Raw genomic sequence first — 143,065 nt, 5'->3', positions numbered from 1 at the left:
CGGCTTCCTGGCGTCCTACTCGACGTGAAGTCGAGCCATGACGTCGAGTCTGGTCCTGGGTGATCTTGAACGACTTCATTCCTCTCCAATTCGATCCCAAGTCTAGCTCCAAGGTCGTGTTAGTTCCTCCTTGCTCCATTAAGTCCCAAATAAGCTCCAAAGTACCTAAAACTCATCCAATATGCAACATGCTATGCCATGCTGCCATGCAATGCAAATCGTACTAAGTGATGAAAATCTTATGAAAAAGGACTATTAATGCAGTGAAACAGAGAGGAAACTAAGCTAAATGCATAAGAAATGTGTGCTAAAAAGAGGTAAAATACAGAGATATCAATGGACAAACAACATAAAGAGGAATGATGGACAATACAACGCAAAATCTTGAGTGGCAATTAACAAAACCTGATCTTTGTCAATCAAGCTGCTCTAACACCTTCAGTGAAATCACCGCGCAAAGCATATCTTAGAGCAATACGGTACTCAGTTTTTGATATATCATGATTTTTACAGGTTTTGATCAAGATATAAGTATTGTTTTTAGAATCTTTTTAGTCTTTTTCTGTCTTTTCAAGTCTTTGTAGGTACATGCACACTTTGGTGGACTTTGGAGCAAAATAGGAGTATTTGCAGCATTATAGCTAAGAAGAACAACTTGGAGCGTCTCAGAGGTGTCGGTGTCGCTCGACACTCGTTGCGTCCTAGAATCTAGCTCATAGGATAATTAGTTAACACGAGAGTGCGCTTGATTTCCTGAAATAATCTTAGGTGAGCAAAGTACATGTTCTCAGAGAGATCTGGTTCAGTGACTTTGTGAACAATCAAACTTAAAATTTAATGCTTGTCTAATTCATTTAATTCTCAAAGATATTTGGAATTTTATTTTAGACATAGATAACTTTTGTAACGAGAGTTGATTAGTTTTATAATTGAGTTTTGAGTTTAACGACTCTTATAATTGAGTTTTGAGTTCAATGGCGCCAAAATTGATATGTGTCAAATTACCCTTAGACTACTCTGTCAAATAAAGAGGCCACTGTAATACTTAGGGGTCGAATTCCACAAAACTCTCTAGTTCACACAATAAACTTATGACAATCGAATTAAGCTAAACTCCCTTTTCACCGCGCAACATGGGGAATACTTACCACTATACTTACCACTTACTAGTATTTTGCAGAGTTGGAAGTCAAAACTTAACACAATCGAGATTTGTCTAGGGTTTTATTAGGGATACGATTTGCGAGAATCCTCAAAGAACTACAAAACGAATAGTAACCAAAGATGGTGTTCTTGATTTTATTGATGAAAAGTGTGGTTTTGATCGTACAAAGAATTAGATCGTAAAAAGAAAAGTGTTTACTTGCTTTCGAATATCAGAGCGTTTGTAGTCTGAAGTGATCTAGAGCGTTTTTGTTTTTGTCCCCCCTTGTGAAGACCTTGAGTCGCTTTATTTAGGGATAATAAACCGCCTCTCCAGCAATATTCTCGGAAGATTTCCATTGCCCCCGGAGTCGGCTTAGAATATCGCGGATAAGGATACTTTCCTTATTGTTCAGAGGCTTTTGGAAGATTTCCTGATTTGCAATGATCCTTCAAGATTCTTCCTTATCATTTCCGAGTATCTCGGAAATGATCCTTCTTTTTCTGAAATGATGTCGTTCTATTCGGAAGTGATACTTTGGAGGTGAATATTCATCAAGTCTTCGCCTCGGGTAATATTGCGCATTCCACCTCGGGCGACTCTGCGGATGTTGCCTCGGGTGATTTTGAAGACTTCACCTCGGGTGACTTTGGAGACTTCGCCTCGGGTAACTTTGAAGACTTCACCTCGGGTAGCTCAGAGACTTCACCTCGGGTAGCCTGGTGTAATTGGCTCGGGGCAGGATGATGGTGATATACAATCCGAGCCGAGGCATTGGCAGGGTACCCGAGCTGACTGGCAGGACTGACTGGCAGGGTATCCGAGCTGACTGGCAGACTGACTAGCACGGTACCTGAGCTGACTGGTAGGGTACCCGAGCTGACTGGCAGGACTGACTGGCAGGGTACCCGAGCTGATTGGTAGGGTACCCGAGCTGACTAGCAGGGTACCCGAGCTGACTGGCAGACCGACTGGCAGGGTACCCGAGCTAACTGGCAGACGCACTGGCAGGGTACCCGAGCTGACTGGCAGACTGACTGGCAGGGTACCTGAACTGACTGGCAGGGTACCCGAGCTGACTGGCAGGGTACCCGAGCTGACTGGCAAGGTACCCGAGCTGACTGGCAGGGTACCCGAGCTGACTGGCAGGGTACCCGAGCTGACTGGCAGGGTACCCGAGCTGACTGGCAGGGTACCCGAGCTGACTGGCAGGGTACCCGAGCTGACTGGCAGGGTACCCAAGCTGACTGGCAGGATACCCTGAGCTGATTAGCAAGATAACCCGAGGTGTTAAAGTTCGGCTCGGTCTCAAAGGATGGATGATATCCGACCCTAATAGTTAGCCCCCCAGCTCGTTGACTTGGGGAGCAAGTGTAACGAGCTTCATGAACGAGCAGACCGAGCTGTTAACTTTTGGTTCGAGTTGCCAGTGAACCTGAGGCGGCACTCTTAGAACCATTCTTTTTCTTCCTTTTTTGTTGTAGTGAAAGATTGTGAGGATGGCTTTATTCAAGACTAAATATTTTGTTAAGTGAATACTTGTTTATTTTAAACGAATGTTGTTCCGAAGCGATTTTTCTTCTTTAAACTTTGAGCCGAAAAGAAGTTATATCCTAAGCAAATGTTTAGGTACCAGTGTTGAGGTCACGGTTGCGACCCGATCCAATTCAACTGATAACCAGTGTTTAGAAATGAACTAGGGCACTAGTGTTAGTAATAACTGGGGTTTCCTTGTTTCGGCCGATCTTTGCTTTTTTATGATTGACCTCAGCTTTAGATTCGGCGATGAGGTTCCGAAGTTTATGTGCTGCCATGAAGCACATCCTGGAATTCTTTTGGCTTCCCTATATCGTTTTTACACAGCTAGGCGTCGGGAACTTCAAGTAAAGATGGTATGTCGAGGTGGCAGCTCGCATTTGGTTTAACCATGGGGTACCCATAATGGCGTTGTAGATGGTCGGCTGATTTATGACAGAGAAATCAACTATCTTCGTTATTCCACTGGACTGGACTGGCAGCTGAATAGTTCCGAGTGTCATTAGGGTTTCTCCAGAGAATCCAAGTACTGGCCTCGGAGTCTGGTTTACTTGCGACATGCCGATGTTCATCTGCCGAAGTGTCTCGTGGAAGATCACGTCAATCGTGCTGCCGGTATCGATCAATACCCTTGACACGTCGTGGTCTCCAATGGCAAGCGTGATGACCAGAGGGTCATTATGAGGCATGTCGAGTCCATTTGTCTCACTTTCTTTGAACATGATTACATCGTTAGGTCGGTCGAATGGCCTTAACTAGTTGCTGGGCGCTTCGGCTTGTCTCTGATACGCTTTGATCATGGCTACGGTGTCTGGGCAATACGCTGATCGTCCCATTATCATGTGAATTCTTTGCCGTGTTCCATCATGCTCCTCGTCGGGTGTTCCCCGGATTCTCTTCAGAGCCTCTAGCTTCCTTGGCTCGGGACCCCTTGCTGTGTCCACCTGCTCTGGCTGAACTTGTTCTAGCTCTAGGTCTTCGAGGGTTATGTTCGTCCCAAGCTCTCCGGCTAGAAATTAGGCCGCTAATTTTGCTCCAAGGCTCCTGCATTTGGAAGTGTGATGCCCGAAGGTCTTGTGATGCTTGCAGTATTCTTGTTCATCATTTGGTGGTTGACTTCTTGTCCAAGTAAAAGAGTCTCTTCCTCGTCCTCGGCCTGCATCGATTTGGTAGTTATGGGCTTCTGCGAAATTGCGCCCCTCGTGGTGCGTATATGTTCCACTTTGATTTGTCTTGTTCTGGATCGGCGGACCAGCTTGTGCTTTGTCGGCTCGGGCCACCTGCTTCTTCGGCTCGTGCCTTTTTGCTAGCAACTCCATCTCTTCTTCGTGGGCGACAAAATCTGAAGCTCGATGTAATGCGTCACGGATCGTGGTAGGCTTAGATAAGTTTAGCTCCTTTCTGAATTCAGACTTATACCGTAAGGCTTTTCTCAAGGCTGAGAGAGAATCCACGTCAGTGATTTTCTCAACCTTGGCCAGTGTCGATTTGAAAGTCGCGAGGAAGTCTTTCAGCGGCTCGTTAGACTGTTGGGACAATGACCATAAATCTGCGTCGGACGTTCCAGGATCAATGAGCACAGAGTATTATTTGAGGAAGAGCGTCGACAGTTCTTCAAAGCTATCGACCGAGTGTCGGTCCAATCTTGAAAACCAGTCAAGTGCGGGTCCCTTGAGGTGCTCGACGAACAACAAGCATAAACCTGCGTCCTTCTCTCCGGGTTTAAACTTGGCTCGGGCTACAGATATCATGAGTGATTTAATATGTCCCTTCAGGTCGGTCGTTCCGTTGAAGTAATCGATCTTGAGCTTTCCTATCAGAGACCGTTGCTTCGGAGATTCTTCTGGTGAAAGGTGTATTGCGAGATTCTTCTAAGATGCGGTCGATATTAGGTGCTGAGGAAGACACGCTATGTATCTGTGATTTGATGAGCTTCATATCGGCTTCAGTTTTGGCTAAGGAGGCTTTGATTTCACCGAGCTCTCGTTCCTTCTCATACTCTTCGGTCCATCTTATGTTTGCCTCGGTTTTTTCGTCATCGGTGATGTCGGTCCGCACGGTGAAGTTAACTCCAGTTCAGGGATATATGCCTTGCGGATTGCCCGGCTCGTTCGTTTGATGTGTCGTGTTCAGGTCCGCAGGATCATCCTCATTCTCGCGTCGGGCGGGCTCAACTCGGGCTTTGGCTCTATTGTTGTCGGTCGGAGTTGCGAAGAACGTGTGGTTCTGAGCTGTCCGCAGGACGCGAGTTCTTCGATTTGCTGCGCTATGGTCTTGTTAACTTTTTCTTGATCGTCGGCTTTTTTCTGGAGTTGAATTATCATATCCTTCAGCTCAGCTAAGGTTGTCGAGATTGCTGGTTCGGCTTGGGGATTCTGAGGGTTCGGAGGAATCGGGTTACCTCCACCGGCTGGTAGCTGACGGTCGTCTTCAGTCATCGTTTTCTTCGGTGCTTGAGTTCTGCGTTCTTGGAGTAAGAGAATTCTAAAGTATCCCCACAGATGGCGCCAAACTGTGGAAGTCGAAACTTAACACAATCAAGATTTGTCTAGGGTTTTATTTAGGGATACGATTTGCGAGAATCCTCAAAGAACTACAGAACGAATAGTAACCAAAGATGGTGTTCTTGATTTTATTGATGAAAAGTGTGGTTTTGATCGTACAAAGAATTAGATCGTAAAAAGAAAAGTGTTTTCTTGCTTTTGAATATCAGAGCGTTTGTAGTCTGAAGTCTAGAGCGTTTTTGTTTCTGTCCCCCCTGTGAAGACCTTGAGTCGCTTTATATAGGGATAATAAACCGCCTCTCCAGCGGTATTCTCGGAAGATTTCCATTTCCCCCGGAGTCGGCTTAGAATATCGCGGATAAGGTACTTTCCTTATTCTTCAGAGGCTTTTGGAAGATTTCCTGATTTGCAATGATCCTTCAAGATTCTTCCTTATCATTTCCGAGTATCTCGGAAATGATCCTTCTTTTCCTGAAATGATGTCGTTCTATTCGGAAGTGAGACTTTGGAGGTGATATTCATCAAGTCTTCGCCTCGGGTAATATTGCGCATTCCACCTCGGGCGACTCTGCGGATGTTGCCTCGGGTGATCTTGAAGACTTCACCTCGGGTGACTTTGGAGACTTCGCCTCGGGTAATTTTGAAGACTTCACCTCGGGTATCTCAGAGTTTTCACCTCGGGTAGCCTGGTGTATTTGGCTCGGGGTAGGATGACAGTGATATACAATTGATTTCAATGGGAAGATCAATGCCTTGTGCTAAGCCACCATGGAACTGTCGTGCAATTTTGTACCCGATCTATCCCATAACTTCCACCCATCCGATCCGATACCACAACCGTCTCGCCATCCATTCTCCCCATCCATCACCACGACATTGATCTTAATCGTGAATAAGCCGACATCAAAACAAGAGCAAATCTATCTTAGGTATGTTTTATTTATTTATTTTGTTTTGTTGAAACTATTGATGTTATTAGATTTTTGTTTCAAAAAAGATGCGAATAGAGATTTATTTCATGGAATTTGATTTAAACTAAGCTGAGTTAAGTCGATGTCAAGCAACAAGGAAAGATCATATGGTTAGTCACCCTATCCTCTTTTAAGACCTCATGCATTCTCTTTTTCTTTCCTCACTTTAGCAGCTATGTGCAAAAAAGTCGGTGAGAAAAGAACAACACAGTTTCCCAACACGAAGACGGAGGAATCGGAAAACTAAGAGACTGTGACGATTTAGTCTAAGAGCTTATTCTTCCTTAGGATTCGACGTAACAAAAGGTACTTATTTCGTGCTCATGAGACTTGCGTTCTTAAAGAGTATCGTTTCCCTTTCATAAAAAAAAAAGAAAAAAAAAAAGAAAAAGAAAAAGAAAATAAAAAGAAAAAGAAGAAAAAAAAAACGAAAGGAAAGGAAACAATTACCTAAAGAAAGTCTCAAAGCATAGGGAAGTCCCAAGGAAAGACATGGATCACTTAGAGAAGAGATGAAGTCATTTACAAAGATCCCCACAGAAAAATCTAAGTATGCGGGAGCTAAAAAGAAGAGAAGTAAAGGAGAAAGATGATGTTACAAGAAAAAGTGGTTGGAAACTATGGACATCAACAGATCCGTTCTCTCTTGCGGTTTTGCGACATATCCTGTATTTTCGAGATTATACGGTAACCCTAAACACTTCAACTCCACCACCAAACACCAAATATCCCCTTTCATACCAAGCACCGTCTAGCCTGAATGATACCTCCTAATGAGAAAGCTCATGCCAAACACTTAATGAATGTAAAAAGTTGATTAACGTGAATTCAGAGTTTTCTGTAGGTTCAAAGCGGATGGACAAGGATGAGAAAGGTGTAGGACGATAGTGCGAATGTTCTAACGTAAATCTTGTTTAATGTGATCTACAGATTATGTTCACGGTCACTGATAATAAGAGACTTCCTGCGATTTTCAAACCTCTCCTCACCGGATATAATTTCTTGTTTGCTTGAGGACAAGAAAAGTCTAAGTCTGGGGGAGTTGATAACATCGTATTTTCGTCCACTTTTACTATGTTTTATTAGATTTACAATGGAGAAATCAAGAGATATTGGATACTTCAAGGCTGTTTTCAAGTATTTGTGCTTCAAAAAAGATTTATGAGTTTTGGGCAAATATGACTAAAAGGGGAGCAAAACCCGTTTCTGGACAGATTCGTAGCATCAGATGTATGGCGTCCGTTGTAGGTTTTCCTCTTCACCAAAGTTGATGATATTGGCGTCGTTGGAAAGATACAAGAGTCAGCTTTTACCTCCAAGTAGAATAAGACTAAACTATTGACCCAGTCGAGAGTTATCACCGAAACACTGAAGATATGTCTTGCAGGCTCGAAGATGAAGCAAGAAGGGAATGAAGATCTGAGCTCCAGGGCAAGCCACACCGGTCACCAAGCTCTTGCCGGTCTCAAGACACTCCTGGAACGGTCACAACGTGTTGTGTGTTGGGGTCGGATTTCACCCATCCTTTGAGACCGAGCCAAACTTCAACACCTCGGATTATCATGCTAGTCAGCTCGGGTACCCTGCCAGTCAGTCTGCCAGTCAGCTCGGGTACCCTGCCAGTCAGTCTGCCAGTCAGCTCGGGTACCCTGCCAGTCAGTCTGCCAGTCAGCTCGGGTACCCTGCCAGTCAGTCTGCCAGTCAGCTCGGGTACCCTGCCAGTCAGTCTGCCAGTCAGCTCGGGTACCCTGCCAGTCAGTCTGCCAGTCAGCTCGGGTATCCTGCCAGTCAGTCTGCCAGTCAGCTCGGGTACCCTGCCAGTCAGTCTGCCAGTCAGCTCGGTTACCCTGCCAGTCAGTCTGCCAGTCAGCTCGGTTACCCTGCCAGTCAGTCTGCCAGTCAGCTCGGGTACCCTGCCAGTCAGTCTGCCAGTCAGCTCGGGTACCCTGCCAGTCAGCCTGCCAGTCAGCTCGGGTACCTTGCCAGTCAGTCTGCCAGTCAGCTCGGGGTACACAGTCAGCTCGGGGTACACTGCCGAGCCTTATACTGCAGTTACCCCGAGGCAAAGTCTCAGTGCTACCCGAGGCTCAGTGCTACCCGAGGCAAAGTCTCAGTGCTACCCGAGGTGAAATGTGTAAAGTCACCCGAGGCGAAGTCTGCAAAGTTACCCGAGGCGAAGTCTTCATCATCACCCGAGGCAAAGACTTGATAAATATTCATCTTCAAAGTATCATTTCCAAACAAGGCATCATTTCCGAAGGGTCAGTTCCGATAAACCCAGAAATGATAAAGGAGAATCACGAAGGATCAACTTAAATCAGGAAATCTTCCAAAAAACTCCGAAGAATAAGGAAATTATCCTGATCCGCGATATTCTACACCGACTTCAAGATAAATGGAAATCTTCCGAGAATATCGCTGGAGAGGCGGTTTACCATCCCTATATAAAGAGATTCAAGGCTCAAACAAAGAGGAAGCAATATCGCTCTAGAATTTACACTACGCAAAGCTCTCACAGCACAAACACCTTTTTCTTTTACGATCAAACTCTTGTACGATCAAAATCATCTTTTCATTAATAATATCAAGAACACCATCTTTGGTATCAATCGTTTCTGTTGTTCTTTGAGAATTCACGATTATCGTATCCCTAAAATAAAACCCTAGACAAATCTTGATTGTGTTAGTTTCGACTTCCACAGTTTGGCGCCGTCTGTGGGGATTACTTTAGAATTCTCTTACCCTAAGAACGCGAGACTCGAATACCAGAGAGGATGGTAAACGAAGACGATCGTCAGATACCGCCAGCCGGAGGAGGGAACCCTAATGCTCTGAACCCTCAAAATCCTCAAGCCGATCTGACAATCTTAGTAGCCCTAGCCGAACTGAAGGATATGATGGTTAAATTCCAGAAGAAAGCTGACGATCAAGAGAAAGCTAACAAAACCTTGGCGCAGCGAGTCGACGAAATCGCAACACGTGGGCAACAAAAAACCACGCGTTTCCAGACTCGGCCGCCACGAGCTCGGAGGGACTTCCCTGGCGTCAACCCAACGAGACTCACGTTCGCGACGCCAACCGACAACACTAGAGTCGCAACCCGAGCCGACCCTGCCAGACGCGAGAACCAAGATGATCCCACCGAACCAGACGCAGTGGATTTGACGGACGAGCCAGATGATCTGCAAGATGAGCGTACCCGAGCCGGAGCTAACTCCGCCGAGCGAACAGATCTCACTGACGATGAAGAAACTGAGGAAAACATAAGATGGGCCGAAGAATCCGAAAGGGAGGACGAGCTCAGCAAGATCCGAGCCTCCCTAGCCAAGGCGGAAGCTGATATGAAGCTCGTCAAAACCCAGATACATAGCGTTTCATCCTCTGCACCAAACATCGACCGAATTTTAGAAGAATCTCGTAATACGCCCTTCACCAAAAGAATTTCCGAAACGACGATGTCCAATCTGGGGAAGTTCAAAATCGACTCCTACAACGGATCAACCGACCCGAAGTGTCACATTAAATCTTTCGTGATATCCGTAGCCCGAGCCAGGTTTAAGCCCGGGGAGAAGGATGCAGGTCTATGCTTGCTGTTCGTGGAACACCTCAAAGGACCCGCATTAGAGTGGTTTTCTAGATTGGAACGAAACTCGATTGACAGTTTCGACGAGCTGTCGACACTATTCCTCAAACAATACTCCGTCCTCATCGACCCCGGAACCTCCGACGCGGATCTGTGGTCCCTATCTCAATAGCCCACCGAACCATTGAGAGATTTCCTCACAACCTTCAAATCGACGCTAGCCAAGGTCGAAGGAATTACAGATGTAGCCGCTCTTTCGGCTTTGAAGAAAGCTCTCTGGTACAAGTCAGAATTCAGGAAAGAGTTGAACCTGTCTAAACCGACAACAATTCGCGACGCGCTGCATCGAGCCTCGGATTTCGTCGCCCACGAAGAAGAGATGGCGCTGCTAGCAAAGAGGCATGAGCCAACAAAACAGGCGCCCCGAGCCGAGAAAACCGAGAAAGCCCAAACAGGACCGCTAAGCCAGAAGAAGCCGGATCAGAGTGAAACGTACACGCACCACGAGGGGCACGTTTTCTCAGGAGCCCACAACTATCAAGTCGACGTAGGCTGTGGGCGAGGAAGAGATTCATTCACTTGGACAAGATGTCAACCCCCAGGTGACGAAAAAGAATACTGCGAGCATCACAAGACCATCGGGCATCACACTTCCAGATGCAGGAGCCTCGGAGCAATATTAACGGCCAAATTTCTAGCCGGAGAGCTTGGGACGAACATAACCCTCAAAGACCTACAGCCAGAACAAGTTCAGCCCGAACAGGTGGACACAGCAAGGGGTCCCGAGCCAAGGGAGCCAGAGGCTCCGAAGAGAGTCCGGGGAACACCCGACGAGGAGCGTGACGGAACACGACAAAGAATCTACACGATAATGGGAGGATCAGCGTTTTGCCCCGACACCGTAGCCGCGATCAAAGCCTATCAGAGACGAGCCGAAGCACCCAGCAACTGGTTAAGGCCATTCGACCAACCTAACGATGTAATCATGTTCGAAGAGAGTGAGACAAATGGGCTCGACATGCCTCATAACGACCCTCTGGTCATCACGCTTGCCATCGAAGATCATGACGTATCAAGGGTGTTGATCGACACCGGCAGCACTATTGACGTAATTTTCCGCGAGACGCTTCGGCAAATGAACATCAGCATGTCGCAAGTAAACCAGACTCCGAGGCCAGTACTTGGATTCTCTGGAGAAACCCTAATGACACTCGGAACTATTCAGATGCCAGTCCAGGCCAGTGGAATAACGAAGATAGTTGATTTCTCTGTCACAGATCAACCGACCATCTACAACGCCATTATGGGCACCCCATGGTTAAACCTAATGCGAGCTGTCTCCTCGACATACCATCTCTGCTTGAAATTCCCGACGCCTAACGGTGTGAAAACGATATGGGGAAGCCAAAAGAATTCCAGGATGTGCTTCATGGCAGCACATAAACTTCGAAACATCGTCGCCGAATCTAAAGTCGAGGTCAATCGTAAAAAGGCGAAGATTGGCCGAAGCAAGGAGAAGTACCTTGCAGAAAAGAAGGCGGCCGTAGAGAAGAAAGCTCTGGAGGCCGTTCTTGGAACTCTTGCTCCTCCCAAAGCGACCGATGAGCCTGAGGTGGAGATGACGAATCTTAATCCCATTGCCGTCACAATTGGTCATGAGGAGGCCGAGACTATCCCAGTTGTGGAAACACCTCAGGAAATACTACCGCTAAAAACCTAAGGTACGCATAAGCTTGAACTACGGGGTGGCTTGATCCCCGAAAAGGGTACGTAGGCAGCTCGTCCTCGGACGAGTTCAGCTACCTCCCCTTATCAAAAAGGGGGGGGGGGAGAGTGGGGTCCGTATATCCATACTCCCACTCAAACTTTATCAATTATATGTTTCCTATACTCCTATTCAAATTTTATCAAACTATATTTCTAAGTATACACTTCGGGTTTTACTAAACCTACCTCGGTCTTTACCCCGAAACTCGCCTCGGGAAATCAACACGGTCTAAACTCCGTTCGGTTCGTTTGGGCGATGGCCACGCCCGCGAACTAAATTCATCTACACCTCCACGGTTACAGCGCGCTATATAAGCATTCGAGACAATCTGGTCGAAGATATCCGACCAAAGATGAAATTGTCTTCAGAAACCCCAGTAAAATCTTAACACTGGTGCCCCAGTTCGCTTCTAAGCACTGGTTATCGATTGAATCGAATCGGGTCGCGACCGTAAACGTTCAAATCTTTCTGCTAAAACCCAGTTTATCTTAACACTGGTACCTATCTTTCGCTCCGGCTACTAAAACCCAGTTTATCTTAACACTGGTATCTATCTTTCGCTCCAGCTACATAAATTCTTTTTTTACTTAGGACAAAAAGATGTTTTGATACGGAAACTATTCAAAATCATTGTATTCTCTTCGAAGACAAGGATCTTTGAAAATAGCGTTTGTATTTACTTTGCAAAAATACAACGACAAAGTCATCCATGCACAATCTTACACTACAACCAAAAAGAAGAAAAAGGACGGTTCTAAGAGTGCCGCCTCAGGTTCACTGGCGACTCGAAGCAAAAGTTAACAGCTCGGTCGACTCATTCATGAAGCTCATCACACTTGCTCCCAAGTCAACAAGCTGGGGGGCTAACTGTTGGGGTCGGATTTCACCCATCCTTTGAGACCGAGCCAAACTTCAACACCTCGGATTATCATGCTAGTCAGCTCGGGTACCCTGCCAGTCAGTCTGCCAGTCAGTCTGCCAGTCAGCTCGGGTACCCTGCCAGTCAGTCTGCCAGTCAGCTCGGGTACCCTGCCAGTCAGTCTGCCAGTCAGCTCGGGTACCCTGCCAGTCAGTCTGCCAGTCAGCTCGGGTACCCTGCCAGTCAGCTCGGGTACCCTGCCAGTCAGTCTGCCAGTCAGCTCGGGTACCCTGCCAGTCAGTCTGCCAGTCAGCTCGGGTACCCTGCCAGTCAGTCTGCCAGTCAGCTCGGGTACCCTGCCAGTCAGTCTGCCAGTCAGCTTGGGTATCCTGCCAGTCAGTCTGCCAGTCAGCTCGGGTACCCTGCCAGTCAGTCTGCCAGTCAGCTCGGTTACCCTGCCAGTCAGTCTGCCAGTCAGTCTGCCAGTCAGCTCGGGTACCCTGCCAGTCAGTCTGCCAGTCAGCTCGGGTACCCTGCCAGTCAGCCTGCCAGTCAGCTCGGGTACCTTGCCAGTCAGTCTGCCAGTCAGTCTGCCAGTCAGCTCGGGGTACACAGTCAGCTCGGGGTACACTGCCGAGCCTTATACTGCAGTTACCCCGAGGCAAAGTCTCAGTGCTACCCGAGGCTCAGTGCTACCCGAGGCAAAGTCTCAGTGCTACCCGAGGTGAAATGTGTAAAGTCACCCGAGGCGAAGTCTGCAAAGTTACCCGAGGCGAAGTCTTCATCATCACCCGAGGCAAAGACTTGATAAATATTCATCTTCAAAGTATCATTTCCAAACAAGGCATCATTTCCGAAGGGTCAGTTCCGATAAACCCGGAAATGATAAAGGAGAATCACGAAGGATCAACTTAAATCAGGAAATCTTCCAAAAAACTCCGAAGAATAAGGAAATTATCCTGATCCGCGATATTCTACACCGACTTCAAGATAAATGGAAATTTATCATCCCTATATAAAGAGATTCAAGGCTCAAACAAAGAGGAAGCAATATCGCTCTAGAATTTACACTACGCAAAGCTCTCACAGCACAAACACCTTTTTCTTTTACGATCAAACTCTTGTACGATCAAAATCATCTTTTCATTAATAATATCAAGAACACCATCTTTGGTATCAATCGTTTCTGTTGTTCTTTGAGAATTCACGATTATCGTATCCCTAAAATAAAACCCTAGACAAATCTTGATTGTGTTAGTTTCGACTTCCACATTGTGGCCGGTCCAAAACATCCTCTTACCAGGTTTTACTAAACCGACGTAGTTTCACTTATTTCGACTTGGGAAAATCCTAAACCGACCTAGAAGACTTGGAGCCCTATATATACACCTTGAGGAACCCTAGAAGAAACAAGTCGGCATCTGGCTGCACCTCTCTCCATATAACTTGGCCTCTTGGCCGCAAGTTCTCCCTTTCACTTTCACCATAGAACTAAACACTTTTCTTTCATAGTTTCCTTGTTTTTCTTCATTTAATTGCTTCAAGGGAGACGAATCCTTCTCTTTGTGCCTCATAGATGAGTATTCTTAACCATCTTACTTCTATATTTAAGTTTATAATTTCGTTTTTTCTTTACTTTCATCTCTTCTTATTCGATTAGTTTCTTTGTTATAGATCTAGGGTTTTGTCGATGGGATTATCGTATTGATTCGTTTAGTTCTTGGATCTCAGATTACTTACTCTTTGTAATTCTTTTGGGACATCTTTTACTTAATGCACCATAGTTAGGTTCGCTACCTAGCTGCTGATCCAAGAGGTTAGGAGCCCTAACCGGGTAAACCTAACTTCGAGCATAGTGTTACCAATCCTTCGTGGTTTTGCCTGCGATAGTTGAGTAACAGGACTTAGAATACTTAGCGAATCCAATCTTAACACATCGATATATGCGTCGTTGCCTGCATAAGTTGAGTAACGGAGTATAAAAAGATTTGCCGGTTAGACCTATAGCCTAGGCTAATTCGCCTACTTTTTCCGGTTCTTGTGATTACTCGCCTACTTTTTCCTCAGCAGACTTGATTGGATGCTCGACGAGGTGCTCAGCGCGGCGGTTGAGTGAATACTTTGCTTTGAGTATCCTCGCCTTGCTGCTTGAGCGGACTAGTCTCGTCTTCCTCCTTCTTCTTTGTCCTCTTGGTTCATGGGAGGAGTGCCTTGCAGCAGTTTGGGAATGCTCTGTTCTCTTGGTTCATAGACTTACTGCCTTGGCACAGTGGCTTCACTTCTTCGTGCAGGCATTTACTTAGGTGGATTGCTCCTCGTAACAACAATGGTTGAAGAAGAGCAATTGAGCATCTCCTTCAGACTCTTGATAGTCTTCAAGCAAGATTTCATGACTTTTTCATGCGCCTTGTTCCAAGCTTGGAGCATGCCAATGCGCTTGTGAGCTTCTGTTAAGCTGTTACTCTCCCTTGTAGGACTAGGGTGTTCCTCAAAATGATACCTCCTCGCATCATACTCGACCTCTTCCATCGGTTCATCTTCTTCTTCAGAGACTTCCATATGCTGAGCTCCTCCACCCGCATCATAAAGTGCCTGAATTGGTGGTGAGAACTCAATGTTGCTGCCTTCCAAGATTCGAGTGAAGGCGATGCATGGAAGTAAGATCTTTGCAGCTCCAACTTCTGGATGGTCGAAGTTCTATACGTGCATCTCGTTCTACAACCAATGGTCAGGGGTAAGAGCATGCCTTAAGTGGGGGATATCTATCCACCTTGGTCCAATAACCACTGACTGCAATGGTACTCCGCAGGCCATCAGTATGGGTGTTACCACTTCGTCCATTCAAAGCACTCCTTTTGCTCTCTTATTGTTGTTAGTTACTGCCCATCCTTTGTAGCTCAGAAAGTTGGACAACAAGTAAAGTGAGGGATAGGTGTCAGTCATTTCGTCCTTCATCACATTTCCATCTTTTGTGGTGTAGAGAAGATCTTTAAATGCTACGTCCGTCATTTCTATCTCTCCACTTTTTATCATCCTTGTGATTTTCCTTGCAAAGAAGACATTAGCTAAAGCTCTCTGGAAATAGCGGAGAAACCGAGCTTCTAATGGCGTAGATCTTTATTCTCGATGATGTAAACTTGACATTTGTATCGATTATCTTTTAGAATGCCACCAATTGTGTTCTCTCAAACCTTTGCTTGGTATCTGTCCCCTTGAGGAACCCGAATCAGCCTTCAAACTTCTTGATGGTGAGGAGGTAGTCCTGACCATAAATTGTAAAGCCCAGGTAGTCCAACCCTTCCTCACTCAATTCTGCTACTTTTGATAGCTCTTGATAGATCTGCACTTAAAGGGTTAAAAGGAATTTGATCGTCTCCACTTGATAGGCTTCATATAGTTCAGGGTTCGAGAAATTTTGAAAATTTGGAGACAAGCCACTGACGAGCATCGAGTAAGCGGTCGAGTGGTGCAATCGAGTAAGCCTTGGTTTCAAATTTTTTAAGTCAAACAAAGATCAACCAAAGAAGCTTACAACCTGTGCAAGCGTGTTAGTGTGCATGCGCACCACCTTGTCCCCTTGTCCTACATTACCCAAAGGTCAATAATATCCCTTGATCAAGTTGAGGCCACACCCAAGAGTCACTCTATCTCCTCCACAAGTTTTCAAGGGTCACATGTGAAGAGTCACTCAATCTCCTCCACATATCTTGAAAGCACATCTCCACACCTCCTCCTATATATACTTGACCATGGTGAAGGTAAATACTCACTCTCAACTATCACTTCCACTCTCATTAGCAAGATAAAATCTCTCTCTATAGTTCATCTTTCACCCAAAAATCATTTTCATCTCTCAATAGCTTTCATCCAAAGTTCTCTATCCTATTCGCAACATTCACTCGATCCCTCTCTGTTATACTCGGTGCTCTTTGGCTACTAACCCGCCTCTTTTTCTCTCTTTGATTACACATCTCAAGGCTCACAAACCTACTAAATTGTAGTTTTGAGTTCCAATCAGTTCTTCTTTCTCTAATCTAGTAGACCAAGACTCAGCTTCATCAACGTTGTAATCCTCGTCCTTAGAAGATTCATAACTGTATGAAATCATGTTGAAGCTGAAATGATTTAGACTCACAACTAAAATTTAGTAGTTTACTTAGAGGTGAAATCAAAGAGAAAAAATAGAGAGACGAATCAAGTAAGCCTACGGATCGAGTGAGGGATACGGTAGATTAAGCTGTTGTGGATGTGGAGAAGCTTAGTGATCGAGTAAAACAGATGTTGGTGGTCGAGAACGATTTCAAGAGAGAGATGAACTAAGGAGATTTAGGTTTTGTAGGCAAAACACACCTAGCTTGCTTGGAAGCCGAGTATTTATAGGAGGAGAGGTGGAGGTGGGGCTTCAAGATATATGGAGGAGAATGAGTGCCTCTTCACTTGCGACCCTTGAAATCGTGTGGAAGAGAGGTAGGGGTGATTTGCCTTCAACTTTAATCAATGGGAAAGGAGACAAAGTGTGGAATATCCTTTGCTTTGTTATAGTCCAATGGATAATGGAGTGCAAAGGGGACAAGGATACAATGTGGAACGCACATACTAGCACACTTGCACAAGTTGTAAGCTTCCTTGGTTGAGCCTTGTTTAACTTGTGATATTCAAAACCAAGGCTTATTTGAATGATGAAATATTTTGAAACTGTATCGCACAAAAACAGAGTGTTCAGGTAGTTACATTTTCATTAGGATTGAGTCTAGTATGTTTTCATTTAGTACTGTTGCATACGCATAGGAGATTATGATGAAATAGCCTTGTAAAGATGCTAATTTACTAGATAGAATCAATGCTCTCGTTGTTAGTTGTCTGATGCATAAACGAATGAAATTGAAGTAAGACTTCACCTTCTTTAAAATGCTCTACTCGATCGCGCTATCTTGATTGAAGCATTTTTTGATTTGATTCCATTCCCTATCAACTTGAACCTTAATCTGTCTTACAATTATCATGTTTTAGCATCGAATTTGAACTCATGGATACCCACATACATACTTAGATTTTCTTTCATCTTTTTACGATTCTTGCTGATCCAATTAGCTGTTTCTATTATTGGAACAGTTTCCCCTACCCTTAACTAACCCATTCTTTCAAGCCTTGTTATTTCTCGTGGTGTGTGAGGCCTATTTTAGGAAAGAGCTTGGTAGAAAGTGTTAGGTTTGAGCCGATGATATGTCATAATTTGCATGTTTTATGCATTCATTTATCATCATTTTGAATCTAGTTTCATTCATCTTTCATATCATTTACCATTGTTTTGCATACTTTGCATAATTAGGTGTGTTTTGTATTAGTCTTGTATATTATGTATTTTGAAGTTGTTTCAGGTATCTTGAGGTTGTTGATGTGCAAACAAAGAAGAAATAGAGCAGAAGCATCATCTACTTGATCACCATGGCTGTCTCATACTCGATCATTGAGCCTGAGGAGAAGAAGTCTGCTCAGCAGTCCATCTTGACAGCTTACTCGACCGACATACTAGATTACACTGGTAGAAGAGAAGCAGTCCCCTGAGCAGTCCATCCTGACTAGTATACTCGATCACCTACTCGATCTCGCAATCGAGTTGGAGCTGCAGAACTTACCAGATCACTCATCACGACTTACTCGGTCACCTACTCGATCCCTCTACTCAACCCACACTCAACCAGACAATCTGAGCATAAGGAAGAGAAGAGGCAAAGAGGAAGTACTCGAGCGCTGTTTGAATCTTTACTCGATCACGAAGCCCATTTTGGCCCATCATCTACTCGATCCACTTACTCGATGGGCCAGTTGAGTGAACTCACAAACCGCCTCTCTTATTGCTTTTTTTTTAATTTTTGTTATAAATAAATCTCGAAGGGTTTTTCCAGAGACATCTCCTTTTTTATCTAGTTTTTACCTAAATCTTACGCCGCTAAATGTTTTTGCTTATTCAACTTTGTAATTCGAATTGCTTGTAAATTTTATTTTTACGCCGCTAAATATTCGATTACAATTTTGTTTCTCTTTGATCTTTGAATATGCAATTTTCATTGATTTTCGAGTTTGTGTCCTTTAGTTTGTTGTCTGAGTAGTGATTAGGATTATTGAGGATGGGATAGAAGAGTTGTGTGATCCTTAGTCTTTTAGATGGTTAAGTGTAGAATTGATTGAATCCCTTCTCGATTAGTTGTGCTTACTGCTCATTTCTGTCTTATCAACTGGAATCCAAACTTAGGTATTCCCGCACTCAGGAGGTGTTTGATGGAATGCATGATCTACTAATTCCAGAGATATTCATCTCTATCAAGTTAGTAAATTGATCTGTTGTTGAACCTGTTGGCTAGGGATAGCTTGATTACGTTTTGTTAATCATCTGAATAGGCTAAGAAGATCACATTATTCGATTATCCCATCCTTAGAAATTTCTCGTCTATTTAATTTACCTATTTACTTATATGATTATTCGTCTGCTTTGTTAACTGCTGCTAAGTTTTAATATTTTTTCTCTGTCACCACTAATATACTCGATCACCACCTCTCTTCTAGCAGTGAGCATGTGTGATCGAGTACATGCTTGTATTTCTTCGGTTTTATTACCTTCTTCATAACCTTTTAGGACTGTTAGAAAACCAACCTATTTCTTCTTTGCTTGACTTAGTGACTTCTGATCACATTTCAACTGTTTGCATCACACTTGAATGGATTGACACCTTAACTACTACAATGACATGATAGTGCCTTACGAATTGAGAACTAGTAAAAATCCTACTATCAATTTGGCGTTGTTGCCATTTGGATGTTTGTTTGTTACATTTGAGATTTTGGAATCGTTAAGATCAAGTTCTTTTTTTTCGAATTTCACTCAAGTTACTAATTTTGTGTTTTTCTGTTTGTCTATTTGATCCAGTTATTACCATTCACTAGCTTTACTCGACCTCCACTGGACGGTCCACTAAAGTCTGGTTGATACTTGTTGTATGCAAACTCGATCAAAAGGATATCAGAACCTCCTTTTCAATGACAACATCGACCATATTGCTCGTGAACTAAAGGGAAAGATAGACACATACGATATTGACCAACTGCATACATAAACTATGGCCGACGATCATAACCCTGCAGCGTTACCAAACAACATTGGTGAAGGCGATGCACCACGTAACCATAATCAGGGTCACGGTATTGTGTCTCCACAAGTGCAGAACAACAACTTTGAGATCAAGAGTGGTCTCATTGCCATGGTTCAGAGCAACAAATTTCATGGCCTACCTATGGAGGATCCACTCGACCATCTTGACGAGTATGATAGGCTCTGTAGCCTAACTAATATCAATGAAGTTAGTGAAGATGGCTTCAAGCTGTGATTGTTTCCATTTTCTCTTGGAGACACGGTCCATTTGTGGGAAAGTCGCTTTCTCAAGGTTCTATCACATCTTGGAATGACTATGAAAATGAATTTCTGGTCAAATTCTTCTCAAATTCATGAGCTACAAGACTCCGTAATGAGATGATACAGGTACGATCCAGCAAATTGACTGACTTGACCAACTAGCTCGACCTTACGTAGAGTGGAGTCTACTCGAGCTAAAACAAAAGGTGGAAGATGGTGAAATTGTTGCTGGACTGAGGTCACTCTCTACAGATCCAAGTGAATGGAGGATGGAATAGAAGCGGAATAATGGAGAATCAGTTGCTGGACTGATGTCACTCTCAACAGATTTGATAGAGATGGAGATGAGTAGAAGGGTGGAATGAGTGACGCCACACAGATCTGTGAAAGGATCTATGATGAGTCTGGACTCAATCTTCAAGGATTCACACACAAGAAGAAGGAGAACGTGGTTGCTTCTATCTCAGAAGTAAACCTAAGAAAACACTCATTTTATTTCATAAAACTTGAAAGGTTACATAGCTGAGAAGGGGCATTATATAATAGTCTAGCATATGGGGACCTTCTAGGGTAAAAATTATTACATAATAAAAGGACTAAACTTGTAAAAACAACAGACCCGAAATTAGGACCTAAGACAAATAAACGACTCAATAAAAACGCAACGGTCTTATTCCTGCAAAACAAAGAAAAAAACAATTTATTATTTGACTTCAAACACTTACCTCGGGAATATAGCTCATGCACGCTCCAACCCTTAATTTAATAATTTTGGAAATGATGAAGAGAGTGGGTTCCTTTATTCCTTATAAAACTGGCAAAAATGAAGTTGTTTGGGTCTTGAGTTCCACGCAAGCTTTCTCTTTGATGATCTCGGTTTCTTGGGATGGACATTGCTCAAAATAGTTGTGTTCTTGATCATTCTCTAAGTCTTGAGCTTTGGAAATGTTTGGATAGATTTGAGGCTCAATGGGTGTCTCTCGGATAATATCCTTAGTGAACGATCTTCCTTCGAGTTCCTCTTGCTCTATAAGTGTAATCAATCTTTCAATAGACTTGTTGAATTTTTCTCTTAAGCATTTGGTTCCTGATCTTGTCCTTGGTGCTTGAACCATGGTTGTTATGTTGTTGGCTTCTTCCTCTGAGTTAGTTTGGATAGTCTCGATGTACTCATCATTCCTTCCCTCTTGAGAAAGTTCTTACTCCAAAACTGTTTCATCTTCATGGAATGGAGACAAATCAGCAACATTGAAGGTATGAGAAATGTTTAACTCACCTGGAAGTTCAATCTTGTAAGCATTGTCATTAATCTTTTCTAAGACCTGAAATGGTCCATATCCTCTTGGTGATAGTTTGGACTACCTCTCCTTTGGAAATCTTTCTTTTCTCATGTGTAACCAGACTCAATCTCCCAGTTCAAATGTTAGTTTCTTTCGGTGTTTGTCAGCATGCTCCTTGTTCTTTTCACTTTTCTTCTCAAGATTTTTTTTAACCCTTTGATGAAGCTTCTTAACAAAATCTGCTTTTGTAACTCCTTCTGCACTAGAATAAACAGGCTGGGACAGAGGTGTAAAACCATAGACAATTTCAGATGGAGAGAGTTTGGTTGCTGAATGCTTAGCATGATTATAAGAAAAATTAATGTAAGGCAAACAAGATAACCAGTTTCGAAGATTCTTACCCACCGTAGCTCTCAACAGGGTGGAGAGAGTACGATTAACTACTTCAGTTTGGCCATCTGTTTGAGGATGACAAGTGGTAGAGAAGAGCATCTTGGTTCCGAGCTTTTTCCACAAAGTTTACCAAAAGTAGCTTAGAAATTTTGTATCCCGGTCTGAAACAATGTTCCTTGGTATTCCATGTAAACGCACAACTTCTTTGAAAAAGAGATCAGCTATTTGAGTAGCGTCATTTGTCTTGTTGCATAGAATGAAAAGAGCCATCTTAGAGAATCAGTCCACCACAACAAAAATGGAGTCTTTATTGTTGACCTTGGGCCGTCCTAGAACAAAATCCATAGAAATATCTACCCATGGTAGGTTAGGAATAGGCAAAGACATGTATAAACCATAAGGATGTGACCTAGATTTTGCTTTCAAGCAAGTTATGCACTTTGACCAGAACCTTTCAACATCTCTTTTCAAGTGCGGCCAAAAGAAATGCTCCATAAGAACACTTAGAGTCTTGTCACGTCCAATATGTCCCATAAGTCCACCTACATGTGCTTCACTTATCAGAAGTTCTCTCATGCATCCTTGGGGAATCACAGCCTTTTGTCCTTAAAGAGAAATCCTTCATGTTGGTAGAATGACCCATAAGCAGCTCTGCTTGTTTCTTTGAAGGCTTCTTTGAAATCTGGATCTTCATCATATAGAACTTTGATATGTTCAAATCCCATGACCTTAGTCTCAATGGTGCTTATCAAGGCATGTCTTCTAGATAAAGCGTCAGCCACAATGTTCTCTTTTCCCTTCTTGTACTTGATCATGTATGGAAAAGTTTCAATGAATTCAAGCCACCTTGCGTGTCTCTTCTTGAGGGTAGTCTGTCCTCTTAGGTGCTTGAGTGTCTCGTGATCTGTATGAATAACAAACTATTTTGACAGCAAATAATGTTGCCAAGTTTCAAGAGACCTTACCAAAGCGTAGAGCTCTTTATCATATGTAGGATAATTAAGTGCAGCTCCATTAAGCTTTTCACTGAACTATGCTACTGGTTTCCCTCTTTAAGTTAGGACAACTCCTAAACCTGTACCAGAAGCATCACACTCAATCTCAATTTTTTTTATCAAATTAGGAAGTACCAAAACAAGTGCATGTGTGAGGCTTTATTTGAGCATTTTGAATGCATCCTCCTGTGCTTGACCCCATTTGAATTCTACATTTTTTTTAATCACCGAGGTTAATGGTGCAGCTATGGTACTGAAATCCTTCACAAATCTCCTATAGAAACTAGCCAGACCGTGGAAGCTTCTAACATGCCCAATGGTTGTTGGTGTTGGCCAGTCGTAGCCTTGATCTTTTCTTCATCAACCTTCAAACCCTACGAGCTTACAAAAAATCATAGAAACACAACTTGATCAGTATAAAATGTGCATTTCTTAAATTTAGCATATAGGTTTTCAGCCTTAAGCGTTTTTATCACCATTTCAAGATGTTTTAAATGATATGCAAGACATGTGCTGTAAATCAAGATATCGTCAAAGTAAACAACCACAAACTTACAAATGTACTCCCTTAGAATTTGGTTCATTAACCTCATGAAGGTGCTCGGGGAGTTGGTGAGTCCAAAAGGCATGACTAACCACTTATACAGTCCTTGCTTAGTCTTGAAAGTTGTTTTCCATTCGTCACCTTCTTTCATTCTCACCTGATGGTATCCGCTTCTCAAATCTATTTTGGAGAAGATGGTAGCTCCATTGAGCTCATCTAGCATGTCATCAAGTCTGGGAATAGGATGCCTATATTTGACGGTGATGTTGTTGATTGCTAATTCAATCTCTAGATACTTATTTAAGTATCATTGCACCAAGAGATTTGAATTTTGGTTTAACCATGTCTAGTGCTAACTTTGTCTATATCTTTTGCATTCTTAGGTACCAATGGATTCTAGGAATTCCTCACGACGATCGCGACATTCACGAGCGCTTGAGGAGCCCGTCCACATATTTGAAGTCACCGACGACATATATGACGAACGGCGTAGCAAGAGATACCATGACCGAGCTAGAGACAAAGGCAAAGCGAAGCAAGTAGAAGGAGCCTCTACAACCTCTAACGGGACTCACGACGATGAGGATGGCGATTTCATGCTCACATCCTTAGTGCCCCAACGAGTCGGAGCCACTCTTAGAAGTCTTTCCCGACAACAACCGCCGAGAAGAGAGCTACCAATGAAGTTTGTTGGCCAACCGGTGAAAGACGATGTTGATTATAGAGAGTTCATCGACAAGATCAAGTTGACGCCATCTTTGCTCATCGATTACTCGACCCTTAGAGTGCTTGATCTTGATGATGACGTGATATGGATGTTGGATACACTTGGACTTCATCACTTCATGGAGTCCATTCGCCGAGAGATCTACGAAGAAGAGACGAGGCAATTTCTTGCCACGGTTTCCCTAGCCTTCCTGCGCACGAGTTCACCTTTGGCGAGGGATGGGGTTCTCTACTTCACGATCAACGGCACCCACTTCAACATTTCCATTCCACACCTTGGAAGAGCACTTGGATTTGATTACCAAGATGCTATAGACTTTGGCCCGGAAACGCATGGAGATACTTGGCAACGAACCGGGAAAGGTCTTTTCTCTAGTGGAAAGACCAAGTCCGCCTTGATATCTCATCCGGCCATTCGATGCGTTCACAAGCTGCTAGCCACATCTATCTTCACCCGCACCGCTCATAACAATGTACTTGGCGATGAGCTTCTTGTCTTGAAGACACCTTTTGTTGACTTTCCCCGGAGAGTTAACTATGCCTCGCTCTTTGCGAAGCGATTGGTGAAGATCAAGCACGAGGCGATCCATTACACCGATGATGACGCTTCTCTAAGCTTCGGTGGAGTCATCACGACGACACTTGAAGCTGCGGGAGTTGATCTCACGGACCGCCCATTCACCGCCGAGGAGCACTACTTTGACCTTGAGAGACTCCGTAAGATGAGGATTTTTGAGGGCACACGCATCGATCCCGATCTTTTTGGATATAGGTATCACGTTTCTCCTCGCTTTATTTGTACTATCACGCTTCCTTGTCCCACCATTCCACGTTTGTGGAATGAAGCTACAAGATGGGATCCCGAGAGTAGTGAGTTCTTGTCACTACAAACCGGAGAGCGACTTCCTTTCACACTTGCCGGTTACGTCAAGAGGAAGGCGTTGGATTCCAGGAGAGCCACACAAGCTGCCGGTTCACACGAGACAGATTCTTCCTCCCTCGAGGAAGAAAGAGCGCGACGTATTGCGTTAGAGCAGCGGTTAGCCGAGCAGATTGCCCTCACGGTTCAGATGGAGAGGATGATTCGAGATCCCCGACATTTATTTGTCACACCACCGGATTTGCAACCTCCTCGGCGTAGTAGAGGTCATTCGGTTCTATCTTTACTTTTCCCGAATTTTTCTTTCCTTTTATTTTTCTTTTCACCCATCCGCTTTGTTACACTAGGGACAGTGTAATTTAAGTCTGAGGGGTATTTATCTGTACTAACGTACTTTTTCTTTTTCTTTGAGTCATTTTAATGTCATTTTCTTATTTTAGTTTTATTGAGTCAACAACGATGTAGGGAATGATGACCTTGATATATGATGAAAATGACCATTCCATATGTTCTAATTCATTTCTTGAGTGACAAGTTTTGCAGGACCCACAAGAACAGTCAATACCTAGAAGCTCCTAACGGGATCTTTCCCCTGAAGTTTCGACCGTAGAGATTTTGTTTGACCAGAAGTTAACTCTACCTTAAATTGGACGATTAACTTGATCTTAATTCTTTCTCATGAAGAGGTTTCAGATCAGGGAAACGAGCATATACATTCAGGACTTCTTATCCCTTTAATTACCACTCTCTGCTGATCCTGAATGGCCACTCACTTTTAGTGGTTCCTACCCTTAAACCCTATCCTCTTTCAGACCTCATGCATTCTCTTTTTCCTTTTCTCATTTTAGTAGCTATGTGCAAAAACGTCGGAGAGAAACGAACGACACAGTTTCCCGCCACGAAGACGGAGATTCGGAATTTACAGGGAGGATGTGATGATTTGGTCTAGAGCTTACTCTTCCTTGAGATTCGATTTCAAAAGGTACTTATTTCGTGCTTTTAAGACTCGTCAGTAAATAAGTACCGCTTCCCCTTTCAAAAAAAAAAAAGAAAAAACGAAGAAGAAAAGAAAGGAAGCGGTTACAAATAAGAATTCTTATAAGTACAGAGAGATCCCAAGGAAAGACATGGATCACTTAGAGGAGAAATGGAATCATTCACAGAGATCCCTACATAAAAGCCTAAGTCTGGGGGAATCGAAAAGACGAAAAGAAGTAAGAAGATGAGGTGTTTACAAGAAGAAGTGGTTGGTAACTGTGGACCTCAACAGATCCGTTCTCTCTTGCGGTTTTGTGACATATCCTGCATTCTCGAGACTTACGGTAACCCTAAACACTTAAACTCCACCACTAAACACCAAAAAGCCCCTTTCTTACCAAGCGCCGTCTACCCCGAATGACATCTTCTAATGAGAAACGCTCACGCCACTTATTAATGAATGTAGAGAGTTAACTAACGTGATTTCAGAGTTCTCTTACAGGTTCGAGATGGAAGGATAAGGATGGTGAAAGTTTTGAGTCTATAGTGAGAATGATCTAACGTGTTGTCCCTGTCTTTATGCGTCCGCAGGTTATCTTTTAGGACATGGTCTCTGATACAAAGAGAATTCCCAAGGTTTTTCAAACCTCTCCGCCGGCTAAGCTTTCTTGTTTGCTTGAGGACAAACAAAGTCTAAGTCTGGGGGAGTTGATAACATCGTATTTTAGCCCACTTTTACTATGTTTTATTTAGGTTTTCCATGGAGAAAACAGGATATATTGGAGATTTCAAGGATGATTACTTGATGCTTCAAGAATGAATAATGTGTTTTCAAGCAAAAAGGAGTAAAAGACGATCAAATCCCGTTTCAAGAGAGTTTCTGTGCTTCAGAAGTATGGCGTCCGTTCGAGGTCTTTACGATTACCAAATCAAGAGATCTCGGTGGATATGGAAAGCTAGGAGAGTCTAGTTTCACCTCGAAGTGAAATCGGAGCTTTTCAACGAGCCAATCGGATGTTATGCTCTGAAGAGTGAAGACATGTCCCGGACCGGCCAGACAGGCTTGTGACCGGTCCGACGCCTTCTGACGCCCCTGGTCGTGAGTGCCTGTAACACCCGCGTCCCGCGATCCTAAGGGGGGCCGGTTTGTTTTGGGGAAAACTAGGTCATGGTCGAGAAAGCCCAATGAAAAAGTTAACCCAAGGAAGTAATGAAACGTTTAAGTCATGGAAAGGGTAGATGACTTAGACGGTTTCGGGATAATCTAGTGATCATGGAGAAATGATCATGGAAAGATTAGGAATGGCGTAGTCAAGGCCGAGAAATGGACCAAAAGACTTAGCCGAAAAGAACGGACGAAACTGTCCGAGCTAAACCAGCTATATGAGCTGGACAAGCTGGATGAACTAGCTAGCTCAGCTAGGTGAGCTAAAACAGCTGCATGACTAGCTAGCTCAGCTAGGTGAGCTGACCGACAGCTCAACCGAGCTCGGTGAACTGATCGAGTACTGACCCAGCTAGGTGGTCCGGTCAGTTGACACTCGAGCTGGTGGACTGTGGTAACTCGGGATGAAGAGGTGTAAGGTCGAGCGGTTACCGACGTATGGTTACCGTTGGCCAAAGGGTGGATAAGGCCGAACGGTTACGATCGGAAAGACGCAACCTTTCGAAAGGGTGCAACGAATGGATGTGATGTTTCGGAAACACACCCATTCGGCCCCTATATAAGGGAGGACGTCCAAGGGCATTGGGAGGATCTCACAATCACAAACACAATCCGAAAATAGTCCTAAACACGCCACGAAGTTGTTGGTCGGAAAGGTGGTGCGGCTCAGCGAGTATCTCCGGAATCGGAATGGATTCTCGGAGCCTCGACCGAACTGATGCGCATGCTACCTCCCGATCCAACGGTTCGATGGAATGTTTGGATGGATTGATCGGATGGATCGTCGGAGAGACAGATCAGAACGGATGGATCGTTCGTCGGAGAGACGGGTCGGATCGGGTAAGATCGTCGGGTCAACCGAATGATCGGATCGTGGTATCGATCGATGGATCAGATCGATGGAACGACAATTCGATTAAGGAGTTGGATGGAAGGATAGTTCGACGACTTGATTGATGGGACGGATCGATAGCTCGATGATGGGATCGATGGATCGTTCGTTCTATGAATCATATCGTCGAGGGGAGGACACGAAAAGGAAATGGATCGGCAAATCTAAGATTGTCAATATGGAAGTATTGACGAATCCAAAGATAGACCGATAGATGATATGGTTAACGGGAAGTTAATCGGGAAGGTGTATAAGGGAAAGGTGTTCGAAGAAGCACGGGGATAAGTGCAACCAAACACACCCAAAGGTCGCCCATGGATGCATTCTCACCGGTAAAGGGAGTAAGCACCGAGAATGGGTAAGTGACGTGGTTCACCATGTAAGGATCTAATATCGCGGCCGCCTTTAGGTATCAATCGCCGTGGCCAATGGTGAAACCGATTAAGAATCGGTAAGACCAATGGTGACTCAACGGATAACCAACGGGAAAGTCCATGGTGAAAACCGGTGGACAAAACGGATGTTGGACCCGCGAGCAAACCAAAGGCCGACGGACGAATGATTTCATAGGCTAGCCTACGATAATCCGATGGATGAATCCACGGACCCTTGAGTGTGATAATGATATTGTTCGGATCACATGGATGGATCGATAAGCCGAATCGGAAACATGGATGGTTCGATAAGCCGAATGCTTGATCGTCCACCATGAAACCGAAGGGGCGTACGTTTGGAGGACGGATGGACTAATGAGCCAAGAGCTTGATTCGGCCACCGTGAACCAAAGGAAACGTACGATCCCCAATCTCTATCGTGGGACTTAGACCAGTGGGGTCGGTTGGATGTATGGCTAAGTAACGATAGAGATTGGTCCATCAATACACGATTGGTTAAGAATCGTTATACGAATGGAATATGGAAACAAGAAGGCTAAGGAAATGATCAACCAACGGATCGAAGAGGAATCGAATCCGCATGTTGGCCAAGGTATGTAAACGAATCTAACTTACTAGTTAAGCTAGACGTTTAGGAATTGGCCGTTGGATTAAGGATAAAAGAATATGCAATCGTTAGACTTAGAAGGGTTAACGAACAAATTGCATGACTTGGCCGAGTAAATGATTGGTCTAAAGTCTAAGGGACAAAGACGATCAAACCGGTACAATGGATGGTTGGAATTAGACCAAGGGTAGAAAGACTTCCGCTGTGTTAAGAGATAAGGATTATAGAATTAAGCCTCGTAAAGGCAATTTTATGTTAAAATCCGAAAAATATGGAGGTTCGGCCAGGAGGAGGCACGAACGTGAACCTTGGTTCGCCGGACGTCCGGGACGGGGTGCCACAATGCCCGTGCCCGAGTTGCTCTCCACAGTTCACCCCGGTCATCACACGTCGTACCATGTCCAAGAAACTCGAGCCTCACTTAACCTACTTCATGGGAAATGACGGTTTTGCCCCTTGACCTAATCGAAGCCTATAAATACCAAGATAAGTTGAAGAAACCCGACGGCCTCTTCAAAGCTCTTCACCGCCTCTCAATCCTAGATCTCGCAGCCTCCATCGATGAGACTCTCAGCTCTCCTTCCTCCACCTCGTCGAAGCTTTTGCATCCCGAAGAAGTCGTCCTTTGAAGCTTACTCTCGTTTACTCTTCATTGTTTTCTCTTCTACTCTTTCTTCTTCTCTTTCTTTCAAGACTTTTGGGGAGACAAGTATCTTCTGTGACACTAGAGAAGTTTCCTTTGAACCCCCTTTGTTTATTATGCTTTTCTACTTCATCTCCATGTCGTTTCTTAGCATCATGAGCGAGTAGTTTTCTTTGTTGGGTTTTATGGGGTGATTCAAAGGGGATTCATGGTTCAAATCATATTAGGTTTATAGATCTATTATTTCGTTCATACTTAGATTCTTTTGGGACATCTTTTACTTAATGCATGTGTTTGGATTGATCACCAAACGCTGATCCAAGAGGTTATGAGCTTTAATCGGGTAAACCTAATCTCGAACATAGTGTTACCAATCCTTCGTGTTGTTGTCTGCGTAAGTTGAGTAACAGGACTTAGAGTACTTAGTGAATCCAACCCTAATGTGTCGATCTATGCGTCGTTGCCTGCGTCAGTTGAGTAACGGAGTATAGGGAGATTTGCCGGCTTATTCTATAACATAGGATAACTCGTTCATTCGTCTTTCGTAGTTATGAACTAGAACGAAAACATAAAAACACTAGAGATCTAAACCCTAGTTAGTCGAGAATCATGAACCCTGGAGAAACCCTAGAACGCCCAATGCCTTAGTCTCATAGTTTACATCCGAATATTCTCTTAGCCTTCATTAGTTTACTTAGCTTTCATTTATCGCATTCATTTACTTTCACTGCATTAGTTATTAGGAAACCCAAAACCAAAACCCCAAAGTTTAGTTTTGTCTTAGCTAGATCTTTTCATTGAATTCAATAACCCGTAGCTACACTCTCTGTGGGATCGATCCTTAAATACTACTCTGATTACTGTGCACTTGCAGTTTAACGTATAGTCTTTCAGGTAAAAGTTCTGAAGTGAAATTCTACCCGCTATCAACCTACCTAGTCGAGTATGATCATGTACAAAACGAGGAGCCACTCGACCATGGCAGTCGAGTAACTCAGCTCCACCACTTCAAAAGCACTCGACCATGCTCTTCACCAAATGACTCGATCAAGTACTTGACCGTGTTGGTCGAGTACTCTCATCAACCATCCTCTCAGAGCACTCGATCACCAGCCTCCATAGACACTCGACCACAACCTCTTCGTCAATACTCGACCAACCACTTGACCTCGTGGTCGAGTATCCCCTTCTTCAACCACTCAACCAGACACTTGAGCACAAGGAAGAGAAGAGGATGAAGCAGAACTCGACCACGTACTCGACCTAGGTACTCGACTGCATCACGACCAGAGCAAGAAACCGCAAAGGCTCCAGCTTTACTCGACCTATCTACTCGATTACACGGGGTCGAGTGTCTCTTTAAACCGTTTTAATACTTTGTCATTTTGTGTTTTAGGGCTTCCTAGTATTTGTTATAAATAGATTGTTTCTCTTAATTTTGAGACTAAGTTTTTTTTTTTCTGCAGAACAATTAGTGTTTTCTTCACATTTGTAATCCAGATTTCTCTTAATCTATTAAGTTTTTGCATTTTATTTCTTCTACAAAGTTGTTCATCTTGTTAAGATCTTGTTGTTATGCAGTATTTGTGCATTTCTGGGTTTATGTTCTTTGTGATGAAGTTTGAGTAGTGATTAGGGTTCTTGAGGATGGGTTAGAATAGTTTAGAATCCTTGATCTGCTAGGTGGTTGAGTTTGATTGGTAGATCCCTTATGAATTAGTTGTTCTTAATGCTAATTGCTTTCTGATCAACTGGAATTTGAGCCCAGACATTTCCGCACCCACAAGGTGTTCGATGAAATGTCTGAACTACTAACTCCAGAGATTCGTGGCTCTGTACCAAGGTGTTGGTTACAGGGAGCGTTTTTTCTTTAACTTGTTGATTCGTAATGCCTGTTAGGTTAGCTCTCGTCAATGGTGATTGAGTCTGGGACTAGTTTAGCTTTAGGAGCTCTGTTGCGATAGCACTTTGATTTGGTGATTGAACTTTTTGTCTAGGGATAGTTTGTTGACCATGTTAACCACCTGGAGATTAAGGAGACTTCACTACTCGATTACCCCATCCTCGGGAATTTCTCTTCCAATTGATTTCTCTGTTTACATTGCTATTGATTGCTTGTTCTTATTACCGGTTGCTTAGTTTTTGCAATTCTAACCTGTTTCTCTTGAAGTACTCGACCACACCTAGTAGTCTGGCAACAGACTAAGCAGTCGAGTATCTTTTTGCAGTTTCTGTCTGTTACTCGGCCTGAGACTCGACCACACCCAGTGCTTGGCATCAAGCGGTGTTGGTTGAGTATATTTACTGTTTCTGTTAGAATTTCTGTTTTCTGCATGTTCACCTAGGACTGTTAGAAACTCCAAAACCTGTTATTGCTTGGCTTGACTATGTGAAATCTGATTGCATCTTGATTGCTAGCATCACACCCATTTGGATTAACACCTTAAATTCTACAATGACATGATAGTGATTTAAGGAATTGATAACTAGTTAAAATCTTACTATCAATTTAGCGCCGTGGCCATTTGGGTGTTTGTTTGTTACATTTGAGAATTCAGACTTGCTTAGATCAAGTTCTATTTCAATTTTCACTTCGGTTACTAACTATGTGTGTTTCTTGTTGTTTTCTTGATCCAGGTACTATTCTGATGTATGCAAACTCGATCAAAATGCAACCAGAACCTCCTTTTCAACGATAACATTGACCGCATAGACAGAGAACTAAGGGAAAGGAGAGACACAGTCGACCTTGAACACAACCATCCATTCAGAATGGCTGATGATCAAGACGACGAGAATCTACCCGCAAACATTGGTGCTGGAGATGCACCAAGGAATCACCGTTAGAGGCAAGGAACAACAACTTCGAGATCAAGAGTGGTCTCACCTCCTGCTATTCAAAACAATAACTTCGAGATCAAGAGTGGTCTCATCTCGATGATTCAAGGAAACAAGTTCCACGGTGTGCCTATGGAAGACCCACTCGACCACTTAAACAAATTTGATATGCTCAGCAGCCTAACCAAAATCAACGGAGTCAGTGAAGATGGTTTCAAGCTCCGGTTGTTTCCATTCTCCTTAGGTGACAAAGCGCATGTCTGGGAAAAGAACCTTCCACAGGGCTCCATCACATCCTAGGCTGACTGCAAGAAAGCTTTTCTTGCAAAATTCTTCTCCAACGCAAGGACTACAAGGCTCAGGAATGAGATCTCTGGTTTTGCCCAAAGAATGGAGAAAGCTTCTGTGAAGCCTGGGAGCGTTTCAAAAGCTACACCAACCAATGCCCTCACCACGGCTTCAGTCAAGCCTATTTGCTCAGCACTCTCACAGAGGTGCTCTTCCACGGATTAGAATGCTTCTTGATACCGCAAGCAATGGAAATTTCCAAAACAAGGATGTTGCTGAAGGCTGGGAATTGGTTGAGAACTTAGCTCAGTCAGATGGAAATTACGACGAAGACTGCGACAGGACCATCAGAGGAACAACTGACTCGGATGATAAACACAAGAAGGAGATCAAAGCTCTGAATGAGAAACTGGATAGGCTCCTTCATCCTCTCATTTCGCAAAGCATCTCTCACCATCATTTTCTTCTCACTGACACTCCTCTCACTCTCATCTCTCTCGTTTTCTATCACAATTACTTCGTCACTTCGATCACTCCCACCCTCTACCAAATAGCCATTCTATCTCCATTCCGTACTCCACCATGGAGAAGAAATCCATCTCCATCGTTCACTTGAGCCGTCGCTGTTAATCCTCGCCACCGTCTCGATAATCGACCACCACCACGAGAAGCTGATACTCAACCGACACAACTCGACCTCAAATCGGAGAGAAAAACTCAACCTCTACTCAAAGTACTCGACCGACGAACTCGCTCCTCCTCCACCGTCATACTCGACTAGCCGAAAAAAGAAAAAAACAACTACTCGACCTCAAGAGCAGACCACCACAAACCGGCCACATACTCGACCATGTTTTCTGGATAATGAGGAGCCACCATCTCAAAATTTGTTTACTCGACTTAAACCAAACAAAGACCACTCGACCACCGTCTCTCTAACTCACTCGACCTCAACTTCTACTTGACCAACATCGGTTCATCTTTCAAACATTTCCGATTTTGTATTATCTCTTGAAACTAACCTGTTAACTTTGAGTTCTACATATTCTCATGATCAACATGAGCAACTACACTGGCGGTTCATCAATGGATTCTGACTATAACGTCGATGAGGCTGAATCTTGGTCTTCAAGACCAGAAAGAGAACAACATAAATACGAAAGTTTCAGGAGGAGAGCTGAGATAGCTCGTGGGAAGAGAGCAATGACAGAAAGATATGAGCTGGTAGATGAGGATTTAGAGGACGAGTATATGCCTGAGCATTCTCGCAGAGCTACGAAGCTTCTGAACAAACCGATGAACTACCAGTTGAAGAGTACATCAGACTCTTCAACCTGAATGAGTTCTGCGGAACAAGATATCCGTGCTCCGAGACACTGGCAAAGCTGGGGTTACTAGAAGATGTTCAACATTTGTTCCAGAGTTGTCACCTGAACACTCTGATGAGTTACCCATACGTCACCTACGAGGAAGAAACAATTAAGCTCCTCTCCACACTGCAAGTGGAGCTCGACCAAGGGATGACTATAGACGAGTTGGAAAGAGAAGGGTTGGGGTTCCTTACATTCTTCGTGTATGGACATAGTTACATGCTGACAATCCAGCGCTTGGAAGGATTGTTTGGTTTCCCTAGTGGAACGGGAACCAAACCAAAGTTTGACAGATGCGAGTTGAAGGATCTGTGGCTCACCATTGGAAGCACTGCAGCGCTTAACTCTTCAAGATCCAAGAGCAACCAGATACACAGCCCCGTCATCAGATATTTCCAGGGCTCAGTGGTTCATGTCCTCTACTCAAGAGAGTCAACATGGACGGTGACCAACTCTGATATGGAGATGATCTCTATGGCTCTCAGAGGCACTCTCCATCAAACCAAGAACGGTATGACTCTGCACGGTGATACCAGTGACACACCTCTCGTTATACTTCTTTTGATCCACATGTGTGGATACAAGAAGTGGGCCATCACTAATAATAACAAAATAGCACGAGGCGCTCTCTGCATAGTAGGTGTTATGACACCGATTCTGATTACCTGCGGAGTCCCAATCACATCTAAGGGATATAAACCAAGAGCGATGGATTTTGAGCACCTACGACACTGCGAATTCCTCGAGTATGCAATGGTTGGTGACAAGTATCGATACCGGTTTGAGCATCCCACAGACAAGACGGCCAACATCCTTCTCCCCTGCCCCGAGCTTACACGTATCATAGAGGGAGACAACATCGACTTTGTGTCTGCAATCGACGACCTGTATGTCAAGAAAGCTCAGCCAATGAATGAGGATGTTCATGCAGAAGAAGCTGCAGAAGATGAGATTGATGAGATTGATGAAGACAAGGAAGAGGAGTATGATACAAGTATGTATCATTTTAGTGAGCATGTAGCTCCAGCGAGGGAGAGTAAGAGCTTGAGTAAAGCTCACAGAAACCAAAGCCTGTTGCAGAAGTGGTGCAAGAAGCAGGATAAGTTCATCTCCAAATGGATAAATAGTATAAATTCGTTGAAGGCAATGGTTAGCTTCTCCTCATCTTGCAGAACCTCCTTTTTCTAGCTAGAAGCAGGGTAAGTTCGTCTCCATGCGGTATTGCTGTGCTGGAAGAGGAGCAGCTAACCATAGCCTTCAAAGACTTGATACTCGTTATGCATTTCGAGATGAACTTATCCTGCTTCTTGCACCACTTCTACAACAGGCTTGGGTTTCTGTAAGCTTCACTCAAACTCTTACTCTCCCTCGCTGGAGCTACATGCTCACTAAAATGATACATACTTGTATCATACTCCTCTTCCTTGTCCTCATCCATCTCATCAATCTCATCTTCTGCAGCTTCTTCTGCATGAACATCCTCATTCATCGGGTGAGCTTTCTCGACATACAGGTTGTCGATTGCAGGCACAAAGTCAATGTTGTCTCCCTCTATGATACGTGTAAGCTCGGGGCAGGGGAGAAGGATGTTGGCCGTCTTGTCTGTGGGATGCTCAAACCGGTATCGATACTTGTCACCAACCATTGCATACTCGAGGAATTCGCAGTGACGTAGGTACTCAAAATCCATTGCTCTTGGTTCATATCCCTTAGATGTGATTGGGACTCCGCAGGCAATCAGAATCGGTGTCACAACACCTCCTATCCAGAGAGCGCCTCGTGCTCTTTTGTTGTTATTAGTGATAGCCCACTTCTTGTATCCACACAGGTGGATCAAAAGAAGTATAGCGAGAGGTGTGTCACTGGTATCACCGTGCAGAGTCATACCGTTCTTGGTTTGATGGAGAGTGCCTCTGAGAGCCATAGAGATCATCTCCATATCAGAGTTGGTCACCGTCCCTGTTGACTCTCTGGAGTAGAGGACATGAGCCACTGAGCGCTAGAAGTATCTGATGATGGGGCTGCGTATCTGATTGCTCTTGGATCTTGAAGAGTTAAGCGCTGTAGTGCTTCCAATGGTGAGCCACAGATCCTTCAACTCGCCTCTGTCAAACGTTGGTTTGGTTCCCGATCCACTGGGGAAACCAAACAATCCTTCCAAGCGCTAGATTGTGAGCATGTAACTTTGTCCATACACGGAAAATGTAAGGAACCCCAACCCTTCTCTTTCCAACTCGTCTGCAGTCATTCCTTGGTAGAGCTCCACTTGCAGTGTGGAGAAGAGCTTAATTGTTTCTTCCTCGTAGGCGACGTATGGGTAACTCATCAGAGTGTCCAGGTGACAACTCTGGAACAGATGTTGAACATCTTCCAGTAACCCCAGCTTTGCCAGTGTCTCGGAGCACGGATATCTTGTTTCGCAGAACTCATTCAGGTTGAAGAGTCTGATGTACTCTTCAACTGGTAGTTCATCGGTTTGTTCAGAAGCTTCGTAGCTCTGCGAGAATGCTCAGGCATATACTCGTCCTCTAAATCCTCATCTACCAGCTCATATCTTTCTGTCATTGCTCTCTTCCCACGAGCTATCTCAGCTCTCCTCCTGAAACTTTCGTATTTATGTTGTTCTCTTTCTGGTCTTGAAGACCAAGATTCAGCCTCATCGACGTTATAGTCAGAATCCATTGATGAACCGCCAGTGTAGTTGCTCATGTTGATCCTGAGAATATGTATAACTCAAAGTTAACAGGTTAGTTTCAAGAGATAATACAAAATCGGAAATGTTTGAAATGAACCGATGTTGGTCAAGTAGAAGTTGAGGTCGAGTGAGTTAGAGAGACGGTGGTCGAGTGGTCTTTGTTTGGTTTAAGTCGAGTAAACAAATTTTGAGATGGTGGCTCCTCCTTATCCAGAAAACATGGTCGAGTATGTGACCGGTTTGTGGTGGTCTGCTCTTGAGGTCGAGTAGTTGTTTTTTTCTTTTTTCGGCTAGTCGAGTATGACGGTGGAGGAGGAGCGAGTTCGTCGGTCGAGTACTTTGAGAAGAGGTTGAGTTTTTCTCTTCGAATTGAGGTCGAGTTGTGTCGGTTGAGTATCAGCTTCTCGTGGTGGTGGTCGAGTATCCTCCGGTGAAAATCAAGAAAGCCCTAAAACACAAAACGACAAAATACTAAGTCGGTTTAAGCCTGTTAGACGTCTAGTCGAGCTTGTTGGTCGAGTGGATTTACGGAAAAGATTTTCTTTAAGTCTAGCGCCTTAATCCATTGAATTTACTACCGATTTACTTGATTGCAAACTTTAATTTTCAAAATTTCTTGTTTAGCAGTCATAAGTTTATTACATGAACTAAAGAGATTTGTGGAATTTGACCCATAAATATTATAGTGACATCTCTAATTAAGAGACTAGTCTAAGGGTAATTTGACACATATCAGTTTTCATCACACCATTAAGCTTCAAGTAGAAAGAAAATTTAAGTATCACTAGTAGCTTAACTGGTAACAAAGAGTTTGGACTCACCATTGCCATCCCGTTGTCGGTTTTACCCTTGGCACAAACAACTTTGGAGAAGTAGTTATGCGTTAGATGCAGAGAAAATGGTGCTCCTTTTACAAGGCCTTTGAGTGCTTCATTAGCCCATTCTGCAACTGTACACAAACATTGTGTCCAAATTTCTCAGAGGCAGGATACCGATTTCAATTTGATTATTTTAAACAACAAATAAGACAACATGTATCCATTTAAGGTGTCAGCTAGATCTTGCAGAAAGTCAAAACATGTTTGATTTCACCAAAATACACACACGTTATTATATAAGTAGCCACCTTAAAAGAGTAATGTATATATTTATACCTGAATCTTCAGTGCTCAGCTGGTACTTCTTCAGCTCTTCGATTGTTTCTTGAACAGACTTACTTGCAGTAAAAGCTGATTTTATCTAAGGCAAAAGCAGATGCCTACAGGTCTTTAATGTGTCCCAAGACCCACAAACAGTGCATCTGAAGGTGTGGAAATCCTTCTCCCAGTCATACCAAGGTAAGCACCTGCAGAATTTGAAAGTTGAAAAGTTGCTGGTGGAGAATGATACTACAGCGGTTGTTATGCAAATTGTATAGGGTCTCAGCAGTTAGCAATATAGAACATACTTCCTTGTACAACAAATCTAACTATAAGCAAAACTTGGGAGGTACTATAGCGAAAATTGGTTTTTCATAAGTTTGGTAAAGTTTGCTTAGAGAAGAAAAAACTGGCCTAGGCCAATTACTCTTATTCTTTAGAATATCCAAATGGAAAGTTAAGGATACTATTAGGAATCTAGGATATGAACATACCAACATATCCTCTGCCAGGGCTATGAGCTGCTATATATGAAAACCCAACATCTGGAAACAACCCAATTCCATTTTCTGGCATTGCGAGGACCATCCTCTGAAAATGGATAACAAAACAATGACAAAGGTAAGAAATGCATGCTAAATGTTATCTGCACAAAGTACAGAACAAGGGATTTACTATGAGCACCTCTGTTATCACTCGGTAGCGCCTATGTCCAGAAAGACCAATCCCATTGTTATGCCATCCATTAAAGAGACATATGGTTTTTTTGTATCCAGCAATCTTGCATATCAGGCCATACTCAGCTGTAAATACCCAAAAGAAAGCAACGTTATGACGTTAGCAAGTATTGCTTTTCTAAAACACTGAAGTGATGAATACTGTTGCATGTCTAGTCTTTTTATGCTTCTGTTTCAATAAGTCTCATATCCTGACTTATGGAAAAAAGAGCCAACCAGACCTCTATCATATCTGACAATTGATTTTCGGTTGTAATCTGTTTCACATCACCTGCTTCATATCTGACCATGTGAAGCCATACTAAAACAGAAGTTTCATTTTCTTGCATCAGAGGAGTTTTCTTCAGATCCATTTCTCTAAAATTAGTTTATTCAATGATTGAACTTACTTGGGTTTAATTCATTAAAGAAAAAGTGAAAAACGAACCTAGATTCATGGCGTTGAGAGCTTTAGGTCAAACAAGAGTGAGGAAAGCAACGCCATTTGGATAAACATTTCCTTTCACCAACTCGTCGCTTCCACTGGCCATCACTGAGAATTTCCGGCGATGCGATACTGAGAGCTTAAAGAAGGGAATAACAAAAGATGGAGAGGTTCTAGAGAAGAAGATGCGAGCAGAAGCCAGAGACAAAAGTCTTTATCATCACTGTCGGAGAAACCAAACTTAGAAAACGGCACATCATATTCTCACTCGATTTCAAACTTGACGATTGAAAAGAAAGCAGGACAACATCACAATCTAAGCAAGGATGTTGGTTGAGGAATCCAATTCAAAAGTCGAGATAATTCCGAACCAATATCATTTCAAGCCGATAGTGATTGCATGCCCAAAAGTGAAGCCTACTGATACGAGACTACGGTTAGGTTGATTAGGCCACCGGTTAGTACGTTTTAATTAATTAGTTTTGGTGGTTTACCTTATGAGTTTGGTTTTCATAATTTCCTTTCTATGCTTAAGTGTTTTCTTTTTTTACGTTTAGGTTAGAATCTAAGTTGTATCATGGCCAATATAAATATAGGTCGTTATGCTAATGAGAAATGAACCTCCAACAATTAACCTAATTCTTTAAGAGAGACTTGGGTTAAATGGAAGGTTTTGCTTAAATTATCTCTTGTCTTTACGAGTTCGAAGAAGAAAGCTTTGGCTCGTATCAACTTGGTATCAGAGCTATGTTGTACCTTTAGTTTATGTTTATGATTGGTTGTACCGTGGCCTATATAAGGGTCTCTTATGATCAATAAGAAACCAACCTCCAACAATTAACCTAATTCTCTAAGAGAGATTTGGGTTAAAGGGAAGGTTTTGCTTAAATTATATGTTGTCTTTACGAGTTCAAAGAAGAAGGCTTTGGCTCGTATCACCTACAGACAAACAAGTTCTTCAAAACAACCGGCTAAATTAAATATTGAAAGGCTAGGCATACACACGAACCATGTTGTCCCATTGCTCGATCAAATCGCCAATATAGAAAGGCTAGGCATACACACGAACCAACTGAAATCGAACACAGTATAAACCGAAACCAAATCGGAAACAAAATTAATGCAACCATACCGACCCAAATAAACCAACTTTTCGTAATTAATATTTTAGAGTAGTTTTCTACTATAAAGAAATTTAGTTATACAAAATTTAATAAATTTAATCAAAAATAGTATATATGTGTGAAAATTGTCCTTGATTTCACTAGCGGCTCATTCTTTTTTTTCTCTCTCCTCTAAGTCTAGGAGGCATGAAATTATGAAATGGAAAACCCTAATCAATATCTTAAATAGTTCTTCTTAAACTAGGATTAGGGTTTGTGCTAATTAATGTTAGTTAATCACTAATTTGTGAATAATGTTTACTCATTCTAATGTCACAAAGGACGACTTGCATATCCGTTATAAGTTCGTAACTAATTAATTTGCAACAACATATTGGTCACAACGTTGTCACAATAGTATTATCATCGCTTGTTCGTCATTAAATATAACAAATCTTGGTTAAGATTTTTTTCGTCACTATATTATGACGGAATACTATGAAGTTGTGACAACTAAAATTAGTTATAATATCTTATCTACAATGTTACAAATTTGTGATGAAAATTTTATGTCTCAAAACTACGTCTACTATATATATAAAGTGTTGTTCTCTGATTCTCCAAGGATTGAGATCTCTTGAGAGAGATCTGATGAGAGAAGTTTTGAAGGAAGATGATGAATGGTTCTCGGCATATCTTTACCATATATATAGACACCCAAAACCAATTAAAGAAGGGTTGACTGATTTTTCAGCTTTATACTAATAGCAATTTCAGTTTTTCGCTCCAAATTTTTTGCCTCATGAAAAAACCGCCAAAACAAACTTTAATCTCAATAAAATTACACATACTTTCGGATTTATTTTTAAAACTACGCCTCCAATTGAACCGATCAATAAACCAATAATATTTTATCCGGTTTGACTTACCCAAAATTTAACCAAATTTAATCGATTTTGATTATATTTTAATCTAATATTGATCCAAAAAATAATGTCTTTCCTATAAAAAAATATTATTTATTTATTTTTGATAAACAATTAAAAATAATAATTTATAATTTAATTTTACAAGAACGTAATATAACAAAATATATTGTCTTTCTCGGGAGACAATATTTGAAAATAAAAACTTGGACGCAGATATATCGACACATGGCAGCATCTGGATTCGACCGTTGCTGCTTTGCTGGTGGTTTACGTTTTTTTCCCTTTTAAAAATTTGTCAATTTGGATCTGTTTTTGCTTTGTAAAAATTACACTCGTCGTCTCTTTCTCTTTTTGTCGCTTATCTTGGCTCATCATCGATCTCTTCTCTTCCATGGGGATTTCTACAGAGACGCAGCAAAACGTAAGAAGAAATGACTAATTTTCTTGGTTCACGAATTTCCTCTTTCTTTGACCGAATTTAGGGTTTTGATCTTTATATATATCTCGTGTTACTTCCTTGTTCGTTTGTATTTTCTGTGCGTTGGTCTTTTTTAATGGATTTGATGATCTGGGATTCTCGATTTTCTTTGAGCCAGAAGAATCTCGTTTTGTTTGAATTTCATCTCCTTTGAGGAAAAATTGTTGCTAAGATTTCGAGCAATTTCGTAATATGGTTGTAGATTAATTGACAAATCCGAGGATTAGGGTTTTGGGATCTATGATTTTATCTTTTGATTCCTGTTCATAGTTGGTTTCTGGCAAGTATAATTTGTATAGTTCGGTTTTAGATAACAGACGAATTGGGATGTGAAAACTTGTTAGAATTTAGAGATGTGATTCAAGACAGATTGGTTTCTTATGCTTATTATTCGTTTTGATTTAAGTGTTTCTGGGAGGTAATTGGATTTCTATCTTTGTGATATTGTTGTATCAGGCGGTTTCAGAGGCTGCACAAAAGAGATGGACTACAAGCGATTTCGACATTGGAAAGCCTCTTGGTAGAGGGAAGTTTGGCCATGTTTATCTAGCAAGAGAGAAACGGGTTAGTGTGTTAAACAAGGAGAAGTAATTTGATGTCGTTTTAACCAAGCTGACATATTTGCATATTTGCAAACAGAGCAATCACATTGTGGCTCTTAAGGTTCTTTTTAAGACTCAGCTTCAACAATCTCAAGTTGAACACCAGCTTCGGCGGGAAGTAGAAATTCAATCTCATCTTCGGCATCCCAATATTCTGCGACTCTACGGTTACTTTTATGATCAGGTGTTGTGTTATCTGTGTGTTTGAAGAACTTCTTGTTGACATACAATGTTTGTCTCTGTGAGGATAACACGGTTTTTGGGATATCATTTTTGTTTGCAGAAAAGAGTTTATTTGATTTTAGAGTATGCAGCTAGAGGTGAGCTTTATAAAGAGCTTCAGAAGTGCAAGTACTTCAGCGAACGTCGAGCAGCAACTGTAAGTTCTAGTGATATTGATCTTAGTCTAGCATCTGAATCTGAATCTGTGTAGTCACACTTCTTGTATACTAGTACGAGCTCATACCCTTATGATTATGTGGCAGTATGTTGCGTCATTGGCAAGAGCCCTCATCTATTGCCATGGAAAGCATGTAATTCACAGAGATATAAAGCCTGAAAATCTATTGATTGGTGCTCAGGTAGCAAATTCAATCTGGTTATCTTTCTCCATCAATGCCATGTGATTGATCTTTGCTTATTATATATATTTCTGTATTCATGGATATTTTCTGTTAGGGTGAGCTCAAGATTGCAGACTTTGGATGGTCAGTACACACATTCAACCGCAGAAGGACTATGTGTGGCACTTTGGATTACCTTCCGCCTGAGATGGGTAAGTGAAAGGTTTCCAGAGTGTTTCTTATCTAGTCTCATCTGCAACCAGCTAATTGACTTTTCTTCTACTTTTGGATTTGCAGTGGAAAGCGTAGAACACGATGCAAGTGTCGATATATGGAGTCTAGGAATTCTCTGCTACGAATTTCTTTATGGTGTCCCTCCTTTTGAGGCCAGGGAACATTCAGAGACATACAAAAGGTAACCTGTTCACTAAGCTTAGAATGGGATTAGTATAATGGTGTGGTTATGTATATTAAAGAACAGTTTTTGTTGTACAAATGCGCTACTACAGGATTGTTCAAGTGGATCTCAAGTTCCCTCCCAAACCCATTGTCTCTTCATATGCAAAGGACCTGATTAGCCAGGTTTCTACTCGCATTCCTCGTAAATCCCTCATAAGCTTTAGTGCATTTGAAGAGTGAATTCTGATATGTCACACTTTCTGATCCAACAGATGCTGGTTAAGGAGTCTACACGACGTTTGCCCTTGCACAAGCTTCTTGAACACCCATGGATTGTGCAAAACGCAGACCCATCAGGCCTCTACAGAGGTTGAAGCTCCATGCTTCCTTGCAGAGGAGAAAAAGACTGCATTCTTTTTTTTTTGATAAACAAAAAGACTGCATTCTTACTAAAAGAAATCTGACCAATTCATAGTCTATATATATAATCTAGCTGTGTTGCAAAAGTATTTGTACTATATCTGCCTACAAACTTTATAGCAACAAGATTCGTGTAACTTCACACCAATTAGCTTCGATTCGAATCTACATCACTTTTAAATAAATGAATGGTTTCAAACTTCAACCAGCTTTTGTGCATCGGTCGTGGCACTAATCTTAGTTTTAGAACTTATTCACCAATTGATTAGTTGCACATTGTAAGATTAATGTTAACTGATGACAAATCCACTGGATTTGATCATATGATTTGAACTTGTTTTTTTGTTATCAAGGCAAACGACAAATCTACAAGCATCTGGCAAACGAATGAAAGATTTAACGAACTTGAACACAACAAGTGACACACTCATGCAATCAATCATTTTCCTTTAAAAGGTGGGTGACTGAGACAAGAATGAATAATGTTTTTTTTTAATCTGTAAGACAAAGAAGAAGAATAATGCCTACTTAACCTCAAAAATTTAATTTGGTGTATCTTGTACTTAAATATGGTGGAGTCTCAGAAAGCGTAGCGGTAGATGGCATCAGCAACACCATCTTGGTCGTTGCTCACACCGATCACATCAGCCACTGCCTTTGTCTTTTCTGCACCGTTGCTCAGAGCAACTCCCAACGAGGCCAGTTTCAGCATCTCTATGTCGTTTTCTCCATCTCCAATTGCCATTATCTGATCAAAAGAATCCGGTTAGCTTCATCAATTATCTTAGTTTTGAACAAAGAAATCAAGTCTTGGAAACTTGGGTTCAGGGGTGGAAATTCAACTTTTTTGTTTGACTTCTATACTTACGCCTTCTTGAGCTTCTTTAAAATGCCGTAAAAAGATGCTAGATTATTACCTCATCCGGTGAAACGCCCAAATGATTGAGTAGCATTTTTACACCGTTCCCTTTGGAGGTTCCTGGCGGGACGATTTCTAGCATGTCTGATTGAGCTTGAACGACATTAGCACGATCGCCTGTAGCTTCTGACCAATACGGACGGATAACAGATGAGACCCCCTCGGTTGTGTCCATAAATATCACTTTCTTCGGATATACAAGAGAACCAGACATCAGTACTTTGACTTATACAGATGTAATAAAGTAAAATAAAAGTTCTGACTCCGGGAATCACCTGAATGTCAGCTTCAGCTATAAGTTGATCAACCGATGATATGATTTCGGCCTGTTGATACAAAACATGTAGAGATTATGCAAGAAGCTGTTAAAAAAATCATAACTAGACAGAGAGAGAGCGTAACAGTTTCATTAACCTACCTTTGGCTCATTGTAGATTGTGTGAAGAGAGTCAACAAGAGGGTGGTCAAACAATGTCAAGCAGCGATCCTGGCTGAATGCAATGAGAGGAATTCGATGCTCCAAAGAATAAAGACACGTCTGCATATTACAAAAACCAACATTTTGGTACGTATGAAACAGAAATTCTAGAACTTAGTTATTCAATCAAGATACACACGGATAATAGACTGAAGACTGTCTGTAGTTAAGTAGGGTTTTTTCTGCTTCCCATGGTAGAGAACTATGATGCAAAGGGGGTTGGGTTCCAGAATTCTAATGCATGTTGTGAACTAAGCCGAGGGTATGAGAATTAAGTCTGTGCTGGTTGTTTTAGTCTAAATACTAAGTGGATTTACCTCTCTGCAGACCTCTCGGTCCAAATATCCTCTATACACTTCTTTCCCCTGTCTACCATAGACAAGTAAGCCCTGTAATTAAACAGATATTTAGTGAGATTACATTGATATTGGTGCACCTCACTAATTCCCTTACGTTAGAGAAAGTAGGAGACCTGAACAAAAACGCCTGGAGAGGACTCTGAGACAATGCCATCGGATCCAGTTAGATCAGCCGTCTTCAAGATTCTGATCGCGCCTGGGCGAGACTGTGAAATAAATAGAGTTAAGAATAGATACCATCTCCAAAACATTTTTCAAAGACGAACAAATAACAAAAATAAGGAAAGACATAGTTGGACAAAACAAAGAAGAGTCCAAAATGAAGTCATTGAAACTGGTGTCTTCTCACCTTCCCCGTAGCTATGACTACTTTAAGTCCCCTCAACATGGCTTCTTTTAAAGCTTTTGCATTTGCCTCCGAAATCTGACTTTTACTGTTAAGCAGTGTGCCTAGGAGAGTTAACATCAAAATCCCATGAGAAAGGGAAGAAAACCGAAACGAACAACTACACATTGTTAAATATGTAACCTTACCATCCATATCACAGAATATATAGGAGAACTTTGGTCTGTACAATCTTAGGCCATCCCCTTCCTTCCTGTCTTTTAACAGTAGTCTATAAGTTTATCTTAGAGAGAACAAGAAGATAATAGGGGGAGTGTAAATGATTGTTACACAGTTGCTGACAAGTAAACACAGGAAAATACCATCTGATTTCTCCAGCTGAGGTTTAGCTGTTTTTTCAATGTCATATGCACTCTGAATGAGTCCTTTTCCTTTCCACCCAAGGCTTTTTAGCAACAACTCCTCCTCCTCCTCCATTTCTTTCTCAGCCTCGTTGCTGATCTCATGATCAAAACCCAGTAGGTGTAGCAACCCATGAATCTTAAAAAACCATTAAGTTATCAGCAAATTACACAAGTCATATTAAACCATTCCTGAATAAAAAACAAAATTGGCTCCTGCCCTTCTTATATCTTCTAAACATTATGGAAACACATTACTGACTTCTTACATGGTTAATGGAACAACAAAGATCAAGAACTATACTTCTAAGCAAAATAAAACCAAAGTATACTCTTAGTAGTTCTAATCTACACCTATAAGGAGCCACATTTCACTTGTACGTTTCGGTTAAAAAGTAAGTCAGTAACAGGTTCCAACTCCACATCTATTAATCTTACCACAAGAATACGTATCTCATCAAGAAGAGTGTGCCCTCTCTCTGCAGCCTGCCTTGCAGCTGTCTCAACAGAAATGACAATATCTCCCATCATAAGCTACACGAAGAATAACCATAATGAGTAACCAACCATTTGGAACCACACCACACTATTAAAAACCAGTGAATCAAAAAAACACAATCTTTACCACTGGAAGCTTCAATTCAGGGACATGTTGTGACATGGAGAGCACATCTGTAGCATGATCTTCACCTCTCCACTCTTTGTTGAGTTTACAAATGAAATCATCATTACAAAGCATGACCGATAATTCGACAGTTTCGTACCCACCAAGATCTTCTATATCAGTCTCTCTTGTTTTATACTTGGAATCTTTCAAACCATTGAAAGCCAATGTCATTGCCATAGGCACATTGAGACGAAGCATTTCCGCAATATTCTACATTGTTTGAAATTTGATAAGAATCAACACAACTAGAATGGCTAAATTGAATTATCAAAGAACAAACCTGAATCTCAAGATCATCAGGAAGCTGTTCTTCGATGCAGATACTAACACTAAGCTCCAATTCCTGTTTCTTCTTCGGAGTTCTTCTCCTAATCTTCCTATATTCTCTCCTCTCCGCGAAAACCCGACCCGGAGGTTTCGGAAGCTTCGTCCAGTCTCCTACGGTGCTGCGTAAAGCGTGGAATCTCCGACGGAACATGGAAGAAAACTCGGACGAAGAAACATCGAGACGATTCAGAGGAGGAGTTCTCGGGGAAAAGCGTAGGAAGTTGGGTTGGAGGAGAAGGAGAGTGGCGCGTGGCATTTCACGCGCTTCTGCAGAGAAGAGACGGTTATGGCGGAGGATTGGGTAGACACGGGAGAGCATTGGAGAGACGGAGGCGAGGGAAGGAAGGAAGGAGGCGTTTCTGAAATTCTGGCTATACTAACTAAATCGAACCGGGAATTTATTCAAATCTAAACCGAAATTGAATTTTATCATAAACCGAATGGAGAGTTTATGACAATTTGGAGAAAATTCGAAAAATGGACCACTTTTTTAGTATTTTAAAACCATGACCGAACTGGATTATGAGGAGAATATGAAAGGCAATGAATGAGTTATGTTTCACTAATCAAGTAATCACCATGACTCCATGAGGATGAGGAGGCACATAAACTAATATCAAGGGCAATTATCATTGTGAAGAGGCGTATAAAGTAATGTAAGGGTGATTAGTGAAGCAAAGGAGTGGCAGGAGGCTATGTTGAAGGAAACAAGATTGTCCTGGTTCAGTTACCAATTCGTATCATATGGCAGCCCAACCAGATAAATTAAAGTGTAATGTCGATGCTGATAGATTTGGAAAATATGTATTATTTCCAATTTTTATATACATCTCAATAATTTCGGGAAATTTTTTAAAAGAAATCCATGTATAGTTTTTATTTGAACGTTTAATACTTAATACTTTTTAGTTAGAATAAAATACCTTCTCTAATTATTTGTGGTCTTAAAATATCTCTGTATAAAAATTATTGCTCGAATCAAACCCAGAAGTTAACAGCCGTTAACAGCTGTGACAGAATTATTTAACGGTGTTAAATTTTAAATCCTCATATTTTAATCTGTACGTACAATCATGCCCGGCTCGGGGCTAAAGCCCGTGAAGCAAGGGCTTTAGGCATCAAAACTTTATTAACTTTTTAGGGGCATCATTTCTTAAAACGTTAAAGTGGTGTAGCAGTTGAGTTTACTATTATACTCTCTTTTAAGTGACAAGTTCAATTCCTATCTTTACCATTACTTGTATTTATTTTTGAGATAATTGGGTGAGAGACTATGGATCTGGGCAAAATTAGTTTTTTGGGAGTCTAAAACAATGTAATATTTAGCCTAATTTTTTTGCCTAAACTAACCTCACGCGTTTCCATCGTAATAAAGTAGACAAACACGTCAAATTATCTCTTGGATGTTCATTTGCTTCACATGTTCATCATTTTCTCAAGTCTCGTCATCTTCCTCTAACACTATTGTTCAGTTTTGTTCTATTCTGATTTAACTGGTTCGTTGTGTATATTAGTCACTTTGCTGTGTCGTGTATACTATTTACTCCGATGCGTCGGAGAATTCGCTGTATATACTATTCATTCTGTCGCGCCGGAGAATCCGGATATTTTTTATTTATCTATATTCTTTGATATCTCTCCAAAAGTTCAGTTAAATCTGGATTTTTGCGTTATAGATCTGTGTGGATGCCCAAATGTTTTTTGCGTGGATGTCCAAATTTGTTTGTAGATCTATATTTAAATATTTACAAATGTAAAAATATTAATAACTTTTTATATACATGGTTACATGTATATAAATGTTAATAACGTTCTATATACGTGTTTACATGTATATACATACTAATAACACTCTACATACATTTTCGTTCTCTACGTTTTTGCAATAAATCAAATATCTTATTTATTATTCCACTGATGAACATTTATTAACTGTCAGTTGCTTTTTTGTTTCCCAAAAAAGTCAAAACTGTTGCTTCCACGCGCATCATTATAAAAAAAGGTGGTTTTCTCGTAAATATTATCTCTGTTGAAGACCACAATCCCATAATGTTGATTACCTAATTTTCTATCTCATTTTTGTCTCTGCACAAATTGGCCCTTTATTTTTTTCAACAGTTTTTCTTAGTGGACCAAATTTTTTTTATGCTTTAGGCACTAAAATTGTTTGGGCCGGCCCTGCATACAATCTCTTAACTAAAACTTAAGAGTATATTATCATGGTCTAGCGGTAACATTTGGGATTCTATAACTTTTTAACCCGAGTTCGAATTCCCTAAAGTTGTGAAAAAAATTTCGAAGGAGGCCCACGGTTTTTTGTTAACCGCCATTAACGAGCTTCAACAGATTGCACCAGAAGCAACCATTGCTGCAGCTTCTGACCTTACTTCGTCTCCTCCGCATCGTATCATAAGCACCCTGACGGCGTTGTCTTTGATTCGCACTCAAACCAATCCAAGGATAATTGCAACTTTCAATTCTCATTTCATATAAAATTATAGACGAAGAAGGCTGAGAGGGCGCTAGGGTTTCAAGGGTTAGGGTTTCTAGTGAAGGAAAAGAAAGAAAGGGTTACACATATGTTCAACATTCTCCTATCTTCATTCATTAATCAAGACATTCCCTATACCAACCTCTTTCACAAATCACCTAATTACACTTATCTTCATGTATTTGGGTGTCTTTCCACATCATGTGTTTTTCTCGACTATCCTACCAATCAGAAAGGATACCGCTTTCTCGACATTACTACAAGAAAGGTAATAATAAATCGCCATGTTATTTTTGATGAAACTCAAGTCCCTTTCTCTACTACTTTGCAAGGGTCTCCATCTCTTATTTCTTATTCTACCCCAACTCCACCTCCTGCTTTATCACCACTTCTTCAACAAATTCTTATTCTGCCACTTATTCCCGATGAGATGGAACAGCCACAAGTTCCACCACCTCAACCAGTCCATATCTTGATTCCACCAGCGACCGTTCCACCACATCAAGTTGCAGCTCATCATCCCATGATGACTCGCAGCGAACATAAGATCACCAAACAAAAAAAATTGATATCTCTTCACACATAAATCATCCCACTTCTCCCAAAATCTCATCTTAACCATATATGATGAATATAATGCTCTAATTAAAAATAGACCGTGGATTTTGGTACCACGACCCAAATCTATTAACATTGTGCGTTCTTTATGGTTATTCATGCACACGTTTGGTTCGGATGATAAGTTGTACCACTACCAAACTCGATTTGTGGGTAATGGCAAATCTCAAGAAATTGGGATTGATTGTGATAAGACGTTCAACCCTGTCGTCAAACACGTAAACATTACGCTTGTTCTCAACGTTTTTTCTGTCTTGCTGATGGCCAATTCATTAACTTGATGTCAAAAGGCCTTCTTCCATGACAATCTTGACAATTTATATGCACCAAACTCTTCACCAACTTCCGCTCCGACCTCATCATCCCCCCTTAAGACGCTGTAGTGGAGTGATGGAATAGGAAATATGTATTATTTACATTCTTTATATACATCTCAATTTCTTATAGAGAAATCTCACACTCGTATAATATATCCGTATCATAATGAATTGAAAGAACATTGATGATTACAAATCCAACAAATGCTTGTTGGAAAAAGGGTTTAGATCATTGTAGTGTAGGTGGATTCTCAGAGATGATAAAGGAGATGTCAAATTGTTAGGAGCGAAAACTTATCCATAGTATATCTCTAGTATTGAAGCTGAAGTTATGGGTGGTGGTCTGAGGTATGAACTGTTTGGACAATTTTGGATTACAAGAGGTGAAGTTTGAAAGTGAAATATTTTGATGATGACGAAAGGAGCCGATGTTTTGGCTGAGTCTAAAGAAGAAGTTCACGGATTCAATGTTTGGACAAAAAAAAACAGTTAAACCCATCTTGTAAGTTTAGAGGAAGAGAAGGAAACAAATATGCGGATGCGATCGCAAGAGTTAGCTTCTTCGAATAAGACCATCAATTTCATCATGCATAGTCTATAACTCTCTCTTAGATTCAATAAACATATATTTAATCTATATATATAATGAGAGAGTTGTCTCTCCATCTGGGGTGTCCACATCATCATCCAAGTCATCTTATTTTAATTTTGTATGGGCTCCACATATTTTATTTATTAAAACAAAAAACATTAAAACTATAATTAATTCACATATTTTATAATTTCTATTATTATTTTTCATTAAACAAAAATAATAATTTACAAAAGAATAAATTAAATATTAAAAAGAAAAAATAAATTTATAACACAAAATATGAAATTTTTGAATATAGATTGGATAAATATAAAATTAGATAATTATATATTACATTTAATGAGTAAATATTCGTAAATGACTAGAGATATGAAAAAAAAAAACTTAACATATAATCATTTTTAAGAGTTACAATTATTTACTAGAATAAAGAAAAATAAGAAACATTGGCATCCATGTAATCATATTTTACATTTTGGGCTCTACATATCTTATTTTGAAAAAAAAACATTAAAACTAAAATTAATTCACACTCTTTCTATTTTTAATTTTTACTAAATAAAAACAGTAATTTACAAAAAAAAACAATTTAATATTATAACAAAGTGGAAAAATATACAATACAAAATATGAAAATTTTATATAGAGAAATAAATATAAAATTAGATAATTATATCTTAACATATAATGAGTAAATATTTTTAATTGGTTAGAGATAGGAAAAAAGAAACTTATCATATATTTTAATGGTACAACAATCATTTTTAAGAGTTACAATTATTTAGTAGAATAAAGAAAAGAAGAGCTGAAAAAACAAATTTAAAGGTTTTTACTTAAAATAAAAAGTACATCATTTCTGAAAAAATACAAATTTAAAATTTGAGAATATATTTGTTAATGTTAAGTATCAACTCATGATACCGATTAAATATTAAGAAGGAATAAGTACATATTATTATTTATAACTCTAATATAATATAAATATGTATATTAATAAAAATTTCTATTTTATTGATGTTTTCTAAATTAAAGTGTTTTGAAAAAAACAAATGAATACCTAAAGAAAAAAATTAATATTAATCAGTGTTTAGAAAATTAATATATATTGAAAAAAATAATGTGATTTGAAATACAAAGAAAAAAACTATCCTAAACATCACCAATAAAAATAAAATAATCTAATTGAAAAGTAAAACTGTGTAATAATAATATTTGAGAATGCTATTTGGAAATTAGAATATGTTTTAATTGGAAACTGGAAATGAAAGATTTTTAATTAGAAACAACATGGATATTTAAAAAAAAAAAACATAGTTTTATATTAAAATAATTTTTATGAGTTCATATGTTACACATTGAGAAAAATAAACACTAAGAATACTATACAGAATCATAATATACGGTAAATTTTATATATGAAAAGAGATTTTTGTATTTTTCAAATCGTCAAGATAAAGTGTAAAATTAGACGTTTGAATCCAATGTTTATAAATAGGAATGAGTCTATATATATGAGATTTGTTGTCTATAAAGCAATTTTAGATAATCCAAAATATGGTAAAAAAACCTTATGAATAGAATCTCCCCGAATAAAACCTTATGAATAAAAATCTTATAAGTTGTTCACTTTAATAAAAAGATCATACAACTTATAAAAAAAAAGATGAAATAGATACGATCTATCTTAAAGACTAATTCATAGTCGAATATATTATATGTGAGCCAATATAAGGTGAATAGATAGTACATTTTAAGAGACGACGAGTAAATCATAGAAGATAATAAACATGAATAAACTAAAATCTTTTAAAATTCAAATGGTTATATTTATACTCAAAAATTCGTATTGATAAAAGTTTTAAATTAAAATCCGGCGCAATGCGCGGGTACATAATCTAGTTGAGTTCAATTAGCATTTTAAACATACTAGATTTTAACCCGCAGTACACCGCGGGGCTATATTTTCTTAAAAAAATCAAAATGTAATTTGTTTGATAGATTATTTTGATTGTTAATTTTAGGATTTTACCCGTGGTATACTATCTTTTATAAATATCAACCCAAACCCGTCCCATCATATTACCCGTCCCGTGAAATTAAACATCATTTAGTTATTTTTCTTTTTAATAATACTTTTATTTAAAAGCTATATAATTCAAGTCAATTTAAAAATTTCTTTTAAATGGTTCCCATAAGATATATATACATATATATTAAATTTGTATAGAGTTGAAATAATATTAATATTACACACTTTTTATATAATTTAAATATTATAAATATTTTTAAAAATATGCAATATATATTTTTTGTTATTGAATAAGAGGATATTATGTGTAAGAAATGTAGAAAATAAGAGTTTAATATTTTTATTATGGAGTCGCAAGAAAAATCTTTTATTTCTATACATGTTATTCGTTTATTAATAATAAAAGAAAACAAATCCTTTAAATTAGATATTAACTAAAATAAACGCACCATAATTACTTATTAAGTAACAACCAATAAATTTCACCAAAAAATATGTAACAACCAATAAATTCTAAACGCAGTAATTAAAGAATGAGATATTAAAAAAATATATTAAATAAGATATAAGAATCTTAAAATAATTGAATATCTAAATAATTTAATTGTTAGTGTCGATTTTAATGCCTTCATTAATGTGGATTTTTTTTTTACAGAGAAATATTTCCTAAAGATTATCACATTAATGACTCAGAAAATTAAGGAAGATATGAATTTATGATTCTCGAAATCGTGTTGGTAATATCTTTAATTAATATTTTTCAAATTTAAATAATTAATGCCAATGGCATTCATCCGTAAATACATTCCAAATCCAGGATTTATTTGCTAAAAGTCATCCAAAAATGTATATATAGATCTTTGGTTGATTTCAATTAGCATTTTGAAATAATTAAACGAATACGCATAATTATGAGAAAAGATTTTTAAAATCAAGTGACCAATAAAAATATGATTCTGTTGAATTCGATTTAACCAATAAAACTAGTGACCTTTGCTTCTCCATCTCTCTCCCTCCTTTGAACAAGTCAAAATTGATTTTAATCCGTTTGATTTTCTTTGACTTTCCTTTGAAATTCTCTAGTCGAGAGCTTTCTCTATCCATCAATTTAGGGTTTTCGATTTCGTTTTCGAGCTTTTCTCGCTCTTCTCTCACTTTTTCTTTCCTCTTTTGTCTCCTTTCTCCTTCTTCAATCTCCGCCATGACTCTCTTCTGTTTGATTCCGAAGTTCTCATGATCTGGGTGCTTAATCAGATCGAGATATCGCCTAGGGTTTTCTGTTGTTTACGCGTTTTGTCATGGTGAGTAGTACTCAACAACGCACGGACGATGGCTCTTCTCCACCGGTGGTAAAAGCTCTTAAGACCTATGGAATCACGAAGCCACTTTCTATTGCTGGTCCTTGTGCCGCTGATGTTAAGCGTAATTTGGAACTAGAGAAGGTAGCTTTGTGTTTTTATTTCCAATGGAAAATTGTTTTTAGGAACAATGCGTTTTTGGCTGATTTATTGTGAAGTTTCTGGTTGATGAGGGGCTCTATGAGAGCAAGGAAGAAACTATGCGGAGAGAGGAAGTTCTGGTGCGCATTGATCAGGTGAATAAGCGTGTTTTGTTGACTGTCTTCTCATGATGATGATAATGCTAAGACTTGTTCTCTCATTTTTCTTTTCGTAGTGTTTAGGCTAAGACTTCTATGTGGAAATTGATAATTATGTAGTGTAGGCCTTCTATGTCTATTGGCTCATCTAACATATCTTTTTTTTCAAACTTTTTGTGTAGATTGTAAAACACTGGGTGAAACAGTTAACTCGTCAGAGGGGCTATACAGATCAGATGGTGGACGATGCAAATGCTGTCATTTTCACTTTTGGATCTTACCGCCTTGGAGTAAGTTTAAGTTTTAGTTTAACTTTATCTTATCTGTTTAGCAAAAGGTTATGGGTAACTTGGATCATGTATTTTCTGTTGAGCCTTGGGAATATCACTGAAATCAAGAGAAGTAACATTGTATTCGTCTCTACATTACTTGTATTTGAGGGTGAAATTTTTTTATGTTGTTGACTTGCAGGTTCACGGACCTAGGGCTGATATTGATACTTTGTGTGTTGGCCCATCTTATGTTAACCGAGAGGTAACTATTGAATTACGTCTTACTGATGTAAAGGTCTGGTGTGTAGTTTAGTTGCTAACAGGTTAATTTTATAGGAGGATTTCTTCATTATCTTGCGTGATATGTTGGCTGAAATGGAAGAAGTGACTGAACTTCAACCTGTTACTGATGCCCATGTCCCAGTCATGAAATTTAAGTTCCAAGGAATATCGATTGATCTTCTGTATGCTAGCATATCACTTCTAGTTATCCCACAGGTAATCAATATAGCCTTTTTCAGTTTCTGTTGAAACTTAGGGGATGGTTCACGATACCTTTATGTTATCTTGGATTTCGTTTGGTGGGTTTGGTGTGTGTATTGTATGTTGATGATCACATAGTATTATACACATCACCCAAAGGTTAAGATATCAAAGAAACTTCTATACAGAAATTGTTAGCCTTAGTGAACATGGAGATCTAGAACTGCTGTGTTAGCGCTGTCAGGCTTGATTTATATATGAGTATTGAGCTGAGTTCTCGCCAAAGTTTATAAATTCTTACTGAGTCAGATCCTGTTATTTTCTGGAATCAATTTATTAACAGGATCTGGATATCTCCAACTCTTCTGTGCTGTGTGACGTGGATGAACAAACTGTCCGCAGTCTTAATGGTTGTAGGGTTGCTGATCAGATTCTTAAACTCGTTCCAAATTCCGAGGTAAAGTCGTTGAATGCCAGTTTTTTTTTGTTATAAACTAATGAATCCTGTAAGCCATCTCTTATGTTATGTGCAAATGTAGCACTTCCGGACAACATTAAGATGCCTGAAGTACTGGGCTAAGAAGCGTGGGGTCTATTCAAATGTAAGGTGGTGTCTTTCTGAATATCACATCTGTTGACAATATTTTTAGGTTAAAGCTTTTGTAATCCCTGTTATATTGAGCAGGTTACTGGATTTCTTGGTGGTGTAAACTGGGCACTTCTGGTTGCACGCCTGTGCCAGCTTTATCCAAATGCTATTCCTAGTATGTTGGTTTCGCGATTTTTTAGAGTATATATACAATGGCGCTGGCCGAATCCAGTCATGCTTTGTACAATAGAAGAAGATGAGCTTAGCTTTCCTGTCTGGGACCCACGGAAAAATCATCGTGACCGCTATCATCTTATGCCAATAATAACTCCTGCATACCCATGCATGAATTCTAGTTACAATGTCTCTCAAAGCACACTTCGTGTTATGACAGAGCAATTCCAGTTTGGCAACACGATCTGTCAGGTTAGGAAGTATAACACCTGATTTTGTTATGAAAAGTTTACCCAGGATCCCGTTGCTAAGTAATTTTTTATATGCAGGAGATTGAGCTAAATAAACAACAATGGAGTTCCTTATTTGAGCAATATATGTTCTTTGAGGCATATAAAAACTACCTTCAGGTTGATGTACTAGCATTAGATGCCGAAGATTTATTGGCATGGAAAGGTTGGGTGGAGTCACGGTTCAGGCAATTGACCTTGAAGGTAGATAGCCTTAAGTTCAGTTGATGTTGAGGAGTACACATTCTGTGTCTCCAGTGTGTTCTTCAATTTTTTTACTGGTAGAATAAATAATCATCTAAGGTTTCTCTGCTTCTCTTTTTTAATCCAATAATGCAGATAGAACGAGACACAAATGGGATGTTAATGTGCCACCCTCAACCAAATGAGTATGTAGACACTTCGAAGAAGTTTCGACATTGTGCCTTTTTCATGGGCTTGCAGAGGGCAGAAGGATTTGGTGGCCAAGAATGTCAACAGTTCGATATACGTGGAACAGTGGACGAGTTCAGGCAAGAAGTAAACATGTATATGTTTTGGAGACCTGGGATGGATGTGTATGTTTCTCATGTTCGAAGACGGCAGCTTCCATCTTTTGTTTTCCCAAAGGGATATAAAAGGCCTCGGCAGTCAAGGCACCAGAATCAACAATGCAGAGAACCTGGTGAGGGGGTCGTTGGTTCTTTGTCCGACTCTGTTGATGGATATGCGAAGAGAAAGAATGATAATGAAACTATGGATACCCGGCCAGAGAAACGTGAGAAGCGTGCATCTCGTAGTCCACATAGTCTGGATGCAGTTTCTCCTGTCAGCAGTGGTATCACTACTGGTGAGACTCCTCAGATTGGCATTGCGCCAGGTCCTAGAGCTGAATGCTTAGTAACTGGTGATCTTGTTTGCAATGTTAGAAGTCTTCCTAACGTGGAAGTCGAGGCTGAAAAATTTATCCGTAAAAGCACGGAACTCATAAAATTTTCTCAATATGAGCATAACTCCGGTTGCGAGCAAATCCTGGAAGTAGATAGTAGGGCTCTAGTTCAAGGTTATCATGGTCTGGCTGAGCCTGTAGGAAAACATGTGAGACCTGACCCTCGTGCTGTGCTAGCATGTGAAGGTTGGCAGAATAAAGAAATAGGTCGTGATATGGGCTCTGAATCTATTAATGACACTGCCACACAACATCTTCCAAGGCGACTTAATGTAAAAGAAGATGTTGATGAAGTTGAGAGGGAAGCCAAGTCGGGAGAAATTGCTGATGGTGTTTTGTGGAATGGATACTGTGGGCGGAACCTTGATCATGAGGTGAGTTTTTGCTGTTCGATGATAATATTGTAAACGAATTGGCGAAATGTCTTGAACGTACTGGGTTGTTAGTGATCATGGGTTGTTACAGGGTTTTTTGACTCCTGCAAATTTGGATTCAGCTGTGGAACATAGAAACTTGCATGCAGACAGATTGTTCAAAAGTGGCTTGTCAGAAGAACTTCAGGTTTTTAATTCACACTCACTGCATGACATATTGAAGGGTGATCTTGTGCTTTATTTTTTGAATCAAAAAATATGAGATAACAAGCTGAAATTAGAATGTTGTGCTACTTAAGTGATCAATTTTATGTTCTCCATCTTTTTCTGAAATATTTCCATCAGTTTTCATTGACAGGTCCTGCACTGCCATTCTTTATTCTGTATTATTTCATACTTTTTGAAACTAGGTTCTTTTCTCTTTCCAGATCACTTCTGACTTGTCTCCTTGTATATTTTATTTGTGTCTTAGTCAAATCCTTTGCTCAGCGGGATGGGGAAGCTGGACGATGGAGCTAGGTCAGAATCTTTGCAGAATGCAATGATGAGGTATGTGTTTTTGCAACCCATTACTGCTTTTTTTGCCAATCATGATCTCTTTATGCTCTTGTTTTGGTTTTCTTGGTACTTTTTATAGCAGCAGGAGGTTGAGCTTGAAGTCCATAGTGTGAGCGAGGTCTCCGCAATTCTAATGAGAACCGGAAGAACAAAGGAAAAAGTAAAAAGTAAAAAGAAAACACAAAAATAAATAACAAGAATCAAGCAACCTAGTGTTTGCTTTGGATGACAGCTTCAGAACTCGACACTATTGGTAAGTTCACCTAAATATGAAAACTAAAAGCTTATAAAGGTAAAAAAAAGTTCTAAAAAATCCAAAAAAAAAAAAAGATAGAAGAAAAGAATAAAGATAATAACTTTCAAATGATTTACTTGTTGGATTCTTGGTGGGATTGTGAGTATCCATCCAAACTCTGGGAAGAATGAGTATGAATAACTGAGTTTGGGACGAGACATGCATTGTTCGACAATATATGCTCCAGGTGAAATGTGGAGCTGTGCTAGTTCAATAAGAGAGATACAAAATTAAAAAGAAGAAACCAGTGAGATAACCATAGAACAAGGCAAGTGTAATGTATCTGTCTGCCTATTCTGGTTATTTCAGACTTGTTTCTGTATTTTATATGCTTTGAGATTTGGGATCTTTCAATGTTATATGATTATGTACATAAAATCATCTCCTGTTTTCTTGTTGCTGCTAGATTTTAATTACTAAAGTTTGCTTGAGGTTTGTGAAAAGAGTTGAGAGATAGAAAAAGTTTATCTATGGATTACGATGACTTTTTCGATCTCTGGTTTATGCAAGTAACTGTTACTAAGGTAATTGAATTGATCACTGGATTTCTTACTATGATGTTGAAACTGAACACAGCTAATTCAGCATATTTAATTTCCATTGAATTGGTTAATGATTGTGCAAGAAGTCTTAACGCAAAGTGGATACATAGTGAATGCACCTATCTGTTTAGAACAAGATGGATCAAAATTATTGCAAAAATAATAATAATACCTCAAGAATCAATAAATATTTCGCAAATGTAACTCTACTCATTTTTTCTTTTATAATTTCAAAAACGCCGACCTTAATAGTGGCACTATCTCCTCCTCTGATAGAATCCCATAGCTTGGTGCATATTGCGCATTGTGACATCTCCTAATTCCGCAGCTCTATCCGCGCCTTCTGACAATACTTTGTCCAAATACGCTGGTTCCGCTATTATCTCCTGATAACGGGCCTGACACAAAAAACATATACGAAATCAAATTCTGTATCACATTAACTTATGCACATGAAAAATGCCCTTCTAGCCATTTTACTTATGGAAACTGCAAAAACATCGATGAAATGGAACTGACGCACTCAAAGAAATGTATATTGATTCAAACTTTTGACTTCACAGACCTGGATAGGACTCAAATGTTCGATCAAAGCATCTGCAAGGAGAGGCTTAAATGTACCCCAGCTCATATCTTTGCATTCCTCCGTTACTTCCTGCAATCGATTAAAAAAGTGTTCACCGGATTATATTTTAAGTAACTATTGTGGCCGAGGGAGTAAGTGACATGTGAAAGCATCTCTGTGACCCAAATCTTTAGAGACAAACCATTATCTCTTTCTCCATACCTCTTTCGTCTTGCCGGAAACAATCTGATATACTGAGAGGAGATTGTTGCATTCAGGTCTCTCAGCATTGTCAAATTCAAGGCTGTTGGAACAAGGAGCAGAAGCTTTCAGTATTTGATATCTCAATTTGAAAGCTAAAATGGTAACAAGAAAAAGAAAAAAAAAACTTGTGCATTGCGAGGGGGAAAGCGACATAATTAGCACTCACCCTGCAAATGAGTCTGTCTTGCACCGTTTTATCTTGTCCACAATCAGCTACACAATTTTAAGGAGGAATGAGAAATGGATTTAAGTAGCAGAACAAGAACACGTACAACGAACATGAAAAAATTGATATTTCAAAAGCCTTACAAACATCAGTGAGTTCATTTTACTTACATCTTTTGAGTCAAGGAGATTGATCCGGGATTGATCAGAAGGTGCGGACTTGGACATCTACAAGATTTACAAGACAGTGAGGCGACAGCGACAAGTAGGAAATTCCTCAGTACCATTTGAGAATAACAATAAGCAAGCCCAAAAATTGGATTAGTTCAATATGGTCTTACAAACGGATGGAAAGATCTAACCAGACCAATTAGGGATACTAGAAAGAAACAGACTAGCCAGTAGTAAAAGTCTATTCGATGTTAAAGAATATTAAAGATTAACTCAATATATTTCTAATAGGATTTGTGAACGCTATTCATCTTCTCTAAAATTTTATTTATATAAGACCAATTGTGATGCAACTGCTGAATGCAGAAAGAAAATTAATTTACAAGAAACCTTAAAGTAGCTGTGAATGAAAACATTATACCTTGGAAAGACCATCGGTAAGAGACATAACACGGGCTCCAGCTTGTGGTATGAGTGGTTCTGGTATCTACAAAGAGGATAAATTTATAGAACGATTAACCATCTCTGACAAACCTAGAAAGCCACACAATGAGGATAGGCAAAGCAATTGGAAAGTCTCACCTTAAAGAGCGAACCACCGCGCCTGGAAATGAAAATCGACAATGTTGTACGGATGAGGGGATACAAATGAAGGGGAAATTAAGCCATTACGAAACATGAAAAGCACAGATCATAAGGACTTGTTTTAATGGTATATACTTAACATACTAAAATGCACAAAAAAAAGTTCTATACCCTCCAAGCTTCTTCCACTTTCTTCCACCATATAAATGATTCACACGCTGAGCGATTTCACGGGCAAGTTCTATGTGCTGCTTCTGGTCCTCGCCAACAGGGACAAAATCAGACTGCAGAGGCATGTGACAGAGAACCAAACAATTCAGAAAAATGGTCATCCTGCGTGCAATCAGCAGGTATTTTACATGCAATTTTTAACAGGACAGCGAAACAACCCCAAATAAGATCACCGAATAATCTTACATGAGCTCAGCTATATAAGATTATACAATAATTGCAGCACACTTAACTACTTTAAAGTATCACCTGATACAAGAGGATATCAGCAGTCATCAGATCAGGATAAGTAAACAAAGCGACACTAGCATCCTCAGCCCCCTGCCAAAAAAGAACGAAAATGGAATCAGTAAACAGAATTCTAAATGTATACAGTCTCATAATAGACACAACTATGCAATTATTATTATCATCAGGTTTATGCAGCAAAAAGACTAAGTTGACTATGCTGTTCTTATGTCCAATACATTAGAAGATTACATATGTTATCTAACTAGTAACACAAAGAAATCAATAACAAAACTTAAAAGTATTAGGCAGATTTTTCCCTTTTTTGTTTATTTGAAGCACATAATAATGAAAGAGAATAATGTGATAAGACCATGAAGCAACCATATACGCACCTCCTTGCGTGATTTCTCTTTAAATTGAGTCATTTTCTTTAACCAACCAATAGGCGTGGATGCAGATAAAAGCCACATTAACTGCGCATGAGCGGGGACGTGAGATTGCACAAATACCGAAGCCTTAGAAACGTCTATACCACATGCTAGATAAAGTGCTGCGGTATCCGTAGTTGCCTTTCCTAGTTGATGTGTATCATATGGAAGTGTTATCTACATAGATCAAGCAAAAGATATAAATAAACACGGCGAGAGAAATATCACTCAAACAAACATTTCAAAGGTAGATAATTCATACCGCGTGACAGTCTACGATGATAAAGAGTGTTTCATATGTATCCTGCAAAAATATAAACACAAAAAGATAAAATTTTGTAGCAACCAGAAAATATAAAACTGAATCCTTTACAACAAACCGTTATAAAAAAAGTGATTAATTTTGCAAATGTCTCATACATTGGTGAATGAGGAAGCCAATAGAAACCAGAAACACACTGTTTTTTTTAACTACAAAGCCTTTTAACTTTACAACAAATTGAATCCATTTCTTAAAGCCTTCAACTTTACAACAAAGGATCTAAACTGATGAATGTTGCAAATGCTAATGCTTATTGACTAACTAGAAATGAGAAAGAACCTGAAGAGCGACCCAATTTTTGATAGCACCGAGATAGTTTCCTAAGTGAATTGAACCTGTAGGCTGGACACCAGAGACCACGCGTTTCCTGTCATCAGGAGAATCAAAATTCAACAGAGAGATCTCAGACCTAAGTAATTGCAACTAGAAGTAGGTAAAGGCAAGGTTTTTACTTTACAGAAGGAGAAGGGTCTTCTGTGGCGGCGGAGCAACAGCATCGGAACCCTTGTCCGGTGACCGGAAAGGGAGAAAAAGAGCCGGAGAGAGGAGTGGGTTTTGTGAGGAATCTAGTGCGAGACCCGAGACGAGAGAGCCTGGAGGAAGAGAGGATGAGGAAGTGAGAGAGAGTCGTGGCGTGCCCCATTCTCGTCTTCTTCTCTCTCACTGACACTCTCTCACGAAGAAGATTGGGTTTATAAAGGAAAGGATGGGTTTTTGAGTCCGTGAGGCTCACGCGGCTCAACAACAGAATTTCAAGTCAAAATCAGAATCTCAACCTTTCCAAGCAAAAACAGTTTTTACTCACTTATCCTTTTTTTTTTTCAAAAATTAATTGTTTCTTGAAGTAATTAATAGTTTACTATAAAAATAAATATAAGTAATTGTGCAATATCGGGATATACTGAAAATAGAACAAAACAAAAGAGAAATGTATTTATTATAAAGGGAAAATTCCAAAAAAAAATCTCATTAATTTTTTATTTGGACGTTTAATACCCAATTGTTTTTGGTTGGAAGAAAAATACATATATTAATTAAACGGTACGATTTAATATCCAAATAATTAAATATTGTTATTTTCATACTCACGAACTCACAACAAAAAGAATATTCCAATTTTACCCTTACCATTTCAATTAATTATTAACTTTTAGATGACATGGCATTAGTTTTTTATTTAAATAAAAATTAATTTTACTAATGTTTTACTTATGTTGCCTAAAAATAAAAAAAAAATTATATAATTATTTTATCTTAAAAAAATCAAACAAGTGCTAAGTTTCAGATAGTGAATAAACTAAGCTGACACGCCGGAGTTGGCTGCTGGCACAACAGGGTGGTGCCTTACAGGACTCTCTTAGACCAGAAGCCGAAAGTAATTCGGGGGAAATGTAAGTAATGAAAATGAATTGAGTGGTTTTCCTTTGATTGATCTTCTGCTTTGACATTTCTCCTAGGATTTGATTGATCCATCATATGAGTTATGATGTCCTCTTTTTAACACGTTATAAAAATAAGGTATGAGTTAGTGTGCATAGCTGCCTTGTTTCAGTGTATGCATAGCGTCAGCTGGATCTCGCTCATGTCTCTATAGCACCTGTGGCACCAGGGAGATCCAGCTAAGGAAAAAGAGTGTCGTGGCTGCTCCACTCCGCTGCAGTCTCATGAACGTTCGTAGAGTCGGGTTTCCCATTTACCCACAACGGAGGAGCCGCCCCCCACCAGGCAGGCAGCCACGGGTACTAGTCAGCTAATAGGATCGGCGTATGGGCAAGCAAAGAATCTAAAGCCATCCTTTCCTGTCAGTAGCCGGGAAAAGCTTACTAATCTTACAACTCTGGAAGGGATTACTTTCTTACCAACTGACTGTCCTTGCCTCTTTCCTGATACAAAAACTTGCTCGTACAAATATTAGATTTCTGACTTCCGTTCCGATTAAATGGGAGATGGGCAACCTTTGTATTGCGTCGATATCTTTCCATGACGGATAGTTGGTAAAGAGCTGATAAAGGGAACAGGGAACAAGAAGATATACATAGACTGACCGCAAGATATTATTATCCCTTCTGGGTTGATTGAAAGTGCCCCTACGGACTGGGACACCTTCTTCCAGAGCGCAGGAAGAGCCTACGAGTTCATTTGTAACAATATGAAGACCGCAGGGAACCGTAGCATGGGGGGGGGGGACGTCTCCTTTCGAACCAGTCTTTATAAACCTGGTGCAAATGGCTTTCGATAGTTGCATCGTAAACGGGCAGTGCCAAGCTAACTAACTAGGATTTGTTCAAAGGAATCTTCCCTTTATTGAGAAAAATTCTATCTATATTTCTTCCCGGAATATTTGTCGGCCTAACCAAAGCGTCACGACAACAAAAAATTACTTTTTCTTCTACTTTAGGGTTTGATAGAATCGTCCGCTATTACAGACTCAATTGACGAGTAAGCGGCCTCACGAGAGACTGTACATATTCACACTTTTTTTAGTCTCAAATTGAATAATCGAAGAGAGATGGGACCCTAGCTACGAGTCATTCCCTCTGACGTCGAATGAATTAAACATAAAAATTAGCAGAAAATCAAAAATATTAAAAATAGTCATTTGTACAATCTTATTCCGTCTTTGCAATGTCAAAGAGACGTTTCCTCTTCGATTCTAAATTTTCTCGATTAATCTCTATGAGGATCGCCGGTAAACAATCTCCGTCGTCATCTTTTGCAACCATCAAATTCGATAACCGTTCAAGATCTCTTTTTAATCGTATCCAAAATCTTCATCACCAATAAAACTAATTTGATTTTATTCGTCGTGATGCATATGATATCAACGAGCATCGATATGAACTTTTTCTTCGTCGTGAGAAACTCCCTATTCGAATATAAATCCTTCATGAATGAAACTATTTTCGACAAAATCTCAATCCGAATCTCATCGTCTTTCTCAAGATTTATAAATTCATAAAAATGGCTATTTTTAAAATTTTTTAATTTTTTTGCTAATTAATTTTATTTTAATTTTTAAAATTAAATATTTGTAAAATAAACTGAAAATTATTTTCAATTTTTTTGGGATAAAAAAAGAAATGAAATAATAATAAAATTAATTTTTATTTAAATAGAAAAACTATTGTCATATCTTCTAAAAGTTAATAATTAATTGAGATGGTAAGGGTAAAATTAGAATTTTATTTTTGTTGTGAGACCGTGAGTATGAAAATAAAAACATTTAATTGTTTGGGTATTAAATCGCACGGATTTATTAATATGTGTATTTTTCTTCCAACCAAAAACAATTAGGTATTAAACGTCCAAATAAAAAATAAATGAGGTTTTTTTTGGGAATTTTTCCTTATTATAAATAATAATGTAATAAATATATATATATATATATATGTGTGTAGTGTATATGTGTACGTAATATTTTGTTGGAAAGAAACAAGAAAAATAAAGAGAGAGGGGAGAGTAAATGAGCAGAGAGAAAGACTACTTATAGTAGAGTTTTATAATTACTTATTCTTCTCTTATTTGTACTTGGGAGTTGGGACGAAACCGAGCTACCTCCGGTATATTTGACATTTGATATTTTAAAATTTGTTAACTAAATAATTTATTTTAAATTCTTTAGTGTACATTGTGAAAAATTTCATGTGAAATTGTACCTAACATTTCAATATAGAAAACATATATGATACTAATTTTATTGTTTACTTATATACATTTATTTATTATTTTATTTTCGTTGTAATTTATTAAAATTTTAATTCATCTTTACTTTTTATTATTACTATAGAATAGTTTTCTCATCTATATCTCTCTCGTAATATATTTCTCTATTGTCTTAATTTTTATTTATATTAGTGTGTATTCTTATATTTTCGGCTATGTTGAGATAGTGAATGTTAGGATGCTTTCGTAACAATGAGTGATACTCTTTTGCATCATAATTCATGAAAGTAAAGTCGAAAATGTGCTCAAATATACCTTAAAAGTGACTTAATTACTGAGATAACACCCGTGGAGGTGGGTTGTTGGTGTCGGATCCCGCACCAGAGGTCCAGGACCAACCAAAGATTGCCACGTAGTCGGGGTAATGGCCCATTAAGGATAAAGCCCACTAGACCCACAAGTCAAAAGAACAATCGAAGTGGTTACCACCATAAGGAGAATTCGAAGTGATTGCACCTCGATACGAGTCCGGAGACGAAGTCATGGTTAAGTCGGTCCAAGGACACTTGGGCCAAAAGGCGAGGCCCATAAAGACCAGAGTCAACTCAAATTCAAACGTTGAGCATTAAAGTCAAAGAATCAAAACGGACACATTTAAGAGAGAATAATTGTACTTAATTAGCCATTTAAATGTCATTTTTCTATGTATAAGTATAGAGGCCAATGGCCATGTAAAGGGGATCTCTCTCTCGAGCAAGAAATACTATAGCAATTTTTGTAACAATTCACAAGCCTTTTGCATTCTTATTTTTTGTCCCTCAAGAATAATCTTTCCTACTTAATAAAAATACTTGAGTGTGTGAATCCGACATCCACATTTTGGCGCCGTCTGTGGGGAATCGAGGATTCTTGAGTGGTCAGATTTTTCTTTACTACATTCCCGAGATAAGCAGCAATGTCCGGAGGAGACGCCGGTGAGACATCATTGGCCGAAACCCTCAAAGCTATGCAGCAAACCATGTCGGACATATCACAAAAGTTCTCGGATGTGGAAAAGGCCGTCGATACGTTGCAAACATCCCAGGTATCTCTTAGTCAAAATGTCAATACTATACAAACTCGTATTCGCTCTTTAAGTGCAGGAAATCCTGTGGGAATCCGAAGGAGGATACTCAACTCGCCAAGTTCCGTTGCGCGAAATGAAACCAGCGGACAAACAACTCCTGGTACTACTAATAATGTAGTTCAACCACTGGATGGAGAGGCACAGCTCGAAGATGAAGCTCAACTTGCAGATCAATACGAGCAGGAAAACCTCGACCAGTTCGAGACTGTGAGGAAGGTTAGCCAAGAACTAAAAGAAATGAAGTCAAAATTCCATCAGGCTACAAGTTCGGAGCCGGATATCAATCGAGTCATTGAAGAAGCTAGGCGAACACCTTTCATCTCGAGAATTGCGAGTTTGAGAATCAAAGATTCCCGGAAGCTCAAGTTGGACCCTTACAGCGGAATGGAGGATCCAAAGAGCTATCTCGCAGCTTTTCTGATCGCTGCTGGAAGAGTCGAATTGGATGAAGCTGATGAGGATGCAGGTTACTGCAAGCTTTTTCGGAAAATCTATGCGGCCAAGCTTTAATGTGGTTCACCCAATTAGAGCCAGGTTCGATCAGCAATTTCGACGAGCTATCAGCTGTATTCTTAAAGTCCTTATGGATAAAAGTGTTTCGGATGCCGATCTTTGGAACTTATCACAAGGATCAAATGAATCACTTCGAGTTTTCATCACCAAGTTCAAAGGAGTGCTGTCAAAGCTCCCAAGAATCTCACAACAATCAGCTTTATCTGCCTTACGAAAAGGATTGCGACATGATTCAAGATTTAAAGAAGATTTAATACTTCATAAACCAGACATAATTCAGGATGCACTCTTCCGCGCAAACAACTGGATGGAGGTAGAGGACGAAAAAGAAAATTTCGCCAAAAGAAATAAGCAAGAGAAGCCAGCAATCACCGTCCCTACCAAGAAGTTCGAACCCAAAAAAGAACAAAGGACCAAAGAAATTTGGGTCGCAACCCTTCAACAGTACCATCAGAAAGCAATTCCAAGGGAAAGGAAGATCAAACACTTGGGTCCGTGATGAAAGTTTATATTGCGACATTCATAAAGTGACCGGACATTTAACCAAGGATTGTAGCGTTCTTAAAAGGCACCTCGCAGAGCTTTGGGCCAGTGGAGATCTTTCCAAATTCGATATAAAAGATTTTGTGAAGGAATACCACGAAGCAAAGGAAAATCCCAAAGATCAAAATTCCAAAAGACCAAGGTTAACCAACGAGGAAGAACCAAGGAATTCTAAGGGTAAGATCAATGTTATTCTAGGAGGTTCCAAATTTTGTCGAGATTGGATAAGTTCCATCAAGAAACATAGACGAAATGTCCTACTCAAAGCAAGCTTGAGCGAAGAAGTCGATTTTCAAGGTGCATCAATATCATTTAATGAAGAAGAAACGCGGCACCTCGAAAGACCTCATGATGATGCTCTAGTCATTACCCTTGACGTTGCCAACTTCGAAGTATCAAGGATCCTTATAGATACAGGCAGTTCGGTCGACTTGATCTTTTTAAGTACTTTAGAAAGAATGGGAATTAGTCGGGCGGACATAGTGGGGCCTCCGGCTGTATTAGTTGCATTCACAAGTGAGTCAGCCATGTCTCTCGGGACAATCAAGCTACCGGTCCTTGCCAAAAAGGTATCGAAGATCGTGGACTTCGTTGTCTTCGATAAGCCCGCAGCTTACAACATCATCCTCGGGACTCCCTGGATTTATCAAATGAAAGCAGTCCCCTCTACATATCATCAATGTATCAAATTTCCAACACCAAGAGGAGTGGAAACAATTCGGGGAGATCAAGAAGCTTCACGGACGTGTTATCTAGCTAGCCACCGTATGAAGATTCAATAGCAATTAACGAAGCCCGCAAAAGAGGGACTAGGAACAAAATTTCCTAGCGGGCAGAAGAAAGACGATGTAGTAATCGAAGTGGTGTTGGAAGAAGACAAGCCGGACCGGAAAATTCGAATTGGGGCAACTTTGACTGGCCAAATAAAAGAAGCTTTGATCGAACTCTTGAGGAAAAACAAAACATCGTTTGCGTGGTCAGCAGCGGACATGCCTGGCATAAATCCAAGTATAATTTGTCATGAACTAAACGTGGATCCGAGCTTCATACCGGTGAAACAAAAAAAGAAGAAAGCTTGGAGTGGAGCGAGCAAAAATAGTAAATGACGAAGTGGATAAACTTTTGAAGATAGGGTCCATAAGAGAAGTGCAATATCCGGAATGGGTAGCAAACACTGTCGTTGTCAAGAAGAAGAATGGGAAAGATAGGGTTTGCATCGACTTCACAGACCTCAATAAAGCATGTCCCAAAGACAGTTTCCCGCTCCCACATATAGATCGACTTGTAGAGTCCACCGCTGGGAACGAGCTGTTAACATTCATGGACGCCTTCTCGGGTTATAATCAAATAATGATGAACCCCGAAGACCAAGAAAAAACGTCATTTATCACTGATAGAGGTATCTATTGTTACAAGGTAATGCCTTTTGGTTTGAAAAATGTAGGAGCAACTTATCAACGGTTAGTTAACAAAATGTTCCATAATCATCTCGGGAAGACCATGGAAGTCTACATAGATGATATGTTGGTTAAATCATTAAAGAAAGAAGATCACATTAAGCATTTAGAGGAATGTTTTGATATTCTCAATAAATATCAAATGAAGCTGAACCCGGCGAAGTGCACATTCGGAGTCCCATCCGGAGAATTTCTTGGCTATATTGTGACAGAAAGAGGGATTGAAGCCAATCCAAATCAAATTAACGCTTTTCTAAATATGCCATCTCCAAGAAACTTCAAGGAAGTACAACGGTTGACTGGGCGGATCGCGGCTTTGAATCGTTTTATCTCAAGATCAACAGATAAGTCGTTACCTTTCTACCAAATTCTAAAAGGAAACAAAGGATTCCTTTGGGACGAGAAGTGTGAAGAAGCTTTTGGGCAGCTTAAGGCATACTTAACCACTCCACCGATACTCTCCAAACCAGAAGCGGATGAAAAACTTTATTTGTACGTGTCGGTTTCAAACCATGCGGTTAGTGGAGTCTTGGTTCGGGAGGACCGCGGGAAACAAAAACCAATTTATTACGTAAGTAAGTCAATGATAGATCCGGAAACCAGATACACAATGATGGAAAAACTCGCACTCGCGGTGGTAACTTCGGCTCGGAAGCTGCGCCCATATTTTCAATCCCATCCGGTTGAAGTATTAACCAACCAGCCACTCCGAACAATACTTCATAGTCCAAGTCAGTCCGGACGTTTAGCGAAATGGGCGGTGGAATTAAGCGAGTACGATATAGAATTCAAAAGCCGGATCAGTATGAAGGCTCAGGTTTTAGTAGACTTCTTGACCGAGATACCAATACCTGGAACGATAGAGCAACCGGAGAACCAAACTTGGAAATTACATGTAGATGGGTCTTCAACAAAGCAAGGATCCGGAGTGGGAATCAAGTTGGAGTCTCCAACATCAGAAATTCTAGAACAGTCATTCCGATTGTTATTCAATGCCTCCAATAATGAGGCAGAATATGAAGCCCTGATTGCCGGACTTCGATTGGCACAAGGAGTTGGAGCTAAGGAAATAGTGGCTTATTGTGATTCGCAATTAGTAGTTAATCAGTTTAATGGAGACTATGAAGCCAAAGACTCAAGAATGGAAGCATACCTCGAAGTGGTGAAGGATCTATCTAAAAATTTCTCGAAATTCGAATTAATCCGCATACCTCGGGGTGAGAATACAACTGCGGACGTAATTGCCGCATTGGCGTCAACATCAGATCCTGAGTTGAAAAGAGTTATTCCAGTGGAATGCATTTCGGAGCGAAGCATTCAAGACAACAAAGAAACCCTCGTCATTACAAGGTCTCGAGCAGCGGCACGTGACCGTGGCGAACCAGAGATCGAACCGCCACCTAACAAACGGAGGAAGTCAAAGGGATCAAACACATCTAACAAGGAACCCGTTGTCTTAGCAGAAGATGTGATTCCAGAAACGATATTAGAAACCGAGCTGTTAATCGAGGAGGATGTTCTTGAACCAAACGAACATCCCGAGCCAGAGCCACGAGTATTTCACAAGGTTGACCAAATTCCGGCTAAAGACTGGGGGGCTGACTGGAGGGAGCCAATAAAGCACTACATCATGACAGGCGAGCTCCCAAAGAATAAGTGGCAGGCCAGGAAAATGAAAATCGTTAGCGCGAAATTTTGTCTATCAAAGGATGCGTTATATAAACGAGGTGTCAGTGACCCTTACCTATTATGCATTTTTGGGCCCGAAGTCGAAATCGTCATGAGCGAAGTGCATGAAGGATTATGTGGGAGTCATTCATCAGGAAGAGCTATGGCTTTTAAAGTTAAAAGAATGGGATACTATTGGCCCACTATGATCACGGATTGCGTTAAATTTGCCCAAAGATGTAAGCGCTGCCAACTCCATGCACCATTGATCCATCAACCTTCGGAGTTATTCTCTTCCATCTCCGCCTCGTACCCGTTATGAGGTGGTCAATGGACATCATTGGACCATTGCACATATCAACTCGAGGTGTACAATACCTTTTGGTCTTGACGGACTACTTTTCGAAATGGATTGAAGCTGAGGCATATGTTGGCATCAAGGATTCGGCGGTAAAGACTTTCATTTGGAAGAATATTATATGTCGACATGGAGTTCCGTATGAAATAGTCACCGATAACGGGCCACAATTCATTTCACAAGAGTTTGATGCTTTTTGTGCGGACTGGGGAATCAAAGTCAGTTACTCTACTCCACGATATCCGCAAGGAAACGGTCAAGCTGAAGCCGCGAACAAGACGATATTGAGCAATCTCAAGAAACGTTTGAATCACCTAAAGGGAGGATGGTACGAAGAACTCCAACCCGTCCTATGGGCCTATCGTACAACCCCTAGGCGACCTACCGGAGAAACTCCATTCTCTTTGGTTTATGGCATGGAGGCAGTAGTACCAGCTGAACTCAACGTGCCCAGACTTCGCCGAACAGAAGCACCATTAAATAAGGAAGAAAATTCAGCAATGCTTAATGATTCACTAGATACCATAAATGAAAGGCGTGATCAAGCTTTGATTCGGATTCAGAATTACCAGCAGGCAGCAGCCCGATATTACAATTCTAAAGTTAAAAGTAGGCCGTTCTTCGTGGGAGATTATGTGTTAAGGCGTGTCTTTGATAACAAAAAAGAAGAAGGTGCCGGTAAACTCGGTATTAATTGGGAAGGACCTTACATTATTACCGAAGTGGTTCGGAACGGTGTTTATAGATTGAAAGACTTAGAAGACATGCCAGTCAAGCGACCTTGGAATGTGATCAACCTAAAGAAGTTTTATGTTTAAAGCTACATGCATTTTTTATATACATGAACTACGGTGTGGCTTGATCCCGAAATGGGTACGTAGGCAGCTCGGAAACGAGTTCAGCTATTAATAAAAATTTGTTTTATTTCTGTATTAAAGGAAAGGGTTCGACCGAGCGAACAATTGAAGCAAGTAAAGGTTCGGCTATGCGAACATACAAGAGATTGGAAGCAAAACATTTATTCAAACGAACAAGACAAAGTGTCGATCTTCGCACACTTCGAGTTAGGAAAACCCTCCCGGAGAGCAGAACACTTGAACTCCTTGACCAGCAAGATCAAGAACTGGCATCATACAATCCGGGATACGAGCAAATTCGGAGATTCCGAGCTCAATCCACTCTCCGGGATGAGAACTAAGGATGTGAAGATCCCTTGATATCGCAGTGACTCTGCGCTGCATTCGATAAATCTTCTTCCGAAGTTTTTTCTTTTCCAGCGATAGCTTCCTGTGTTGAATTGCGAGCGCTTTGATAAAGGCCATCGCAATCTCCCGGTCTCTATCTGGAAGGTTCTTGATCAAAGCGCATGGAGCTCGGATCTGAGATCTGAAAAAGCCGCGAAGTGGAGAAGATCGTCTACTTGGAACATCTGGAACATCTTCGTCCATCATTCCGATCCAAGAGAAGTCCGGCATAGACTCCGAACATCGAAGGTTAAAATCCATATCTGCAGAAGTAAGAAGAATAGTGAGAAGTAAAGGGAAGTTGAAGCTGTAATTTATAGTGACTTCATATCCCTAGCAAGCAGCAGATTCAGCCCGGAAATGGAGTGATTCGCGGCGAGATTTATGCCCTTAAACCAATCCTGCATTAAAAGACGTATCTCCGAGAATATTTGAAGAGAAAGGAAAGTTGCAAATGTTTCCATAAATAAAAAAGGGCCGAAGCCCATTATGAGTTCAAAGTGAGTGGAAAGGTTAGAGAAAATTTATGGAAGAGGCTCAGGAACAGGCTCCTTCATCGCCGTTTTAGTTTTCGAAGTGGACGCCTTGTTCTTGGCGTCCACCTCGGAACAATCCCGAACGCGTTTCCGACTGGTGCTGGCCTCCTCTTTGTCTTCTTCCTCGCTACCAGATGGAACGGTATGGACCGGAGCATTCACAGGACCCGGAACTCCTCTAGCACGGAGATACATCTGAAGCATCTTCGGGATCTCAGCAACAGAATCGAAGTTCTGCCATTCCCATTGAAAGGGGTCACTTTCCAAAGCCCGTATCTTCCTCTCCACCCGAGCAATGCGAGCCTCGAGTGTTTGCCTTTTGAGGCCTAGCCGCTGCCTCTCTTCACACAAGCGACGGTGTTTGTCGGCAACCTAGCATAAAGATGAATGAATAAGATGAAACAAAAAGCTTTTAATCAAAGACGACAGATATTAACCTTGTCAATAAAGTCGCAAACCTCTTTCTTCTCCTTTGAATGAAAGTTAAAGACGGCGTGAGGGAAAAGAACGCCGGCCGGTTTAAAGCCGTCGCCGGACAAGAAGAGTGGGCTGCCGGGATCAATGGGGGCTACTTTTTCGTTTTCCATTCTCGTAATATTTCTCAAGTAAGATTCTAAAATCGTATTTAAAGAAAGCTTAGAGGTAGGTAAGCCTTTATTTATAATGGTTTAAGGTTTGTCTTGGGACCATAAATCCAATAATGATAGTGTGCCCGAGTGGTTTAAACCATTTTTGGAAAATCGAGAAAAGGCAGTTATTGCATTAAAGACGAGCCGTTTTCCTACTTTTAAGAAATAAGAAGGGAAAGAGCAACCGTCGCATTAACTACAAAAGTTTCTAAGGCCCAAGCCCAATAAATTTATCGAGTTGACTAAACCCGAAGTGGGGAACTCGCTTTAAGCCGAGCTCAGTTCTCGCATTCTAAAGAGAAAGGTCTGATCAGCCTAAAAGTCTCGAAAGCATAACCACAAGGCCACAAAGGGTTAAAAGTGGACTTTGCAAACCCGCATATAATTTTAACCAAACCCCCTTGGGGTCAAAACCTAGAAAGGTTTAAAAGCCTCATCAGGCAAGTATCTTGTTCAAAAGAAATAATAAAGCCTCCTTAGGCAAAAATAAGTTCGAAATTAAGTTTTAAAAATAAATGGGACAATTCCCAATTTAAAGTGGACGCAGCCACTACGAAGTAACAGCCACCTCGGACTCCGGCTCGGCAGTCGAAGTTTCATCCGCCTCTTTGACTGGCGCTTGGTCAGATGGGGCTCCTGGTCCGCCCTCCACAGTACCACCATCCTCCGGGGTGACCTCCGCTGCCACAGGGACTTCAGGTGGGACGACATCTTCCGTCTCACTTGAGCCTGGGAAGGGCAGTTCCAGTCAATTTTCTTTTTTTTAAAAAAAAAAACATAAGGTAGTAAGAATCAGGAGCCAAGTGTTACCTGCCCAGTCTAGACCCGATTCACTTATAGGAGGCGATTCAGTAAAGAATTCCTCTAAGTCCTGCGGGTTGAAGGTCGAAGTGGGAAGAGCTGCCAAGCGACTCCGCTTTTCAGAAAGATTAGCCGACAGTTCGGTCCTTTCTTGCTCCTCGGAGAAATCTGTTTCATGGATTTGATCCAACAGAATCAGGTTGCTCTCATGCTCCTTGATGTCTGATTCCAAATCTAACCTAGCTTTCTCGATCTGCATGAAGCGGACGGCCCCTTGGATCAACTCCATCCCGCGTCCCTTAACTTCCTTTCTGGCTTTCGATGCCGACCTTGCCAACTCGGAATCACGCAATTTGGCAATCGCCTTGTACTTCGCGTTATGCTCAATAAGTTGGTTATTCAGGGTATCAGCGGTTGATTCGGATTCGTGAAGCCTACCCTGAACACCAGAAAGCTCATCCTGGAGTTTGAAATTTTGGTCATACTGGTCCTACAGCTCCCCCTTAATCTTCGCCAGCTCGGATGTCAGACTATCGACCTTGTCCTCCAGATCGTGCTTGGAGCCGGTAGAAGAGCTTAGTTCAGCCTCAAGAGCAGAAAGTTTTTTCTTCCACGCGTCAATCTCCTTTTCCCGACCAAGGACCAGCCCCTCATAATGTTCAATCATGTCATTAAGCTCACCGTTAGCCTGCCATTATGCATGAAATCGAGATGGTGAGACATTTTGATGAACGGCAGCACAATCGGAAAAACAAAGCGGAACTAACCCGAGATGAATGATGAGCATGAAGCAGATAGCGTTCACGAATCGCAGGGCGCCACTTGTCGAAGTCTGGCAAAATCGAACCCGATCGGGTCTTGAAGCATCGGAAGACGCTGCCCTCTTTCTCCATAGCTGCGAAGGAGGAGGAGTTGTAAAAATTGGAATCTTAATAGAAACAAAAACGTTTAAGTATGTGTAAATCACCAAACCTGAAAGCGATTTGACTTGAGGGACAAGAGCAGGCTTTAACCTCGAGGAAGCATCTCGAGATTCAGAATCTCCCTTTTTAGGAGATGCACTCCGAGCAGTCTTTTCGCTGTCGGGCTGGGAAGATGAAGACATACAACAGGTCGGGGAGGACCCATTGGTTCAGTGGGAGGGGATGATCGAGGTGAACGGTCAGTCCGGGCCCTTGATTTCTCCCTTCGCGGAGAAGAGTCACTACGGGATGACTTGTCCCTCTTCCTGCGAACCAAGTTCTTAAGTGGTTCATTGCTAAAATCGTCTCGGGTAGGACGAGGAGATCGCTCTCTCCGAGGAGAACGTTCGTCACGACGTTCGCGACGAGGTGTTAACCTATAAGCAGCAACGGATCTGGCTCCCTCGGCGCTGTTATCATCAACCAGCAGGGTCCTGCACTATAAGAAAACAGTCGTTTTGCGAGGCAACTTTGCGAGGGAAACCATCCCTCGCAAATTTGCGAGGGAATTGCAAGTAATTTGCTACGAAAATGACGCGCGTCGCACTTCTGTCGCAAAATTTGCGAGGGAAAGTTTCCTCGCAAAATTGCGAGGGACTTACGAGTACTTTGCGAGGAACAATATATTCTGTCGCAATTCTCCCGCACATACCTCGCAAATCTTTACCCTAAACCCTAAAATACATAAAAGTGTTTTGCGATCTTTGATTTTTATTTATAAATGTGATTCTAGGAGACCATATAATCAGACAAGTTGAATATATGGTGATGCATAAAAAAATGTTGTATAGGTTTCAATATTAACATTTTATTTTGAAAATGTTATAAACATTGATTCATATTATATAAAAACATAAGATCATCATTGACGTATTTGAGAAAAATGCACATTCGGACGAATTCGAAGTATATGATGAGAAAGTAGATTCTAATGTAGATAATTAACTTCCTAATGATTCAAAAAAATGAATCCGAATGATTTTTAGTAGTGTTTTGTTATTTTTTTCAAATTGATTCTATTTTGCGAGGGTTTTGCGAAGGATACTAGTAATTCCCTAGCAAAACTAAACCCTAAATCAAGAGTTTGCGAGGGAATTGCATGGCTTTCGTAGCACTTCCCTCGCAAATCTTTACCCTAAATCCTAATTTATTTAAGATATTTAGTCATGTTTTTTTTTGCTGAGGGACTTACTAGAAATAGGAAAATGAAAATGAATAAGACATGCTTAATAATATTTAAGCATGTCATTGTGTTTTTTAAAAATCCTAATGAAGACTTTGCGAGGGATGATTTGATTTAAAAATCTATCTCATTACTCTCAAATCTTTCGCACAATTCTCAATAATGCATCACTAAACCTTATACCCTAAACCATTTACGAGGGATTTGCTACGGCCTCTTGCAATTCCCTCGCAAAATTCCTAAAAAAATTAGAAACAATTTTAAAGTTGCCTTCCAAAATATTTTAAACACAAATCCTAAAACCATAAACTCTAAAAACAAAATCTAGTTACAATAATATACCCAAAATCTAAGATCCAACACTTATAAAAACATTATAGTTTTTCAGGTCCAATATTTTTTCAAACCCTAACCCCAAATCTTAAACCTTAACTCCAAACCCTATACCTCAAACCTTAACCCCAAACCCTACACTACAATATATTTGTCAACAACTATATATTAACCAAATATAACTCTTCACAAACAACTTAATTAATTTTATATATATGTTATTTTATTTTTTTTCAAAACTAAAATCCAATACTTAGAAAAATGAAAGTTTTCAAAAAAATCAAAATTAAACTCACAAACTATAAAACCAAAGTTGATAATAAGTGATGAAATATATCAGCAAATTAATGACTTTGCAAATTCATCAAGATATTTTAAAAAATTTAATTAACCCTTAAAAGTATTAAATCTAGTAATTTTTTTAACATAAAACACCAAAAATCTAATCTAAGGGGGGTGTATTGGAAGTAGGATTTTAATTTTTTTTGGGATTTTAGTAAAATCACCTGTTATTGAATTTGGGATTTTCAAATCTCTTCTCAAATCCAATGTTATTCAAACAACAATTTCTAAAGTTGATATCAAATCAACTGTTATTCAAATAATAATTCCTAAAGTTGATTTTAAATCAACTGTTATTCAAAACACAACTTTTTTTTAATAAAAAAATCATGACATTGATTTTGGGAGACTTTGGATACAATTTTACATAAAAAATCCAATTGAAAAAATAACACCTTCGGAGGTGTTATTTTTGAAGAATTTTCTTTAAACAAAATTAAAAAAAAAAAGAAAAGAGAAATTGTCCTCATTCTCATCGTCAAAAACAAGACAGTCATTTTCTCTTCCTTCTCGGTTGTGACATCGCTTGGAGATTTTCGTTCGTGTCTCTCTTTTTGTTCATCATTTTCAATCTGGGTAAGTTTTCAAATTTGTTAATTCAGTTGAATTTCCCAACCCAAAATTATGGATTTCAATTTTCCTCATGATTTACGGTGGTCGACGGCCATAAGGCTGGTCTAATTTCTTACACAGTTCATTGCTTCACCAGGATCTTCTAATCTGATCATCCTTGATTTTTCCGGCAGTAAATTCTACACTACTTCCTTTCCTTTATCCGGTGGTAAACACAAAAGTCACTCTTTTGTATCATCTATGGATCTGATCCTTATATTATTTTTGTATATGAGTAGTGAAATCGTGGATGCGTAAAAATGATATGGGCTGCTCTTATATATTATGATGGGCTTTCACGTTTAGCTTTATTAGGGTTACTTGTTAGGTGTATAAATACTCACAATCAATAACTTTTTCTTAGCAGCTTATACAATTACTATCGATATACTTCAAGCTGTATCTCTTTTCTGTCAAAGTGAGTATTCTCTTGATTTTCTTTTGTTAATTTGTTTCTATTTTAATTACTTTCATGCTCTTTTAGGTGATGTTCCTCTTTGATCATATAATAATATATACTGAAACGTGCGTTCTTAATGTGGTGTGAGAAACATTGGATGTTGTTAGTTTACGGCTAGCTGCAATTAGAAAGTACCATCTTTGTTCTTCGAATGATATGGTTTATGGTAGAATTGTTTGGGTTTAGAAATTGTTTAGTGGGAATGTGGGATATATCAAAAATCATATGTAGAACTGTTTTGCTTTATAACAATTAGAATGTCTGCTTTACATATTTTTTTATATTGTATGGCCAGTTCCGACACTACAATGGAAGATACACAAGATACACAAGATACACAAGATACACAAGATGCCAAAGGTCCATATAAAAAATGGTCTGAACCTCAACACAAGATGTTATTGCGTCTGCTAGTAGACGCAATCAATCATGGTTTTCGTGATGCTAATGGCAAGTTTAACAAATTAACGGTGGAAACAAGAATATTACCACCTATAAACAAACAGCTTGGAGCTAAGAAAACCTACAGTGAGTACCGAAATAGGATGAAGATCTTGAAGGGTAGGTACAAAAGCATGGCGGAACTTCTTCGTTTTAGTTCAGGGTTTGGGTGGGATCCTGAAACGAAAAAATTCACCGCTAGAGATGAAGTCTGGGATGACTATTTGAAGGTAAAAAAATTACAACATAAACTTGATGAATATAATAGTGTTGCTTATGTATACAAACTGACTATAGATTTGTTTTTTCTTAAATAGGCTCATCCAAACAAAACAAATATGCGTAATGAGTCATTTGAAGATTTTGAAGATTTAAGAATGATATTTGGATCTAATACTGCAACTGGGCTTAATGCTGTGGGTTTAGGCGATACCGTTGATGCAGATTCTTACCAAGTTGGAGAGAATGACGGGATAATGGATGATATGGACAGAATACCATACGCTGAGAAATCTGTGCACGACGTTTTCTCTTCAATTGAGAAAAACAGGTTAGAAAAGCTTCCTCAACGAAAGAAAGCTAGAACTGATGCATTTAATTCGAACAAAGCTTTTGATGAAGTGAACACAGTGCAAGAGTTCGGTAATCAGATTCTTGGCATGATACAAAGAAGATGGGAAAAAGAAACTGAAGAAAAAGAAGCTGAAGACAAAGCTGAGAATGTGTGGGAAGCTATTACAGAAATTCCTGATTTGACCATCGATTTGCGTTACGAAGCCATGACGTTGGACATTAACTTTCTCAAATTCACAACCACACCACGAATTCTCTATTTTTATACTATAGACGACGTTGAACATATTTTCAAACGTATTGCAGAGAGAATCCAGTTTTTCTATTTTGTTGTAAAGCAACGTTGCAAAGAGAATATGTTTTTTGTGTAAACCAATGTCGCAGTGTTTTGTTTTGTAAATCCAATTTTTCTATTTTTTGTTTTAAAAATCTCACCAAATCATCCAAGATTATCTATTTAAAATCACCAAATCTCATCAAATAAAATCTCACCAAATCATCCAATATTTTATAATTCCACCATTCAACTCACTTAACTTTCTCAAAATCCAAAATTTCCTAAATTCCACCAAATCCTCTCAAATCTTTAATTCAATACACCCCCCTAAGAATTTATTTTCTACTAAAAAGGTATAATCCATCACTTCAAAAAAAATTAAATTCAAATTAAATCTTTCATTTTTCATGAGAGAATATTTTTGCATTTTTGTAACTTTTTATATAGGGGCTTTTGCGAAAATGTCCATTTTTCAATGCCACTTTTAAAAAATGTCCCTTCTTTAAAACTTTATAAAAAATGTTCTTAAAAATATAAGATTTACCTAAATATGTATGTAACATTATTAAAACATACACAAACTACATTTCTATGTATCTAAAATCTTATAAATACTTTATAAATACCTTATAAATACATTTTAAATACCTTTAAAAACCTTTAAAATATCTTGTAAAACCTTTGAAAAACCTTAAAAATCCTTTAAAATAACTTGTAAAACCTTTAAAAACACCTTATAAAACCTTATAAATACTTGGATCGAGTCTTCAAGTAGTAGTTACAATTCATAAGTAACTTATAAACCTAATAAAACTTTATAAAAATTTCAGATTTAAAAAGGGGCATTTTTTAAAATAGACATCTAAAAGGGGCATTTTTGAAAAGGGACACACCAAAAGGGACATTTTTAACAATTTCCCTTTTATATATCCAAATTACAGTTTATTTCAATAAAATAATGATTAAGAAGAGGAAAAAATATTGAGAGTTTCTGATTGGCTAATATATTGAGACAAGGATTGTACTTTTCCACCGTTGATAGCAAAAGATCAAGGGACCAAATTTTCTCCTTCTTTTTCTCCTTCTTCTTCTTGGTCTCGTTTGTTTCTTCAAGCTTTCTCATTTTCCAAACCCAAATCAATTAACTCTACCAATGGCTTCTCCTTAATTCTTTCACCTTCTTCCCAAGATCTAAAAGCTTTCGCCGTTCACGACCACCACATCTTGAAGGTTCGGCCGTCGCTCACACCACATCTGGAAGGTTCGGCCGTCGTTCACCATAACACATTTCAAAGGTTCGGTCGCCGTTCACCATCAACACCACCACCATTTCATATTAGATAGTTTTGTGGTTCTGTTTGTGTTTCTGATTTCGATCTAGTAAATATTGACTACAAACAATTGGAATCTAGGGATTAAGGGTATATTGCTAGAGACGGTGACAGAGGAGAGCGGCAGCGGAGGAGAACGGCGGCGGAACGGTGACAGAGGAGAGCGTTAGCGGAGGAGAATGGCTGCGAAGGAGAACGGGGTGGAGGAGTACGGCGGAGGGGTGCAGCAGAGGGCAAGCTTTGAAGCTTTTTAATTTTCTAATTTTTTTCACTAATTAAGTTTGTATTGATTAATTGTAATCAAAATTAATAATCAAATAATTTTGATATTTTGATTAACAACTAATAATCTAAAAAGAAAATCATGTTTGATATTTTAGTTTTATATATAATAGTAAAAAATTTAATAGATTAAATTAAAAATAATATATATATATATATAGTATGCATATATATAACATAATTTAAATTAAAAAATCTATTGTTTAAAAGAATTGTAGTTGCAAGACATTTGCTACCGTAAAAATTCCTCGCAAATTGCGCGTGTTTTGTGAGGGAAAAGGTTCCTAGCAAAATTTGCGAGGGAATTGCAACGTTAACCGATTTGCGAGACACGAATTGCGAGGAACTGTTGTTTCTCGCAAATCCCTTGCGAATGTCGTTTTGCGAGGGATTAGCAAGGAATCCTTCCATCGCAAAACGCGTGTTTTCTTGTAGTGCTGCTGTAGTCTTTTTTGTCAATGGCGGCCGCAAGGAACGCCTTGTTTTCATCACAAGCCTCTGCTATCGGCTTGGAGAGTTTCTTACGCTGGGCAGTAAGGGTCCGAGCTGACATTCCCTGAGTTGAGGGAGGAGGCGGAAGACGACGAAGTAGATTGGGAGGACTCATCCTGAGTTTTCGGTTGGCCTCGACAAACCGATCGAGGGTGAAAGAGTTCCAAAGGGTTTCCCCTTCAAGGATTGTTTTGAAGAACTTGACGAATTCTTCAGTCGGAAGAGTCGAAGCGATGACAGCTGCGAAGTGAAAACAACGAGTTTGGTCAGTAAAAAAAACAACCAAGGAAGGAATATACGACCTAATTTCTACCAGGCTTCGCAGACCACTTCGATGGGAGTACATCGGAAAGATTTCCAATTGAAGCAGGAGTTTTCTTAATCAGGAACCAAGGATGGTGCCAGTTTTCATCTTTGTTCGGGAGGTGCGAAATAACGTTCCTGTTGGCATTTGGATACGCCGAGAAGTACCCTGTTTTCTTTGATGAACTCCTTACACTTATGAGTTCATTCAGCTCGGGGACTCCAATGACGTAGCCAGCTTCCGCCGCAACGGTTATAATCCCGAGGATGGTTTGGAGGAGATTGGGGGTTAGTTGAGGTAAAGCAATCTCAAGAGCCGCCAAGAATCGAACTAGGGCTTCGGGAAGGGGGAAGGTCAATCCGCAGCCCTTGAAGTAGATTTCGTAAACACAAAAGTAGCCGTCGCGGTGGTTCTCCGGGGATTCCGTGGGATCGGCTATCTGTGCCTCCGCTATGATTCCAGGAGGAATTTGACAAAGCCCCTTTAATCGCTCAAGAGATTGAAGAGTACAGGTGGATTTGTAATGAGGACCGGCAATATCGTTAGGACGAGTGCATTCGTCATTGCTAGAGCGCCTCTCATCGTAAGACGGAGATTCAGGTCTCTTAGAATCGGAAGTCATCGGAGAAAAATGAAAAATTCAAGATCCGGCGAAGAGAGGTTCGGCGAAGAAAAGTAGAGAGAAGTTTTGATTAAAGCACAAAAGTAAAAGAAGAAAATGATGGTGAAAAGAAGTTACCTTACACAAGCTAAATGATGAAACCGCCTTGGAAGTTGTGTGGGAAGTGGGAAGGTTTTTTCCTGTTTTAATAGTAATTAATTACTATGCGGTCATAATGATGACAGATGTCACTCGGTTAAAAATGGCTAGTGCCGGAATTAAAGGAGTGATGAGATTTTCGGCGGGAAATCAGAAAGATTCTCGAGCGCAATCTTTGGTCATTTAAGCATTTAAAGTCCTTCGAATTGGAATGGCACTTCGAAGAACTTGGGGGGCTAATTGTTGGTGTCGGATCCCGCACCAGAGGTCCAGGACCAACCAAAGATTGCCACGTAGTCGGGGTAATGGCCCATTAAGGATAAAGCCCACTAGACCCACAAGTCAAAAGAACAATCGAAGTGGTTACCACCATAAGGAGAATTCGAAGTGATTGCACCTCGATACGAGTCCGGAGACGAAGTCATGGTTAAGTCGGTCCAAGGACACTTGGGCCAAAAGGCGAGGCCCATAAAGACCAGAGTCAACTCAAATTCAAACGTTGAGCATTAAAGTCAAAGAATCAAAACGGACACATTTAAGAGAGAATAATTGTACTTAATTAGCCATTTAAATGTCATTTTTCTATGTATAAGTATAGAGGCCAATGACCATGTAAAGGGGATCTCTCTCTCGAGCAAGAAATACTATAGCAATTTTTGTAACAATTCACAAGCCTTTTGCATTCTTATTTTTTGTCCCTCAAGAATAATATTTCCTACTTAATAAAAATACTTGAGTGTGTGAATCCGACATCCACAGGGGTCTTACTCAAATAACACTTAAAAGTTGGCAAAAGTCTTTTAAGCCTCTCTAACTATTTTATATACATGTTTGCCATTTAGAATTAAAAAAAGAACCATTAATCGAGATTAACTAAGAAGAGTGAGTAAGTGGAAAAGAGTGTTTGTGTTTGGTTTTTGTGTCGGGAACAACGGTCGGGCCTGAGGGAGAAATTCCGGTAAGATATCCGGTTGTGTTTCAATTAAAGAGTTTGAGTTGTTCTGCTATTATGTTAGCAAAAGTATCAAACTGCTATGATTTTATAGTAGAAATCGTTAATTTTTTACAGACGGATCTGTGTACAATTGGCGACGGCGAGGTTACGGCGAAGATACGGCGTCGATTAACGGCGGCGAATGTGGTAAGAATTTCTTAGTTAGCTGTTGAGGGATTTGAGATAGTTAGCTGTTGGAATAATTTTTGAGGGATTTGGATTTGAAATAGTTAGCTGTTGGAATAATTTTAAACCTAATCGTTCTGTTTTGTGATTTATGTTCCGATGGGATAAAGAGGTGGATTGATTAATTGATCAAGCGAGTGAAGAAATGGGAGAAGAAGGTAAAAAATTATGTATTTGAATTTGGCGGGGTTGATAATCTAATGATAGAAATATGGGATAGAGTTTCTTTGTAAGTATATGTAGTAAAGTTATAAAAGAGAGACATAATGAAGTTGTACTTTGTGCAGTAATTGCGAAGAAGAGCTACCCCAAAAGACTTTATGCTGCAGGGAAAGCACCGATGAAGGGAAGGAGCATGCATATTAACTGCACCTTGGATAGTTTAGCAAGATTGAAAGAGAAGATTGGGGAAGATGCTTACTCTCAGATACGTGATCAGTCTAAAGTGGGAGTATTGTTGAACCTTGCTGACAGTTCTTTTGTATGGTGGGCAAAGCTTGTGCATCACCTGTTAACTCATCAATTGGCAATTAGTAGGCCATATGAGATTTGGTGTCTCATTGAAGGTAGTCCAATTAGGTTTTCGCTTCATGAATATATGAAGACATAACTGGTTTGAATTGTGCGGAAATTGATGTAGAGGACATAGTGGCGGTTGACCACATAGAGTTTTGGGGAGATTTAAAGGTGGCGACCTACCGAGAAACTCCATTCTCTTTGGTTTATGGCATGGAGGCAGTAGTACCAGCTGAACTCAACGTGCCCGGACTTCGCCGAACAGAAGCACCATTAAATGAGGAAGAAAATTCAGCAATGCTTAATGATTCACTAGATACCATAAATGAAAGGCGTGATCAAGCTTTGATTCGGATTCAGAATTACCAGCAGGCAGCAGCCCGATATTACAATTCTAAAGTTAAAAGTAGGCCGTTCTTCGTGGGAGATTATGTGTTAAGGCGTGTCTTTGATAACAAAAAAGAAGAAGGTGCCGGTAAACTCGGTATTAATTGGGAAGGACCTTACATTATTACCGAAGTGGTTCGGAACGGTGTTTATAGATTGAAAGACTTAGAAGACAGGCCAGTCAAGCGACCTTGGAATGTGATCAACCTAAAGAAGTTTTATGTTTAAAGCTACATGCATTTTTTATGTACATGAACTACGGTGTGGCTTGATCCCGAAATGGGTACGTAGGCAGCTCGGAAACGAGTTCAGCTATTAATAAAAATTTGTTTTATTTCTGTATTAAAGGAAAGGGTTCGACCGAGCGAACAATTGAAGCAAGTAAAGGTTCGGCTATGCGAACATACAAGAGATTGGAAGCAAAACATTTATTCAAACGAACAAGAAAAAGTATCGATCTTCGCACACTTCGAGTTAGGAAAACCCTCCCGGAGAGCAGAACACTTGAACTCCTTGACCAGCAAGATCAAGAACTGGCATCATACAATCCGGGATACGAGCAAATTCGGAGATTCCGAGCTCAATCCACTCTCCGGGGTGAGAACTAAGGATGTGAAGATCCCTTGATATCGCAGTGACTCTGCGCTGCATTCGATAAATCTTCTTCCGAAGTTTTTTCTTTTCCAGCGATAGCTTCCTGTGTTGAATTGCGAGCGCTTTGATAAAGGCCATCGCAATCTCCCGGTCTCTATCTGGAAGGTTCTTGATCAAAGCGCATGGAGCTCGGATCTGAGATATGAAAAAGCCGCGAAGTGGAGAAGATCGTCTACTTGGAACATCTGGAACATCTTCGTCCATCATTCCGATCCTAGAGAAGTCCGGCATAGACTCCGAACATCGAAGGTTAAAATCCATATCTGTAGAAATAAGAAGAATAGTGAGAAGTAAAGGGAAGTTGAAGCTGTAATTTATAGGGACTTCATATCCCTAGCAAGCAGCAGATTCAGCCCGGAAATGGAGTGATTCGCGGCGAGATTTATGCCCTTAAACCAATCCTGCATTAAAAGACGCATCTCCGAGAATATTTGAAGAGAAAGGAAAGTTGCAAATGTTTCCATAAATAAAAAAGGGCCGAAGCCCATTATGAGTTCAAAGTGAGTGGAAAGGTTAGAGAACATTTATGGAAGAGGCTCAGGAACAGGCTCCTTCATCGCCGTTTTAGTTTTCGAAGTGAACGCCTTGTTCTTGGCGTCCACCTCGGAACAATCCCGAACGCGTTTCCGACTGGTGCTGGCCTCCTCTTCGTCTTCTTCCTCGCTACCAGATGGAATGGTATGGACCGGAGCATTCACAGGACCCGGAACTCCTCTAGCACGGAGATACATCCGAAGCATCTTCGGGATCTCAGCAACAGAATCGAAGTTCAGCCATTCCCATTGAAAGGGGTCACTTTCCAAAGCCCGTATCTTCCTCTCCACCCGAGCAATGCGAGCCTCGAGTGTTTGCCTTTTGAGGCCTAGCCGCTGCCTCTCTTCACACAAGCGACGGTGTTTGTCGGCAACCTAGCATAAAGATGAATGAATAAGATGAAACAAAAAGCTTTTAATCAAAGACGACATATATTAACCTTGTCAATAAAGTCGCAAACCTCTTTCTTCTCCTTTGAAGGAAAGTGAAAGACGGCGTGAGGGAAAAGAATGCCGGCCGGTTCAAAGCCGTCGCCGGACAAGAAGAGTGGGCTGCCGGGATCAATGGGGGCTACTTTTTCGTTTTCCATTCTCGTAATATTTCTCAAGTAAGATTCTAAAAACCATTATTTATAATGGTTTAGGGTTTGTCTTGGAACCATAAATCCAATAATGATAGTGTGCCCGAGTGGTTTAAACCATTTTTGGAAAATCGAGAAAAGGCAGTTATTGCATTAAAGACGAGCCGTTTTCCTACTTTTAAGAAATAAGAAGGGAAAGAGCAACCGTCGCATTAACTACAAAAGTTTCTAAGGCCCAAGCCCAATAAATTTATCGAGTTGACTAAACCCGAAGTGGGGAACTCGCTTTAAGCCGAGCTCAGTTCTCGCATTCTAAAGAGAAAGGTCTGATCAGCCTAAAAGTTTCGAAAGCATAACCACAAGGCCACAAAGGGCTAAAAGCGGACTTTGCAAACCCGCATATAATTTTAACCAAACCCCCTTGGGGTCAAAACCTAGAAAGGTTTAAAAGCCTCCTCATGCAAGTATCTTGTTCAAAAGAAATAATAAAGCCTCCTTAGGCAAAAACAAGTTCGAAATTAAGTTTTAAAAATAAATGGAATAATTCCCAATTTAAAGTGGACGCAGCCACTACGAAGTAACAGCCACCTCGGACTCCGGCTCGGCAGTCGAAGTTTCATCCGCCTCTTTGACTGGCGCTTGGTCAGATGGGGCTCCTGGTCCGCCCTCCACAGTACCACCATCCTCCGGGGTGACCTCCGCTGCCACAGGGACTTCAGGTGGGACGACATCTTCCGTCTCACTTGAGCCTGGGAAGGGCAGTTCCAGTCAATTTTCTTTTTAAAAAAAAAAAAAAAAACATAAGGTAGTAAGAATCAGGAGCCAAGTGTTACCTGCCCAGTCTAGACCCGATTCACTTATAGGAGGCGATTCAGTAAAGAATTCCTCGAAGTCCTGCGGGTTGAAGGTCGAAGTGGGAAGAGCTGCCAAGCGACTCCGCTTTTCAGAAAGATTAGCCGACAGTTCGGTCCTTTCTTGCTCCTCGGAGAAATCTGTTTCATGGATTTGATCCAACAGAATCAGGTTGCTCTCATGCTCCTTGATGTCTGATTCCAAATCTGACCTAGCTTTCTCGGTCTGCATGAAGCGGACGGCCCCTTGGATCAAATCCATCCCGCGTCCCTTAAATTCCTTTCTGGCTTTTGATGCCAACCTTGCCAACTCGGAATCACGCAATTTGGCAATCGCCTTGTACTTCGCGTTAAGCTCAATAAGTTGGTTATTCAGGGTATCGGCGGTTGATTCGGATTCGTGAAGCCTACCCTGAACACCAGAAAGCTCATCCTGGAGTTTGAAATTTTGGTCATACTGGTCCTGCAGCTCCCCCTTAATCTTCGCCAGCTTGGATGTCAGACTATCGACCTTGTCCTCCAGATCGTGCTTGGAGCCGGGAGAAGAGCTTAGTTCAGCCTCAAGAGCAGAAAGTTTTTTCTTCCACGCGTCAATCTCCTTTTCCCGACCAAGGACCAGCCCCTCATAATGTTCAATCATGTCATTAAGCTCACCGTTAGCCTGCCATTATGCATGAAATCGAGATGGTGAGACATTTCGATGAACGGCAGCACAATCGGAAAAATAAAGCGGAACTAACCCGAGATGAATGATGAGCATGAAGCAGATAGCGTTGACGAATCGCAGGGCGCCACTTGTCGAAGTTTGGCAAAATCGAACCCGATCGGGTCTTGAAGCATCGGAAGACGCTGCCCTCTTTCTCCATAGCTGCGAAGGAGGAGGAGTTGTAAAAATTGGAATCTTAATAGAAACAAAAACGTTTAAGTATGTGTAAATCACCAAACCTGAAAGCGATTTGTCTTGAGGGACAAGAGCAGGCTTTAACCTCGAGGAAGCATCTCGATATTCAGAATCTCCCTTTTTAGGAGATGCACTCCGAGCAGTCTTTTCGCTGTCGGGCTGGGAAGAAGAAGACATATCAACAGGTCGGGGAGGACCCATTGGTTCAGTGGGAGGGGATGATCGAGGTGAACGGTCAGTCCGGGCCCTTGATTTCTCCCTTCGCGGAGAAGAGTCACTACGGGATGACTTGTCCCTCTTCCTGCGAACTAAGTTCTTAAGTGGTTCATTGCTAAAATCGTCTCGGGTAGGACGAGGAGAATCACGACGAGGAGATTGCTCTCTCCGAGGAGAACGTTCGTCACGACGTTCGCGACGAGGTGTTAACCTATAAGCAGCAACGTATCTGGCTCCTCGGCGCTGTTATCATCAACCAGCAGGGTCCTGCTGTAGTCTTTTTTGTCAATGGCGGCCGCAAGGAACGCCTTGTTTTCATCACAAGCCTCTGCTATCGGCTTGGAGAGTTTCTTACGCTGGGCAGTAAGGGCCCGAGCTGACATTCCCTGAGTTGAGGGAGGAGGCGGAAGACGATGAAGTAGATTGGGAGGACTCATCCTGAGTTTTCGGTTGGCCTCGACAAACCGATCGAGGGTGAAAGAGTTCCAAAGGGTTTCCCCTTCAAGGATTGTTTTGAAGAACTTGACGAATTCTTCAGTCGGAAGAGTCGAAGCAATGACAGCTGCGAAGTGAAAACAACGAGTTTGGTCAGTAAAAAATAAAACAACCAAGGAAGGAATATACGACCTAATTTCTACCAGGCTTCGCAGACCACTTCGATGGGAGTACATCGGAAAGATTTCCAATTGAAGCAGGAGTTTTCTTAATCAGGAACCAAGGATGGTGCCAGTTTTCATCTTTGTTCGGGAGGTGCGAAATAACGTTCCTGTTGGCATTTGGATATGCCGAGAAGTACCCTGTTTTCTTTGATGAACTCCTTACACTTATGAGTTCATTCAGCTCGGGGACTCCAATGACGTAGCCAGCTTCCGCCGCAACGGTTATAATCCCGAGGATGGTTTGGAGGAGATTGGGGGTTAGTTGAGGTAAAGCAATCTCAAGAGCCGCCAAGAATCGAACTAGGGCTTCGGGAAGGGGGAAGGTCAATCCGCAGCCCTTGAAGTAGATTTCGTAAACACAAAAGTAGCCGTCGCGGTGGTTCTCCGGGGATTCCGTGGGATCGGCTATCTGTGCCTCCGCTATGATTCCAGGAGGAATTTGACAAAGCCCCTTTAATCGCTCAAGGGATTGAAGAGTACAGGTGGATTTGTAATGAGGACCGGCAATATCGTTAGGACGAGTGCATTCGTCATTGCTAGAGCGCCTCTCATCGTAAGACGGAGATTCAGGTCTCTTAGAATCGGAAGTCATCGGAGAAAAATGAAAAATTCAAGATCCGGCGAAGAGAGGTTCGGCGAAGAAAAGTAGAGAGAAGTTTTGATTAAAGCACAAAAGTAAAAGAAGAAAATGATGGTGAAAAGAAGTTACCTTACACAAGCTAAATGATGAAACCGCCTTGGAAGTTGTGTGGGAAGTGGGAAGGTTTTTTCCTGTTTTAATAGTAATTAATTACTATGCGGTCATAATGATGACAGATGTCACTCGGTTAAAAATGGCTAGTGCCGGAATTAAAGGAGTGATGAGATTTTCGGCGGGAAATCAGAAAGATTCTCGAGCGCAATCTTTGGTCATTTAAGCATTTAAAGTCCTTCGAATTGGAATGGCACTTCGAAGAACTTGGGGGGCTAATTGTTGGTGTCGGATCCCGCACCAGAGGTCCAGGACCAACCAAAGATTGCCACGTAGTCGGGGTAATGGCCCATTAAGGATAAAGCCCACTAGACCCACAAGTCAAAAGAACAATCGAAGTGGTTACCACCATAAGGAGAATTCGAAGTGATTGCACCTCGATACGAGTCCGGAGACGAAGTCATGGTTAAGTCGGTCCAAGGACACTTGGGCCAAAAGGCGAGGCCCATAAAGACCAGAGTCAACTCAAATTCAAACGTTGAGCATTAAAGTCAAATAATCAAAACGGACACATTTAAGAGAGAATAATTGTACTTAATTAGCCATTTAAATGTCATTTTTCTATGTATAAGTATAGAGGCCAATGGCCATGTAAAGGGGATCTCTCTCTCGAGCAAGAAATACTATAGCAATTTTTGTAACAATTCACAAGCCTTTTGCATTCTTATTTTTTGTCCCTCAAGAATAATCTTTCCTACTTAATAAAAATACTTGAGTGTGTGAATCCGACATCCACACTAACTTTGGATTTACATCTCAGATAACTAAAATTCAATTAACACGCATATCCCAATGTTATAAAAACCCTAACTTTGGATTTACATCTCAAATAACTAAAATTCAATTAACACTTGTTAAAAAAACAATAATTTTTTAGTTACATATCAGATCACTAAAATTCAATTAACCATTGTCATAAAAATCTAAACTTTTTGGGTACAACTCAAACAACTAAACCGCAATTAACCAATGTTACAAAAACCATAACTTTCAAGATCGAGACACTTACCCTAGCGACCCAATGTTGGTTTTTATTGAAGACACTTCGTGGGCAACAAGCGAAGAAAGTCTCTGGATAAGTAATTTTCCCAGGGACAAAATCTCTTCCTGCCGGCTGAAACTCCAGTCCGTTCCCGTTGATTGGGACTCTATCCTAGGGGTATATAGGCTGCACACTTGGAGACGTTTGTTCGGACAGAGGGAATCCCGCTTCTGGCTGCGAACGCCCAGTCCACCGATGAAACCGCTGCACGTCAAATTTGGGAGAATTAGGCGGCATGGGAGTACTAGGTTCAGAAGCAGGAGAGTTCGGTGCGGAGGAAGAATGATAAATAGTACTTTGATCCATTGTGTTTCCGGCGAAGAACAGTAACCACCTTATTATGAATGGTGTTTCCGGCGAAGAACCGTAACCACCGATTTATTACAAACTAAATAATTGCCGTTTGGGTTGTCTCTTCAGTTACACTCACCTTATTATGAATGGTTTATGCCTTAACGGGCCGGGTCTTATTGTGGCGTGCAATTAATTAATAGACTAATACATTATTAAAAGCCCAATAAGACGTCCGGGATTTCGTGGTTCAACAAGGACAACTGTGAGGTGGTGTACCTTGTTCAACCGGGACAACTAAGCCTACTTTGTAAAATTTGTTTGAAATTTCCCAACCGTATAAATCTTTGGTTCGATTGGGCCAAGTACTTAGTTTACCATGTTTATTTGTATGATTTATTTTCCTGGTTCACATAGTACAAATTAGAGGAGTTTAAATTCTTAATTTTATATGTAATTAAAATCTTTAAAAGATAAAATAGAATTTATAATCTTTTAACGTTAATAACAATTTTAATCGTCAAACTCCCTTCTGCTGTACTTTTCTCAGTATATGGCGCATAAACTTCGTATGTAATAATTTGTGTTACAGTAATTCTGCATAATATCCTTGTAATTACTCTTTGAAAATAATAAAAGTCTTTTGTTGGAAAAAAAAAAAACAATTTTAATCTATAAACATAGAACATCTACTATTTAATATATAATGTAATATAAATATATAAATATTTATTATTTTCATATGATCATTAACTTGTTTTTACACAAATCACTCTTTGTGTAACAAGGAGATACTAGTTCATGATTACCTATATCGATGCAAAAAGAAGTGAAACAATGATATAGTGAATATTTTCCTATGAAAACTGATTAAAAACGGATATAATGTGGAATTTAATGTGACCAACTAGATTAATAGTTTGGATTTCAAGGTTCAACTTCAAAATAACCAAATATCATTTTGTTCAACTATGAAGGAATGAGGACAACAAGACATCTAGATACAACTATGTACAATATATAGTTCTCAGTGACCCCACAAAATATAAATTGTCGTGTTCACACTAGTTTGACCCGACCAGAACTGAATTCGGGCCCACCCACATGAATAAAGAAATGTTTCAACAATTCCGTCAATTCGTAGAATCGTTGTATCTAGTCTCTTCCCAATATACGCAAATTTGCTTATATTATTAGGGTGGAAGATATCAGTTATATTATAACTAGTTGAAAACTCAAACCAAATTAGGAGTAAGAGTAACTGTAAGATAACACATGACCCGAGAGTTAAAACGACGGCGTTTTGACTCTTCTCTTTATTTCGCAAAACAAACAAAAAAACGACGTCATTCTTGTATATAAAATAAATTCGATTGGGGTTTAGGGTTCATATTCCACAACTCTTCCCCAAACGAACCAAATTTCAGAAATTTCAGAGACGATGAGCACAACAAACTACTACTCATCCGCTTCCAGTTCGGCGATATGTTTTTCTCCTCATGGTGTCCCGTCGAAATGCTGGTGTGGAGAGAATATCACAACTTTCACATCGAAAACGAAGGAGAATCCTTACCGTAGGTTCTATCGATGCGTGATTGCAATGAAGGTACGTTTTTCTATTTAGTCAAATTGTTGAATTGAATTGAAAAAGTAGATGGAGTATTGATCCCTGCCATGTGTATAGAGGGAAAATGAGGATCACTTGTTCAAATGGGTTGATGAAGCTCTCTTACAAGAAATTAGGATGGTGGAGGAGAAGTGTAAGTTAGTTGCACAGGATGTCAATGCTTTGAGGATGGAAGTGATGGGTACTATGAAGCTCCACAACATAAACTTTAAGAAGATGGAGGATGCGATGAGTAAGAAGATTATGAAGACAGTAGGTGTTGCTTCTGTTATTCTTTGCTCAATTGTATGGCTATGGGGAAGAGTGTAGGTCTTGAGTTTATATGTAAACCGGTTTAATGACAATTGTAACAATTTTAATTATCAGCCAACCGATATTATCATAATATAGTAACAATTGTTTCAAGTTAAAAAAACAGAGTTCGATCCTAAACATGAAATAGAAAAACATCAAGGTTGGATTAGGTCCTCCACCAAACACCTTCTTCTTCTACTAGTTCTCTTCAACCACCTCCATCATCACATCCTCAGCATCATGTCGTTGCTTCTCAGTGAAATCAAGACTGTAGACAAATAAACAAAATGTAAGTTTAAGATAAGCCATAGCTTGTTTCTGTCTAATGTTCATATGTGTAATATAAACCTACATGTATCTTGGGATATCTACATCAGGCAACCTTGGATTTAGGTAGATACGGGAACAACCATTTTCACTCATTAAAACATTTGTACCTGAAGATATATTGTAAATGCTGTCTAGTTAAGTACAAAGAAAATTATCGGTACTTAGTTTAGTTAGTTCAAGGATCAAGTAGACATATATAGAAATGCAATTTGCTACCTTTAAATGATAAACCTACAATGCCTCATGTCCTGATGGAAAACTTACCAAAAACATCTGAGATTCGCCAGCCCCGGAGAACAGCAACTATAGGCTCATAATTGTAAGTAACCGAACTGATCTGTTGAGCATATTTGGTCACAAACAACTCACAGCACTTACCAACAGCACAACACTTGATATCCTAACCCCTATACGGTGTTCGAACAATACTTTTATGTTAAAAAACAATTGAAGATGACAGGATAATTAACAACACATGATACAAACTTCATAGAAGTGAAACTTACTCAATGTCCACTAACTTGAACGCCACATATCTAGACTCATAATCTGTCCCTCCCAGACGACAGACATAAGGGAACTTTCTTATAGTTGTCACAGCCTTGACAACACCAATAGCGTCTAAGTAACAGATATAAACACAAAATCATAGTTTATAGTAAGATTAAGATCAGCTAACAGTGAATATAAGAGAAGAAAATCCCTTACCAGTCACAAACTCTTTCTCATCTTCCTGGGCAAACTCAACAGTCTCTGGATAAACAAAATCATAGAAACTATAAGGGCACACAACACTAATAGGCCACATAGTAGTGTCAGCGATACACTTGATTACAACTGGGAAGCAACAATATCTGGTTTTCTTCTCTTGAGGACGCAGAACCTCAAAGTCAGACAGGCGAAACCATAGGCCTGGTTTCAGATAAGCCTGGAAATTCCAGTTGTAATAGCGATTTGGAATAGTTGCGTTGATCCTATTTGCCTAAAATCATTATAAATTTCCATGCATAAGTAATTCAATCCCAAAATAAACTATCTGTATAAAAGTGAAAGTAGACAATCATCTAAAAGTTACTTTATACCTTTTCGTCGGCCAAGATCATTCTGGTCTCAACCCTACCATTCACCAGCGGTTGAGTGAACATTCAAATCAGATAGGTAGTGATGAGGTTCCATGGTTAAAGAAACTTTTAGATTTTACATAAAATGTTTGATGATTTAGGGTTTCCGTGGAGAAGCAAAGAGAAATTTTGAAATATATGTAGGGAAGATAGTGAACAGGGACGAAGATAGTGAACAGGGACGAAGGAATCGTTGTTGAAGTTATATCTCCCCATTGAAACATTTGAGTCTTAAAAGACGTGAAAATTTAATTATTATCTATAAGTGATTATTACTTATAGATAATTATTATTGACTGACATTAGCATTGAACTTGGAAAAGCAATTATCACAATAGATTTGAAATATTTATCTCAAGTTAAAGATTTAGAAAATCTTAAAAGTATATTCAGTTGTATATTTAATGTATAATATATAATCTAATGCATATATATAACTGAAAATTACCCAGATTGACACAAATCTGGAGATTAATAACTAGATTAACACTCTAGTTTTGGAGTTTACTAGAATAACACAAATTTTGTGTAGAATTACCAAAAACCCATTTTAATTCTATTAGTCTTAAAAAAAAATTCAAACAAAAAACAAAAAAAAAAAACAGAAAAACACTTTAACCCTAATTTTTTTATTAATCGTCGACTTCATCTTTTTTTTTCTCTGTTTCAGCAGACAAAACCACTCTCAGAAACCTGCATGTGTTCGCCGACTCCGACAAATACACGAATCCGCTGCCAATTGAAATCGCCAACTCCGACGAAGACACTAATCCGCCGCCAATTGACTACCACCGCTGATTCGAAGTGAATAGCCACAGAAGCCGCCGCCAATTGTTGTGGTTGCGGTGGACTTTTCCGATTCTCCGATGGTTCTTCTATTTTACGGTTTCTTCGGTTGAGTAGTCACCACTTCTTCTCCAGCGACTCACCAAATTCCTCAATTCTGTTTGCCACCGCCGCTTTAGTATCCGTGGGTCTATTTCCAAAGTCTGTTCCCATTGTCCTCTATTCCTTCCTTTTCCCGTGGGTCTATTAGCATCACTGTTGCTGTTCTTCATCCATCGGCGACGTCTTTCTCCTCACTTGTACATCGGTGAGTTTAATCTGGACTTTTAGGGGTCAAATTTGGACTATGATTTGTTGTTTTGATTGGTTACTCATTTATTGTTGCAGATCTTACTCTCCAGTAGCCATTGTGAGTTCGTTCATCATAATTTTCGTAAGGTATGTGGCCAAATTCTTCGGATTTGTTTTAGAAAAAAAATTCTTGCCAATACGATTTTATTCATATGAAAATTGATTGTAGTTGCCATAGTTTTGTCCTATTTTAGAGAGTAAGTGTCAGATTTTTGGATAAAGTAAGTAGTTTCTTAAGTGTTTTGGTTTTGATGATATTTAAATTGATCCATTTAAATTGATTCAGTTTTAGTGAACACTCATACCTTCTGGTAATGTGAAGTTTATCTAAGTGATTAACCATTTTTACAGATTGAATAGCTACTTTTGTTGATTTCTCATTGTTCTTTTGCTGCATTGCATAAATTAAGTCACATATGAGTATTGAAACTTATATCTCAGTTTTTGACGATTGTATACTTGTTTCCTCTTAGTTTTAGTATTTCTGTTATGTGATTAGATACTCTCTTGATATGAAGATTAACTTGAATAACTGATTTGATTAAAATTCATAAGGTCCTGAATTTATATTCTTAAATGACATATTTTTTCACATTTTTAGAGAGTAAGTGATAGATTTGTGGATCATAAATGACATATTTTTTTCGATTAATTCATTAGTGTCCATCTTTTTTTGTCCCAATTTAGAGAATAGGTTGTCTTAGAAAATCTGGATTAATTCATTAGTTACTAACAGATTACCTGATTCTATTCTTCTTTTATATGCTGCTTTAAGATTTTTAGGGTTTAAATCGCTTGACTAGCATTAGGTACATTACATATATGTTGTTATCTGATACTGGCCATTGTAAACATAATAGTTTATATAAATATAAATGTGCATGAATCCGTGAAGATGATGGCAAATGTACTAAGGGGCATTTTAACTGTATCTTAAATATATGGACAAGAAAGGATTTAGAGTGATTGAGTGGGTTAACTAGTCATCATTTGAGTAGTAACAGATCCTTACAATATGTGCCTCTATTATTTCAGCTAGATATGTATTGATATGCTCCATGCCTTAATAAAAAGAAATGGGGGTTTACGAGTCACAGCTTCATAGAAATGTTAATTATTTTGAAAAATATAATGGATCAATCAAGCTAATCTTTGTTCTCGTGGCTTAGATGTGCAGTTCATCGGTGTAAAGTTTCTTGAATCATTGGTAATGATATGTTTCTATTGTTTCTGGCATTATATATTATAATCAAGCGGTTTCCTTAAGTTTTGATATCTTTTTTCTATAGGAATTGAATGAATAAGGGCTGAGTTGGTAATTTGTTTTGCATCAGATTTGTTTTAAATTGTTTATTAGCTGATTGTATTAATCCTCTTATATGCTGATTTATTATTTTGATAATCTTCAGGAATGGCGTCTTCGAGTAATGTCTTCAAATATCCTCCTCGTCTATATGCAGAAGGAAAATCACCTTTGCAACATAGAAGCATGAACCACAATTGTTATCTGTCCAAGATTGGTCAAATCAGAGAAGGATTAGGTATTGATGTGTGGGATGGATTGGAGAAATCATCACTAGGTGTGTTTATCAAGCTAGCTGAACTAGAGTACACATGGGCTGCCAAGAAAGTACATCTATTCCTCACAAATCAGTTGAAAGTGGATAACTTTCATGAGATATGGTCTATGATTGATGGTAGACCAGTCCGGTTCTCCTTAAATGAGTTTGCTGCTATAACAGGACTGAATTGCGATCCATTTGACCCGTCGAAAAAGTTTGAAGCTGATCACCGTGAGCTATGGGAGGCAATGAAAGTACCAATCTCAGAAGGTCCAAAGTTCAATGAGTTGCGAACTGTGATGGATCTTAGCAAGGCATGGGACTTAAATGAGAGGATGATGGTGGGTAGGTTGTGTTTATTATCAGTGGCAATACATGGAGTGCACCACGGATCTAGATTTCCTTTGTCTAGTGCTATAAGAGTTCTTGATCCAATGAGTTTTGAGAAATATCCGTGGGGACGAGTGGCTTTTGAATGTCTACTTAAATCGGTTAAGATAGTTGACTTTAACAAAGATGGTTATGTTATTAAAGGATGCGTTCACGCTTTGCTTATGTGGGTGTATGAGAGTTTCCCTGGATTAGGAGAGGGTTATGGGTTGAGAAGGCCTATCTTGACTGGTATTCCACTTCTTGATTGGCAGTCAACTCGGAAGGATATCGACCTAACAGAATTCATTAAAAACGAGAAGAAGCTGCATGGGCAGGTTAGTTTTTGATCTTTTAAATGTTGTGTCTTTATGTATCAAAGCAGTAACTTGACCACTGATCTTGTAATGATGAAACAATGCATGTTTTTGCGGTTGATGATCCCTGCCATGATGAGTGCTTTCGTACCTATCAACATACGTAAGAAGAGTAATGCAATGTTGGACGTGAAAAGGATTACAAAGAAGGTACCTTTGAATAAAGATCCCGGCGATTGTGCTATCTACACACTCAAATACATCGAGTGTTTGGCTCTTGGGAAATCATTCGATGGGCTTTGCGATGAAAACATAGATGCCATACGTGTTAAACTTGCAGCAGAGCTATTTGATGAAGTGAGAGAGGCAGCCAAACCATCTAATCTTGATCTTTGTGGTGTAGGTTTCAAGATCCCTAGTCTCATGGATGAGTCCATCGAATGAGTGACTTTGATTTATGTAATCTCGTACTTATAGGTCTTTTGTTCTTTATTTCTAGGAACTAAAATAGTGTCACCTTGTTTCAGACTTTTTCATGCTTATTTTCAGACTTTTAGTGCTTCTTTATTGATTTATATTCCGTTCATGATAGTATTCTCATACGTACGGAACCAAAAAATTTTGTGGTTTGTGTATATATTTCAGGACACTTCCTTTTCACCTCACCTAGTGCGAACTCCACCACTATAAATACTCATTTAAGTGTCAATTATGGAAGATTCATAATCTTTCAAACGTTTCATGACAAACATAATCTATCAAAATTTAACCAAAGTATTATATGAAAAAGATAAAGAATTCAACTGTAGACTTACACCACAATAACTAGTCAATGACGAAAAAAGAAATTAAACATGAAGATTACAAGTCTTACGATTATGACCAACTTGATTGCAATTGCCAGAAGTGTATAATTTTTTTGGCTTTTTCTTTTCCATAGTAATCTCCAATGCTGACTTAATTCTCGAATTCTTTGGCCTTCCCGGTTGTTGTTTGGGTATGGGTGGTAAACAAACCGTTGTTGCTACATGTTCAGGAACAGGTATAGCAAACTCCCTTGGCATGATGGCGTTAGCATAGGAATTGTAAAGATAGTTCTTGTGATAATACGAATGGTACATTGAAATTCGAGAGACTTTCCTGTTCTCAGCCGCCGCAATTGCGTGTGCACATGGCAATTTCTCCACATCAAACCTGCAACATGTACACTTTTTATCGACCAAATTTACAACGTGGAGAGATGTTGCACTTGTCACTTGTACTTGTTGTGCATCTATATCTTGCACAGCAAGTAACTTCGCATAGTCAACGCGGCTCTGTAAAATGAATAACATTGTTAATAGTGAAACATATATACTTGTTTAACTGACATTGATTGAAAGTATGAGAATATACCTGCAGAATTTTCTCGACACCACGTGTCAAAGATGTAGTCATTTTTAACGCATCACTCCGCCGATCTGAAAACCATTTAGTCATCATGGACCTTATTTCTTCTAACAACTGTGTAATAGGAAAACTCCTGGCGTGTGACATCACATTGTTCATTGATTCCGCAATATTGCTTGTAAGCAAGTTATACCTATCACCGGGGAAATGTACACGTGTCCAAAGTCGTACATCAGCCCTATCTAGATATGCATGTAGTTCAGGATTCCCCACTTCTATCTGATGGAATATGGTTTGAAAATCTACATGTCTGAATGCATTCGCAGCCTTCTTAACCAATCCAAATGTTTCTTTACCTTTAAAACGGACCAATATATTTTTGTACAGATGGTATGTACAAATTCCTCTACTCGCCTTCGGATAAACCACCTTGATTGCTTTCGCAATTGATTTGTGCCTATCTGAAATAATGGATAGGCCCTCATCATCTGGTATGACACAGCTCAGTTGCTTGAAAAACCATTCCCAAGATTCATCATTTTCTGTATCAACCACAGCAAAAGCAATCGGAAAAATCTGAAAATTACCATCTTGAGTTGTTGCTGTAAGAAGTGTCCCTTTGTATTTTCCCTGTAGAAAAGTACCATCAACAACCACCACTTTCCTCATGAATGGAAATCCAAGCATGCTTGCACCAAAGGGTAGAAACATGTACTTAAATCTTTTTTCTTCATCAACTTCAAGTCTCGTCAATGTCCCCGGATTAGCTCTTCTTAACATGTATAAGTAAGTAGGTAGTTTGCTCAGAACCACTCTCTGGACTTCCTCTTACCAATTCTCGCGCATACCTGAGCGTCCTATAAGCCTTCCAATAATCCATCTATTAAGAAAAAATTACTGTTTCTGTTAAACATAAAAAACTTTTTGTTTTAAAACGCCAAAAATTATTAAAATTTGTATTGTACCTTGATCTGAAAACGTTTATTCAATGATTCAGGAACATGCATTGGCAATACTTTGGGGCCAATTCCACCAACAAAATCCTTGTATAATACTCCTAGAATATCATGAGTTGCTTGACGGGCACGTGCAGAACGCTCTGTTACTGAACATGAGTGTTCAGAAATAAAAACACGAATATGAAACTTTGGGTAGTCTCTTTGTGTCGTAGCTCGTACCCTCCACGTACACCCTTTTATCCAGCACTTGACAATCAAAAGAAAAGGTGTCGATTTGTCTACGTAGAAATCGAATCTATGTACTACGGTTAGTATCTTCAGTCGTGTTTCCAAGTGTTCTTTTGATTCGTAACACTGTCCAACAGCCAAATCCACAGAAGGTAATTGAAACTTTGCATAATAATCATCATCTTTTTGTTCTTCAATATAGATACCTGAACTCTTTTTCTTCAACGGCAGTATTTGTTTTTCTTCTACAACTGGTGGAATCCCATACAAGCTATAATTCTCATCATCAGAATCGGTTCCGTCAGAGTCGTCACAGTAATCAAATCTCGTTTCTTCATCGTCATCGCCGTCATCACCAACAGCTTCATTAATCAAATCCGTAACTTCCTTAACCAACTCGTTTGCAATTCTTGTTCGTTTTCTCTGCAAGGTACTATCAACGATGCCATCGGTGTTGGGTTGATTAGCTTCAATTGTAACTTTCTTCTTCACTTCAACACAAAGTCGAATTGTATCGCTCTTCAAATGCCCTAAAAAAGAGTGAAACTGTCTTGAATTAGTAATAATAACGGGTGGTGTATCATCCGGTAGATTCTGAGACAACATCTTCGAAATCTTGTAACTCAACACAACATCACAGCCTCTATTCTCGATTCCGTAATCCTCCATTACCATTCGAATGCATTGAGAGTAACTGGTTTCCCTATTAGCTTCCAGAACTCGACATCCTCTATTTGTATCAATGGTGAACGACCATTTGTTATTCTCGAAAATCCATTTGCCACATACGAGAATCACCTGATCCATCTCCAAACCTTTCTTTTGAGACATCATGGTGAATTTCAAAAAACGTGGCTGTCAAAAAACGTGGCTGTCGTGGAGATAGAGAAACGAGATAGATGATAGAGAAACGGTTAGGATAGCCCAAAACCCTAGAAAAATATGGTAAGTTAGATTATCTCGTCATTTATTATTTTTCAGTTATGGAAATTCAAAACAAAAAAGTCTGTCGTGTTTAAAAAGTCTGTCATGTAGTCCATCATGAAAAGTCTGTCATCAAATATGTATAAAAAATCTGTCATAACATGAATAAAAATTAAAATTTGACATTGCATAAAACATATCTGTCATCACTATACGAAGTCATTCCAGCAATTTCTTTTTCATCACTAAATCTGTCGTAATGTGACAGTTTTCTTTGAACTAATCCTAAATCTGTCGTAATGTAAATAAAATCTGTCATCACAGAAATATTTCATTTGCGATTGTAAGTCAATCTAGCAATTTTTTTTTTTAATGACAAATCTGCTATCACTTGACAGTTTTTTTTGTTTAAAAAAAAAAACTGTCATAACATAAAAAAAATCTGTTATCACTACTAAGTCATTCTAGTAATTAGAGGTAATTATTTTTTCAAAAACAAATCTGTCACTTGATGACAGATATTTTTATGAAAATTTAAAGTCTGAGGCCACTAGGAACATAAATCTGCCACTAATTTTAATAAATCTGTCAAAGTGATGAAAGTCTGTGGTGTTAACTTAAGTCTGCCACTACCTGTTAAATTAAGTCTGTGAGAGATAAGAAATCTGTCACAAAAAATCTGTCGTTGATAAATAAGTCTGCCATTTAAAATAAATCTGTCATAACGAACCCAGCAGACTTTTCAAAAACCAAAAAAATTTCCTGAATTTTTTTCAGACGTTTTTCGAAAAATTTTAGGGGTAAATTTGACTCTTTTTTTTTCCTAACAAAGAGAGCAAGGGTATTATCGTCATGAAAATAACCAGTCTAACCCCTATATTTTATGAGACATTCTAGTAATTAAAGCCATTATTTGGGTCAAACTAGTAAGTTTCCCTATATATAAATAGGCATAAGTTTCATTTGATCATTAGCTTGTTTTTACACAAATCACTCTTTGTGTAACAAGGAAATATTAGGGCATGATTACCTATATTGATACCAAAAGAAGTGAAACAATTTCATAGTAAAAATAAATCCTATAAAAACTGCTTAATAACTCATCTTATGTGGACATTGATGTGAACAACTAGATTAATAGTTTGGATGTCAATGTTCAACTTCAAAATAACCAAATCTCATTTTGTTCAACTATGAAGGCCAGAGGACAACAAGACATCTAGATACAAGTATGTACAATATATAGATGGCAGGGACCCCACAATGTATCTATTTCTCGTGTTCACAGTAGAACAGAATCCAGGGCCACCCCACATTTTATAAAGAAATGTTTTATTTATTCCGTCAATTTGTAGTATCTCTTCTCTCCCCAATATACTCAAATTTGCTTAAATCTCCGACAACTTCTTATTTACGAGAGAATCCGCAAAATTACAATTTGTATTTTAGTGGCAAAGTAAGTCCCAGGTACAACCGGGTCAATTATGTCTAATATTATACTCTAACTTCTATTATGTTTCAGTTGGACCATCTGCATTATGTTTCAGTTGGCCCAGCTGCATTATATTGTAATATACACTATTTTGTGATTCCTAGACCCAAACTTTCATAAGTAATTGAACATCAAATAAAGCGTCTCAAATTACCCAAATCACCTTTCACAGTTTCATCAAGATAAAACAAAAAACACCAATAGTTATGAAAGTATTTTGGAGGCAAAGCAACTATGAATGGAAATTAACAGTAAGCATCAATCACATTCTATTTCTTTTGTCTTCTCTTACCCTTCTACCCCTTCCCTTTCTGGCCCTTGCCATCTCCTGTATACGGCTCCTCCTTAAACTTGGAATCCCTCGTTGATCGCTTTTTCCCAGTTTCAATTGTCGGCCCACAATGCTTCCGCTTCTGGTTCCTCGTCTTATTCTTGTTAGTCTCCTGCTCTTTCCCAGAAACTTGCTCTTCCCAGACCCCTGCTCCCCATCACCTTCACAAATATGGAGACAATCACTAAGTAAGAACGGTTGCAAATTATTCAAACTTGAACGTAAACGCTGTACCTAACTACTCACATAAAGCCTGGATAATTGGAGGTTTTGGGTCAGCAACTCCACTGTGAATAACCAAAGCCATGCTCTGACGATGTGTTGACTGATAAACATTTGGCACAAAATCTTTTGGTGACCCAGGATACATATCTTCACAACGTTCCTTCTCTAGCTCTTTATCTTTCTGAACTGTAACATAGTTGTCTAACCCCTTAACTCTCATATCCAGAGCATTGATTTTGGTGTCCATCTCAACAAGCTTTTCCCCAATTTTCTCAAATCCTTTATCCATCGCGGCCTGTAATGAGAGGATAGATGGAACAGGAACATCATCAACTTCTTCAGGGACATCAGCATTGCGTCTTGCATCCAAATCCATTTGGTAATGACTTTCCCACCAGATCTTCTTCTTCTGTCTGATAAGCCGCTCTCTCCAGCTATCAACTATTGGGTCTATAAATCCTATCCCATCATCAACATCATTCACTAAGAGGCGAGACAGCATATTCCTCTCATCTAAATCAGGTTCCAAGATACTTGAAATATCCTGTCAAATTAACATAGCTTCAAAATGAAGATAGATTAACTAACCAAATCAAATAAAGCGTGAGGTTCCAAACGGCTAACCGTAGTTTCTCCTAGAGCTTCATGTATTTCTTCCAAAGTAAAGCCCTTCATGCAACTATCACTGAACCTATGCTTGCACATTCTCGGACAATCATTCTCTGCGGGTACAGCTTCTCTGAATCTCCTTCAAAGCTGTGGAATGCACTCAAAAGCCAGAATCTACACATTCAAAATAACACTGTCTTAACATTATATTACTATTAATTCAAAACTGTAATTCATAATAATTTGAAGACTCACCTCAAGAGGGGTAATGAATCCATAAAAGCTTGTTTGAGCTTTCGGTTTTACTGACCCTTTCATGTTCTTCATTACTCTCTGGATCCCTTCCATACACTGCTCAAATGAGTACCGTCCCCACGGGAATGTCTCACAAGCTGCCACATTATTAACAATCCTTAACAGTAATTGCTCTATGTTTGCATCACCTTTTGAATCTGCTTTCAGAACCTTGCATAAAAATAACAAGATTGTCAATTTCTTTCTAGCAACACACTCCTGATCCTTGAACTCTTTCACCTTCTTTTCCACGTCTTTAATTTTGATTTGATCTGTCCTCCCAAAAATCTTCATAATAAATTTCAAACTGCCAATCTTCTCTAGATTTTTCGGGTACTCATGGCAGGCCAACCCGGTCAACAAAGCGTGCTCTTCCATAGAATACCTTATAGGCACTCCATTCACCACAAACCAACACTCTCTCACCATATCCGTCTTAGAGGTGCGAACCATAAGCATCCACATGCCTTGTAACATATGATTTGGTTCCTTAGGCATGTGGAACATATGCTTAAATTGATCATGATTACGGAACCACTTCAATTCTGCATCAATTCCCTCTATCATTGCCACTGTTTGGCCCAATTGACACCTACTTCCTACCTTACAGACCTTGATGTACTCAGTTGGACCGAAGAACATATTCTCTGGTGGCAGTGGTTGGGAATCATCATCATCCTCAGCATCAATGTTTCTCTCGACATCTTCCTCTTCCTCTTTGTCAGCTACTTCTTCCATTTCTTCTACAACTTCTGTTCCTTTTAATCCTTCTACGGGATCCTCTGTTCGATCCAATTCAGAAGCATCGGAAGCTTCTACTGGATCTTTTATAGCCGCATCTGAAGAATCTTCTGTCGGAACACTTACAGCAACATCAGAACCATTTGAAGCTCCGGTCGAAGGATACTTTTCCCCCGGTTCTTCTGCTGTTATATCCGTTTGGTCTCTAACTCGAGCCCTTCCTGACAACAACACCCCCAAAGATTTTATCATATTCGAATACGAATCAAACTAACCAAAGAAGAAGATGCAGAGGTTTCAGAAGCAAAAAAGACGGAGTTTCGACGGGATCTCTCGGCGCCCAAGCGGAGGACTTTAAAAAATTAGGGCACATGTTTGGATTTCTATGGGCCGGATTAATTGTTTTTAATAAAAGCCCAATATGTACTCAGCTGGTCGTGTAAGTCAACTAAAACGTCAACGATTAGATTAGTATCTTGTCTTCTATATGCAACTATATAAAAGTAAAGTTTGTTCATTTCGCTCTCACTCTCCATGTGACGAAAAACGACATAAACAATGAGCTTCATTCCCAATCCCCTCATAACAGATATAATCCGACGTATTGGAAGTGAGGGATTTCGATACCTTGGTCCTTTCATTGTTGCTGGCCCTTGTTTTAAAGAGATTGTGTACTCACGTGAAGTTCTCCTCGACGTAGATCTTGATGAATTCATGTTTAACACTAGACTTGGTAGAGAAGAATCTATCTACCGACCATTCTTGTTAAGATGCGCAGCTGAAGGTCATAAGACTGCTGGATACATCGAATCTCTGCGCCGATTGACTCAAGTTGGCCCGTCGGTTGAAGCGTTGGAGATGCTTGGAGAAGTAGGTTATTCTGACCTCTACACTATGTTTGCATTTGCCGTTATGCTCTTATGCTGTGGATCCTATGAAAAAGGTATGATAGTTAACAGAACCTTTATGGCTAGATTTGAAACTTTGCAAGATGCGATTGACATTGCAGATGTGGTGGAAAGCCAGGTCAGATTTATCGGTCCTGGAGGACGGAGAGTTTTTTCAGGATATATCCATTTCTTAGAGTATCCAATATGCTATTTTGACCACAACACGGATTTAACTGTTTGTCAGCATTGCTTAGTTTTTAATTACGCAAATAGGTTCCATGATATGTGTTAAGAACAATAGCATTCCCAATGATGTTGTAGTTCTCTGTTTTTTTGTAACAACAACTCTGTTTTTGATATTAAGGATTGCTTCACTGAAAACAACAACACATAGAGAAAACAAATGTATTCATACAAATTGGTCCAACATAGAGTAGAGATATGTTCAAATCACCAAATGTATCAAGCTTTGCAGGACAGCCGATTGTGGCCAGCATTTCCACAGTTAGAACAAGCATATGCTTTCCTTGGTACTTTGCGCGGTGATGCAACCTCTAAATGACCTTTCATCCATGACATCTTCGGCCTCCCAGATTGAACCTTAACAAAAGGTGGATTGACAACCTTCCCGGTGACTGAATCAGGTACAGAACAAGCCTCATCCTTTGGCATTACAGATTTTGAATAACCATTGCGTAAGTATTCTGAGCGATAGTAAGGATGGGCCTTTGAAATCGTTGATACATGAGCCAAATCAGCTGCGGCTATCGCATGTATGCAAGGCAGTTTGTCGAGGTCAAACATACGACATGTACACTTCTTCTGTTTTAAATTAACAACATTCATAGACGCAAGACTCCTCACTTCGTATTGATGGAGATCAATATCCTGAAAACTTAGCTTACTAGCGCGAGTCACTCGGGACTGTTAGAGGAAAGACACAGTAATTAAAATAGATGGATCAAAAAATAAAGGCAAACAGTTTAAAATAAAGTAAATTATGTGGAATGTAATACCTCTAGTGCTTTTTCAACTCCTTTAGTGAGAATGGTTGTCATAAGCGCAGCCTGTTTTCTCCTTGCAGCATACCATCGAGTTAACATCAATCTTATATCGTCTAGCAGTTCAACAATGGGATACCTTCTAGCAGGATTTAACACTTTGTTTAATGATTCAGCAATGTTGCTTGTTGTGAAGTTGTACCTATCTCCTGGAAAGTGAACCCTACTCCACGTAGTTATGTCTGCCCGCACCAAATAGCTGTGCAGGTCTGGATACAAAGCTTTAATAATATCAAAAGTTGCATTGAAATCTACTAACCGATAAGCTGTAGCCGCCTTCTTCACTAATCCAAATGTTTCACTTCCTCTAAATCTAAGCTTTATGTTTTTGTGTAGATGGTATGTGCAAATCCCTCGGCTAGCTTGTGGATATACAGTCCGTATAGCTTTTGCAATAGATTTATGCCTATCCGAAATAATGGCTAGTCCATGATCATCTGGAATAACACAGCTTAGTTGTCTGAAGAACCATTCCCAGGATTCATCGTTCTCTGAATCAACAACAGCAAACGCTAAGGGAAATATATTGAAATTTCCATCTTGTGTGGTTGCTAGTAACAAGGTCCCTAAATATTTCCCCTTCAAAAATGTACCATCAACAACAATAACTTTCCTCATAAAAGTAAAGCCGTCAATGCTAGCACCAAATAAAATGAAAACATACTTGAATCTATCTAACTCATCTACTTCAAGCCTAGTAAGGCTCCCGGGGTTTGCTCTCCTAATCCTGTATAAGTATTCTGGAAGGTTTTGATACCCTGTTTCCGGACTACCTCTAACTAATTCACGTGCATAATTAAGTGTACGATGAGCTTTCCAATATCCAACCTAGTGAGATGAAAGTTTATGTCATATAGTTAACAAAGCCTTACGGGTGTGAGCACTTATATGGAAACCTAGTAAATAGACTTACCTTGATGCCATAACGCAGTTTCAACGCCTCAGAGACATGATTAGGGAGTACTTCTGGGCCTACACCACCAACGAAATTCTTGTAAAGTACTGCAAGTATATCCTTGGTTGCTTGTCTACAATGGGCGGATCGCTCTGTTACAGAACACGTATGCTGATTCACATAGACTTTGATGTGAAAATTCCCAGATGCATCAATCGGTGTAGCTCTAACTCTCCAAGTGCACCCTTTAACCCAACACTTTACAGCAAAAACCCACGGCGTAGACCGAGCAACGACGAAGTCAAATTTTTGTAAGACACTAATTATCTTCATTCGAATCACCAATTGAAATTTCGATTCATATTTTGCCCAACAGCGATAGCAACACCTCCACTAAGTAATTGCACATACTCTTTTGCAGTAATCGACACCCTCTTGCCAATTGGAACGATTTTATTCTCTTCTTTATTTTGCACATCTACCATTTCTTCATCTTCTTCATCTTTAACCGCTGCTTCCTCTGCATTTTCTTCTTCTTCAACTTCCAACTTTTCTGCATCAGCTTCATCTTCATCATCTGTTTCCTCATCTGATAACTTATAAGACATACCGTAATCTTCATCCCCAGAGCTTGCTCCATCACTATCATCGCAACAATCAAACCTGTAAATCTCGTCCTCATCCTCGCTTTTATGTTCCTCTCCTTCTAGATAAGCTTCGCCGTCCATTGAACAAGTATAAATTGGTTGTTTCCCTTCTGATTTACTCTTGTAATACTGCTCTTCGTTGGACTCTTTTTTCTCAGGTGATACATTCGGGTCGAAAATATATTTTTCAGTTTCATATTCTTCGATTTGGACACAGAGGTGCCCCACGAATTCGGAATTGCATTGCCGGATAAATCCTTCTAACTGGCACCGGTTACATACAATAACCGGAGGAGTATCTTCTGGAATGACGATGAAGTTCATCGTATGCAATTTATAACTAAGCTTAACCTCATAAACCTTTCTATCAAACCCGAAATCCTCGTACACCATTGCCAAAAAATCATCAAACGAACTTCGTGCTTTCGCAGACAGTACCCTGCAACCTCTTCTTTCATCTACAATACATGACCATTTGTTTTTTGCAAATTTCCACTTCCCACATACCAGTGGAATTTCTACCATCTTTCACCAGATGAAACAGCAATAGATCTGTAATAAACAACACTTTTTTTGCTAAAATGTTTGCTTCGGGGAACAAGACAGGTTTCCGGCGTAATAAATCGTTAATGTAAGGGTAAACAAGACTTTCGCTTTTTTTTTATGTTCGCCCTCTTTAACACTAATCGATAACAATTTCTTACATATCTATCATCACATACGTCCAAAAAAAACGCCCAAACGTGCAAGTTGAGTAAACTGTTACTATGCCTCGTTATGACAGAGTTATTTCTTAACTCTGTCCAAATAATTAACTCTACCATGTTGTAACAGACTTTTTACGGTTTCTGTGTCATATAACTCTAAATCGCTCTTTTAGTCTACCACCATAACATAAAACTCTCCCTCACAAATATATTATTTTACAATGTCACATAACTCTACCACCACATAAAATTAAATCTATCACGGTGTTATATGAGTAAACGTAAAGTCATCATAATCTGTCAAATGACTCTATGAAACAAATAACTCTGCTACCACATAAAATATCTCTATCCGTAAACTCTATCAATTATTAACTCTATGATATTAATCTACCTGAAAAATATAGTTTTTTTTTATTTCTATCGATTAAATCTAATAATTTAATTAACTCTGCCGTCACTACAGCGACAGACTTTTGTCGGCGCGGGACATTTTCGCGGGTAAAATACACCTTCTCTCACTGACGTGGCAGCATCTTTTAATGGCAGATTCGTAATTACGTTTCCCACACAACATCAGACGAGGGGCAATTCTGCCTTTAACGAGCGACAAATCGTACGCGTCATATGGGTAATTAACGCCCTTTTTTGTGCTTTTTGAGTAACTCAACCAATTATATATCTATAATTGTATGTTACATTTTTCTCTCTCTCTATATATATATATATATATATATATATATAATTATTAGAATCTTTAAATCTCCAAAGAATTACCAATAGTCTATTAATTTTGATTGTTCGTTTAGCAAATAAAGCATATGATATCGATTTTCCTTTTAGTATCACTGCCTCAAACTTGGTTGCTTGTTTTTGTGATTATAATCTTGAGTTGTTCAAGCTAGAGCCTAGATGTCTTATTTCTCCACTAGATGAATACACACGCTACGCGTGGGTTTGTTTTGAAAATTGTTAAGAAGAAATTATGCTGATTGTTTTTGTTGCTAATTTATGTTTATTTTTTTATTTGTTATTGTATAGTTAATAAAGTTAGATTCATCTTATGTAGTTATGGTTAAATTCATTTTTGACTCGAATATCAATTTAGACATTTTCATGTATAAATCTGATTATTTATATATCTAAGATCCTAATTGTTTTCACTATCATGAATACATACAACAACAATGTAGGATATTTTGATATAATTATATGTAATTATGTTACTTGTGTGATTTGGAACTTGCGTGACTTGATCATAATTAAACAATTCCTTGTTTTATGTACTCTCATGATCTAGTATTCTAGCCACATCGTGATAGTCTCATGATTAACTACTGGATTGACATAAATTGAACAAGATCTCGAGAGTTTTCATATAAAAAGAAGAAAAAGACAAAAAAAAATGTCGTTTAACTCAACGCTTTTAGATATTCTGCCATTGCATATAGCTATATAAGAGAAATGACCGTGTCTGAAAATCTTGATATGTCTAACGTCTCAAAGGCCTATTACTTGAAAAACTTTCATGTCAAGGTAATCAACTTATCATAAGACACAAAAATAAAAAGAGAGAAGATCATATGAAAAGTCGTATATGAACCACAAAACGTAATAATGAGAAAAGACTAAGGTAAAATTACTAAACTAATAAAAGGTTAGGTAGCAAACAACTACATTACAAGTCTACAACACAAATAAATTTTCAGTCATTATCGAATAGTGATTATTAATAAAAAAAAATATTAAAATAAGATGTGTAAAATAAAAATAGTGCTTAATTTATTAACATAATTTCTAATTTTTATTTTATTTTAAAGAAAAAAGCTACAAGTATGTAGAATGGCTCATTTTCTAATTTTCTAATTTTCTCAATTAATTTGGCTCATTTTTTTATTTAAATAATGTAGAATGACACATGTTATATTTTGTGTGATGATGTGGCACTCATATGGAGAGAGTTGATCATCTTTCATATATATGATGTGATTTTTGTAATATCTATCATATTTGTTTCCTTCACCATTTCTTTTTTCTTTGTAATTATCTTATATATGTCTTATAGATTTCTAGACTATAGAGTAACGGAGAGTTGTATACTCTCAACAAAATCGATGTGAACTATCATATAATTTAATTAAAATTTTATATTAATCTTTTTATGTAAAGAAATATTAGTTCTTTGTAATTATCTTCTGTCTTCTGTTTTTCTTAAATCATATGATTAACATATTAGTTCTCTAGTAACACTAAGCACATTTGATAATTTTGTGGAATACTTTAGCAAAAGACTATTGAGTAAGCATATATTTGTTTTCTCTATTTGTGTGTGATAAAACCAAACTGTATCATTAAGGTAAGTTTAACAAAGTGATTTAGCCATTTAGGAGTATTGTATTTATGAAACAATAATTACAAAAAGTATTAAACAGTGTCATTGTTTTTAATTTGTTTAAGAATGAAACTGCTACATTTAATACAAAAATATTCATATCCAGAGAACTGTTCCGCTTCTACTATGTAGATGCATGGGACACATGTATACTAATGGTAGTATTAAATGAAACTTTACAATCATCTATAAGCAAAAATGTCACACAAATCCAACCTTTGTTATCGTTGAAAAATCTAATATGGCGAGGACTTTACCTTTGTTAGGCCAACCGTTCATGTTGATCTTCTCTAATTTTATAAGCGTTTATTTCGGTAAAACGTTGTTTTTCTCAAAAGCACACATACATTACTGGACATGCAAGCCATCTTTGTTTCCTTAAATTTAGACTTGTATCAAGATACCAATCCTGGATTTCTTTGTTAAGACTAAATATAAACGATCAAGCTTTTGTGCTGGATACCAAGTATATACCGGCCTGGTAATCCCGGATACATGGTATTACTTCATCCACTTAAAACTGTGACTTGGTAGAGCTTTGAAAAAGATCAAAGGGTATGAAAACTTTGTAATTAGATTTTCATATATCCTTTGAATTCTCAAGATCTGGAAGAAATACGTACCATCAATATCCACTTCTTGAATATAGCCGTAAATGCCATTCCATTATCTTTAACATCGATGAGTTCCTGAAAATAAAGAGAGGTAGGAATTTTCTTTTGGATTCGGCCACAAGATTCGTGGAAGATTGTCAATAGCCTGAAAGAGCATTAGCGAAGGAAAAACATAACATTAAATCTTTTACGCCTTTATTGATTTTTGGATTAAAAATAATAGCCTGAAAGGCCAAAGAACAAAGAAAGCTAGCAAGAATCTTTGAGTTTTACAAATTTAGTTTGGAACTCTTTCTAGGCGAGTTGATTTCTGTGGCAGAGATGACCAATGTAATTTTATACCTATAAAGTAATAATTTCTAGAAGTCCTAATAAAAGAACATTTCTCCATTTAATTAGCTGAGCCAATCTTTGGAATCTTGTGAATACATAATCTCAGATTCGAAAACGTAGACAACAAACCCTGAAATTGAAACACTTCATCCCGGTAAGGGAGACACTATATAAATTATTTATGGTAGAGGAGGGAAAAAGAAAGATAATGATACACTTAAAAAACACTCGCTTAGAAACATACCCCGTTATCTCGTTTTTATTTCTGGCGTACCTTGAGATGCACTCACCCTTGTGGATGTTCTTGTACCTTCAATTTTTCTTCTGCTTTTGGTCACCATGAAAAACTTGTTTGATTATCCAGTGACTTGATACATAATCACAAAAAAGGTTTAAAATCGAGAGAAGCCTCTACATGAGCAAGCCAACATGCGTTCAATATATATATATGGTCATATGACAATTTAACTTCCCGTAAATTTGTTCTGCTTTTGGTCACCATGAAAAACTTGTTTGATTATCCAGTGACTTGATACTTAATCAGAAAAAAGGTTTAAAATCGAGAGAAGCCTCTAAATGAGCAAGCCAACATGCGTTCAATATATATATATAGTCATACGACAATTTGACTTCCCGTAGATTAAAGAGAATGAGAAGAAGAAGGGCGATGTTTTACCTATGGTTTGCCGGATTCTCTATTTACAAAGGTTGTGTTGATTCTGGATGTATAAACCGCATTGAAAACTGAAGAGATCATGGTCTTTTCGGTTAAACATGAGATGGGAGGAGCTTCAAAGAACATGTGCTGAAATTGAATCCAAAAGTAACAGAAGCCATAGGAGATGAGAGAAGCTTGAAATCGAAGAGTTTGTGGCATTGTGGGAGATTTATGGATTTAGGGAAAGTTTGTGGCCGAACGTTTTCGGGAGGAGGCGAAGAGACAATTTCTTTCACTATATTTTAGATGACGTGGCTAAGGTGTAGGTAATGTGGCATCCTCTTACATAGTTTTCATTTCGCTGATGTGGATAGTTTGAGATGCCTCAATTAACTTATTCCAATATCTACTCATGGGGGATGAATTATATCATGCAAATAGATTAGTAGCAAATCTTATATATTAAAGGAGAAGTCAAAAGTGCTCACGTTCGCTCTCAGAATATGAGCAGTCGTTTTTACCCCCCTCCATTTAATTAGATTAAATTATTTAAATTTCCATTTTGTTAAAAAAAAACGAAATTCTGAAAAAAGGAAATAAACGATTTTCGTTTCTTTAACCCTAATTCGTTCATTCGCTTATTGGGCTTATACTTTTACGGGGGAAAAATGGCCCGGTATAATTTACACTGTCATATGTAAAACCCTAAACCTTTATGCTGAAAAATCCTATAAATATAGGATGCCTCCCTTGAAACTCATACATCACGGCTTGATTTTTATGCATAGCAATTATGGTTTATAGTACTTTATTGTACCTCAAATTTGGTCCTTTCTATGATGCATCGTCGTCAGTTTTTTTTTTCTCCTTTGTATGTTATGCTCACTTGGAAAGTAAGATTTCAAAGATCTTTGCCAATTCGTGATGAGTTGTTTACGCGAGGTTTATAGTTTGGTCGATTACATGTTTTGATTTTCGTAGCTGTTTGGTTTTATATATGCATGATAATTCTCATGACTTTGATTAGCACTTCTTTCTTTCCTCAGGTACAAGCATAAACTTTTTGGATCATGGAATTGCAAACAAATCTCAAACCAAACTGAGGTATCTCCCTAATCTTGCTTGATTTATGCGTTTTTTACCAAAAACAAAATTAATTTTATTGCTCTACTATTGCGTGATCATATAGTTATGATCATCAATCGATCGACCGTGCGGCCTTATTATATTTGGTACGATCTGTATTCTTTTACGTGTTGCCTTTTTTTTATAACGCATTGTTTTATTGTTTTAAATATATTTATGTGATATGTAAACTTTAAATCTGTTCAGCATGATGTGTTCTATATTATGGAGTCTATGAAGATTATTCATCGGCCGCGACGTGGTCCGGATCGTATGAAAAAGGGGGCACAAGTCGATATGGACTGGAAGATGTGTTTCCGGACTTATAATTATCATTATCGTGTTATCGATATCTCGATGTATTTTTAGGTTTTGGTTATGATATCTTTGTTTACTATACTAAATTCGTATTAGTAAACGAAATCTTTTCCGTATTAATGAATGAAATACTTTTGAATATGTTGAGCTTATCGTCTTGGGAATAATATTACCCATATTCTTATTCTAATTTTTTTACCGGAAAAATATTCGCTATTGAGAATATTAATACTCCGAATATATATGCGATGGTTTATACCTAATCGGCGGCATGACACTTTATATCGGTATATCATGTGAACTATAGCGTATTTGAAACTATCTTATTCGTTTAGCTATACCCAATTTACCCGTTCTTAGAGAAATAAAGCACAATTAACCTTAAAACGTATGCTGTTAATAATGATGAAATATCGCATCCGTTTATTTTAAATGTTATTAATAATTTGAGTTACATAAATCAAGTTGAAACACATATATATCAATAATAACTATAGCAATATATATATATCTCATTTTCTTTTTTTTATATGATCTTTGTGGTTGATTTGATATGATCTTAACAAATAGACCATATTATGGTACGTATTACTTGAGGTTATCCTATACAATTTTATTATACACATAATCATTATTTTTGTAATTGGAGATTATACTATATAATATTATTATACAAACAAAATTGTTAAGATAATAACTACTTATTATGTTTTACTACCAAATCTTTCGAGATTGTATTTAATATTGATATATACAAATATCGGAAACTTTTAAACAATTATTATAAACACAAATTATTACGATAAGAACTACTTATTCTGTTTTACTACCAAATATTTCGAGATTGTATTGAATATTGATATATACAAATATTCTATACTATTAAACAGTTTTCTATTTTTCCGTTTTGCTGATTATAGAAATTTCCGTATTATAATTATTATATATGTCTATATGTTTTGCTCATAGGAAGTTAGATGTTTCCATTTTTTTTTTTTTGGCTAGAATGAATATGTGAATATATGAATGTTGACATTTTAGCGGAATAATCTATGGATATCGTTTACGGTTTTTCCTCTTTATGTAATTATATGTTCCATATTATGTTAGTTTCTTTTTTTAAAAAGTATTTAAATGTTATACTAAATATTCTCAGTATTTTATTTGGTAACCGCGAAGTTTGGAGATAAATATGAATATAATGTTTTTGTAATATTTACCGATTTTTTTGTGATTGTGTGTGTATCACGACGATTTTTAAAATGTTATTTTTCTATAATTATATGACTTTGGTTGAGTCTATCCGTATATCTATATATATAGATATATCTCTACCATAAACCACCGTGATTAGCGACTAGACATACTCGATTTTTTGTTCCCAGTGTAAGGATCTTTATTAGATAATGACTACAACTTCGTTATGATATTCTTGCTTTCCGTAACGATTTAGCCCTTTCTGATCCTTCTCATTACTTAATTTTGCCAGGTGATGAGGTACAGGATGTTTGACGATGTTTCGCTCTTGAATTCTTCTAAGACTGATTGGCTTATCCGGGTGCGGGTTCTGAATGTCTAGCACCATGAAGAGTGTGAACTTGGCACAAGTCTAGAAGTAATTCTGTCCGATAGTAAGGTTTGTGAATTAATGTTTTTTTTCCTTATATTATGATTGTTGGATTTCTGTTCTAATCATCTTTTTTATGTTTTCTCTTTTTGTTGGTTCTTTTTGGAAGGGTACAAAGGTGCAGGCTTCGTTTAGAGGATGTGCTTACCATCGTTATGCTTCTAAGATTAGTCCTGGTGATTGGTTTGATTTTAAGGATTTTAAGGTTGTTGAGCAGTATGGTTCGTGCAGGGCCACTAATCATCGATACAAAATAATTGTTCCGTATTCAACTGAAATCGATATAGCGTCTGTTATGCGCGATGATTGTTTCTTTGATTTCGTTGATTTTAAAAAGATAACGTATGGCGTTCATTCTGATGATTAAATTTATTATTTGTTAATAAATTTATGGCGTTAACGGTTGGTAAGTATTTTAAGATAACGTTTAAATTTATTTGTTAATGGATTAAACATAATTGTGATACTAACGTTAATATAAATAATTCTCCAATGTTATTGGGCAAGTCATTCATGTTAGTGAATTTCCAACTTTGGATCGTTTGGATGGTTATAAAAAGGACAATGGTTCCGAGGATGGTGACTCTCTACCGAAAATTTTTTATCTTAAAAGATTGATTAAGACGTGCCTAAAGCCTCCTGGAGATATCGTCAAAACTGTGAGTACCGGGCCGTTGGATGGTTACAACAGTGATGATGTCGAAGAGCTGACCGGTGACGGCGATAGTGACGAAGAGTCGTGTACCGAAGACGAAGGTTGTGTAGAAGATGATCCTGAATATCAAATTGATAACGATGAAGAAGATACTGACACTGACGAGGTCAACGATCGCATTGCGAGTACTGACGATGATGCTTCTGAGGTAAGCGAGGACGAGTACGATTTTGTAGATGACTATGACGAATGAGATGACAGTGATTGTGCGGCTGAGTCCGATGATGATTTCTATGAAGTGGAAGAGGACGATTATGAAGACGGCGTCGAAGATGATGAGGAGGATGTTGACTCAAAATATAGCGCTGTGTCTGAGTCGGAGGAAGAGAACCTCGATGGTTGTGATGGTAAGACGATCGAAGAACGTAAAACTGACAAATTGGATGATTATTCCGTGCATCATAAAATCTCTTTTGATCTTCGTGACTCCAGGTACGTATTTTTTGTCTTATAACTTAATATGTGAATGTGTTTTTTTTTTTTATATTGACACTAAGTTTATGTTGTTGTGTTATAGTAATAATGTCTTGAAGTGTGAATTGGTCGGTTATGAGGCAGTCAATTTCTACAAGTCTTTTAAAAAGTGGCAATATGATGTTATTATTTGTGTGATCCGATGGGGTGTCGTGGACGTGTTTCAAGGTACGTACGCATTTGTATCCTGATTTTTATTTTATTGATTTGCTGTGATTACCATAATCTTCTAGAATAATAATAAGTTTTTAATGTATATTAGATAAGCGAACTATAACTGCAACAGAATGCACTCAAATCCGTTTGAATCCTGGCATTCCAGAAGTTGCTGAGTTTAGGACATCGTGAGTCGTTATATTATGAATTCTTAGTTTTACGCGTGTTCTCCATGACTAGCTTATATAATAACGGTTTAAAATTTTTGTTTCGTAATAGGATCTCAAGGAAGCGGACTCGCACAAGTGTTCCAAAGAAGAAATAATTATCTCTGGCTTCTGATTGGGGATATTTTACTTTCTGACTTTTTATTCTTATGGGCTTTTTTCCTTTTTACATTTTACAATACTTTGGCCGTTTACGTTCTATTGAAATATCGTATTCTATTGTCACAATCTTATTACTCACAGGATATCTTAGATAATTGTGCTGTATTTTATACATAAATGATAATATTGTCAATCGATCGATATTTAGAAACTTCCGATATATAACATATTTGTCTTCTATCTCATACGAAATTGCTGCTTGCGATCAAACGAAATATTGATGTTTCGTGTGCCTAGGCGATAGTTTGACTTATAAAAAACAAATTGGATTGACCGTATAATATCAAATAATGCGACGTTATCTCGACATATTGAGGATTAGATCATCCTAAGTACTCTTTCATACTAACTTTAAACAGTTATTATCCTCTCAATATTCACGTCCAATACTAATGAGATTATTGACGTCATGGTACGTGAATGACGCGTAATTAGTTCGATCTGATTTCTACGAACAACATGTAAAATATAACGTTCGTCAAACCAAATCTTATTATGCTTACATTGTCGGTTTAATTAATAGTATTATATATATTTAACACAAATTGTTAATAAGATATATACTGAACACAAATTGTCAACAATTAAACTTACTGATAATGATTATAGATATTTACCTTTATCACTACAAGCAAAAATCTATGATAAAGGTAATTTAGCATCTTCGAAAACTCTTCAACTAAACTATATATATAGAGAGAGACATTCGCTTGCTTTCCAAGTTTGAAAAAAAAAATACCTTTCTTTGCATCTCTCCTACGATGGATCATCTACTTTCACACGCTATTAAAAAGAGAATTGGTAAGAGAGAGTGTCTGTTTGATGTTTCTGCTCTGAATCCTTATATTCATGAGTGGAAAATTAAAGTCAAAATTTTAAGAAAGTTCACATGTTCTTTCACTGGATACAAGACCTTTGATTTGATCTTAGTTGATGACGAGGTATTTTTTCTACATCATAATACAATTTTTTACCTTTATATATGTTCATATACTTACTAAAAAGATACATATATATCTACATATATAGGGTCAGAAAATACATGCCGTTATGGGTATTGAATTCGAAGACATCTTCTCTATGAGACTGACAGAAAGATCATGGATAAGTTTGTCGAGTTTCTCTCTCAGTCGCGTGATTGGAACATTTAGGCCTACCGATCATCGTTTTATGATACACTGGAAATCGACGACTTGGTTTAGGAATATCCAACCTATGAGTTATGACAATTTCTTCAAGTTTGACTCTTTTGAAGATATTAAAAGCGGCTCTTTGGACACAAATATATGCGGCGGTAAGAAGGCACACCATACCGCCCTCATTTAGTTCAAATATCATAGAAAGTTGTTTGTCCTAATATTGTATTTGATTTAAAAATTCTAAATACAGATCTGATTGGAAGGGTTGTGGCCGTAGGGAATCAGAATGACGAAGAACCTCCTGACAATGAGTGGAATGAGATTTTTTTCGACATCGAAAACATCGACTTACCGCGCAAGGCGCGGGTACCTGCCCTAGTGCTAGATACAATTCACAATATATATAAATGCTCGTCAGCATTTATATATGGTCTTTCATGACCAAATATATCTATTTGTATTATATGTTGCAAATTGATTAGTAGAAAATACTATTTTTTCAGCTACAATATGCAAGATACAAAAATGATCGCATTCAAGTATATAGGACCAAATATATATTCAACTTCCTTTGAAAATAATTTAATATAACATCTATTTTTTAGATGTTCAATTGGAAGACCAAAGATCCAAACTATATAATAATTTGCCCATAATGACGGATGAGTTTTTTTTATCACAAATGATGATATGAAAATCTTGCAATAGGCACATCTCTAAATGATGGGTTAATAATATTATAGCACAGACTCATCTTCAGCACATCATAACCTTAGATAACCTAAATGATGAGTTTTTTCATCACAATGTGTTCAATTTTAATATAAATTTGTTTAATCTTACTAAAATTTGCAAAAAATGTATAATTTTAACAAATATAAATAAATATTTTTTTGAATATCTAAGGTTATTTTGGTTATTTTGGTTATTTGGTATTTTTGGGTATAAAATTCTAACTAAATAGAACTAATATTTTTGGATATATAATTTTATTTTGAGTTTTTGGATATCTTTTCGGTTTTCGGTTCGAATCGGGTTCGAGGTTCAGGTAATTCGGAATGGAGAATTCATTATCTGTTCAGGTTTTGTGATTATTCGGTTCGGTTTTGGAATCAGATTTTTTGGTTCGGTTTTCGGTTTTCGGGTTTTATGTCCAGCCCTAATCTCTAGCATTTATATATTTCATCTTTTTCGGATATTATTTTTATGCAGTACGGCGAAGCATTAATAACATATATCACACAACCATGTAATTACAAATGAGAAATATTTTATCTCCACTCATGAATATATAACATGGGAGAAATATTTTTTTGTAAATCATTGGCCTCATATATAATCAGTGGGGAAAATGTAAAAAAAAACGCCAACTTTCAAATTTGGGACGAAAAACACATGAACTTTCAAAATGTCATTTAAATCACAAAGTTTAGTTTGACTTTTTGATAAAATAGTCAAGTTTCGTTGACTTAGCCATTTTAGGTATGTCGTTAAGTTTCCGTTAACGGGGTTAACTTTCCCTTAAAAGTCTCTGTTAAATCGAAACGACGTCTTCAAGAGGTACTCCATTGCGTCGAACTCGGGACGTTTTGAACTTATGTTTCTCTGTGTTTCTTAAAGACTATTTTCTTAACCCATAATAATAAGTTTCATTTCATTTGAAGAAAGAAAGTATTTTCTTTAGTCCACTATCTTCATAACAAGTTTTTGTTAGTCACGTCTCGAATTCGACGCGATGGGGTAATCTTTTTTTTTTTTTTTTCGTCTGAATAATTCATTGATAAGATACTTGGAAATAATACATAGCGGCAAGGAAATAAATCCTTCCGGAAAACAAAGCCGGCGGGTACATAGAAACCCCCAGAGACAAAGGCCAAAAAAGGCAGACATTAAAGAAGAAAAACCTTAAAGTACAGGGAATGACTAATACCTAAGACTCAAGCAACACAACTGCAAACTCTTCACTAAAAGCATCCGACGAACATTTCCATAGAATATTTTGGGCGCTGGAAAGTGGTTACCAACAAGAGCAACAAGAGGACCCATCATTAGATTGCCTTTATATGAAAGGCCCGAGAAGGATACTAAACCAAGCTCACACAACCACAAACCCAGCAGAAACGAACACAGACAAATAAGAAGATCAGAGCACAGATCCTAACCATCACTACCACACCAAAAACCAGAGAATACAAGCAGGTGAAAGGACAAGGAGAAGCCTTGAGATCCGAAGGGGAAAACGCCAAAGAGGACCAACAAACCTTACACGCGGACATTCGTAGACCCAGCCAAAACCATCTACAGCCTAAGAACTGGTTACGCCACGCAAGAGAAGGAATGAAGACCGAGCCTACCACATCGTCTTGAACTCAAATCTTAAATCTAAAAAAGATTAGGAAGAGAGCTAGTAGATGCCTTTGCAGGAGACTACCATCCGAATGAAGAACCCACAAAACGAAACCTTCACAAACTCAAAACACCAATAACCGGGCAGAAAGTAACAGGAGGCAGAACTAGAAGTCAATATTGCCAGCCCTAAACTTGAAACTAAGGCTTCTACTCTCAACCAAATATACTCCAACAACAAAGCAATTAACCGAAGGTAAATTGAGGGACGACCTGTGAGATAGATGTCGACGAAGGCCGTTGCCGCAGATCCAAAGGACGCAGCCGGAAAACTCGACAAACCAAAATCGAATCCCAATCAGACAAGAACAGAGACGAAAATCACAGATCGGAGAACCACAAAAACCAATCGGAGAACATTCAACTCCACATCAAGGTCGGAGAGACCCACCCAGCGAGCCTGAAACGATCCGGGGAGGAAGAAGAAAGTCGCAGGCGAAGATGGTTTGCAGGAAGCCAACTTCGTCCTCCAACTCCGGCCAAAGACAACCCATAACCACCACCCAAATCCAGACGAAGCAAGGCAAGATTTTCACCACATCGCAGAAAAACAGTAGAACCAAAAAGAGAAAAGAAACTACTACAGGGGGAGACCAGCACCAGTGCTGTGGAAGCCACTAGCCAGGTTAGGTCTGAGAGAGAGAGGAGCTTTTTTTTTTTTCCCGCGATGGGGTAATCTATATTTTTTCTTTTTTCACTAATTCATGTTTATTGGTTTACTTTATGTCTTTGACTTCTTCAAGAATTAAAACCTAATATCAATTCATGTAATATATTGTAACTGATTTGGCATATATGTCTCGTTGACATTTTTCATTAACAAAACAGTGATCACTCACGATGAGGCAATACTTTCTTTATTCAAACGAAATGAAATTGGTTTTGAGTGGAAAAATTTCAGTTTTAGGTTTAAATAAGTGGATGAACCACATGCTAATTGGTCTATTCATGGTTTTTTTTTGTAAAATACAAAAAGAACAGGGTCTGCACATGGTTTAATTTTTTTTTGTCTTCTGTGAAAAAGTAAGTGATTCATAAGGCAGTCCATACTCAACAATTATAGAACACTAGATTATGTACCCGCGCGTTGCGCGGGATTTTTATTTATTTTTTTTATCAATGCGAATCTTTGAGTATAAATCTAATCATTTGAATTTAATATTTTTTACTTTATTCATGTGCATTATCTTTCCAATATAGTAAAAAAAAATTCACACGTTTCATTACAATTTCTTTCGTTATCTTCTAGGATTCAGTCGTTGTTTCCCGATATTTACTCTCTTTTCGCCTTATATTGACTCATATATAATATACTCGATTGTGAATTAGTTCTCAAGATATATCGTATATCATTTCTCCTTCCTATCTTTGAATACTCAATTCTTTTTTTATAAGTTGCATAATCTTTTTATTAAAGTGAACATCAGAAAATTTTATGAAATGTTTTGTCATAAGGTTTTTTTGACCATGTTTTGGTGGATGTAAAATTCTTTTGTATACAACAAATCTCATATATAAACTCATTGCTATTCACAAACATCGGATTTTAACGTCAAGTTTTTCATTTATCTTGACTGTTTGAAAGATATAAAATTCTCTTTTCACATACATAATTTGACGTATATTATGATTCTAGATAGTATTCTTAGTGTTGATTTTTTCTAAAATATGTAAATTACGAAATCATAAGTTATTCTATTTTTTTTTTTTTGTCGTCTTAATATTGAAACAAATAAAGAGTTTGCTAGAAACAGAGTAAAACAAAAACAGGGAAACTGAAATAACAAAACAAAGTAAGAGTAAATCAACCACAATCATTGTCTACCTCGCCGTTCGTCCTCAATCCGGTTATTCTAATTTTAAAATACGTTTATTTTAAAAAAAAAAAACAAAATCATTCTTCTTTCTAATTAAAAAACTCTTCAATATACCATTAATATTCTAATTTCCAAATAGCATTCTCAAATATTATTATTACACAATTTTATTATTCGATTAGATTATTATTACACAGTTTTATTAAACTCTTCAATATACCATTACTAAAACATAGGTCTTTGTTTTATTTCAAATCACCTTAATTTTTTTTCATTCTATGTTAATTTCCTAAACACTGATTACTATTTAGTTTTTCTTCTTAGGTATTTATTTTTTATATAAAACCCTCCATGTTTTAATTAAGAAAACATTAATAATATAGACAAATTTCTTAATTTAACTATTTATATTATATTATAATTATAAACAATAATATGTACTCAATCCTTCTTATTTTTTAACCGGTATAAGGAATTGATACTTTAACCTTAACAAATATATTCTCAAATTTTAATTTTTTTTTTTTAGAAATAAATTACTTTTTTATTAAGTAAGAACCTTTAAATTTGGTATTTATTAACTCTTATTTTCTTTATTGTACTAAATAATTGTAATTCTTAAAAGTGATTGTTGTTCCATTAAAATATATGATAAGTTTCCGTTTTCTTATCACTAACTATTTTAAAATAATTATGCATTATATGTTAAGATATAATTATCTTATTTTATATTTCTCCAATCTCAATTCAAAAGTTTCATGTTTAAATATGAGTAAGATATAATTATTCATTATCTGTTTTATATTTGTTTTTCCGTTTTTTCATATTTAATTTTTTTGTAATTTTTTTTTTAAATGGAGGGTAATAATATAAATTATGTGAATTAATTTATTTTAATATGTTTTTCTTAATAAATAAGATATATGGATCCTACCAAAATAATAAAATGTGATGACATGAATGTTGATGTGGACACCTTAGATGGAGAGAGAACTCTCTCATTATATATATAGATTTGGTATTTATTAATTCTTACTTTCTTTATTCTACTAAATAATTGTAATTCTTAAAAGTGATTGTTGTTCCATTAAAATATATGATAAGTTTCCGTTTTCTTATCTCTAACTATTTAAAAATAATTACGCATTATATGTTAAGATATAATTATCTAATTTTATATTTCTCTAATCTCAATTCAAAAGTTTCATGTTTAAATATGAGTAAGATATAAAGTTTCTCCAACATAGTAAAACGTTTCTCACATTTTTCACTACAATATTTTTCGTTATCTTCTATGATTCACTCGTCGTCTCCCAACATCTACTCTCTTTTCTCCTTAGATCATTTATATTTTCTCCTTCATATCATTCGATACTCAATTTTTTTTTTTATAAGTTTCATGATCTTTTTATTAAAGTGAACAGAAATCTGAGGAGATGTTTATCATAAAGCTTTTTTTTACTATGTTTTGGTGCATCTAAAATTGCTTTATAGAAAATAGATTTCATAGACTCATTCCTATTCGTAAACATAGGATTTCAACGTGAAATTTTGCACTTTATCTTGACCATTTGAAAAATACAAAAATCTCTTTCTACATATATAATTTAACGTATATTATGATTCTAGAAAGTATTCTTAATGTGACACTTACGAACTCATAAAAATTATTCTAATTTTAAAATACATTTATTTTTTTAAAAAAAATCCTTTTTATTTTTAGGGGTTTTTGCAAAAATGCCACTTTTTCAATGCCACTTTTCAAAAATACCCCTTTTAAAAAACCTTATAAAAAATGCTCTTAAAAATATAAGATTTACCCAAATATGTATGTAATATTATTAAAACATACACAAACTACATTTCTATGTATCTAAAATCTTATAAATACTTTATAAATACCTTATAAATGCATTTTAAATACTTTTAAAAACCTTTAAAATATCTTGTAAAACCTTTGAAAAACCTTAAAAATTCTTTAAAATAACTTATAAAACCTTTAAAAACACCTTATAAAATTTTATAAATACTTGGATCGAGTCTACAAGTAGTAGTTACAATCCATAAGTACCTTATAAACCTAATAAAACTTTATAAAAATTTCAGATTTAAAAAGGCGCATTTTTTAAAATGGACATCTAAAAGGGGCATTTTTGAAAAGAGGCACACCAAAAGGGGTATTTTTAACAATTTCCCTTATTTCTAATGAAAAACTCTTCTATCTACCATTACTATTCTAATTTCCAAATAGCATTCTCAAATATTTTTATTACACAGTTTTAATACTCGATAAGATTATTTTATTTTTATATTTGAAGTTCAGGATAGTTTTTTTTATTATTGCAAATCACCTTAATTTTTTTCAATCTATGTTAATTTTCTAAACACTAATTAATATTTAGTTTTTCTTTTTTAGGTATTCACTTTTTAATTTAGAAAAAATTAATAATATAGAAAATATACTAATATATATTATATTATAATTATAAATAATAATATGTTCTAAATTCTTTTTATTTTTTAATCGGTACTCAAATTTTAAATGTCTATTTTCCAGAAATGAATTGCTTTCTATTTTAAGTAAAAACCTTTAAATTTGGTTTTTTAACTCTTATTTTCTTTACTCTACTAAATAATTGTAACTCTTAAAAAATAAATTTTGTACCATTAAAATATATGATAAGTTTCTTTTTTCGTATCTCTAACTATTTAAAAATATTTACTCATTATATGTTAAAATATAATGATCTAATATTTATTCAATCTCTATTCAAAATTTTCATATTGTATATGATCTAATATACAATTTTTTTCGTTTTTCCATAATATTTCATTAATTTTTGTCAATTATTATTTTTATTTAATGTGTGAATTAGTTTTAGTTTAATTGTTTTTGTTTTAATAAATGAAATAGGTGGAGCCCACAAAAAAAATAAATTATGATGACATGGATGCTGATGTGGACACCCTAGATGGAGAGAAAACTCTCCCATTATATATATAGATTCTATCTATTTTACACGCATTTCAAAAATTATTTATTTAAAAATAATCAGGAAACATTATTTTATTTTACTCAAAACTCTATATAAACCTTATATGTCATTTAATTGTTTTCAAACTTCATATCTCGTTTCATTGTTTTCAAGTATTATAAGAAGTTCAGCTCCTCTTTAATAGATTCTACAATTTTCTCCAATTAGAAGGTAAATATTTTATTTATATTATACGAAAATTTCATTAGTTTACATACAATAATAAGTATAGTTTATATCTGTGTTATATAAATTTACAAATATAATGATTACTACAATCATTGTTATTTATCTGAAGTCTCTTACATACAATTATAACATACTTCTATACTTAAACCACACGTACATATATACATGTATAAATATATGTAATCAATAACATTAATACATAACCAATGATGTTATACACGTTCAACAGAATTTTGTATACACATGTACATTTGTTTTTTTTTTGGGGCTTTTGCAAAAATGCCACTTTTTCAATGCCACTTTTCAAAAATACCCCTTTTTAAAAACCTTATAAAAAATGCTCTTAAAAATATAAGATTTACCCAAATATGTATATAATATTATTAAAACATACACAAACTACATTTCTATGTATCTAAAATCTTATAAATACTTTATAAATACCTTATAAATGCATTTTAAATACCTTTAAAAACCTTTAAAATATCTTGTAAAACCTTTGAAAAACTTTAAAAATCCTTTAAAATAACTTGTAAAACCTTTAAAAACACCTTATAAAACCTTATAAATACTTGGATCGAGTCTTCAAGTAGTAGTTACAATCCATAAGTACCTTATAAACCTAATAAAACTTTATAAAAATTTCAGATTTAAATAGGGGCATTTTTAAAAATAGACATCTAAAAGGGGAATTTTTGAAAAAGTGCACACCAAAAAGGGTATTTTTAACAATTTCCCTATTTTTTTTAGAGTACACATGTCTGTTATATAATTCAAAATTTTACGCATACAAGAATCTTTGCAAATATAAATTTTGCATTATGATAAATAAATAATATAAAATATAATAACTATGTATATGGTATAATTAGAATAAATTGAAAATTTAATTAAAGTCAAAATAGATGGCTCATGACGATCTTATGGCAAACATCATGGAAAATATTGCAGATATGTTATGAAAAAATCAAAAGTTCTCGATATTAATCTACTTTTGGTGTTTTTTTAAAAAACTTTTGTTTAATATTTTAGTATATAGGACAATAAATATATTTAGTGCATTTATAAATTGATACTCATATTTCAATATTTTAAATAATTTTTAAGTTGCATAAGTATAAAATGACATATTATATAAATATTTGATGCGCATTATTTGATCCGTTTTCACCATTCAAACACATAATTTGGACCGCCATATTCACTTGATCCGCACTTGCTTCTTCGGATCCGCTTGATCCATATTTGTTCAGCTTTATCTACTTGATCCACTTTCTCCACTCGGAGCCAATATTGGTTTTGATTATGTACGTAGCACAATTAATGTGGATTGTAGCTGAACTAATATTATTTGTCAATCATGAATTTAAAATAGATTAACCGCAACGTCTTTGTCCCGTCTTTTATATGCTCGCTACTCAAATGCCTAGTAGTTAGAATAAAAGAAAAATGAAAGAAATCCAACAACGTAAAATAACAATCTTCCATATATCCATCACACAATGTCATCCAGAATAACCTGCAACAAGTCAATAACTTGCATATATGTTTATAAATTATACAAAAACAAAAACAAGAACCAATGATTACTCATCTCTCTATAAAAACCAATCAGTCCTTACACTGAAAACAAATATATATACATATGACTTTTCAGTGAATAATATTGGAAATCGAAACAGAATATTAACAATAGAGGAAAAAATAACATAACCAATCAATTTCAAACTTTTCGAAAACAGAAACCACCAACACCATAAAACTAATATATAGAAAAGAAAGATCATAACTTCCTCTCCCACTGACCGTTTGCTTAAACGTGAGATGGAAGATTAAACGCTAACAAAATTAAAAAAAAATTAAACACTAGACATGAACAGAGAATAAATCTATAAGTGATTGTCTTATATGATTCTTATAAAGAGATAAAGTAAAATACCTTCTTCAAGTGAATCGATAAACTTGTTCTCTTCTTCTAGATTATCAAGAGACTTCATTGCTTCTGAACGAAGTGAAGCACGTAACCAATCTTGAGTCAAAACCAACGCTTCAACCATATCAACAATCAAACAACTTATATATTGATCTAGAATACGACCACCAATGCTAAAAGCATACTCTGATGTAACCGTGGATACTAGTATTGCAAGAATCTCTCTTGCCACTAAAGACATGATTGGGTATTTGAGCTATTTTTCTTCCACCAATCTAGAAGACCAAACAGGAACCCCAAACAATGTGTAGTAGTTACATGCAGTTTATCTTTTAGATACTTTTCCAACTCATTTACCACTTCTAAAGAAGTCTTCTTAGCAACCATTAATTTTAGAAAAGATCATTATTGTTGTCAACCTCCATATCCTCAGAGTTTTGTGTACTTGGATTACACTCTCACCGACACGGGCAGCAGAAGATTGTAGATTTGAGCTAGCGTATCAAACACTATATATCTTAAATAGTTTCTCCAAAACATCCATCACCAGTTTCTTCATTTCAACGCATTTTGGGTTATCTTTTCCATAGATAATTTCAAAGCTAAACATTGTAAATACCATTTTCTGACGAGGATCAAGTACACCAACCACTATCAATATCTTATTGATTTTTTTTTTGTACCTTCCCAATATTTGTCAAACTTGACTGTCATTGTAGAAGCCATTTCTCTCAAATCAAAATCTTGGCTAAAAGCCATACTTTGCACACTTGACTGAATTTTTCAGATCTTATTGTAACAACCATTTGATCTCACCTTAATAGAAGAAGAGAATACTAAAGTCGAATCATGAAAATCTTTCAAGAACCTTACCATATGACGAGCTTTGTCCCAATCAATTGCCATTGGAGGTCCTTTCCTCTTATTTCCATTAGAATCAACCTATTTGAACCACGCATTGTAAGGTTTATCCATATCATCCATCCTATCAAATGCAACTTTATACTTAAGTGCACTTTTCAACATAAAGTATGTAAGATTCTACCTAGTAACACAATCCAATACCACACTTCCTCTTGTTATCTTCTCAATCTCCACCGAGCGCTTAAATGATTTTAGTCTTAAATTAGAAGACCTTACATATTTTAAAGCATTACAAATACTTATAATTCTCTTACTTATATCATCAATACCTTCATTGATAATCAAGTTAAGAATGTTTGCACAACAACATATGTGCATAAAATCACCATTTATCATCAAAGCATCATTGTTTCTATTACTCAACATTTTTTCAAAAGAGTAATAGCTTTATCATTGCCGCTTGCGTTATCCAGTGTGATAGAAAATACTCTTTCAATACCCCAATCATCCAAAGATCTTAAAAACTGATTGACATTAGTCTCTCCTTTATGATCAGGAATAAGATTAAAACTAATAATCTTTCTATGCAACTACCAATCCATATCAATAAAATAAGCAGTAATGACCATATAACTCAAAGTCGTAATAGAAGTCCATATGTTAGTGTTAAACGACATAGGATGCCTACTTCGACTTAAAATAATTTTCAATGCAGTTTTTCAGCTCTATATAGACCAACAACATTCCTGGTAATTGTTCTTCGCGTTGGAAACCATTCAAAAATGTTTAAACCCATCATTCTCCACAAAAGAAAACATCAACTCATCCATGATAATCATTTCCACCGTGCTCGCCTACACACGTTTTGATCAAAAATTTATATCATACCAGCACCATTACCACCACGATCACTAGTACGCCGCTACTAGAAACTAAGACATTTTGAGAATCAGATTCAAGATTATCCAAATAAGTTTTGCACTTTTTCATGTGTGTGTTTATATTACTGGTTCCCCATGTAGCAGGATTACATGAATAGATTATACACACTAACTGCATAAGCACCTGTTATCATCATCTTCTAGTCTCGTAAAAATATTCCATGTTGGTGATCTTGAAGGTAGTTTTCTTTTTGGCTTTGAAGACAGTGTTGGAGACCCGAGTTCTTTTCTTTTTTTGCTAGTCGTGTTTCTTGTAAACATTTACAAACAAAACATGTATGAAATTAGAATACAGTTATGTTTCTCTTAAAACATCTATCATTATTAGTGAACTAAATAAACATGTTTGATCTGTTTTCTTGCAAGAAAATCCATTGATTATTGGTATGAATGGTAAGATATATTATATATAGTAAACAAACCAAATCATCCAACTACATGAAACATATTCTTAAAAAAATATAACTAAATAGAAGAAACAAGACAACGAGAAAATAGATTCTTCTTTTCCATTACTTTGCGTTTGCGGTGTATAGATTAAAAAAATCATCAAATACTCATAATATTTAATTAAAATTGAGATATGCGTGATTATATTGCTAGATTTAGAAGATTATGATTATGTTAAAATTTTACAGTGGATGTAGAGACTAGAGGCGATGACGTTTTCTTATAAATGGAAGAACATAATGAAATATGAAAGTCTTTTTTTAGTTTTACTCTTTAGAGTTTAGAATTTAGAACCGTAGCTTCTTTAGAGGTAGAGTCTTATAGATAATTAAATCTAATTTACATTTAGTTAAATTATCAGAAAAGTAAAAAAAAAATCATACGTTCGAAGAAATTACATATATAGTTATTTACATTATTATTAATTAATTAATTTAGATAAAAACATTACCATTTGGGTTGAGAAAAAACATAATTGAATGGTTTGAGACTAAGCTTGCGTTTGGTTTGGGTCGGTTGGTTTGGTTCAGTTAAAATGTCCAGCCATACTTCTAAATAACACGCTATTTGTAAAATTATGCCACTCATTGTTTTTGCCAATTTTGATATGGTCGGTCCTAGGCGTTTGGGTATCCGTTCAGTTTCGGTTCGGTTCCATTCGGTTTCGGTTCTATAATTTAGTATCCATTCGCGTATTTTAAATTTCTATTAGGTTTCGATTATGTTCCGGTTCTTTTGGTTTTAAAATTTAGTATCCATTCGGATATTTTACTTCGGATATTTCGTTATTTTTTGGATATTTTCGAGTATTTTGAATATTTTTTGGTTATTTTTAAGTATTTTTAGTATTTTATATATTTTTCAGATATTTTGATTATTTGGTCTATAAATAACTAATATTTTTGGATATATAATTATATTTCAGGTATCCGAAATATTTTAGTTCGGTATCGGTTCGTGGTTCTTTCGGTTCTAGATCATTTTGTATTTGTGAACATATTATACGAAAATAAATAACTAAAGAACCAAAAAATAGGATAGGAGATAATGTTTAGATAAATATGGTAACGGAAATCACTAGATAAAGTTTCAATAATTTTTTTTACCAAAATAATATTTTATTTCATATATAATTGTTTCTCTAATATTATTAAATAGAAAAAAAGTTCATCACTTGTTATAATAATAAAAAAAATACATGAATTGTAGGTGGAACACACCATAATTAGTTGGGTTCATGAAGTTTCCACTGTATCAAGCAGATCAACAAATTTCTTCACATCATTCTCCCACATCTATTGTAGTGGTTCTACTTATCATTTTAGACCTGAAATTGAGTAGCGTTCAATGACGGTACGTACACTGGACAGGGTGAAATGCACATATGTTCCCATTTATGAACTTTTTAAACTACAAGCATTTTTAATTTTATAATAATAAACCAATGAAAGAAATAAAGTGAAACATCTGGTGTTTAAATGAAAGAGAAAAATGAGATTCACTTTTTTTTTTTTTAACAAAATCCAGAGAGCATGTACTATCCTCTCTAAAGAGGAATTATACCATTACAGTGGTAGCTTAAGTTCTTAGTAGTGCATAATAATAAAAACATTCAGTGTCATACGCGTACAGAGCGTTTTGAGTAATCATAGTGTGATATTAGACAGAAGAAGAAAAGAGGCTACAAAACTCTTTTGAACACAAATACTTGTAGCAGTCCGTGCATTTGAAGCCAATGTTATGCCTTTGAGCACAACCTGGCATTTCGAAAACCAGTGTGGTGGAGTGAACATTTGGCTCGAGTGACCTCACTCGAATAATTGTTGTACGTAGAGATTCCCACATAGTTATCACCTCTTCCCATTGTTGTGTGTATAGCATTGAAGAGAAGAAAATAGCCAATTCCTTCTCACCTAAGAAAATGGTCAACATAGCTATAGCGAGAGTTGATTCCTAGACATGGTTGAGCGCTTTATACAAATGGCTTCTCGCATCTTTGAAATCTGTTTCCCGACTTGCAATTCAGACTCCTTCCAAGTTGAGTGCTTCTGGTAAAGAAGCATCTAGACAGTGGATAAATTCTGGAGAACGCAGAACCTCACAAAGATACTTGGTAATCATCGTTGACATCCAGTTCAATGCTTCGATCCGTGTACCTTTTTGGTCTAGTTGTCGTGTGGCTATGGAGAGGATACATCAATTACACAGCAAAATAATAGATATCCTCCTTTTTTTTGTGAGTAGAAAATCTAATAAGGTACACTAAAATTCAATCTATACAAATTCTGAAAAAGTACACTATTTTGTGTGTAAACAATCTTAAAATACAATACTGTTGTGAACTGTGTCTTTCATTAATAGAATAGGAGATATATATACAAGAATAATAGCAGGATACAGAGAATAAGGTAAAACCTTAATGGGCCATGGGCCGGTTATGGAGTCCATCTATATGGTTTATAACACTCCCCCTTGGAAGACATAACCGTGCCCGATACTAAACCGGGATCTCTATAATGCGCTGGGGAATGTTGCCTCATTAAAACCTTACCAGGAAAACCCAGTGGGACAAAACCATGGTGAAGGAAAAAGAGTACAACACGCATTACTCCCCCTGATTTGAGCATCACTGTCGATCCTTAAGTCCGCGCATCCCGATCTGATGAATGAACTTCCGGAACGTTGAAGTCGACAATGATTTGGTGAATAGGTCGGCTGAATTCTCACTTGACCGGATCTGTTGAACTTTGACCTGACCGTCCTTCTGTAATTCATGAGTGAAGAAGAACTTGGGCAGAATATGCTTCGTTCGATCCCTCTTAGTGTAGTCATCCTTGAGTTGAGCAATACAGGATGCGTTGTCTTCAAATATGATGGTCTTTGATGTAGTAGTAGATGCGCCTTAAGGAAGGCTGCCTACGTACCCTTGGAAGGGATCAAGCCACACATAGTTCCTATTCATTGACCATACCATAATCTGATCTTATGAATATCCTGCATTAGCAAATCAAACTAAACCAAAGCAAACTGGACCTTCTTTGGTTAGATCAGTATAGAATAAATCCAAGTAAACAACGCAGGAAGAATAAACTTTAAAATTTAACCAAACCTTCCTTTAAACCTTTCCAGTGCCTTTGGGTTGATCATGAACTAAATTTAGACAGGAGACTCACGGCAAAACAAATGTTTGGTCTAGTGTGTCTAGCCAAATTCATTAGAACTTCTATGGCACTGAGGTATGGCATTTCCGGACTGAATGGATCACTATCCAATCTGAGGCTTCTCACCACCATTGGGCCTGGTCAATGGGCGGGCCTGGTCCTTATTAAATCTCCTTGAGTACTCTTTCAGTGTATGCCATTTGATGCACAAGGATTCCATTATTCATGTACTCAGGTTGTAATCCCAAACAGAACTTAATTATTGCCTAGGTCTTTCATTTGTTTGGTCGATTACCCAGAGGTTTAAATCATTCATATACACTGCTATGATTACAAATCCTTTGTTTGCAAACCTCTTTATGAAAATACATGGACTGATGGGATCATTTATAACCTTCCATACGCCCACTTAGTCTAAGTCCATGAAAGGATTTGTCCAGCCTTATGCAGTGCTGTTCTCGAGAATCTTTCTTATCTTTGAGCTCAATACCCTCTGGTAATCTCATATATTATCCAGTGGACTTATATAAATATGCAGGCATTACATCCATTAACCGCAAATCTTTCTCTTTTATATAGCCAGACTTAGCAAAGATTTAAATGTCTTAGCATCCACCACAGGGGAGTATATCTCCTCTATTTCTGGTCTTTGTGTGAATCCTTGTGCGACAAGCCGTGTCTGATATATTACGATTTCACTATGTTTATTTCACACAATCACAAAGACTCATTTGTCCCACTGGCTTTACATTGAATAATGTCCTTTGTATTGGACCAAACACATTCTTCTTCTTAATGATTCTTAGCTCCACGTTTTATGATCTTGTACCATTTTAATCAATCAGGTATTTGAGTGCACTCTAGTATAGACGTGGGCTCCTGATCCTCATTCATTTCAGTTGCTACCTTGTGCGCAAATATTTTATCATTGATGTCGACATCTTTTCGGTTCCATTGTATTCTAGACATGATATAGTTTATAGAGATCTCTTTACACCTTCAGGACCTTGAGGTTTGGCGTCCCAAACCTTATTGATTGGTACCTTAGGGTTATGTCTATTAGCCGGCCATGTCTATGGTTTCTTGAACCTTCTCGGTTTCCCTTGCACCTTTCTTTGATTTCCGAGGGTTCTTGTCTTTGGAACCTTTTGGGTCTACCACGTTTCTTATGTGTTGTAGCCTCTGTAGCAACTTGATTGTGTTCCTTGTGAACATCAATACGTACTGGTGCATTACAAACTGATATGTACGATTTTGTTACTCTCTTTGGGTCATTATAGGAATCTTGGCAACTGTTTTAGCTAGCTTATAGATATATAGTCTTTTGGATCTCTGATGGAGTCCGAGGATCTTGCCATGTGAAGGATGTTTGATTCCATATAAGTTCTTTGACCAGCTTGTTAGTCTCTCCACCCAGTGTTGGGAAAACGGATACATTGAGATGACAATCCTTGTATCTGGCCTTTGGCTCGAGATACTTAATGATGGTGGGAGAATCATTTTTAACGTATATTCCCATCCCCTTTTGAGGTCCCATTATCTGCTCTCTGTGGTGGTGCAATGGGTACATAGACTGAACACCCAAATGTCTTAAGATGGGAAACGTCTGGCTCATGACCCGTTAGCAATTGGGATGGGGAATATCTATGCTCACTAGAATGGCCTGATGCGTATAAGCTCTTGTTGCATGTAATATTGCATGTCCCCAAGCAGCTACTTTGAGTTCAAGTATGGACATGTGCCACGGGGTATACTACTCTCCCCCTCATGGACATACTGTAGCTATAAAACGCTTGGGACATAATTTACCAGCATTATCTAGACATATAGTCTTAAGTATGTGGGTTCACAGACTTATGGTCTGGGCCAGCAATCTAGGAAACACCAAGTTTCTAGTTGTTTTGACTGGTGATGGCCTTAGTATGAGTTTCCCTTGTGTACATGCTACTCACGTGAGGTCCTTAAGGAGTGTGCCCTTTTGATTTTAATATCAGCTTTACGCATCATGTTAGAACCAGGCTGGCCAAGCCGTCATGCCATTAGTGAATTTCTCAGTAAACCCTTTTGTTTACTGTATTAGCCTCTATCATATTGACCTTGGCATAGTAAAGGTCTATGATGTGGGTATAGTCTCTAAGACCTTCTCATGGTCTTGGGTGCTCTTAGTAATATATGGGAATCCTTTGTTCCCTTCACCCTTAGTTTCAATGTGGAAACCATTCAAACACATTTCTTTGAGACTCAACAAGCCCCTTTGAGATGGGTGAATATGAAGCATCTGAGGATGCGTGCCCTTGGGAATATGGGCCTGCCATGGGCTTGCCCTTAGCCTTCACTAAATTTAGCTATACCCGCAATTTGGCTAATAAACCATGTCTTTAGATATTTCCTTTATTTAATTCTCATAGTCATCTATCTCATGGTCGAAATTTTCTTTACCATCGTGATGAACTAAATGAGCTTCTAGATTCTTTTCAAACTCTCTTGATAGAGATCAATGAGATGCTTAGGTGTCATGCACGTCTTAGTCCAATGGTTTCCTCATTCCTCATCAGTGGCAAACAAGTTTATTTGAGTGTTGTGGTTTGGGTATACCGTGGCCTCTACCTCGATTACGACCAAAGTCGGGTCGGCGGCCTTAACCATATGAATGGTTTCCTTGATCATATAAATTATAATTGCCACTTCTACCACGTTCATTCCATTTACCATGACTGTGGCCATGATACTTATCTCTTTGGACGTGGTTAGACTCTTTAGTCTCTTTAGGCTCTTTAGGCTCTTCAGCCCAATGGGCTTCTGATAATGGGGTAGGACCAGGAGGTCTCATTTCACTATTTATAACTCATTGTTTTGCTCAGCAAGTAGCAAAACAAGAGTTTAGACTTGCATATGTGGTAAAAACCTTTTTCACGATATTGTTGCTGAGGCAATATATTGTTAGTGTGAAAGGTCGAGAATGCTTTCTCTAGCAAGTCATTCTCAGTAACTTCCTCACCACGGAATCTTAGTATTGACACTATTTTAAATAGTGCTGAGTTATACTCATTCATGGATTTGAATTCCTGGAATCTGAGATTCTTTCGATCGAATCAGGCTTTTGGGTAATAGCACCGTTCTTTGGTGGTTATATATATATATATATATATTTTCAACTCTGTCCTGAGGTCCAGAGGATTCTTAATAGTGAGGTACTGATTTTGAGGCTCTCATTGAGGTGATGGCGTATGTTAGTAATCACCTTATATCTTTCTCTTCTGGTGACATTGTTTCCTTCCACAATAGATTCACCAAGCCCTTTTTCCTTTAGGACAATCTCAGTGTCCAAAGTCCATTGTAAATAATTGTCACCAGAGGCATTGAGTGCCGTGTATTCATAATAGTTGATTTCTGATATCTATAATATATAGAGTTAAATGAGAACTCATGTAATCGGTTAGACCAAGTCATGCGGTATTTAAGACCGAGCCATGCTTGTCTTCAGCAAGTGTTTTGTAAACAATCATGTTATATATATATATATATATATGGATGAAATCAACCCTAGAAGATTGATCTAGTATGCAACAACCAAACAATCAGATCATACTAGATTAGGATATTAGGATTTCGCGGTTAAGTTTTAGGGTTTTAGCATCCGCGATTTATAGTACTAGGGTTTTTGCTAGGATTTCGGTTTTATGTATGGAACTTTCTATTTATGGAAACTTTCCTTATATAGAACTTTCTATTTCTGGAAACTTTCCATTTATGGGAAGCTTGATCTTAAATCGTGACTTAGGGTTTATTAAACCGGTTTAACCTAGGATTTAGGGTTTCGGTTTAACCTAGGGTTTATATCAAAACATTCAATCTATCATGCCATTAAACATCTTTCCATTTACTAACTTCTCAATTAATTCCCCAATCATAAATCAAATTACATGTGCCAATTTTCATGCAAATTTTATCTTATCAAACTTTAATTGGATCATGTATATAAAGCATAATAAATAAATAGCACTTATCTCAATTGGAGAACTGAAACAGAGACCCGAGATCTGATACGGAGATTGGAAACAGTTATGTCTCTTAGCTGGTTGGGACCTCACTATCGATTTATTAAACTGACCATCTCGTTAGCTAGGTTTTCGGCGGAGATCTTTTTAGTAATTTCTAAACCAAACTTGATAACCAGCGAATAGCAAATAACTAAAGGTATGTACATGTTTCGGTAAATCAATAATAAAAACATGTGTCGATCAAATCAATAAACAAAATCAAGCCAAGAGATGAATTTGTAAACTATATCATATGAATTTATTTCGTAAATCAAACCACCGATTTACTAAACCAAACTATAACGCAACATAGATAATGAAACGATTCTAGTTACCACGGATCTCAATGATGGAGCATCAGACAATCTATTGACTAATAGAAAATTAAATAGTTTTCATCTCGGTGCTAATAGGTGATCGGAAATTGAAACGGCGTCGGCTAGAAATTTTGGAGTAATCTCTCTTAGCATTTTTCTAAGAAACTTGTTTCCTTTTAATGATTAATTTTTCAAATTAAATAAACATGTATCGATAGGTAAATAATCAGTAATCAACAAAGCATGAAGCGATTCCATATAAAACAGATTTCTTATATTAGCATGCGTATAACAAAGAAGTAGAAGTCAAACGAGGAAGCAATAATAAAGTCACATGCATGTGTCGACGAGATTAGCTATCTACGAGTCAAACATGCATCAAATAACCATTAAATTTCAGAACGCAAAGCATCGGTTTACTAATTTTCTAAACCGATTCAAACCATTAATTCTTTAAGTTAACGATAACGCATGATGAGTACTTATCTTAGAAGTCGGAGATAATGATTTCGAGAGATCGGAGATAAGATCCAAAACTGACGCCGTCTCCAAGAAATCAGCTCGTAGGAAACGAGACGGAGAGATAAGCGATATCGTTGAGGAACAAAGACGGCTAGGGTTTTGGTTTTTGTAAAAGAGATTTAGGGTTTTGAGATTTTTAGCTTTTAGAGTGAGAGGCTATCGTGCTGATAACGTGTTGTGAACTGTGTCTTTCATTAATAGAATAGGAGATATATATACAAGAATAATAGCAGGATACAGAGAATAAGGTAAAACCTTAATGGGCCATGGGCCGGTTATGGAGTCCATCTATATGGTTTATAACAAATACATTATATTGATTGTATTTATAGAATTAATATTTCTAAATAAAATATTTTAGTGATTTTTAAATTACATGCACAATATATAAAATGATCAATTATATAATTTTTTTTTGTCATCGGTTACATCATCATTAGAATATTAAATATTTTGACCTAATCCTATCATGATAATAAACTACCTGCAACATATGTGCTTACGATAAAGATTTTCTACAAACAACAAATCCACGATGCATAAGCTCTCTCCGCAACACTTGGATCCACGATGGACGGTTCTGCATGTAAGACATCTGATGGATACACTTTCCCTATTATGCCTGCAGTACTCTGAAACTTCCGCATTGGGATATCTGGGACTCGCACCCCAAACCATTGACCATTGGGCTAAGAGTGCTTCCACATTATATAACTATTTAGAATAATTTTTTTTTTTTGGTATTTTTAACTATGGTATTATATTTTCTCTATAAAGCACTAAATAATATTAATAAAAATATTTTATAAATATTTCCAGAAGAATAAGTGTTCAAAAGATTGTAAATTAGTATACCAAATTTTAGTCTAATATAATTTATTTTAATTTGTATAATATTCTATAAAATATTTAATATACAATTGGCATTTTCTATTATGTAAATATAAGATCACCACCACTTGATCCGCTTTCACCATTAAAAACATATTTTGGACTGCTAGATCCGTTTGATCCGCATTTATTATGTCATATCAGTTTGATCGGCTCTTGTTCATCTTGATACGTCTAATCCACTTGATATACTTTCTCTATTCAGAGCCTTATTATTGAAAGAATAGCAGAACCACTTATTTACATACATGTGAATAGCTTCACATATGCAGTATGTACACTCTCATGAAAGAACCACATTTTCTCCGTTCATTCATTCAAGGCCATTATTATTTTTTACGTTATGTATTTGTTACCTCATTATATGTTCAAATTTACCTGTTGAACTACTCTCTCAAATTAAGAGATCACTACAGTACGTAGAGGTCGAATTCCACAAAATTCTCGAGATCACACAATAGATTATTGGCTTTCGAATTAAGCTAAACAGAAAAGATTGTAATTAATAAAAGCGATTGCAAATTAAACAAGTTGTAAAATCAATGGAAAAATAGCTAGACTTAAGGAAGTTCTTAAGTAATTCAAAATTGCAAGTTAAATAGATTATCAGGAATGTTATTAAGATCCGTTCTAGGACTCAAAACACAATGGTAAAATCAATCAACTCTCTTTGCAGAGATTATCTATGTCTAATCCTAGAATTCCAATTCTCTTTGCGAATTCATCAATTCAGACTAGCATTATATTCAGGTTCGATTGTTCACAAAATACCTAAACAAAACCTCTTTGCAACTAGTTATTTTGCTCATCTAAGATAGTTCAAGAAATTAATTACCCTCTCGTGTCAACTAATCAACCGAAGATAAGATTCTCTTTCTCTCAAATTTAGGATCATCAATGACCACAATCTAGATGAAGAACTCTATTGATTCAATCCTAATTAACCATCAACCTATCAATTCATTTTCTACTTTTGAAAACCCTAAACCTAACAAGGAATCTACTCAGACAGGTGAATGAAACAAACATCATGAATAAAATAGATTGCAGCAATAAAAGAAAAGAATAGAGTTTAGAAATATCTCTCTAGAAGCTCTTTTCAATTTTCTCCCAAAAGGTTCAAGCTCAAAAGAATAAAGTAGAATAAAGCTTAGGTCTAAACAATGACCTTAAAATCCTATTTATAACTAAAAACACGAATAGGGACTTTATTGCAAATAGGACAAACTTTTGGGGTAAAATTGCAAATTTTGAAATGTAAAATTCGTCCGAAGCTTTTGTAGTCAAGCCCGGTGTCGAGCGACACCCACTCCAAAGATGGTCTCTGAATTGCTCTTCTAGCTTAGCTTCTCGGTTTCGCTCGAAATTGCTCCATATCTTCAAATCAGTCTTGAACATACTTAAACATGTAAAAGACTCGAAAAGACTTTAGAAATATCAAAAAGACTCTTTTAACAAGACTTATATCATGGTTAAAAACATAAAAACCATGAAATATCACCTCATTAATAATATTTTAAAATCCAACTGAAAAAAACTTTTTTTTTTTACTGCAAAAAGCTATATTAAAGTTAAAAGAGTATAACCATGCAAGCTCCTCCTCAAATATAGAATAAATTATGAATATCTAATATTTTCATCATTTTTTCATAAACATATTCACATGATTTTCAAATAGGAGATAATTCAAATATAGATAAGAGGATACAGATTTGTTTGTGATGATAGGATACACATTCTCCTAGATCAAACTAATTGTAATGGATGGAGAAAATACAATCTTTCAAGCTTCGATAGCATATCTCTCTTGTTAAAGTTTGAGCATCTCTAGATCAAATATTTGTGTCGTTTTAATGCAATTTGGTATTAGTGTCATCCGTTCTTAATACCATAACTCTGATTTGGCTGTTGCAAAGTATAGAATCAGTCAAAATTAGCGTCCAAAGGCATACACATATTATCTTGATTTTGTTCAGGGGTGTCAAAATGGGTCAAGATTCTTGGGTCAACTCAACTCAACTCAACCCATGAACCCTAATGAGTTGAAATGCGTCCAAAGTCATACACATATTATCTTGATTTTGTTTAGGGGTGTCAAAATGGGTCAAGATTCTTGGGTCAACTCAACTCAACTCAACCCATGAACCCTAATGAGTTGAAATTTTTGACTCAAATGAGTTGATGGATCAAATGAGTTATTGGATCAAATGGGTTGATGGATGAAATAAGTTGGATTATAATGGGTCAATGGTTTATCCATTTAACCCATCAATTTTTGATAAATTGAATCAAGCCAATTTAAATCTCTAAACCGATATCAATTTGAATTTAACCAAAACTTCTAAACAGATTGAATATAACCTTAATGTTCCCGCCAAAAATGAGAATACACAATTTTTCTACCAAAAACTTAAATCCGCAATTTTCCCGCCAAAAAAATTCATTATTTTAAATCAAAAACAAAAATCCGTAATTTTCTCGCCAAAAAACAGAAATCCGTAATTTTTCCACCAAAAACGTAAATCCGTAATTTTCCCGCCAAAAACGTAAATCCGTGATTTTCCCGCCAAAAACACAAATCCGTAATTTTCTTGCCAAAAAAGGAAATCCATGATTTTTCCGCCAAAAACGTAAATCCAAGATTTTTCTGCCAAAAACATAAATCCTGATTTTTCCGCCAAAAAAGATTCACAGTTTTAATCAAAAATGAGAATGTTCAATTTTTCATCCAAAAACGTAAATCCGTATTTTTCCGCCAAAAACGTAAATCCATATTTTTCCCGCCAAAAACTTAAATCCGTGATTTTTCCACCAAATAATAGTGATGCTGGTGATTATTATTATTATTATTATTATTATTATTATTATTATTATTATTATTATTATTATTATTATTATTATTATTATTATTATTATTATTATTATTAATTTATTTATTACATTAATGGCTCAATCCATTTAACAATTAATGGCTCAACCCATTTAACCATTAATGGCTCAACCCATTTAATTAAATGAGTTCATGGGTTGACTCAACTCATTTAACTCTAAACTCATTGGGTAATGAGTTGAGTTAACCATTTTGACACCC

At 37.9% G+C, this 143,065-nt stretch overlaps 11 protein-coding genes, 3 long non-coding RNA genes and 2 pseudogenes across 24 annotated transcripts; 9 read left to right on the top strand and 7 right to left on the bottom strand.

Annotated features, from left to right (window-relative positions):
- Nucleotides 1–36,530: 36,530 nt before the first annotated feature.
- LOC9316784 lies at nucleotides 36,531–38,691 on the bottom strand (annotated as a pseudogene).
- A 2,416-nt stretch (nucleotides 38,692–41,107) lies between these two features.
- Nucleotides 41,108–43,461, top strand: LOC9314965 (serine/threonine-protein kinase Aurora-2). The gene is made up of 10 exons (XM_002880670.2): nucleotides 41,108–41,215; nucleotides 41,729–41,836; nucleotides 41,912–42,058; nucleotides 42,158–42,253; nucleotides 42,360–42,455; nucleotides 42,553–42,649; nucleotides 42,735–42,852; nucleotides 42,947–43,019; nucleotides 43,109–43,235; nucleotides 43,268–43,461. The coding sequence occupies exons 1-9, from the start codon at nucleotides 41,186–41,188 to the stop codon at nucleotides 43,208–43,210; spliced, it is 867 nt and encodes a 288-aa protein (XP_002880716.1). The 5' UTR covers nucleotides 41,108–41,185; the 3' UTR covers nucleotides 43,211–43,235; nucleotides 43,268–43,461.
- A 172-nt stretch (nucleotides 43,462–43,633) lies between these two features.
- On the bottom strand, nucleotides 43,634–47,192 carry LOC9316783. Its single transcript, XM_002878851.2, has 12 exons — nucleotides 46,707–47,192; nucleotides 46,385–46,636; nucleotides 46,198–46,293; nucleotides 45,721–45,898; nucleotides 45,547–45,615; nucleotides 45,362–45,462; nucleotides 45,126–45,218; nucleotides 44,971–45,042; nucleotides 44,594–44,713; nucleotides 44,451–44,501; nucleotides 44,174–44,362; nucleotides 43,634–44,004 (listed from the first exon to the last, which is right to left on the bottom strand). Exons 1-12 carry the CDS (start codon nucleotides 47,070–47,072, stop codon nucleotides 43,837–43,839), a joined length of 1,755 nt encoding a protein of 584 aa, XP_002878897.1. The 5' UTR covers nucleotides 47,073–47,192; the 3' UTR covers nucleotides 43,634–43,836.
- Nucleotides 47,193–53,776: 6,584 nt separating this feature from the next.
- Nucleotides 53,777–58,761, top strand: LOC9314964 (nuclear poly(A) polymerase 2). 5 transcript variants are annotated; one of them, XM_002880669.2, is made up of 13 exons: nucleotides 53,777–54,245; nucleotides 54,320–54,397; nucleotides 54,583–54,690; nucleotides 54,872–54,934; nucleotides 55,009–55,170; nucleotides 55,499–55,612; nucleotides 55,695–55,757; nucleotides 55,841–56,170; nucleotides 56,248–56,412; nucleotides 56,548–57,510; nucleotides 57,602–57,697; nucleotides 57,983–58,029; nucleotides 58,148–58,761. In XM_002880669.2, exons 1-13 carry the CDS (start codon nucleotides 54,102–54,104, stop codon nucleotides 58,179–58,181), a joined length of 2,367 nt encoding a protein of 788 aa, XP_002880715.1. In that variant the 5' UTR covers nucleotides 53,777–54,101; the 3' UTR covers nucleotides 58,182–58,761. The 5 variants fall into 5 exon arrangements, with proteins under 5 accessions (XP_002880715.1, XP_020883616.1, XP_020883615.1 ...); XM_021027957.1 differs by having other exon boundaries at nucleotides 57,983–58,059; nucleotides 58,151–58,761; XM_021027956.1 differs by having other exon boundaries at nucleotides 57,983–58,059.
- Nucleotides 58,762–58,943: 182 nt separating this feature from the next.
- LOC9314963 (tryptophan--tRNA ligase, chloroplastic/mitochondrial) lies at nucleotides 58,944–62,687 on the bottom strand. Its single transcript, XM_021027959.1, has 13 exons — nucleotides 62,320–62,687; nucleotides 62,147–62,234; nucleotides 61,808–61,849; nucleotides 61,510–61,722; nucleotides 61,136–61,207; nucleotides 60,827–60,939; nucleotides 60,653–60,674; nucleotides 60,492–60,557; nucleotides 60,071–60,127; nucleotides 59,901–59,947; nucleotides 59,693–59,774; nucleotides 59,471–59,560; nucleotides 58,944–59,303 (listed from the first exon to the last, which is right to left on the bottom strand). The coding sequence occupies exons 1-13, from the start codon at nucleotides 62,508–62,510 to the stop codon at nucleotides 59,163–59,165; spliced, it is 1,224 nt and encodes a 407-aa protein (XP_020883618.1). The 5' UTR covers nucleotides 62,511–62,687; the 3' UTR covers nucleotides 58,944–59,162.
- Nucleotides 62,688–72,100: 9,413 nt separating this feature from the next.
- Nucleotides 72,101–72,846, bottom strand: LOC110229540. 2 transcript variants are annotated; one of them, XM_021030029.1, is made up of 2 exons: nucleotides 72,798–72,846; nucleotides 72,101–72,699 (listed from the first exon to the last, which is right to left on the bottom strand). In XM_021030029.1, the coding sequence occupies exons 1-2, from the start codon at nucleotides 72,844–72,846 to the stop codon at nucleotides 72,260–72,262; spliced, it is 489 nt and encodes a 162-aa protein (XP_020885688.1). In that variant the 3' UTR covers nucleotides 72,101–72,259. The 2 variants fall into 2 exon arrangements, with proteins under 2 accessions (XP_020885688.1, XP_020885689.1); XM_021030030.1 differs by lacking the exon at nucleotides 72,798–72,846 and having other exon boundaries at nucleotides 72,101–72,751.
- A 4,860-nt stretch (nucleotides 72,847–77,706) lies between these two features.
- On the top strand, nucleotides 77,707–79,711 carry LOC110229335 (uncharacterized protein At2g29880-like). Of its 6 annotated transcripts, none has more exons than XM_021029194.1 (5): nucleotides 77,707–77,801; nucleotides 77,935–78,006; nucleotides 78,205–78,255; nucleotides 78,593–78,968; nucleotides 79,056–79,711. In XM_021029194.1, the coding sequence occupies exons 4-5, from the start codon at nucleotides 78,606–78,608 to the stop codon at nucleotides 79,680–79,682; spliced, it is 990 nt and encodes a 329-aa protein (XP_020884853.1). In that variant the 5' UTR covers nucleotides 77,707–77,801; nucleotides 77,935–78,006; nucleotides 78,205–78,255; nucleotides 78,593–78,605; the 3' UTR covers nucleotides 79,683–79,711. The 6 variants fall into 6 exon arrangements, with proteins under 6 accessions (XP_020884853.1, XP_020884855.1, XP_020884854.1 ...); XM_021029196.1 differs by having other exon boundaries at nucleotides 77,919–78,006; XM_021029195.1 differs by having other exon boundaries at nucleotides 77,897–78,006.
- An 855-nt stretch (nucleotides 79,712–80,566) lies between these two features.
- On the top strand, nucleotides 80,567–81,252 carry LOC110229228. The gene is made up of 2 exons (XR_002332725.1): nucleotides 80,567–80,883; nucleotides 81,001–81,252. It is a non-coding gene; the product is annotated as an uncharacterized LOC110229228 (long non-coding RNA).
- A 4,050-nt stretch (nucleotides 81,253–85,302) lies between these two features.
- LOC110229548 lies at nucleotides 85,303–85,755 on the bottom strand. Its single transcript, XM_021030057.1, has one exon. It carries the CDS (start codon nucleotides 85,753–85,755, stop codon nucleotides 85,315–85,317), a length of 441 nt encoding a protein of 146 aa, XP_020885716.1. The 3' UTR covers nucleotides 85,303–85,314.
- Nucleotides 85,756–86,157: 402 nt separating this feature from the next.
- LOC110229082 lies at nucleotides 86,158–89,827 on the bottom strand (annotated as a pseudogene).
- A 2,808-nt stretch (nucleotides 89,828–92,635) lies between these two features.
- On the top strand, nucleotides 92,636–93,255 carry LOC110228961 (uncharacterized protein At4g04775-like). The gene is made up of 2 exons (XM_021027449.1): nucleotides 92,636–92,925; nucleotides 93,004–93,255. The coding sequence occupies exons 1-2, from the start codon at nucleotides 92,761–92,763 to the stop codon at nucleotides 93,253–93,255; spliced, it is 417 nt and encodes a 138-aa protein (XP_020883108.1). The 5' UTR covers nucleotides 92,636–92,760.
- A 3,871-nt stretch (nucleotides 93,256–97,126) lies between these two features.
- LOC110228866 lies at nucleotides 97,127–98,135 on the top strand. Its single transcript, XM_021027081.1, has one exon. It carries the CDS (start codon nucleotides 97,240–97,242, stop codon nucleotides 98,107–98,109), a length of 870 nt encoding a protein of 289 aa, XP_020882740.1. The 5' UTR covers nucleotides 97,127–97,239; the 3' UTR covers nucleotides 98,110–98,135.
- Nucleotides 98,136–111,933: 13,798 nt separating this feature from the next.
- LOC9316780 lies at nucleotides 111,934–113,735 on the bottom strand. Its single transcript, XR_002332841.1, has 2 exons — nucleotides 113,484–113,735; nucleotides 111,934–113,131 (listed from the first exon to the last, which is right to left on the bottom strand). It is a non-coding gene; the product is annotated as an uncharacterized LOC9316780 (long non-coding RNA).
- A 611-nt stretch (nucleotides 113,736–114,346) lies between these two features.
- LOC110229515 lies at nucleotides 114,347–115,049 on the top strand. Its single transcript, XR_002332906.1, has 3 exons — nucleotides 114,347–114,569; nucleotides 114,655–114,697; nucleotides 114,798–115,049. It is a non-coding gene; the product is annotated as an uncharacterized LOC110229515 (long non-coding RNA).
- Nucleotides 115,050–116,912: 1,863 nt separating this feature from the next.
- Nucleotides 116,913–118,328, top strand: LOC9316779. The gene is made up of 3 exons (XM_021029376.1): nucleotides 116,913–117,892; nucleotides 117,987–118,068; nucleotides 118,160–118,328. The coding sequence occupies exons 1-3, from the start codon at nucleotides 117,427–117,429 to the stop codon at nucleotides 118,203–118,205; spliced, it is 594 nt and encodes a 197-aa protein (XP_020885035.1). The 5' UTR covers nucleotides 116,913–117,426; the 3' UTR covers nucleotides 118,206–118,328.
- A 720-nt stretch (nucleotides 118,329–119,048) lies between these two features.
- LOC9314959 lies at nucleotides 119,049–119,870 on the top strand. The gene is made up of 3 exons (XM_021030131.1): nucleotides 119,049–119,210; nucleotides 119,299–119,563; nucleotides 119,659–119,870. Exons 2-3 carry the CDS (start codon nucleotides 119,320–119,322, stop codon nucleotides 119,847–119,849), a joined length of 435 nt encoding a protein of 144 aa, XP_020885790.1. The 5' UTR covers nucleotides 119,049–119,210; nucleotides 119,299–119,319; the 3' UTR covers nucleotides 119,850–119,870.
- The last annotated feature ends 23,195 nt before the right edge of the window (nucleotides 119,871–143,065 follow it).

The sequence above is a fragment of the Arabidopsis lyrata genome (genome assembly GCF_000004255.2).
Source record: "Arabidopsis lyrata subsp. lyrata unplaced genomic scaffold ARALYscaffold_4, whole genome shotgun sequence".
Lineage (NCBI taxonomy): Eukaryota > Viridiplantae > Streptophyta > Magnoliopsida > Brassicales > Brassicaceae > Arabidopsis > Arabidopsis lyrata.
This window is presented reverse-complemented; position numbering and strand designations above follow the sequence as displayed.

Coding starts and splice junctions, on each gene's coding strand:
- LOC9314965 (XM_002880670.2), top strand. CDS start 41,186: ATGGGGATTTCTACAGAGACGCAGCAAAAC. Junction 41,216..41,728: donor CTACAGAGACGCAGCAAAAC/GTAAGAAGAAAT, acceptor TTGTTGTATCAG/GCGGTTTCAGAGGCTGCACA. Junction 42,650..42,734: donor TTACCTTCCGCCTGAGATGG/GTAAGTGAAAGG, acceptor TTGGATTTGCAG/TGGAAAGCGTAGAACACGAT.
- LOC9316783 (XM_002878851.2), bottom strand. CDS start 47,072: ATGCTCTCCCGTGTCTACCCAATCCTCCGCCATAACCGTCTCTTCTCT. Junction 44,502..44,593: donor CAATCTACAATGAGCCAAAG/GTAGGTTAATGA, acceptor TTGTATCAACAG/GCCGAAATCATATCATCGGT. Junction 44,363..44,450: donor TAGCTGAAGCTGACATTCAG/GTGATTCCCGGA, acceptor GTATATCCGAAG/AAAGTGATATTTATGGACAC.
- LOC9314964 (XM_021027955.1), top strand. CDS start 54,102: ATGGTGAGTAGTACTCAACAACGCACGGACGATGGCTCTTCTCCACCG. Junction 54,398..54,582: donor TTCTGGTGCGCATTGATCAG/GTGAATAAGCGT, acceptor CTTTTTGTGTAG/ATTGTAAAACACTGGGTGAA. Junction 55,171..55,498: donor CACTTCTAGTTATCCCACAG/GTAATCAATATA, acceptor ATTTATTAACAG/GATCTGGATATCTCCAACTC.
- LOC9314963 (XM_021027959.1), bottom strand. CDS start 62,510: ATGGGGCACGCCACGACTCTCTCTCACTTCCTCATCCTCTCTTCCTCC. Junction 60,940..61,135: donor CTGATATCCTCTTGTATCAG/GTGATACTTTAA, acceptor ATGCCTCTGCAG/TCTGATTTTGTCCCTGTTGG. Junction 59,561..59,692: donor TTTCCGGCAAGACGAAAGAG/GTATGGAGAAAG, acceptor AATCGATTGCAG/GAAGTAACGGAGGAATGCAA.
- LOC110229540 (XM_021030029.1), bottom strand. CDS start 72,846: ATGCAGGATTGGTTTAAGGGCATAAATCTCGCCGCGAATCACTCCATT. Junction 72,700..72,797: donor CGCCGCGAATCACTCCATTT/CCGGGCTGAATC, acceptor CTTCTGCAGATA/TGGATTTTAACCTTCGATGT.
- LOC110229335 (XM_021029194.1), top strand. CDS start 78,606: ATGGAAGATACACAAGATACACAAGATACACAAGATACACAAGATGCC. Junction 78,969..79,055: donor TCTGGGATGACTATTTGAAG/GTAAAAAAATTA, acceptor TTTCTTAAATAG/GCTCATCCAAACAAAACAAA.
- LOC110229548 (XM_021030057.1), bottom strand. CDS start 85,755: ATGGATTTTAACCTTCGATGTTCGGAGTCTATGCCGGACTTCTCTAGG.
- LOC110228961 (XM_021027449.1), top strand. CDS start 92,761: ATGAGCACAACAAACTACTACTCATCCGCTTCCAGTTCGGCGATATGT. Junction 92,926..93,003: donor GATGCGTGATTGCAATGAAG/GTACGTTTTTCT, acceptor CCATGTGTATAG/AGGGAAAATGAGGATCACTT.
- LOC110228866 (XM_021027081.1), top strand. CDS start 97,240: ATGGCGTCTTCGAGTAATGTCTTCAAATATCCTCCTCGTCTATATGCA.
- LOC9316779 (XM_021029376.1), top strand. CDS start 117,427: ATGACTATGACGAATGAGATGACAGTGATTGTGCGGCTGAGTCCGATG. Junction 117,893..117,986: donor TGTCGTGGACGTGTTTCAAG/GTACGTACGCAT, acceptor AATGTATATTAG/ATAAGCGAACTATAACTGCA. Junction 118,069..118,159: donor GTTGCTGAGTTTAGGACATC/GTGAGTCGTTAT, acceptor GTTTCGTAATAG/GATCTCAAGGAAGCGGACTC.
- LOC9314959 (XM_021030131.1), top strand. CDS start 119,320: ATGGGTATTGAATTCGAAGACATCTTCTCTATGAGACTGACAGAAAGA. Junction 119,564..119,658: donor GGACACAAATATATGCGGCG/GTAAGAAGGCAC, acceptor TTCTAAATACAG/ATCTGATTGGAAGGGTTGTG.